Raw genomic sequence first — 144,179 nt, forward strand, 5'->3', positions numbered from 1 at the left:
TGACATTTGCATTGTGAATGAAGAGGAAAGCAGTCACCCGCTGTTAGAAGAATGTATTGCTGGTTGCCTCTGATTTAATATAAGTTTGCAGACATTGACAAGTCTATCATCCTGCTACGGTGCTAGACTTGTCTGGTGATATATCTTTATTTCTAGCGTCAGCAACTATATAAATTTAATACTGATACTCAAATGATTAAACTACTTCAGATTCTCTTCCTGACTAAGGTAGATGTTGTGTATTTAAAAACCTTAGTTTTAAAACTGTGTTTCAGTTCTTACTCTCAACTGGAACTAATATTACTTCTGAATTTTGCTTAGGAATTGGAATAGAAAATAAGTGTCTCTCAAAATATTACAGAAATTATCTTACAAGATGAAAATTTTTTGACAGGAAAGAGAGTTAGTTAATTGAACTCAAAACTCCAAAACAGCACACAAAACTCCAAAATTTGCAAGAATTTGTCATTTCCATGGAACACCCCCAACAAAATAAGAATCTGAGGCTCGAAATTCCTCATTCCATTTTTATGTCATACTGGCACATCTGGGAAAACCCAAATCTGAAAGCTGCCAGGTTTCCCCACCAAAATAAAGTTCAAGGCCCTGGCCGAGCACCCACATGTCCATCACATGGTCCAATCAAGGCACTGTCCGAACTGGAGATGCCTTCCAGTCACACCCCTCTAGGTGCAGGGCAGAATGTCCTTGACTCTCAGAGAAAGGAATGTTATTATGACTATATATCTCCCCAGCCCCTTCCAGTTTCCCATAGCACTAAATGTGGCAGGCCTGAAGGCCCAATGCAAAAGATGGCTTCCAGGCCTGACAGTATTATGGTTACCAAAGCAGAGCTAAGTGAAAAAAATATTTTTGAGCTTGTGCATCTGGATAATTCAGATGCAACTGAAGTATTTTTATGTGTAGAGATGATTCTGAAGCCTCTCTGTCCTCTGTCACATATACTTCTGCTCAGGATAAGTATTCTTGCGGGTTATTATCTTGTATCTCTTGCTCTTATTACAACTCAATTGTATTCTTAACACATAATAGCTTATTATTTGGATGGTTTCACTGATTATGTTTAGTACAGGGTCCTTGTTCTGACTAACACCAACTATGAAAATAGGTTTGATTCAGATAAACCAAGAAGATGGCATGTTTGAAGGATTACATTATAGGGGCAAGGAAACCTTTGGTTTTCAAAGCTTTAATGAGAATGTTTTTCAGAAACTGCCAATCATCCAGATAATTTAAAAGGAGTGTTATTTGGCCTTGTGCAAATGGAAGACAAATTTGCACAATATAAACTTTCCTTATTCTCCTTCCTGTCCTACAAGCTGAGGTCTCCAAATTATTTTCCTATTATGTACCAAGTGTCTGAAACAATCGCATGGGACCAAGGCATTGCCAACATCTTCCATACTTTGGTGAGAATCAACAGGAAATATATATTTTGAAGACATTTAGAATCTAGTAAGTAGTGATTCATTTTCACCAGGTTAAAAAAAACCCTATCAACAGCCTCTTTTAGCAGCAGTTAGGTGTGTAGATAACAGCAAGTAATAATATTTCCCATTAAAATGTAAAAATTTTCAACAGCTCTTTACTGCAAGGCAAGATGCTACTTAAAGGAAACTGGGCAGCAGAGGTGGTATTCAGCAGGTTCTGACCAGTTCTGGAGAACCGATAGCAGAAATTTTGAGTAGTTTGGAAAACTGGCAAATACCACCTCTGACTGGCCCCACCACCAGAGTCCCAGCTGATTGGGAGGGAATGGGGATTTTACAGTATCCTTCCCCTGCCATGCCTACCAAGCCTTGCCTGCCAAGCCACGCCCACAGAACTGGTAGTAAAAAAAATTGAATTCCACCACTGCTGAGAAACCCAAGTTGGTTCTGCTCATCCACCTAGATTTTTTTTCTCTTCCAATTCCACGTTTGATAACCTAATTGTGCATGGTAATAATTGTGTCATCTCATCAGAGATAAAATATTTAATCCTAGGCTGAGGGGTAGGTCATTTCCAATTGGATATCAACAAACAGAAAGGCAAAATGTAACTCTTCTAAGAGCCAAGGTGGCGCAGTGGTTAGGGTGCAGTACTGCAGGCCACTTCAGCTGACTGTTATCTGCAGTTCAGCGGTTCTAATCTCACCGGCTCAAGGTTGACTCAGCCTTCCATCCTTCCGAGGTGGGTAAAATGAGGACCCAGACTGTGGGGGGCGATATGCTGACTCTGTAAACCGCTTAGAGAGGGCTGAAAGCCCTATGAAGCGGTATATAAGTCTAACTGCTATTGCTATTGCTATTGCTATTTCCATATCACAAGGAAGAGTACATTCTCCCATTTGGCAATTGGCTATAGGCACAAATCTTATTAGTATTAAAAGTGATGATGATTAGTATTTAAGGCAGTGTGTAATTAATTTTAATCAGATTTATGGATAGAAAAGGTACATTTGCTCTTCCCATTTGCTCACTATGGAAATTGTCTTTCCCCTCCCCCAAAACTACTTGAAAAATAATATTATCATTCGATAGCAAGTAGATACTCAGTGCAATATTTAGTTTTTTTGTCAAGTTATCTGAAAATCACATATTTACTCTTTCACCTTGCTTTTTTTGCTTGAGACCTGAGTTCTAGAAATCCAAGTACTTCAAGATGGAAGCAATGAGATATAGAAAACTCTAAACCATGGGTGTCAAACTCACTATGTTATGGTGATGGCATGTGACGTATTGCAACATTTGTGGCTTTGCAGAGATGGCATGGGCATGGCCTGCGCATGACACATCTGGCCTAGAGACCACCAGTTTGACACCCCAGCCCTAAACTATCTGGATTTTATAGCCCAAATTTGGTTGTTTTAACTTTTTTAAATGCTTGTTGATTTACAACCTACCTTTTGGGTATAGTTAATGTTACTACCCTGACCACCAGACATTTAAATTAGGGCAATGCACTCGATATGGAGCTAGCTTTGACAATGACTTGGAAGCTGCAACTGCTGGAGAATACAGTAGCCAGATTACTAATTGCGAAAAACCTCTTTTGCAGGCAATGTTGAAGATACTCACAAAGTGAAGGGAAAAGGGGGCTGATAGTGATACAAGCAGCATTGTGTCATCACAATGCAAGCCCCACCTTTTCCCCCCTCTATACCACAGGAGGAAAGGCGAGAGCTTCTAGCTGACACTGGTTGCTGCAAAGATTGCTACTGGGTTACTGTGTCCAGTTCAAAAGGCAGGTTAGCATTTATAAAACTCCATGTTATACTTACTGCATATGATTCTTCCCATTCTGTCTGACAGCTAGAAAGGGTTTGCTTAACATTCCACTCTTGCAAGAGATAAAAGAGGCAGAAGACAGGTCTTCTCTATGGTGGCACTTGCCCACTGGAAAACACTTGGTTCCATCTCTCAGCATTCAATATTCCAGAAGCCAATGAAACTGTACTATTTCTATTAGCCTTTTGACTAAGTGAGGAATAATTGGCAAGTGTTTACCTTCAGCTTAATGTTTTAATATGAACTGCGAAGGGTTATTAGTTGATTATACTAACATTTTATATCCCACTAAGAACTGGGTCATCAATACAGGCATGAGGTAAAATAAATAAAAAGGAAATAAATATTTAAAGTCCTGGAGCACAGAGGAGGCTAATAAAACAATTTGTATTCCCAGTGGTAGCAATGCAGGAACCATATTTATTTAGTAAGTTCTGCTGAGTTCAGTGAGCTTCCCTTCCAAGTAAACACAGGAACAGCTGAAAGAGATCTCAGACTTTTGAAAATTTATTAAGGACTTGTTTAATTATCTCTCCCCCCCCATCCATCTCTAGTCCCAAAGATATATTTCTAATAACTAGAAATTCCTGTTTGTTAAGCAGATATGAAAATAACGTTCCCAGAAGAAAAAAACTGGGATATAAAAGGGAAAATAAATTACAAAGAAGGTCAGTGAACATTCTGCTCAGGGCTTTTCTTTCAGCTCTGCAGGGATAAAGCTCAGTGCTGCCTTATAAATCTTTACAAGACCTGGGGCACTTGGCTACATCATAGGCTACACTGCCCTAGCAATACCATGGGGATTTGTCACACAGTAAGAGAAGATTAAATGTTATCATTTCTGGAAACATGACACATTTAACTAACAAGAACTCATTTCCAAATCTAAGCCTGGGAACATTTAGAGATAATTAATGAGCAATAGCAAAGACGCAGAAAATATTAATTATATATGTCTACTCTACTCTATAAACAAGCTGATTTAATTTAGAGACATTCTCACTTTTCCTTTTTAAAACTTACATATTTTAAGGAAATAAATGTTCTTTTATTGGGAAAGAAGATCTTAGGCTAGTATATCTGATGTTTTAGATTCAGAAATTAAATATTTTTCTGAATGCTTTCTAATAGGTGTGTGTGTGTCCTATTTTTCAAAGGACATTCACTTTGAGGGCCAAGCCTGCCCAAGTCTGGTTTGAAAATAAAGAAAGTTAAGAACCACAGCAGTCACAAACCTTCCTGTAAATAAAGGAACACCTGAACAATGGGCTGAGCAAACCAGCAGGCTACCTTGCTGCAATTTTCTTTTAAAAGTGGTTTTAAAAGAGGTTTGTAGTAGGTTTTAATTTTAATGTACAATGTACCCAGTGGTGGGTTTCAAATTTTTTTCGAACCTACTCTGTGGGTGTGGCCTCCTTTGTGGGAGTGGGTTGCCGGCCATGTGACCTGGAGGGAGTGGCTTGCTGGCCATGTGTTTTCTTTCTTTCTTTCTTTCTCTCTCTCTCTCTCTCTCTCTCTCTCTCTCCTTTTGTCTCTCTGTCCCTTTTTCCTTTTTTTCTTTCATCTCTCTCACTTTTTCTTTATTTTTTTCTTTTTTTCTTTATTTCTTTCTTCCTTTCTCTTTGTCTTTCTCTGTGTGTGTGTGTGTATGTGTATGTGTGTGTGTCAGTGGTGGGTTTCAAAAATTTTTGGAACCTCTTCTGTAGGTGTGGCCTGCTTTCCGGGGTCCACCCACTGGTGGAATCTCTTCTAACTGGTTTGGTAGATTTGACCAACCAGTTCTACCGAACTGGTGCGAAATGGTAGGAACCCATCTCTGAATGTACCAATGTACATTGGCATATGCCCTATTTATGCAGAACTATAAAAAAGGAACAGTTGGATAATTTCAAATACTGAATGGTTTTGTGATGGCAACTTTAGTGGCAAACATATTCTGTTAAATCATGATACTGTTTATAAAAGTTATTTCCTCCTGCCACTGTTCAAATTTCAGTCCCAAAGACATTTGTATGTTTATTTTCTTAGGAATTACTTTTTTTAATTTGTTGACAGAACTAAAATATCAGATGTGACCAAAAATATTTAAAGGATTCCTCAAGGAGCTTTCATGCTGTGTGAAGTGTTTAACCAATGCAACAAGAATACTTTCAAATCCCATGGATCTAAAAAAATATATGTTTTAGTTTTCTAGTGTTTTGCAAGAGCAAATATTGCAGCCAACATCAATAATGAATTTGTTTCTCATGTTTTATATATCCTGGGAAAAACAGACAATACAATTATAGTAGCTGCATTTATTGAAGACTATTTAATAATGTTTCAAATTTATTCAAAAACTTTAATCAGAATGAGTCACTAGGTAGGCACTGCCATCAGAGATAGTAAATTTATTCCATATCAATTACTGCTCTTCTAACACAATATTTGTTTGTTTTTAAAAAGAGTTATATGCTCATTTTAAGCACCTCTGGGTGGCTCACAATATAAAAAGACAGTAATACAATATAATTTCAAGACAGTATATTAAAATATATGAATTATATTTTAGCTAGATTTGGTGAGCTGCAAAAATAGATTTAAATGGAAAAGCATAAAGAGCTGATTCATCATGTTCAAATCCTAAATCCTCTTCTTGTACTTGCTTACAGAGTTACAAAATAACCTGTTGTATATACAATACTTTCCATTAATTTTATGTAATGTATATGTGTAGTATTCTTCAAACATTGTTATCGTATAAACTTAAGAAGAAATTATTGTCATATGAAGCCAGATTCGAATGCATTATCAATTGAATTTGTAATCCTATAAAGTCTTCTCCCTTCACATTCCTTGTTGGATAATATTTATCCAAGTGATACAGCTCAGTGAAAAGGAAGGAAGCAAGGAAGGAAGGAAGGAAGGAAGGAAGGAAGGAAGGAAGGAAGGAAGGAAAAAAGGAAGGAAGGAAGGCTGGATGGATGGATCAAGACATAGAATTTGTTTTTTTTTATCCAGGCTTCTAAAGTAATAAATTGCTTAGGCAGTTGCATAACTTGTAGTTATGCAATTATTATATTTTCCTGTTCCCATCTTAAAAGTCATTTAGGAAAAATGTGGATTATGTATATTTAAGGTGACCAGATTTTCAGATTGGAAAAGAGGGACACCTTTGACCGGGGGGGGGGGGGGGGGGGCTTGATTAAAAATTTTATACGGAGCAACAAAAATTTTCATACATCACAAAAATAGTATTGTAATATTTTTTTTATTTCAACATAACTACAATTTACAAATATAATACGTTTATTTACATTTATATTTATTAAATATATTGACAAAAATTATGTACAGTACAAATATAATATGTTTATTTACATTTATATTTATTAAATATATTGACAAAAATTATGTACAGAATAATTTTACTCTTTGGCATATTTCTCACTTGAGTGAATTTTTTTTAGTAGATTGCTGTCATTGTTTAAAAGGTCATGAAATTTTTCACACGAATTTGTTAAATTATATTTGACACATAAAATGGCTTTCAAAGTCTCAACACTTAATTGTGATTTTTCTGATGTCCACACTTGATTTACCGTAGAAAAAACACGTTCAGTCGCAGCATTAGTTCCTGGTAAGGACAGCCCGTATTCCACAATTTTTAATATATTATTGTATGAAATATGGTTTGTTTGAAAATGATGAAATATTTCTAGCCATTTGTTCTCTATTGTCATTTTTGCTGATGCCCAAGATTCAACCTTTTCCTTATTCATATATTTTTTTAAATATGATACCTCAGTAAAAAGATTAGTTTCAGAAATATCACTATTTGGGAAATTTTGATTAATATGCTCGAATGATTTTTGCACATCATGCCAATCAAGTTCTTTTTTTAATGCAACCCAATTAAAATGTTCAATATCGTTATAATGTACGGTCCACTCTTCTAAATAATCTACGCAGTTACTATAGAAGTTTTTAATATGATTCATGGTGTCTGCACGATTTATTGCACCTTCTTCTTCTAGCTGCCTTATAATATTACGGATAGTTATGGGAATAAAAATATTGTCTAACCGCTCTTGACACTGAAATTTTAAATTATTAAGTTCATTTGCTACTTCGATTACCGAAATTTTGTCACCTTCAATAAGTTTTATACTATTTTGAAAAAGAGCTGCTTGATTGTGTACAAATTCTAGCCAAATTTTTGAAGATTCTTTTTCAAAAAACTCTTTTAAAATTCTAGGACATTTATCCTGTGATAGAAAGTAGGACTTCAAAGGATCATATAGTTGCAAAATTCTTTCGACAGCTGGCAAAAGAGCTAACCAACGCGTTTTACTGTATCCAAGCATTTTGCGATATTCGACTGCCGCATTTTCACAAAATTCTTTAAGAATTTCAACGCGCACAGTGTATATATAAAAATAACAATATATTTTAACAATAATATTTTCCACATCTATGGGCAACAAGTCAGCAGCTGTTTGAATGGCATTATGTATTATGTGCGCTGCACAACCAACACCAATAATGTTTTGATTAAGTTTTTTGTTTAATTTATAAAAAATATTATTTATACCCCTTCTCTCTTTTCCTCCAAAATTTGCATTCGTATTGTCTCCACAATATGCAATTATTTTGTGTTTTAAATTGTTTTGTTCCAAAATATTAACAATGGAACTGAAAATTATATCCGAAGTTTCGCCAGGCAAAGAAACAAAATCTAACATTCTAATTCGTATTCCAGTTTCCGAATCAAAAAATCTAATAAGGGTTGGAAATAATTTGATATCCTTATAATTAGATGCATCAGAGTATATGGATACAAAATTAATTTTCTCTAGATTTTTGTTTAATTCTGAAAATGCATATGGGGAAAGCACATTACGCACAATTGCCTCGGATTTTGTTCTAGCACAGGTAAATTTTTTGTTGAATAACTTTTTGACAACTTGTGATGTACAGTCCATAGATCTGAAGGAATGGTTGTGATTAATGGTATGAAAAGACATAAGTCCTTCTGCTAATGCTAATTTCTTGTCTTCGTCTGAATACGTTGGTTTATGAAAATATTCCTGCATTCTGGAGGAAGATGCAGCAGCATCTACATATCTTTTATGTTTCTGCGTCTCCAAGTGCTTTGTAATATCATGCCTCTCACCGTGCGAAATAGAAAATTCACCATTACATTTCTCACATCTTACTATGTGATCGCTTTTGGTTTTTTTAAGAAAAGGAAATTCACTTCTTAGATCATCGTTGAATTTGCATCCTCTTTTCTTACTCATTATGTTAATAATCTAAAAAAAATTAAAATTATATGATTTTATACGATATAAAATTCAATGAGGGTGAAACACACCAAATCTGGCAAAGCTGCCTTGCACCAACCTGGCCTGCCCATAGAATAGCAGCCACTTTGAGACACATAAACCTGGTCTGAACATATTGCATCACAAAGATTTGCAAAGATCACATTTGCAAAAAGGAACATTTCTTGTAGTAAATACATTTTATAAACAATTTAAAAATAAAAATCCCCCAAAATAATAAAAAGGTATTCTATAAATAAAAGAAATCCTTAAAAACCATTGTTAAGTATTACGCCAGCAATAACTTATACTGTCACCATTTCAAACTATTCCACACAGAATAAATTGAAGTAAAATCATTTTTAAAAATTCTATACTCAATACTTTGAAATGGAATCAGGACTCATGATTGACACTGAGTGAATTTGCACTTTTAATAATCAGGAAGATACAATGGCATTGAAAAAAGTGACTGATGACCATTTTTCACACTTAGTGACAATCAGAAATACGAATCTGTTGCCAAACATCAACATTTTGATCGCGTAACCATGAGGATGCCACAACGGTCGCTAAGTGTGAAAATGGTCGCTAAGTGTGAAAAATGGTCATCAATCACTTTTTTCAATGCCATTGTATCTTCCTGATTATTAAAAGTGCAAATGCACTCAGTGTCAATCATGACTCCTGAGTCCATTTCAAAGTATTGTGCATAGAAATTTTAAAAATGGCTTGTTTCAATTTATTCTGGATAGAATCTTTTTTTAAATAGTCTAAGACAATTTAAAAAAAGAATCAACACAGAATACCACTATTTTAAAAAATCATATGCACAATAAATAAAATATTATTTTAAAATACATTAAAAAAATAAAAGAAAAAACCCGGCTCACTTACCAGCAGGCAGGCAGAGTCAGCAGATCTTCGTAGCGATGGATGGAAGCACACAGGGAGCCTATATACGCAACTGCAGTAACAATGACAATGATGAAGGATTGGATTGAGTTAAAGAATAAAAGAATTCTGATCTTAGAAGGCCATGACCTGCAGGCAGGCTGGCATAATTTCTTATGGAATGACAAACATAAAACGCACAAATACTTTCAAAATCATTTAATTAGAACTTTACTGCAACAATGGCTCAAAATCAAAAAAATCCACTATGTGAAAACCCCAAATTGGCTATCACCAACAGAAAGAACGACACACCCAAATTTTACAGATTGGAACAAAATTCTAAGATACAGAGATCTAATTGACAGACAGGGAAATTTAAAAACAATTGAAGAATTGGCAGATCAGAATATGAAAGGTGATTGGCTAACCTACCTCCAAATTAAAACTAAATACAATAAAGACACTAAAATATATGGTATTGAAACAGAACCACACGAATTGGATAAAATTATTCAAAGTCTGGACAGAAAGATGATAGGGAAAATATACAAATTCCTCTTGAAGTATCAAATGGAAGAGGAAATTGTAAAAGAACCAACGATAAAATGGGCACAGAACTTTGGCTATAACATTGAACTAGACAAATGGGAAAAATTTTGGGGAATAAATTTAAGAATGACACTATCAATCCCATACAAGGAAAACCAGTACAAAATGCTTTATTATAGATGGCATCTGGCACCGTCAAGGTTGGCCAAAATTTCAACAAATACCTCGCTAAATTTCTGGAAATGTGATTCAATACATCATGGCACATATTATCATTTATGGTGGACTTGTGAAGAGGCAAAAAAATTCTGGAAAAGGATCAAAAATTGGTTGGAAGAAATAACAAAGGTTAAGTTAGATTGGAAACCTGAACTCTTTCTATTAGGAATTATACCGATGAAATACAAAAAAGAAATACAATATCTAATGCTACATATACTTACAGCAGCAAGGATCGCTTTCGCCCAGAAGTGGAAAAATAAACTAAACCTAAATGAAAAAGAAATAATAAGAAAAATTATGGACTGTGCCGAAATGGATATATTAATGAAAGAAATACAGGAAAAGAAGAATCAGAATTTTATTGGATATGGGATAATTGGTATATAGTTGGATGGAACAAAGGAATCACAGACAGTGGTCACATTGGTTTTGCCCCATTTTATGACCTTCCTTGCTATAGTTGTTAAGTGAATCACTGCTGTAAAGTGAATTTGGCTTCCCTATTGAATTTGTATGTTAGAAGGTTGCAAAAGGTGAGCATATGACCCTGGGACATTGCAACCATGATAAATATGAGCCAGTTGCCAAGTGTCCAAAGTTTGATCACTTGACTGAATGGATGCCAAAATGGTCAAAAGTGTGCAAAATGGTCATAAGACATTTTTTCACTCCCATAGTAACTGAATGGTCATTAAATGAAAGGTTGCAAGTCAAGCACTATTTGTATTTATTGGAGCTGAATTTGATCTTAATCTGGTTGTTGTAGTGTTGAAAGTGGGATGGGGGTATCAGTCTGCACCTTTAAAAGATTGTTTCTCAATTCTTATATTTGAATATTCAAATTTTCAATATTATTGAAATATGTCAATAAAGATTCTAAGTCATCCAGGTCTCTGAAAGCTGAGACAAATAGCAAAAAATAAAAAAAATTAAAGTCCAGTTGCCATGATTCAACTTCCAGATATTATTGAAACATATTATTCTTATTCAGATGAGAATCCTTTTTAAAAAATACTGTATTCACTTAAATTTTGCCCTTGGGGGAATATTGAAGGTACATCTCTTACAAGATATTGCAAAAATAAATAAATTGTGGAATAGAAAGTCAGCTGGTGAAGTTTGCCATTTTATCTACTTCTGTAGAACCCCTTTCTGCCAGGGCTACCAGGATACCTAAAAATAGGAGTTGTGACTTGTCGAAGGTGGACTGGTCTGTCATGATGGCAAAGGCAAACAGCTGTGGTGTTGGAGTGTTAAACCGAAAAGGATTTTCCTCCCGCCCCGGCTGAGTGAATGAATTTGGGATCGCCGCGGCAGGAGAGCGAGGGAGCAGCCGCCCGAGAACTTCCACACGGTTCAGGGCCTTCTGCCGGGCGGCGGGAGTCCCGGAAGCGAGTGGAAGTTATCTTGACGACTGAAACGGACTCCAAACAGACTCCACGGCAGGAGAGCGAGGGGGCAGCCGCCAGAGAACTTCCACGTGGTTCAGGGGCTTCTGCCGGGCGGCGGGAGCCCCGGAAGCAAGTGGAAGTTATCTTGACGACTGAAACGGACTCCAAACGGACTCCACGGCAGGAGAGCGAGGGAGCAGCCGCCCGAGAACTTCCACGTGGTTCAGGGGCTTCTGCCGGGCGGCGGGAGCCCCGGAAGCAAGTGGAAGTTATCTTGACGACTGAAACGGACTCCAAACGGACTCCACGGCAGGAGAGCGAGGGAGCAGCCGCCCGAGAACTTCCACGTGGTTCAGGGGCTTCTGCCGGGCGGCGGGAGCCCCGGAAGCAAGTGGAAGTTTTCTTGACAACTGAAACGGACTCCAAACGGACTCCATGGCAGGAGAGCGAGTGGGCAGCCGCCAGAGAACTTCCACGTGGTTCAGGGGCTTCTGCCGGGCGGCGGGAGCCCCGGAAGCAAGTGGAAGTTATCTTGACGACTGAAACGGACTCCAAACGGACTCAGTGGCAGGAGAGCGAGGAGGCAGCCGCCCGAGAACTTCCACGTGGTTCAGGGGCTTCTGCCGGGCGGCAGGAGCCCCGGAAGCAAGTGGAAGTTATCTTGACGACTGAAACAGACTCCAAACGGACTCCACGGCAGGAGAGCGAGGGGGCAGCCGCCAGAGAACTTTCACGTGGTTCAGGGGCTTCTGCCGGGCGGCGGGAGCCCCGGAACCAAGTGGAAGTTATCTTGATGACTGAAACGGACTCCAAACAGACTCCACGGCAGGAGAGCGAGGGAGCAGCCGCCCGAGAACTTCCACGTGGTTCAGGGGCTTCTGCCGGGCGGCGGGAGCCCCGGGAGCAAGTGGAAGTTATCTTGACAACTGAAACGGACTCCAAACGGACTCCACGGCAGGAGAGCGAGGGGGCAGCCGCCAGAGAACTTCCACGTGGTTCAGGGGCTTCTGCCGGGCGGCGGGAGCCCCGGAAGCAAGTGGAAGTTATCTTGATGACTGAAACGGACTCCAAACGGACTCCACGGCAGGAGAGCGAGGGAGCAGCCGCCCGAGAACTTCCACTCGGTTCCAGAGCTTTGCCGCCCGTGCCAGCGCAGCACAGGGTTGGCTGTGAACTCCGCAAAGGGGGAGAAGGAGGAGAGGAGGGCTGTCTCCTCCCCCCAGCGCCTCCCGATTCCCACCGGTACCAAATCATAACATGAACATGATTTACTCACCAGTGAGTAAGCGCAGCTGCAACCCCAAAACAAAGACGAAATGAAATGGAGACTCGCGCAGGCGTGCTCAGCTAAGGAGTCCAGCCAATCAGTGAGCTGGTTGGGATGGAAAATTTTCAGCACGTGGCGTGCTGAAAATTTTCCATCCCAGCCAGCTCACTGATTGGCTGGAGTCCAGGCCAATCCAATCAGTGAGCGGCAGGCTGGGCTGGCTTAAATTTGTAGGATAAAATGGAACGATGAGCCAGCCCAGCGAGCTAGCAGCTGATGGGCGGGGGAGGGCGGGCGGCGGCTGTTTTTCACCTCGCGCAGAGAACTTCCACATGGCTTCTGCCGGGCGGCGGGAGCTGCGGAAGCGAGTGGAAGTTGTCTGCATGACTGAAACTGACTCTGCAGCAGGAGAGCCGCAGGGGAGGGCAGCGGGACGCGACCACGCCTCGCGGACTTGCGCCGTGGTCGCTGGGAAGTGCACAGCACAGGCGCTGCCACGAAGATCCGTGAGTCCGTGACCGAGTGGAAGTTCTCTGCGCGACCGGCAGCGGCTTTTTCACTCCCGCAGAGAACTTCCACTCAGTTCCAGAGCTTTGCCGCCCGTGCCAGCGCAGCACAGGGGCTGGCTGTGAACGCCACAAAGGGGGAGAAGGAGGAGAGGAGGGCTGTCTCCTCCCCCCAGCGCCTCCCGATTCCCACCGGTACCAAATCATAACATGAACATGATTTACTCACCAGTGAGTAAGCGCAGCTGCAACCCCAAAACAAAGACGAAATGAAATGGAGACTCGCGCAGGCGTGCTCAGCTAAGGAGTCCAGCCAATCAGTGAGCTGGTTGGGATGGAAAATTTTCAGCACGTGGCATACTGAAAATTTTCCATCCCAGCCAGCTCACTGATTGGCTGGAGTCCAGGCCAATCCAATCAGTGAGCGGCAGGCTGGGCTGGCTTAAATTTGTAGGATAGAATGGAACGATGAGCCAGCCCAGCGAGCTAGCAGCTGATGGGCGGGAGCTGCGAGCGCCAAAAAAAGCGTGCTTTTTAAAGAAGCGTGCGGGATGCAGGAAAATGTATGAAAAAGCGTGGCTGTCCCGCCAAATGCGGGACGTCTGGTCACCTTATGTATATTGAAAGAAATAGCATCAGGAAGGGCATCACATGCAATGCAAGTGATACTGAATTTAGAATGGCAGAGAAAAGCTTGGTTCAGATCAATCCCTAATCATAGAATCGTAGTATTCATAGAATCGCCGCCCTGAGTCCTTGGGAGAAGGGTGGCATATAAATCCAATAAACCAAACTAAACCAAACTAGTATTGATGAGCCCTCAGAGATCAACTGTTTTAACCCCTTCCTTGGTATACCATCTACTAAAGCAATTAATAATTTTAAAAGAAAAGTTAAATTTCTTTCTCTGGGGAAGCTAAAAAATTGTAGCCAGTTATCTTTTCTGCTTCCTGAAATCACATTGCAACTTGCTGAGAGTGAAAGTAATCGAGAAAATCTAGCTACTGACTCACAGCATTATTATTACTGACTTAGTTAACAGTCTGAAAGACAGTGTGATAGATCTGTAATCATGACCCAGAAGAATAGACACATACATATGTATGCAACCACTTTCCTCCCAACAGACAAGAATTTTATTTGTGTTTGCAGAACAGATGAATTCTTTGGTCTCATACAACAAACCATTAGCAAATTGTAGGCAGCTGTATAAGAACAATGAGAATGCCTGCAGAGCAGGTGAAATATTTTTTTCCAGATGTAATGGGCTACAATGCCTATTATTTGTTTTGCAACGTGTTCCCTAGTTTCACTAGTTATTTCTTGTAATAGTTTAAAATTCTCTAATATAATCTTTGGCTAAAATGATTTCTTGATTACATGCCATCCTTTTTGATTCTTTGCAATAACATAGATTTGCTCCATGACAGTCTGTAACCTGATCCTTCAACTCTTCCCAAAGGTCATCACTACTGTAACTCTTTCTCTCTATCTTGATAGTGGCTATCCCCTTCTCTTTCCTTCCATCCTTTGCAGCATTACAGTCTTCTCCAGAGAGTTGGTATTCTCATGAAATGTCTGAAACATTTATTTTTGCTCATTTGTGTCTTATGTGAGAATACTGAGTTGATTTGTTTGATGATTTATTTATTTTTTGGTCTTCTTGGCTGTCCAAAATATTCTCAGGAATCTTCACTAACACAAAAGTTCAAAAACATCAATACTCTTCTTATCTTGCTTCCTCAACTCTGATTTTCACTTACATAGAAGAAAGAACATTGCTTACAGAATTCTGTTCTTTATAGGTATAGACACATCCTGTCATTTGAATATCTTTTCCAAGACCTTCATGGCTGCTCTACAAAAGTCTAGGCTGCAGTGTATTTTTTGATGGCTGATTCCTTTACTGAAGGTTCTTTGTTCCATTAAAGATTCCTTATTCCATTAAAGATTAACTCTGTGTCAAAAGAACTATAATTTGTGACTGTGCGCTACTGCCTCATTTAATCTTTCATTACTTCTTTTTGCTTTAATCTTCCATTATTTCTTTCTACCTTCACCTTCATGCTACTGTTTGACTATTTCTATAAGCATCAAGGATGACTCAGTTTGTCCTCAATGTTGATGAGGTTGGTAAAAAAGCTATTTTATATTCAGGTCCTAAAGAGAACTGGAGGGTCTTTTAGATTATGAAATAAAGCTGTGAAGAATTTAAAAGTAGGAGAAGAGAAAAATGAACAACACATCCATGAGGACATTGTGTATAGAGGACACTACAATCAGTCTCTTGCCATCCACACACAGAATACCTTTGTACCACATGGCCATTCCAGTTATTCCAGTTATTAATTTTTACCACTTCTTTCTTCATCAAGACTATCCCAAAGCTATATGCTTTCCAAGGAAAAGAAAGAAAAAATATGCCCCTATCACCACACAAAGAAACAACCTTCTGCCTACATCTGACTGTTGACACTTGTTTCAGTTTGTCCAGCTTACCTGCAAGCAGCACAAATTCTTGGAGCAGGTCAGTCCCTATGAACCAATAGTCCTGTCTTCACTGTCTTCCAATGAAAGAACAAGGTCATGGTATCATTGTGGTACCATTTTGTATTAGCAAAGGTACTTTTTCCATTGCATCTTTCATCTGCTACTACCTTGACCCATTCTAATGGTAGATCCAGCACATACCTAATTCAGAATTTCAGAATTCAATTGTCAACTGAATTTTCCTTCCATTTCCAAATGCTTCCAAGAGAGTCCAGCAGATAATTGTGAAAACTTTGTCGTAACTCCCCAGCTATCAGAGAAAGTTCATTTCCATATAGTTTATATTCTTCTTCATGTCAAGTAAACATACTTGTATGTTTTACAAAAATCTGGACAGGGACATCTTGTTCTTTTTAAATTGACACTGAAGCTTTAAGAGGTCTGTGGGGTTTTTTATATGCAATACTTCCCTCTCTTTCATTTTATTGTTTAAATTTGGTTTTTCCTATTGTATGTTTATTATTCCCTGGACCTCAGGAATGGTTTTTTTTTGCCTGGACTTATTCCAATTTCACTAAAGCCAACAAAAGGGAAACAAAGACAGAAAACAACATTATTTTCCTTTTCATACATACATGCACTAAGTTTTCAAAATGCTGATCTGACTCTTTCTCTGTTACTCTCTCTTTTATACACAGACATTTATAATAGGTATGCAAGGTTGTTGTTTGTTTGCTTAGACTGCAATAATACATAATTGCCTAAACATCTGGACTTATTCTAAGTAGACTATGTAGAAGTATACAGCAAAATACTATTTACTCCTTGCTTCCAATTAAGAAAATTAAAACAAAAGCCATGAAGAACTCTAAGTTGTGGTTGGTAACCCCATCCTTTATCAGTTTCCTTTAGTGCATTGTGTGCTTATCTTTCTTGCATGATCTTCCGTCTTTTTCAGTCATTTCACTCTGATCACCCCTGCAAATGGTGCAGGAATTATTACTTTTTTCAGTAGTTGGATTTCTGATTTAGTAGTTTTGGAATTTTTTTTAGTAGTTGGATTAACTGCTACAGATAAACCAAAATTTAGTACATGACACTATGATCATTGGAAGCTGGCTAGAAAGTGATCAGATGACATCAAGATGCTGCAACCATTGTAAATATATATTGATTGCCAACTACCTGAATTTTGATCCTGTGACTGTGGGGAAGCTATGAGAATCGATCATAAGTCACTTTTTTCCCAGTGTTGTCGTAACTTTGAATGGTCACTAAATATAGTTATAAATCAAGGACTACCTGTATTTTATTTGCACAGGAAAAATGTGGATAACCACATAGAAACAATGAAATATAGATAACTTTTAATGAGATATTGCATAGCAGGCATATCCAACCTGTAGCCTATTGGCTGCATGTAATCCTGGACAACAAGTAATGTATTCCTACAAGTTTGTAAATTTTTAACATTATTATGTGATTTATATACTTTAACCATATGATATATTTTACATGTAGCCCAAGACAATTCCTCTTCATTCAATGCATCTCAGTCAACTAAAAAGTTGGACATCTATGCTGTACAGGAAACTCTCTTCTGCCATTTGGTGTCTATTCAAAATTTTGTAACCCAATTTTTTTTAAGCCTGAGGAATAAAGACTTTTCAAGCAACCCAATAATATGTAGAGAGTATTCTAAGGGGAAGGAGCAGGAGAGAAGGAATATTATTTTGGGTGACTGAGAAAGGAGGACTAATGATGTCCTTTTTTGTTTTGTTTTGTTTTATTATGCTTTATTTTGTTTTGTTACATAAAATAATGACTTGCTCTTTCAATGCTGCTATATCTTCTCAGGATAATTCAAAAGAACTGCAGGACAACTTCTTTGTGTACATACTTCATGAGAATGGTGCAAGCACAGCAAATCAATATAAAACATTTTGTTAGCAATTACATCAGTGGCCCAGTTTAGAAGAATGGTTGCACTTAAAGTGATCTTAAGAGGGTAAAATAAGACAGTGTGTGGCTTGAACTGTACATGTTGCACTGTCAGAAATATGATTGCATCTGACTCATAAGCAGCCTCAAAAGAAATCAATTATTCTTTTTTTTTTTTTTAAAGAGCTGGATTTCATTAATTCTGTTCCAAATATATTTGAGAAGTATCAGCTGACATCATTCAACTCAACTGTAACATGAAAAAGTTTATGTAGTTTTTTATGTAGTTTTATTAGAATTTGTAGGCCGCCCTTTTCCCTGAGGGGACTCAGGGCGGCTCACATAAAACTAGGGAAGGGGGAATACAGACAACAAAATAGAGACATATACTAAAAGTAGTAGGCAACATCCATACAACATTCGGGAGGGGCAACTATCCTTATCCCCAGGCCTGACGGGCGAGCCAGTTCTTCAGGGCTGTGCGGAAGGCTTGGACGGTGGAGAGGGTACGAATCTCCACAGGGAGCTCGTTCCAAAGGGCCGGGGCTACTGCTGAGAAGGCCCTCCTCCTTGTGGTTGCCAGCCGACACTGGCTGGCCGATGGAATACGGAGGAGGCCTAATCTATGTGCTCTTATTGGTCGCAGGGATGTAATTGGCAGAAGGCGGTCTCTCAAGTATCCAGATCCACTGCCATGTAGGGCTTTATGGGTGATTAATAGCACCTTGAAGCGCATCCGGAGATCGACAGGTAGCCAGCGCAGCTCGCGGAGGATAGGTGTTATGCGGGTGAATCGAGGTACACCCGCAATCACTCGCGCGGCTGCGTTCTGCACTAGCTGAAGTCGCCGGATGCTCTTCAAGGGCAGCCCCATGTAGAGCACATTGCAGTATTCCAGCCTGGAGATCACTAGGGCCCGAGTGACTGTTGTGAGCGCCTCCCGATTCAGGAAGGGTCGCAACTGGCGCACCAGGCGAACCTGGGCGAATGCCCCCCTGGTCACAGCCGTTAGGTGGTGGTCAAATGACAGCTGCGGATCCAGGAGGACTCCCAAGTTGCGAACCCTCTCTGAGCTGCAATAAATTTAGGAATAAATGCCAGTGCAATCCAGAGTCTTGGAATATGTTGCTGGAATTTTATGGTAATACTCTTAATAGGATTCTACCTTTTTTTAATATTTTTTAAAGGTAAAAGCATATTTGAGTTTGACTCTTGGTGACCTCATTCATGCTGTTTTCTTCCCAATATTATGATCACGATTTGCCATAATCTTCTGAGATGAAGCTTAACTTCAGTCTAGCCTATGCATATTAATTTGCCCAATTATTGAGCAGGGTTGACCTCACTTAGTTTCTGAATTCAGTCAACTGGTTGCTAGCTTTTAAAATCCTCAACATGAAATTGTTTCTAAGGACTGATGGGACAATTGATATAGAGTAGTAATATGGCCTTTGGATCTAAAACACTTCTCATGTTACACCAAATAGATACTGCCAATAGGTTTGTAGAGCACTCGTATGTATAGGACGTCTTTCATGTTTTGAGACTCCCTTACCTGCATTTCTTGATAAATGCATTAAAATTCCCATTAGACTGGAATTCCAATTAGGGTTAGAGTTACGTCTTCCAGAATTGGTAATGGAAAATAGATATAACAAGTCACAAAATAGATATAACAATAATAGATAACAAGCTTGCACTCAATCCGGATAAGACCGAGTGGCTGGTGTGTTTCCCTCCCACTAATTGGCCAAGTTTTCCATCTCTCAGGCTGGGGGGTCAAACAGTACGCCCCTCAGACAGGGTTCGCAATTTGGGAGTCCTCCTGGACCCACAGCTGACTTTTGAACACCATTTGTCGGCTGTGACCAGGGGGGCATTTGCCCAGGTTCGCCTGGTGCACCAATTGCGTCCCTACCTGAACCGGGAGGCCCTCGCAACAGTCACTCGTGCCCTTGTGACCTCAAGACTGGACTACTGCAATGTGCTCTACATGGGGCAGCCCTTGAAGAGCATTCGGAGACTTCAGCTTATCCAGAATGCAGCCGCACGAGCGATCGTGGGTGTACCAAGGTACACCCACGTTACACCTATCCTCCGCGAGCTGCACTGGCTGCCTATTGGTCTTCGGATACGCTTCAAGGTGCTAGTCGTCACTTATAAAGCCCTTCATGGTATTGGACCTGGGTACTTGAGAGACCGCCTGCTGCCAATTACCTCCAACAGACCGATTAGATCCCACAGATTAGGCCTCCTCCGAATTCCATCCACTGGCCAATGCCGACTGGCGACCACCCGGAGGAGGGCCTTTTCTGTGGCTGCTCCGGCCCTCTGGAACGAGCTCCCCGTGGAGATTCGGACCCTCACCACCCTCCAGGCTTTCCGGAAAGCCCTTAAAACCTTTCTGTTCCGACAGGCCTGGGGCTGATGAGTTCCTGTCCCCGCTCGAATGGTGTGGCTGTTGATTGTTTTTTAAATTGTATTGTTTGTCCATGTCTTTTTCCCTATTTGTATTCCCTACCCCCCCCCCCCCGACTTGGGTTGTGAGCTGCCCTGAGTCCCTTCTGGGAAAAGGGTGGCATAGAAATATAATAAATTCAATTCAATTCAATATTGCCAACAGATTTGAAGAGCATAGACATGTTTAGGAAGCCTCTCATGTTTCAAGACTACCTTATCTGTGTTTCCTGGTAAAATACGTGGAAAAATCATTTCTACTGGAATTCCAATTAGGGTTAAGGTGAGGATTATAAGTAAAGTTAGGGTTAGTTCTTCATGAATGCACCCAGTAAAACAGATAACACCAACAGAATTTTAGAGCACTGGTTTTCTTAGAAGATCTCTCATGTTTCAAGACTGACTTATCTGTGTTTCTTGGTAAAATACATGGGAAAATCCCATTAGATTGGCATTCCAATCTGGATTAGGGTGAGTCTTTTCAGGATGGAAGATTAACACTGCAGCTGGGGCTCGTGAGTGGCGTGTTTTGGGGATAAAAGGACGGATGGTGCCATGCCCTGATTGCAGGAGTCAACGTTTCTTGGTTCGTTCAATATTGATGGATCATCAATCGTGGTTTATGTAAGATACACTTGGAAAAGTGCTTTGTTTCTGTAACCCTGATTCAAGAAGATACACTTGGATAAGTGCTTTGTTTTTCTGTAACCCTGATTCGGAGAGACTTTGGAAGAAGTGCTTTGCTTTCTTTTTGTTCAACTTGTGTTGCCGTAAGAAAGATTTGTTTTGTATTCTGTTATCTGGTCAGAGACTGTATTTATGTTATTTTTTGGGCTCGAAGCCAGTCTGAGCCAAGAACTGATAAAGAAAGTTTCTTTTAAGTTTGTCTGCCTGCCGTTTGTTAACGAGCCGTGAAGGGGGGACAGAACAAGTATCCATGAATTTGTAGTGGAAAATAGATCACAGTGATTAGTGCTAGCGATAGGATTACGTCTCCAGGAATTGGTAATGGAAAATCGATATAACCAATAGATGTGTAGAACATTGGTATGCTGAGGAGGCCTGTCTTGTTTTGATACTGCCTTATCTGTGTTTCCTCATAAAATACATGAAAACATTCATTAGATTGGAATGCCAATTTGGGTTATGGTTATAGTTGTCATTAGTGTTAGGGTTACATCTCCAAGAATTCCTAAAAAGTAGTCATTAAGTCAATAAATGTAAAAAGTCATGAATTAAAAAATCATTAACAATCCTATATTTTCTGTTGCTTGACAAAGATGATATATAATGAAATTCACTTAATATATTTGTTATTGAAGGGAAAACTGTAAATTTATGGTGGAAAAATCAAAACCAGAAAATTTAATGGCACCCAAATGAATACAATTTGAAAGAGCTTTTTAGAGTTTGTTAAAAGCCATCATAATAATTTAATGGCCTTGTTGGCACAGTGGTTAGAATGCAATATTGCAGGCTAACTCTGCCCACAGCCAGGAGTTCAAGGTTGGCTCAAGGTTAACTCAGCCCTCCATCCGTCAGTAAAATGAGGACCCAAATTGTTGGGGGCAATATGCTGATATTGTAAACCGCTCAGAGAGTGCTATAAAAACTCTGTGGAGCAATATATAAATCTAAGTGCTATTGCTATTGCTTATAATTGGAGGATTTCCAAAGAGATATAAAGCTACTGTATAGTAGCTACTATATTAAGCTGACCAGATTTTCAGATTGGAAAAGAGGGACGCCTTTGACCGGGGGGGGGGGGGGGGGCTTGATTAAAAAAAATTTTTTTTGTCAAAAGGTCACCCCAGGACACTGAAACCAGCATAAATACGAATCTGTTGCCAAACAAAATTTTGATCACGTGACCATGAGGATGCTGCAACGGTCGCTAAGTGTGAAAAATGGTCGCAACGGTCGCTAAGTGTGAAAAATGGTCATCAGTCACTTTTTTCAATGCCATTGTAACTTTGGTCACTAAATGTTTTCCCCCTCCCCGAGACTCCTCACTTCTTCCTTCATTCCTCTTGCTTATCTACCTTCACCTTATCCGTCTTCTGCTCTTTCCCTCCCTTCCTTTCTCCTTCCATCCTCTCTTCTTTCCTCACTCACTCCCTTCCTCCTTTTCTCTTCCTTCCTCCTTCCATTCTTTCAGCTTCATTTCTTTTGCCTATCTACCTTCTCTGTCTTTCTGCTCTTTCCATTTCTCTCTTCCTCTTCGCTTCTGTTCCTTCCTCCTTCCCTCCTTTCCTATTTCTTCCTTCTTCCTTCCTTCTGCCTATCTACCTTCACCTTCTCTGTCTTTCTGCTCTTTCCCTGTCTTCCTCTTTCCTCCCTCCCTTCTTTCCTTTCTAGTTCCATCTTTTCTTCTTTCCTCTCTCCCTCCCTTTTTCTTTTTTCCTTCCTTCCTCTTTCCTCTTGCTTATCAACTTCATCCGCTTTGTCTTTCTGCTCTTTCCCTCTCTTCCCCTTTTCTTCCTACCTCCTTCCCTCTTTTCTCCCTCCCTTCTTCTTTTTCTTCTTTTTTTCTTCCATCTTCCTCCTTCTCCTCCCATTCTTTCTCCTTCCATCCATCTTTTCTCCTTCCATCTTCTCCCCCCTCCCTTCTTCTTTTTCCTTCCCCCCTCCCTCCTTCCTTCCTCTCCTTCCCTTTCTCGCACACAGGAAGGGGAGGGGAGGCTTTCTAGTCGCTTTCACAGCATAATTTCTTTATCTAACTTTTAAAAAACAGTGTGCAAATCAAACTTGAGATTTTCGTAACCTGCGAAGCACCAAGTTATTATCTTCTGTTGTTACAAATTCGCAGCTACTCCATTCTTTCCGATAGGGAACTGCATTTCCCAAGATGCCTCAGGTCCTCAAAGCGCTGAACGCGGTTTTGCAATTGACTCCAGTGAGGCCCGGTAGCCGCCGGCTGGGGTGGCTGTCAAGGCGCTGACAGCGGAGCAGACGCGCTGTTTGTTACTGCTTCCAGCAATCGAGACGGACGAGGGAAGCGGCGGTGGCGGGAAGCAACCAAGCCTTGCAGACTCGCTTCCCACCGCAGCACAGGGGCCGCACAGGCGTGGTTGCTTCCCATCCAGAGGTGGCGGCAAGAGCAGTGCGTTGTTGTTGTTGGGGCCAGCCTGCTCGTCCATGGCTGGAGCCGGGCAGCGACTGTAACGACTGCTCGGGCGAGGTGCGGAGGAAGAACGGAAGGTCCCTAACGCCCGCGACGACAGCTCCAGCCATGGACGAGCAGGCTGGCCCCAACAACAACAACGCGCTGCTCTTGCCGCCACCTCCGGATGGGAAGCAACCAAGCCTTGCAGACTCGCTTCCCACCGCAGCACAGGGGACGCACAGGCGTGGTTGCTTCCCATCCGGAGGTGGCGGCAAGAGCAGTGTGTTGTTGTTGTTGGGGCCAGCCTGCTCGTCCATGGCTGGAGCCGGGCAGCGACTGTAAGGACTGCTCGGGCGAGGTGCGGAGGAAGAATGGAAGGTCCCTAATGCCCGCGACGATGGCTCCAGCCATGGACGAGCAGGCTGGCCCCAACAACAACAATGCGCTGCTCTTGCCGCCACCTCTGGATGGGAAGCAACCAAGCCTTGCAGACTCGCTTCCCACCGCAGCACAGGGGCCGCACAGGCGTGGTTGCTTCCCATCCGGAGGTGGCGGCAAGAGCAGTGCGTTGTTGTTATTGGGGCCAGCCTGCTCGTCCATGGCTGGAGCCGGGCAGCGACTGTAACGACTGCTCGGGCGAGGTGCGGAGGAAGAACGGAAGGTCCCTAACGCCCGCGACGACGGCTCCAGCCATGGACGAGCAGGCTGGCCCCAACAACAACAACGCACTGCTCTTGCCGCCACCTCCGGATGGGGTAGATTGATGGGGTATTTTAGAATTCAATCAGTGCAATAACAACTAAACAGGCAGGCATGCCAAGTGGCACAGGACAGGCAAGAATTTACCAGGGGCTTTTTAATTAGGGGTGGAGGGAGATGGACCTCAATTCAGGACCGCGTGAGGGAGTCCTGTTTTTTCAAGCAAGAATTCTCAAAGAGCAGTTGCTGCCGCGAACGAAAAGCAGTTTTTAACCCCAAGCGCGATGCCACGAATGTCACTATTTCCATCCAAGCCGCCACCACAATCCTTGCAAGCCGGCAAGAAAGCGGAAGCAAGAAGAAAAAAATAAATAAATAACCACCCTCCCAAGCAGCCGGAGCTTGCAAATGGCGACGTTGCAATGAGGGTCGTACTCCTGACCCTCTAAAACTCTCGGGAAACTCCTTCGCAGCCACAGGGGGGGGATCACAGGAGCAGCCCCACTGGCGGGAGAACGATGGGACGGCTGCGAAAAGGCACAAGGGGGGGGAGATTGACAGCAAGGGTCCGTCCCGCCGCTCGCCTTAAAGTTCTCGCCTAGCCAAACTCTGGGGTTGCAGCCGCTGCTCGCCATTCCCTCAACTCAGAGTACGGAGCGCGCGCAAAACCCTGCCAGGCGGGACTCCCCGCAAACCTCTCGCATATTCCCCCCCCACTTGCTCCATCTTACCAGATTTTGGGGGGTATCTGTAGAGGGAATTGGACGGGACATCCACCTCTTCCACTCCAGCGTTCTGCCGGCTGGTGAGCGCTCCCATGCTTCAGGCACGGCGGCAGAGGGTATCCGGGGTTGCAGAGGGGTGGCAGAGAGGAGGGGGGTACGTGCGTGCTAAGCGGACTCCAGCCAATCAGTGAGCTGGCTGGGATGGAAAACTTTAAGCACGCCGCGTTTTCCATCCCAGCCAGCTCACTGATTGGCTGGAGTCCAGGCCAATCCAATCAGTGAGCGGCAGGCTGGGCTGGCTTAAATTTGTAGGTAGGTAGGATAGAGAACAGAACGATGAGCCAGCCCAGCAAGCTAGCAGCTGATGGGTGGGAGCTGCGAGCGCCAAAAAAAGTGTGCCTTTTAAAAAGGCGGGCGGGACGCGGGAAAATGCATTAAAAAGCGGGGGTGTCCCGCCAAAAGCGGGACGTCTGGTCACCTTATACTATATAAGCTACTGTCTGTTTAATGTGGCAGGCTGAATGCTTTTTTCAAATATTATAAATTAGCATATAACTTTCTCTATCAAGCACTGCATAACCTTTTAATGATAATTTATCATCTTCAGTATCAGAATGTTAACAGCATTGTCAAAACTCTTTGTTACATCATTTTATTTTATCACCATTCCTTCCTGAAAATATTTATAAGCCACATTAGCACCAAGCCTTTACAAAAACAATATATAAAAATCAGAGCTACCAGTCCCATTTAGATACAATAAATAGGTAAAGCTTCCAATGGGAATCATCATTTCAAATCCTGCATGCTTCTCAAATTGTTTTCCCCCCCCCCCCCCCCCCCGGGACTTTCCCTATTCTAGGAATAGGAAATATTTCCTGTTTCCTGGTGCTTGCCAGGCGGTCTACTTGGCACTGTGTTTTTATTTTGGTTCTTTTTCTCTTTCAATTTTTAAAAGAGTCTATATGTGGTATTCAGCATAGTTGCAATTTGGTCCACAATTGTCTACAGAAATAATGGCTTTCTAAGGTGTGAAGATGGTAGCAGGGCTTCAGCTTCTTTAATATTCCCATGGGAATTTTAAAATAGGGAAAGAGAAGAGAAAGGGGGATGAAAGAGAAAGTTGCAAGAGGGAAAGCTGAACTTGGGCACAGAAGAGGGAAAAAGGCATTGGTAGGAAGAAAAGCGCACCTCTTTTTTATTATTAAAGACTAATGCAGCAATTTCAAATGGGAAGTCCTGTAAACTCCAGTTCTACATCTGTTCAGAATGCACTTGTTTAAAATTGCTAATTAATTCCTTAGAACTTCTTTGTGGTAACATAAAAATGCAGCCAGCAGCAGGAGCTTTTGGGAGGAAGCTTCGTTAACATGAAATACTATAAGAAAGGAAGCTTATCTAAGCTTGGTTAGCAATGGTTAGGAAATATTAGTTTTTCAATTGGATTATGTAACTCTTGCAGATATAAGAGTTTTTGATAATGTATATTTACTGTTAAGTTTTTTTTATTAAACTAATTTTATTGTTTAACTTTTTCTTTTGGTCTATCATTAGCTCCATTATATAATAGAAATTGTACATAAATAAAATAATGGAGTTCTGAAAACTGAATTATAATTGAGTTACATTTGCAATATCAACTGAAAATAATAAGATTCATGACAGATAATTATAAAAACAATGATTTCTGGTCATTAGAGATATGCACTTTTAAAATTACAATTATAAAAATGTTTTCTGGTCCAAACTAAGGACCTAGTTATTTAAGTAAAGGATTTGTACTTTAATATTAAAAGAAAGTTGTAAGACACTTCCACAAATCCTTACAAAAGGAAATATTGACTTATTGGGACAGAAAATTAGAAAGGTCTCATTGGCTCTCATCCTACAGTCCAGGGATGGACATAATTGCTTTGCCACCTACAGTCAGTCAGCAGGAATACAATTATTGCAATTCCAGATGCAGAGTTATTCCATCAGGCCTGCTGAGAAAAGGCAACAGTATAGTAATTAAAACCATTATTAGATAAAGCAGACATTTCACAGCAGCCGTCAAGAGCTCTAGCTCCTGCAGCTATCCTGGCCACAGTCATCCAACTGGCTTTGCTCTTTGTTGAGTAACAAGCAATTGCCATAATCAACTCATAAATGGTGGCATTTTGTTTAAGACAAATGGTTTTTAAGCTTGAAATAATGAGCTGCACTTAATAGATAACCAGGAAAGACAACATAATCTTATGAGACTTGACAAGAAAACCTGCAGCACTAAGGTTGTTCATTGCTAAACCTAAACATGGAAGGGATTAGTTGGGAGTCCTTTGATAATAAGACTGTATCAAATGTATTGTGGCTGAACTAAGAATTCTTAGGCCCCTGTGTTTTGGTCTTTACTGTGCTTCCTATGACTTAAGAGATGGATTACGAAAATAAATTTCCATGGTGATTCTATTAGATAGCCTATACATTTCCAATAAGATAATTTGCAATGGAAATCAATATAGAAACATCCTGCCATTTCTTTGCTGTCTCCTAGCCAACAATGAAATGAAAACTCTTGTCTTCACTCCCCCATATGGATGTGCACAACTCATCTATCTGGGAACAGAATGGTTCTCAATCAGTGAGTCTTGCGCTTCTTTACACTCTCGGAATAGCACCGATATCAGCCAGCTAATAAACTGTCAGATTTCCTCAGTGCACTGACTCAAACTCTGTGAAAGTTAGTCAGACACTTGACATTAACCTGAATATTGGTTCATTGCACACTAAATTGAAACCACTTAAATTGGTTGATTGTCCTCTGTCAAAATGAGGATGCCACCTCTACAATTTAGGTGGATGCTTCTTTCTTTTACCTTTTCTATTGTGTATCTCTTGCCAAGTGCAAGGTAAGAGTTATTACTGATGTATTTGGTAAGAAAAAATATGGGAAACTCTATTTCTCAATGTAAGCTGCCTTTAGGCAGTGCAGCTCCTCCGAAAATATACATTGTGATTTTTCTCCAAGGTCTTTTTTTAAATGTATTTATTTACTAATTTTATATGGCATCCATCTCACTGTTGCAAAAACTATGGTCAGCTTACAAAATACCAGTAATAAAAAGATAAACAAGAAAATGCAAAACTATTAAAATTAAGAAGATTAATTATGAAACTAAAAACCAAGAAGACAGGCAACATGGAGTTAGGAATCTTTTCTGTATTGCTGACTGTGGACATCATGAGTTATGGAAGATTTTAATTTTTATAATACCCAGAGCCACTGTTGTGAGTTATGTGACCATTTAAATTATTTAAATAAATATATTTTTAAAAAGGACTTTTCTCAGACCAAAACAAAACCCCAAAAACTTACTTATTTAAAATTAGGGATTTTATTTATAAGTGCCCATCCCTAGTCAGTGAGTGTTAAGGAGCTATTATGAAATTAGATTTCCAAGTAGTGATTAACAATCCAGAAAGTATTCACATCAAGTGGCTCTAATTATTAACCTGAGTTGATCTGAGCTCTATTGGAGAGACTTACTATAGTTATTTTTGTATTTACAACATATTGCATGTTAAAGTGTTTTCAGGCATTTTGACATAACATCAGTTCTATTTTTCATGGCCTCCAAATTATTTTGACACCCCCCCTTACTTCTGCTGGGATTGAAATGCTGGGATTGATCATTATGAGCCAAGTTCCAGTAATGGTGCTTTGGAAAAATCCAATGATTGATTATGTACCATTAAGTCACTGATGACTCTTAGCGACCACATAGATTTTCTCCATGACAATCTGTACATAACCTGGTCTTTCAAGTCTTCCATTGCTGCTTCTCTTCTTCTCCTCCCTTCTAACTTTCCTAACATTTGAGTTTTCTCCAGAAAGTTAGGTCTTTGAATAATGTATCTGAAGTAGGATAAGTTAAGCCTGGTGATTTGTTTCTTGAATGGGAACTTTCTTTCGGCTTTGTTTGTCTCTCTGTTTCTTTGCTTTTGCTGTCCATGCTATTCCGAGAACCTTGCCTTAATCTACTATTTTGGCAGTCACTTTCCAGTGCTCTAGTTTGGCAATTATGTACCTAAATGTTGTAGAAAGTTAAAGAGCCACAAAGTCTGCGAAAGATTTAGCATCCCAAAGTCAGATACCAGAAATTGGCCAGATAGAAAATTGCTGGGGAAAACACTTTGAAATGTACGGTCCTTGTTCTCAAAGAGCCTAACAACTGAAATTCCATCTAAACAGTCAGCTTACTTGGATCGAGACCAGGAACCTTTGCGATAAAAGTCTATTGCCGAGTTCATTTGTACAATTTAATTTCTTTTCATAATGCAACCTAGCAGAGTGGTAGTTATCGTTTTGTCCTCAAGCACTTCTGGTAAATAGCTCTTTCCTGTATCGTGATAATGTATATTTGTTCAACATGAAATCTGAGGACATTGGGAATCTGCCACAGAGGATCTTGCTACTAAAGAGAAATGTTTAGACTCCCGGGTGACAGATCTCACCCAGTCGAACCCAGAGGGGGAATTTTCTTTGCTTCACTTAGTCAGATTTTAAAATAGGTTTCCCTACAGCAGTACATTGAAAAGGCACATGAGGACACACAGGAAAAAAGATTGTTGAATAAATGCCCCCCCCTTCACTACAGACATTTCCAAATGAAACTAAATGTTGCCCCATTATTCACGTATACCTGGTTATGTTTGTAATTTTTTGTAGCCTTCCCAGCACACTAAAATGTCATGATGCTAAAGGCTTAAAAATGCTTTGATACTTTACTTTTTTTAAATATGGTTTTTGTTGAAATTTTAAAAAGAGATAAAACAAATGCAAACTAATGTAAAGTTGAAAAAAAGGGAATCAAAGCAAAAAGTGGAAAAAGGAAAACAGAAAAGAACCAAGATTCAAAGAAATGGCTTTCCTGCCCCCCTCCCCGCAGTTGTAGATATAAATATACTTTTAACTCTCTCTAAAGTTATTATATAATCTGTTTTGTCTGATAATCAAAACCATAAGTCCCAAGTTATTTTTAAACATTTTATGCAAAAAGTCTGTAAGAAATTTCTAGTCACCAATAAATGTGGATATCGTCCCTTCTTTAATCAAAGTCAGTTTGTTGATCCCAGCAAATTCTGCAATTTCCCCAACCATAATGCTATTGTCAAAACAGGTATCAACTGAATTTTTATCACAGATTCTCCCAACAGTGACCATTTTAATTTTCTCCATCTTTACCAGTTCTTCTTAATTTCATTCTATGCCTTAACATAATTATTTTGAAATAACATACAGTTCATATTTGTCATAGTAATACCCAAATATTTTATTTTCTCACTCTTAAAGCCAGCCCCCGGGAAATTTGAAAGTGAGGTAGGGCAGCAAAATCAGGCTTGCAGATTGCTTACTTTCATTTGGGGGGGGGGGCAGATCATTAATCCAGGATCCAATTAGTACTCTATCTATGCCCAATACGTTACCAAATGTCAACCTTTAATTTTTGAATCAACTCTGCATTACTAAAGAAATCCATCATTTTTTCCCTTCCCCTAATTTCCCTACATAGTAGCAAACCTCTACTCTATCCCTGCCCTGCAGATCCCCTCACAGTTACTAATGGTTACCTTTTTGGAATCTTATGTCCTGTTGACACTCCCACATATGTTGACATTCTCTGTATCTCATTACACATTATCTCATTACACAAGAAAGGTCTCCCAGTCCACCTCATTTACTGGATAAAGAAGTTCTCTTTAATACTCAATTTTAGATCCCTAATTAAACTGAAGAGCCTTGGTTATAGCTTCCCTCATTGGAACTAAATCAATAGGGATTTCGAATGCTTCAGCTTAACTGCTGCTTAAATATTTACTCCTTTGATAACAAGGCTAAAGCCTAAACTGCAAAGAATGTGCAGTTAGATTTGCCTGAAAGTCTCAACATAAAATGGTTCAAAAGACATAGCTGAAAAGCAAGCTGTGGGCTATGGTCTCCCCAACCCCCTTGAAAGAAAATAGGTGCTCTCAATAGTTACAAGAGGAACAAAGAGGGAACCAATGCAGCATTTCCCAGTGACAACCAAAGCTGTGACTGTTTGGTTGTTATTTGTCAGATACCGATTAAAAGTATACAGACACAGGGATACATATAAACAGTGCCAACCTGCATGCAGTATACATAACAACTGATTTATTGGAAGAATTTTTGGAGAACAGGAATGTAGTAAAACAGTTATAGCAATAAAGCTGAACTTTCCTATGGATGGATGGAACAAGGCTTTGAAAGGGAACAGTTGATACTGTATTTTGCTAGGCACCCATATTATTCATATTAAAATATATACCACGTTCTATCAAGGACCTTAAAGAGTTGTTATCACTAAGGTTTATTTAAAGGCCTAGAGTGCATAAAGAAAAGTGAAATTAGAACATATTATCTTGTACATCTTATTCAGCAATATGAAAACCAAGGGATACTTTGAGTGTGGCCCATGGTGATCATCTTGGAGTGAGTTCCCATTTTTTGAGTTTTGAGTTTAATATTCTTAGATCATTACATTGTATTGTGGTCTAGCCTATTCTGTGCATTTTGCAATTGGCTTGAAGGTACTGTATGCCCTTGCTTATGTAAAATGAAAGCAACTCTGAAATTTCTAATTTTTCTTTTAGATTAAAACTCTTTGGGACAGACAGTATAATAGTGATGAGCATTCTAATAACAGTTGCATGGAATTTTACCCTTCATTTAGGAATTCGAGGCAGGTTGTTGCTAATCATACCAGCAGCCCATCCAATTATAATCATGCTACCTAATATACTAATATCTGCTGTTATCCCCTGCATTTATCTAGGGAGTCTTCTTCTATTCTGGGTTGAATTTGGTAATTATGTTTCATTTATTTAATACTCAACAAGCATAGGCTAAAATCCTCCAGGAAACCTGATGAGCTACAGAGAAGCTTATATGCCTGCATTTAATAGGACAGTTAACATTTCACAGGGCTGATAACATTTCACCAGTGGAAACTATGTTAGAACTACTTTTCTTCTCCCGCAAATAAAATCTTGATGCTAGGAAAAGAAACTCTTACTTTGTGTTGTTGTTTAAAGGTTGGTAAAGGTAGCCTGTGCCCAAGTTCAGCATCACCCTGCAATTGCTCTAAGCCAAATAACATTATTTTCTGACCTGCTCATATTTCTATCTGGTTTAAAATCATCACTACGCAATGAAACCATTGACATTGATTTGTCTGCCCACCAAAAATTGCATAAAATATATTTTTCATTTTGACATTTTCATGCCTAGCGCTGTCCTTTGAAAACAAATGGTAAGAAGAAACAAAAGGCCTTCTAGAATTGCTGGTTCATTAGTATAGGTGATTCATCCTTAGGACTGTCAAAATAAGGAATAATGAGCGAATGATGTGTGTGTCATAAGTGAGTTAGAGGCAAACATTATCTATGAAATCAGGGATGCATTGCAAAATATATTACAAAATAAGAGATGTCCATTGCATTTCTGTAAGCCTAGTTTACAGATGATATGAGCCTCAGTGGTGCAGTGGTGAGAGTGCAGTACTGCAGGCCACTTCTGGCCATTCTGCTGACTACCGGCTGCCTGCAATTTGGCAGTTCAAATCCCACCAGGCTCAAAGTTGAGTCAGCCTTCCGTCCTTCAGGGTAAAATGAGGATCCAGATTGTTGTGGGAAATATGCTGACTTTGTAAAATCGCTTAGAGAGGGCTGTTTAGCACTATATAAGTCTATATAAGTATAAGCGCTATTTCTATATTTATGAGTTACATAGACAGACAGGCAGGCAGGCAGAAGGATATATTTGCACTGAAAATAATAGCGGAAAAGAATAGGGAATGGGAGACTTCTGGAAGCAAACTATTTATATCCCCATTCTTAACCATTCCAAACTGTCTAGTATTGTGATACCCTAATTTGGCTGTTGTTTTGCTAAATTTTAGCACTGCAGTCTGAGGATGGAATGGGGATACATGTTATCCACACTTGCAGTAAGTCTGTTTTAGGTTTTGGTTAAATTATATTCATTCTTAATGGATAGGTTTCACAATGCTTTCAACTGTATGCCTCATGTAGCTCTTGATTTCTCACTTTCATGGGAAATCAGTCTTTCTTCTATCTCCCCTTTGGGAGACAAAGCAATCTCACCAAAGCTAAAGGGACTCAAATTTATTTATTTTTCAAAAGAAAAGAGAGAATATAAACATTCCCTTTTATCTTTAAGTACTATCAAACAACATATTTTAGTCATGATATAGATAAAATATAAAGCTTTTCAAATCACTGAATCTTAAGATTCAGGAAAAAAAAATAAAGTCAAATATAAGGCTTTAGGCAAATTATGTTGATTTGTTCCTAATTGGAAGAAGTTCCATTGTGAAACAAATTCCAAATGACATAAAACACACAATCACTGAGTTTGTATGAAACAATAAATACCAGAGACAAAATAGCTTTAAATAGTTTAACCATACAGAGTGATAGTAATTAAGCAACGTACAATTTTTAGCAACGTGTTACCTATTTCCTAGGATGTATGAATTTAAAGTTCTCTGCTTGATTTCTTGGACTTTTCCAGTATCTGGTAGATTGTCTTTTATCAGCACTCCGAGGGATATTTTCTCTCTCTCTTCTTTTTATCTCTGGTAGCCAACTTCTTCCTTTGCTCTCAGATGGATCAAAATGTTTTTACCTAACAGGAAGTGCAGACTTTAGAGACAGTATCTCTGCTGTTATGATCCCAGCCCATGCCTTCCTTGAGTACAGTCTACTAGAGAGAGTGGAGTGAGTTCCCTCACCAGGAAACAAGTTGACATTCTTGTATATAAGTCGCATCACAGCACCTTTTAACTTTTCTCTATCCCTATAATGCTGGCCTTGTGTCATCCTGAGGCCATGGGCTACATAGTCCTATCCTACTGATTTTTGTACCATCAAATACTCAATCCTTGTTCTTTAAATTGCCATAGTCATAATGTATAAAATACATAGCCTTTGCCCCACTCTTAGGGGAATTGAAATATGCTTTTTGGTAATGACATCAGTATCGATTGTTGATTAATTTCTACATTAAAATCATACTGAGATCAAGAATAGAATGAATCTGTTAGCTCTCAGAAGTAAAACAGATCTGAAAAGAGATTCAACATAAAGACTGTTTTCCCAAAAATAAGACCTCCCTGGATAATAAGCCCAATCAGACTTTTGAGTGCATGTGCTAAAATAAGCCCTCCACCCAAATAAAAATTCCCTGAAAATATTGCAACACAGCAGCAGCCATGAGGTGACCATGCTCACCTCTTCCTGCATCTCAAAAATAATAAGACCTTCCTGAAAATAAGGCCCAGCACTTATTTCAGGGGGAGGGGTTAAAAGAAAATAAGACCCTGTCTTATTTTTTGGGGAAACACGAGTACAACTATACTGAGAAAGATTTACAAAATCTTTCAAATCTGTCTGTATTTTCCATTCCTCCTCCTTACAACCAAAGAGTCAGGGAGAGCTACCATATTTTTCGGAGTATAAGATGCACCTTTTTTCCCTCAAAAAAGAGGCTGAAAATCTGGGTGTGTCTACTGAATACATCATTTTTTTTGCCTCCTGAAATCCCGTCCCTTCACCAAAATGGCCATGCATAGCTTGTAGGAGGCTTTCAGAGAGCTCCTGGGGCTGGAGAGGGCAGAAATGGGCAAAAAATGGGCACTTTTTGCTCAATTGTGTCCCTCTAACCCCCAGGAGCACTCTATAAGCTTCCTAATGCTCTTTTTTAAAACAAAAAATCGGTCATTTTTTGCTCATTTTTGGGGCCCCTTACCCCCAGGAACACTCTACAAGCCTCCTAAGGGCGATTCATGCCCTTTTTTATTTTTTTTGGAAAAAAAAAAAGTGGGCCCATTTTCGCAAGGTTTGCAGTGCAAAAACTTTTTTATTTGCCTCTTCAAAACCTTTGTGCGTCTTATACTCTGAAAAATACAGTAGTTTGAATATCTTTCTAATATTTTCCTTCCTCTCAGGGCTTAACTCATGCTTCTGCATCTGTTGTCTTAGCAACTTCTGAATAGTTTCTCCATAGTCATCACCATGGCTCCACACAATATGCCCTTGGCTATTCATCAATCATCATTCTCAAAATGCTCATCTATCTATCCATGCAAAATACACAAGGTAATGACAAGAAACAGGACAACATTTCATTTTGCCTGCAGAATATTCAATTGCAACAGCAAAGATTGGGTTGCTACTATGGAAATATTCTGAGTCCCATCCTGTGGGAAAACAGAAGTGGACACTGAGACCACAGGAAGTGATATACTATCAGCTTTTTTTCTTAGCAGTTTCCAGATTTTAAGTAGACTCCATAGATCTTTAGAAAGTTTTTCAGTCATATTGCAACCATTTATTTACCTGCTTGCAGGAATTAAAGTTTATAAAAAGTATATTATACGGCAAAATTTAGTCCACGTGGAGGGTCATTTTTTTAATAATTAATAGGTTGCAGTAGATTTTATATTTTTGACTGAAGGACCACAATTTTAAATATATAGTATTATGGTAGCAGAAGATGCCTAATATGCCTAATATGCTTACAACACAGTTTTCATGTTTATAACCGGAGTTTCTAATGCCAAACATTTATCAAACAAAACTCATCTCATTTTTAATGTTGACTCTTGTAAGTTTAGGCTTAATTTAAAAATGGAGTAGCTGTAAATAAAATTAACTGGTTTCCTTTCATACTATATTAATAATCACTGATACATTATGAAAAGTGCATATGATGTAGAACAGAAAAAATAAATTGGGGCCTTGAAGTTAACATGGTACAGAATGTACATTTAAAAGAAATGTTTTGTAATCAGAGGTCACGGGATGAAGGGATATATTGTCATTAAGCATGGGGAGAGTCAATTGTGTGTTGGTGATTTAGGATCTCAGAAAACAGAAGGGTAATATTATTAAATAAACTGCCCTTAATTGATTTAATGCAGATCTTATCTGTGTCCTGCCTGTCTTATTTTTCTGGTGCATGTCTGTTTCTTAGAGTATTAAAATTCCAGCATGACATTCAAAGCCCAAGAGCCACCCTCAGATGCAAAATATTGTATGTTTGGTTTAAAGGAAGGATAGTAGTGAGTAGAGGTGCAATTTGAATTTGAGATCTCCCAGCATGACCCACTTTTTAAATATTTTATGGCATTTGCAAAGTAGGAACATAAGGGCTCTGGAAAACCAGATGCTAGGATTCCCACCTTTAATCTTTGTACCAACCAACAAACAAAAAGTTATAAACTGTGCATTAAAAATTCAGTAAGATAGTCTTGAATGTGATGGTAGAAATTGTCCACTTCTGATAGTAGGAAAAGCCTTTTTTTGCTCTTATTATTATATCTGGACTTTGAAGAAGCAGGATAGAAATAATATTGATGTTTTGAACTTTCACGTTGAGAAGATTTGCAATACTATGAATAGCCAAGAAAATCAAATGGACTATTCTACAAAGCAATCCAAAGTTCTCACCCGAAGCATAAATGATCAGTCTCGAAGTATCATATCTCAGGCACATTACACAAATGCCTATTTTGTGCACTAGACTCAGAAATCCTTGCAGGTTACTACAATGCTAATGTATCCATCTTAGATTTCAACTGAAGAACTAACTTCAAGCTTCCAGTGAACCACAGAGCCCACTGAGTGATTTTGGGCTACTCATTTTCTGCCAAGTCTGCCCCATATAATGATACTATAGAAGGGACCAAAAATTAATCCATGTTGAGCTCCCAGGCAAAAGGAAAGCTATAAATACAATTAACAGGCTAGCTTCAAATTTTCAAATCCCATTACATCTACATAGATGTTAAACAACATGGAAGACAAGATATATTCTTGTGGGAATCTATAGATAATTGTTAGGAGACCACATAGATATTTTCCAGTATAACATTCTCTTTGGTAATGTCTAGCAAAAGACATTCATTTCATTAAGAGAGGAATCTTCATTTCCTAAGGCAATATATATTGAGACAGAAAAAACCTCTTTTCCTTAATTCAAGAACATTCATTTCTTAGCCGAACACACAGACCTTGCCAGCATTCTCTTCAGTAGTACAACTTTATTAAATTTTATTTATCATCTCAACAAGCCCTTTCCTGAATATATCCATGCAGGAGAAAGGCTTTTATATGCAGGATAATAGGCCACATAAAAACCAGTTGAAAGATACAAAGCAATTTCCTGTAATCCTAAATATTTGCTTTATCTTGAGATTGTTTCTTAGATTTTCTTTTTGTTTCAAATATATGAAACTATTTTATTATTTCAGATGATTTGTCCATCTAGCTCAAGGGTGCATAAAATACTGTGTTCAGAATGAGTGCCTTAAATTATTAGGAAGGAGGATAAGGACTGCTGTGGCTAAAGCCAGAATTCAAAACAGGTGAATTATATCATGCAAATTGATGGGGCTAAGATTGACTATTTTCTGGTACCATGAAAATTTACCATTAAAAATGAGCTGGGGAGTTTTATGCAACCTTGGAGCTGTAGGTTTAACTATTCTTACTGGTAGTATCTCTCTGGGCTCTAAAGCAGAGTTATTTTCTGTCTTTCTGAAATTGTAGAGCTGTTTTCATGCAAAGCACGTGCTGCACATCTGAGCTATAGCTCCCCTCCAAGATAGACAAACATAAATGGTTCTGTGGCAATGAGGCCAGAATTTACCACATGCTGACTGAAAATTATGGCTGCCATAAGCTGAAATAGTTGCTCGAAAGATAATCAATGTCAGAAACCACATAATGAGCCAAAAGCATGCATGGCTCACATTAAACAGGCTCAGCTCAAAACTGGCCTGCTGGTTTCTTAGCATTTGAGTGATGCTTTACCCTATTAACAGCTACACTTTAATTTTATAATGATAGGAAAGACAATGCACAGCTCTTTATTCTTTGTTTCCCATGGTCAGTTGGTTATCTCTGATGCCTTTAAGGTCGGAGGTAACTTTGATTTGATTTGATAGCTAGTCCTTGTATGAAGTATAATGATTATATGCCTGTCTGTCTGTCTTGACTGATTGATTGATTATTGTTACTGAGGGAGTGAGTTTATTGTTTTTATTGAGGTTTTATTTTTATAAGACTTCCACTGACAGTGAGTGGGTGACCATATAAATTAAAACAAACAAACAAACAAATATTTCAGAATAAGTCTAAGAAATAAAATACGCAAGTGTAACCATAAAAAAGGGACACAATGGCTAAGTGGCTTGTCGATAAGAAAGGTCGACAGTTCAAATCCCTAGTGCCACATAAAGGAGTGAGCTCCTGTTACTTGTCCTAGCTTCTGCCAATGTAGCAGTTCAAAAGCATGTAAAAATGCAAGTAGAAAAATAGGGACCACCTATGGTGGGAAGGTGACAGCATTCTGTACGCCTTCGGCATTTAGTCATGCCTGCCACGTGACCACGGAGACATCTTCACTGGCTCTTTGGCTTTGAAATGGAGAAGAGTGCCGCCCCCTAGAGTTGGAAATGACTAGCACATATGTGTGAGGGGAACCTTTACCTTTTAACCATAAAAATAAGTTGTTGGGTTTTTTGCATTATCATTCTTACATTACGGCAGAGGCATCAAACTTGTGGCCCGCAGGCCAAATGCATCATGTGCTGCCATCCCCACCCCCATTTTAGTGAAGTGGGGAAAAGTCACAATACATCATGTGATGACAACGTGATGACATGAGTTTGACACCCCTGCATTATGGTATACAAATGCTGAGATTGTGGAACTAGAGTACAACTTTCTATGTTGCAACTTTTGAAATGTATGAGGTTGTTTTTGTAAGTGATTAACTTACTAAGTCATTAATTCACTAAAATAATCAACCCTGTTGGAGCATAAAAATTTTAATATGTTTTTCATTTCCTTATGTTAACCATGGCACAGAATTTTTTCTTACTATGCCTTAAATGCAATACAGTTCACCTCTGTTGAATCTTCTGAAGACACATTGCTTAAATGAATGTGTGCCATATCATAAACTGGGCAGTTGGCACAATTACACCGAAGTGCCTTCTTGCACTGGCTAGAACCTGTTTCGCATTCCTTGATTTAGGTAAAAAAAACCTGAGACAAACTAAATATATGAGATGATAGCTGGAAAGCTGGTGGTGAATACATCTAAAACAAATCTAAATGAACATGTGAAAATTCTTAATCTCATTTTCCAGTGAAAACTTTTCCAATAGTTCATCCTCCTCTGAACCACAGAGAAAACAAAGATATTCCCTTAAAAATTTAAAATGTGTAAATATTTGCTCATCTAAGCTATCAGGGTGATGATCATCAGCCCCTGGAAGCCAAAAGCGTGACATAGTTGAATAAAATTACTCCCAGCTCAAGTAATTCTGATGTCAGTTTCCCTAAAATATGATCAGTAAATACATCCAAAATGTCATTTTGACAGCTATGGTTGGATGAATTTCAGTTGTTCAAACTCAAACATATGGTTAAGATGCTTTGAAATATGCAATGTCATCTGGGCATTTAATCCTCACACTTTTGGGCTTATAATATAAGGATAGACTTAAACATCTGAATGCATAAGACTCTGTTTCTTTTTGAAAAAAAAGTATTAATCGCAGAAGTAGTTTTATTTGTTGTGAGCTTGTTGCTAAGTGCAACACAAACATAGGATAAAACAACAATCGACACTATTAATTATAACATCACATTATAAATAAGAAAAAAATTCTTAAAAGAATTTCACAGAGGCACAAGGAAGAGTTCTAGCAACTGCATATCTACAGCATGTGAAATCTGATGTGTTTTTAACAGCAAAAGTGCTTAGTGCAGGGTATTTATCAATAACAACTAGCTGCATTAAGAGATATTTCAGAATCAAAGGACAGCATCTTTGTCTAGTTCATCATCATTATATAAGATACAAAGGAGGGTATTAATCCAATTTGCTTTTAAGTAATGAATGAATGATCTACAAGACTGTTTAAAGTTGTTGAGATGTATTTTGTATGCATGCTCCCAATCAGGAGTTAAACCATTGTTTTCAACCACTTCAGTTCCTAACCATTTTTCAAGGGCAAATCAATGTATAAGGCATACTAGATTCAATGGGATATCCTCAGAGCATTAATATATCTACAATTTTTCAAAGACATCATCAAGAAACCGCACAGTAGCAATTTAATGTCTTGGTTTTCGTATGTTAAAAATGCAATGGTACCAACATCAATAGGTTTTCTTGATTAGCTTTCTCCTATGGAGCATCCCTAAACACTGACTGAGTTTACAGTCAGATCATCATATTGATTTTATTTATTTATTTATTTTCTATGAAATATTCATTTATTAGATGGAACTTAATAAATTGCTTCAAATGAAACAAACTATTTGTCCAAGAAGCTTAAAATTGCATTGATTTTCCCAGGTTTCCCACAACAGTCTTTCTGGAACTGAATCCTGGTCATTTTGTATACAAATAATATGTTTCACCAAATGAGTTGTAGCCATTCCATATACAATATATATATAAGAATGGCTCAAACTCAGGGGTCAAATTCAGCAGGTTCTAACAGGTTCTGAGAACCGGGAGCAGAAATTTTGAGTAGTTCAGTGAACCGGCAAATACCACCTCTGGCTGGCCCCAGAGAGGGGAAGGAAGGAAGGAAGGAAGGAAGGAAGGAAAGAAGGAAGGAAGGAAGGAAGGAAGGAAGGATTTTGCAGTATCCTTCCCCTGGATTGGGGAGGGAATGGAGATTTAACAGTATCCTTCCCCTGCCATCGCCCACCAAGCCACGGCCACAGAACCGGTAGTAAAAAAAATTGAATTTCACCATTGCTCGAACTTTGAAATTGCTCCCAAACCTAGATAGATAAATTCAAAGTACATATATAGTACCTGCTTAGTGAGACATGTATTGTTGAAATCAGTCATTGCAGCTGGTTATCAACTTAAAACTCTTCATTAAATGATGGCTCACAATTACAACAGCCTTGGAAAAAGTGATCTATAACTTGTATTTGCACTTATAACCATTGCACCATCCTCATGGTCACATGATTGCAATTCAGGTACTTGGCAACCAGCTCACATTTTCAACTAATTGCAGTGTTCTACAGTCATTTTATTATGATTTGCAACCTTTTTGCTGATTTCTGGCCAACCTTCCCCCCCTTCCCAAGAAAAAAAAACACCATTAGGAAAGCTGGGTTCGTTTAACTGTCCTATGATTTCCTTGACAAGTGCCATAAAAATTATAAAATCAAGTTCAACTCAGTTTATGCAACAAGATCACAGAAATTGCAGCCCAATTTTGATCATGTTGAGGACTACCCATATCTTCATCAAATTTTGGTTTTTTCCTTGTTATTAGATAGCACAAACTACTCACTAAAGCAAATTTAGACTTCATAGTTAAAACTTATTTCAGTGAAAATATTACAGTATATATTACTGTAATTTTTAGAATTATGAATATTTCTTTTCATGGTGGTTGTCTGGAAGGATATATTGCAACCCAAATAGGATTTATTTGGAAAGTTTATTCTGCAGTACATTTCCTGACATAAGTAAGCCACAAGACATCCTTAGTTTGCCCCTACTCATTTACATTTCTTTACCCCAGTTTTGGGATAAAATAGAGGGAGACAGTAAATTCCTGTTAGATCTTTGAGGTAAGCCAAGTCAAGAAATAATTACCACAAGGAATTCAAGAATGCTACTTAACTGACAGAAACTGGAAGCCTGTACAAATTTCCTTCTGTCCTCTATTTTACTAACAAAATCACAGCAGGGTTTTTCCTCTGGGATTGGGCGGCCTATAAATCTAATAAATTGAATTGAATTGAATTTGGGGTTCTTTCTCATTCTTGCTTCAGCCTCTGCATTATGTAATTGCTCCTCCAATGCTTTGCAATTCCTTAGGATCACTTATCCTGGAATTATACTTATTTCTGGATTTTTAAAAGTAGGTCATCAAGTAGTTTACCTTTTTAATTATATTTTTATTAAGTGTTTTAAGGAAAAAATAAAACACACACACACACACACACACACACAAACATAGAGAAAGAAAAAAGGGGGAAAGGATGAAAACAGCACAAAATAAAAAGGAGGGTTTACAAACATTAAATCAGTTAACATTTTCAGTATTTTACTGATTAATTTTAATTAACTGAATATACTACAACATGTTAAAAACTATAATTAATTCTTAATATCTAAATAACATATGCATATCTGAGCAATTAAACATTATGTTAAGATAAACCCATATTTCAGATATGATATGATATCTGAATGATACATCAGATATAATAAAATCCCATATATTGAGTTTTAATCCAAAACTGGTTTGCCAGTTGAATTTAATTCTGCGTCACAGTTACTTTCGACATATTATCTTGAGTATCAAGGAATACTCCAAAAGCTTAATTAGTCACTTTTCTTCAGAATGAACTGTGAACACTTTCCAGTTGGAAGGATAGAGTGTCCTTGCAGCACTTATCATAAATAGGCTTACTCATTATATTTTGTGGGAAGGCAAGGTTTAGCAATAATATATTCAATCAAAAATCACTTGGAAGGAAGCTAACCTTTTAAAATGGTTCCATTCAATACAAATTATTTTCCAACGTTGTAAAACTTTACAATATTACTATCAAATATGGAAAAATAACACAGTCTGAGCATTACATTTCAACCATGTTTAGAGAATGAACTAATCATTTTAGCAGTCAACATACCAGTGATAAGATATCTTATACCAGTTTTCTTTAATATTGGGTGTTAATTTCATATTTTTCTAGCTAAAATTCCCATTTTTGCATATAGGTCATTGAATTTAAATTGTAAATCCATTTTAACTTGTTCAGAGTCACTAGCAATTTATAGATTAAGTCCTTGGATATTTCATGGCACTGTGTTTTGAAAGCCCTCTCCTAAGGTTAAGAGAGAATGACTGTCCCAAAGTTGCTTAGCTGGTTTTGTGATCAAGGGAGGCCTAAAACTTAAGGTTTCCTGTTTACTTACCTGGTGTATCAAACTGTACCAAACTGGCTATCCATGTCTCTATTATTATTTAATACCTTGTTTTCAGTTTTTGTTAAAGTCATTTGGAATTGAACATTTAGATTCAGTGGAATATTCATGTCAACAGCTAAAATTATTTCCAAGAAAGATATTAACCTTAAAACATGGTCTTTAAAAAATCTGCCATTATATTTTTATAGACCTGTGAATACTGTATTTACCCACAGATAATTCAAGAATTTTAGATGCCAAAACAACAACACCCCCCCCCCCACACACAAAAATTGGGTTTGAATTTTCTGAGGATGGACTTATCCTCAGTTATAAGCCAACCCATAACTTTTTAACCAAAATACCATGAAAATATGTTCCACCCATAGAAAAACAAATTGCAAAAATGCAAACATACAAACATTGATGGTCAGTTAATCTCTCTGTGTTGCATTTTGCATTGAATATTGGTTAAAAATGTGAGTGTTATCTGCAGATGGGCTTATCTACAAAGATATACAGTACTTTTAAACATGCTTATATTTGTCATGTAAATTACCATATTTTATCATGTTTTGCACTGAAATTAAAACTGGTTATTTGGTACAAATGATGCTTTTCTTCTTCAATTAAGCTGTGTCAGAATTTGAGTTTTATTGGTCTCATATCATGGAGGCAAACCATGCTGGTATATGTATTCCATCATCAATTCTAAAGTGTCCTTTAGTTTAATAAGTGTAAGTACCCCATCAACAGCATATAATTTAAGTTTATGTTATTGAGCAGCATTTAATTCCTGAAAATTCATTTCTTGGTATATCTTCTTTGCAATGCCACTATGAATAATGAATGAGGCAGGAATGAGGCAGAATATTCCTTTCATTGGGGTAGTTTTTTGTGATTAAAAATCATCAATATATTAAGACCTTCTTATTCTTTATAAATACTCTGTATTCATGTAAAAAAATTATCTTCTTCAGAGATTTAAGTATGGAAGACCATTCAAAATAATCAAAAGCTTTCTCTGCATTAACAAATGTCCATTTCTCTTGTTCTAATTTATATTATCACAACATTCACAACATACATGATTTTTTTCTCATGTATCTCTTTGGGACAAATCAAATCTTGTCAGGATGTATTAATTCAGCTAGAAAATCACTTGTTCTCTTTGCAAGTTGTTATAAAAAGTTTGTGATGCACATTCAATAAGAAAATAAGCTCTATCACTTTGATAAATTGGATTGTTTTCTTCCTTGTAAATCACAGAAATAAAAGCTTCTTTCCATGATGGGAAGTCCCTGATTGTTGTTGAATTTCATTCATCACCAGGGGTAGCGATTTAATCAAAATTATTGAGAGATCTTGTAATATATCGCAGAGATCCCATCAGGTCCTAAACTTTGTTCATTTTTAAATGAAAAGTAATTTACTTTTTGAAGACACAAGTTCTTTACAAATAATAACAATAACAGCAATATGACATTGAAAGTATTGTTTTACAGAGCTTTGGAGTCTTTTTCTCTCCATTTTTTTTTTAAAAAGGTCATCTCATAAGTTCATTTTGTTGCTTGTTTAATTTATGTCTTGAAGATTTGAGGCGGGGTGGGCTTTTAGCATATACTTCCATTATTACTGTGAAAGTAAAACTTGCTGCAACTCCTTGTGACTTGATGATTGTGTCCACATAGTTCCCTTGACAACAATCTGCAAATAGTTTAATGTTGTTTCATTCAGATACAAACAACCCTGATATCCTGTGGTAGTCTCCCAACCAAATGCTAGTAAAGTCCAGGTTCACCTACTTTCTGAGCCAAGATCAAATCAGCCAATTCCTGTCACTCTGAGAACCTATGAAACAAAAGAGAGGGTCATGGATTTTTTCATACCTAGCTATGAAAATCTAAAACTAAAAGCGAGAACATGAATGTCTGCATTTCACATGCAATTTCTAAAAAAAATAAAAAGTGCTTGGTACCAACCTCCATAAGGAACTGAAATATGTTCTTTTAGTTGTCTCCTGAGACAAAGTTCATTTCTGTGAAAGAATTGGAAAACTCAAGCTTTATACAGTACATGTGACTTTCATATTTCATAAAGGAAATTGCTAAAACAGAATAGTAATTGTACGGAAAATATTTGAGGTGAAAATTTGCAAAGAAAGTAAGAAAACTGGGTAGCTGTATCATTAATTATTTTTAGCTAACAAAAATAAAATGTAAATACCTTGCTAAATTTGATGCTTTTGAGTGGGTTGGAGCTGCTGCCAAACTCAAGATAGAATGCACTGAGTTTCTACACTTTTAAATCTATTGGTCAACAAGGGTAAGGTCAGTGAGCTAACGGACCTGGTTTGTTTGTTTTTACTTAGTTACTTTGGCATAGTAGCACCATCCAGTCAGAACTGAAGAAGTTTCTTAGATGAAAAGTGAAACATCTTCAAAGAAAAACATGAAAGTCCAGGTGCCTCCTTAAAAAGCACCTTTGGGTTATTCTCATTGGGTTCCTTTGACCTCATTTATTTTATTGTTCTATTATTTTACTTCTATTCTGTTTGCATTCCTTTTATTTTTCTTCATTTTTATTATTATAAGCCGCTTAAAGTAGCCCCATCACGAGACAGGTGGCAAATAAACTTAACAAACAAACAAATAAATACAAATGATGGGTCTTCCTGCATTTAAGTATAAATTGCTAAATTATTTTTAAAAAAACCAAAGGAAAAACAATACACTAATCAAAGTGCCATAAAAGAAGAAAGCATGCACCAACTAAGATTGGTAAGGCAAGTTTATATAAACAGCCAGTGTATTGCACTATATGCCAGTATATTGCATTATACACCCATGATGTTACCTAGCTTGGTAATAAAAAATTCAGTCAAATTTAGGGAACCCCCAGAAACCCAATACCAGACCAACAATCAAGCAGTAAGCAATACCCCAATCAAGGAACTATCAACTCAAACACACATTCCAATGAAGAAGGAGTGGCAGAACCTGGGGGTGGAGTTAAAAGACAGATCAACCTAGAACCTTTACATAATTACAAGTAAACTAAGCCCATCCCCTCCCTGAACCAATCTAGATTAATCCAGATTAATATTAGGCATAAAAGGCCAGGTCCACATGTGAAGGTCCAATTAAACTGATTTATTAATAAATACTATGTGCACAAGAATCTTCCAAATTAACATTAATTCCTGCTTGGAGATAAATAAGGGTCCACAGAATTGAAGCTGGGTTGGACTTAGTCTGGATATGGCTAAATAGGGATTCTAGGATGTTTCCTTTCCCAACTCCATCCCCAGGTTCCTCCATGCCTTCTAATATACAATCCAACAGTAAACATCAGCTCAGTCAAGGAACTATTAAGAACAATCTTACAATTTTGACAGGTCAAAACACTTGTATAGAAACAGAGAATGAATGCCAATGGTAGAAATACAAAGAAGAAAATTGTAGCCACAACACCATAGGGCCTTGGAAATCAAAATGAGGCAGGAGAATGGCTTATCAATCTCTGTCAATCCATTATTTTTTCATTGGTAACACCATTCAAGCAAACAAAGAAAATGATGCCTATGTACTAAGGCATCATCAGGTGGAGTACACAGAAATAAAATTGAGTATATTATTAGGACAAAGCACTCAGATACAGAAGGAAACATATAAGTGGAGATTTTCCATGGAACAGATAAAAAATGCTTATCTTCAAGTGTCCAATCAAGTTAAAACAAAAGAACAAAACCAGTCAGCTTATTTTTTAAAATAATACTTTTATTAAACATTTTAATTACAATAATAAAAGATAACACAAACTAAAAAGAGAGAGAATAAAAATGCAAGAAAGCAAAAAAGGAAGAAAATATAGAAAGAGAAAAGAAAAAGGAGGAAACCAACTTCCCATCCTCATTACAAGTATAAACAATTTCACTCTTTCACTGTAACCAAATCCATGTTTAGAAGGCATCAAGTGCTCCTAGTACCCCAGAATAAACAAAAGGCTGAAATTTAACATGACAAAGAAGGGCAATATCTCCTTTAAAGAGAACAAGCTCATAAAGATTTCTTACTTTAAATGCAAAGGCAGTTAGATACTAAGCCAATTTAGATGCTATCAGATTAGAATAGATAAATTGACTGTAGGGGGAAAAAGGTGTTAACACCATGTTAACTGCAAGTAAATCTAATAATATCTTTCCAGACTAGAACAAATCCGCCCCAAAATCCCCTGAAAATAACAACATATTCCACTTCGACCCTCATCAAATGAGCCAATTTATGTTCCTTCCTTTTACATAAAAATGAATTGTAATTTTTATTTTCATCTTACTCTTTATAGCCTCATCCACTATTTTTTTGGTATATTAGTGAAAAATTCCTGTTCACATTTTTTCCCATGTCAGAACATTTTCCGTAATAAAATCTTCTGATGTCGCAGCTCTTCTGGAAACAGATTCTTCATAAAAATGCATAAGCTGAAGTTGTTGATTTAAAGTCTCACTGTAATTCCTCAATAATATCTGAATCCTATTGTTAGTGTCTTTAATATCAAAATATTTTTTCCAATAAAAAAGAACTTATTCTTTAAAATTAATTTCAAAGTTTCAATATTCAACATCAAATCTCCCAACGTTTTCTGAGCCCCTAATCTGTTTGAAACTTTTCATAGTTAAAACCTTTTCCTGCTGTTTACTTTGAATTCTTAAAGTTTATAAAGATAAAGTTTCATTTCTTATGATAAGGATTGAAGACAGTGATCTGGTGTTTCCAGTCTTGTCACTTTAACTTCCTTAAAACAGTCAATAGGCAATTTCCAACGGTGATTAACAAAGGAAGTGCAAATTTAGTGTCCTCTGAAGGTTCCATCTGCAGCTAGACAAAGAACAGCAAATTCTCTCAGCTCACTTCTCCCACACTCTGGTGACCACTGCAGGGCAATTTCCTTGGGGAGGAGCAAACATATGGGGTGCAATGTGGGTAATCTCACATCCTCACTTCCTCTAGAAAAGGTTGAAAGAGTCAATCTACCAGTCTGCCGTTTCTTCCCCAGAAATCCTTACCAGTCAATTTCCACAATATCATTTTGAACAAATACTGTATTCACAATTTTCAAAGACAACACCGGGAATTGCTTTTACAGTCCTATATCTCACTGATTTGGAAGCAGAAGAACACTAGCATGAAATAAAAGAAATTGTTAAGGTTGAATTTGAGACAAAAACAAGTAGAAAGAAAACTAAAAGACAAAACACGGTAGAAACTGCCAAGAACAAAAAAGAATCCAAAGCCAATAAAACAAAAAGTTGGGAAGGAATGTAACAAAGAATTTCAGAAAGCTGTAGAAGAGACAAGAAACAGTATTACAGTGATATATGTAGACATCAAAAGTAGAAATAGAAATAGAAAAACAAGGAAAGTCTTCCAAAAGAATTCTGAACTCAGAGGGAGATTCAGATCTTGAATTAATATGTTGAAGGATGCCAATGGACAAATAGAAACTGATTAAAAGAAAATCAAACGCATTGAAGGAAAAAGTGTATTAACACTTTTGAACTTTGTTCTTGGAAAAGAATCCCAAGATCATCATGGGTACCCAGTAAAACTAACAAATGGATCACAATAAATCAAACCAAAGTTTTCACATGAGATACAAGTCCCTTGGCTTAAATTACTATATCTTCAGCGCATTATAAGAAGATCCTAGTCTCTCTAGAAGTGTATAATGCTGGAAATGGAAAGAGAAGATATGGATAAGCAAGGTTCAATTCAATTCCAGTTATTACGCAGCCATCATTGGAATATCTGAAAAGCCAGATTGAGGATATATTATCTGTGTGATAGGTGCTAACAATTGTCATCAATTTGATGGCTCTTAATCAAAATTACATTTTCAACACTGTTTAAATCTTCTAACTTGCCAAATTAAAAAAGTTTAAGTTTTAGATTCTCATGACCTTTGAAACCCATTCTCTTTGTTACACTGAGAGTGTATGAAACGATGTTTTCTAGGAATACGACCACCCCATTTTAAAGGCCTCAAATTGAGGGAAACAATGATAAAATACACTATGTACTTGAAAATATCTTATTTTCAGAACCATCTGCTAGGTAAGATCGCAAAAAAATGTATTTCCTAACAGAAACTAAACTGTACCTTTCAGCTTGTTACAATGCCTTTTTGTTTCTGCAGTTGACACAATGTTGTTTTATTAACTGACTGGCTGTTTCCTTTCCTAGTTGCAAAAAAGAAATTGAAAAAAAACAACAGAATTATGCGCAAGACAAGAGTTCCAAAAAAAAGTCACTTTATTAGACTGATGCTCCTGTAGCATGTGGCACGTACAGAGGAAATTAAGACACAAGGTGTGGTGAAGAGCTAGAACAAATTGGTCTTTAGCGGAACAAAATTTCCCTACAAAGTTATTTACAGAAGTCTGGAAAGTATTCAGATCAGTGAGTCAGAACATTAATGCAGGGATAAGGATTATGATTAAATTTTAAAAGTGTTTGTTAAAAAATTGGGCTCAGCACTGAATGTTTATGGGTGGAACGTTAATGTACAGTGATTTGAGAACATTTTGGTCGTTACAAGTAATATTGCAAGTCTAAAAGCAAAATATTTCAAATATCACTTGAAAGACACAATAATATCCCTGTCAAGTAGATAAAAAGCCTAACAAAACCAAAGGGAAGAAGCTTAGCAGAGGTATTTTTGTAAACTAAGTCATTTTTAAGACTCTCATGAAAACTCACTACAAGGAACCATTTATACATTGTAATTGATTTCTCTGATCCAGAAACTGATGGCCTCTGGATATTGGCTTTACCTACTGAAGAGCTGGCCAGTGTTTTTAAGTCTGTAAGCTTTGTTAATTTGTTTCTCAGTGCACAGTACAGAGAAGAGGTATTATGTATGTGCCACAAGATGTATATACCCTCATCCTAGTAGCAACATTTGACCTTTGGAGAATGAGATTCAGAATGATAATCCTTATTTAGACCTTGGCTTCCAGACATGGATCATATTTGCTGTGTGGAGAAAAATTTAGAGAAAGCTGGAGACATCTCAGTTCCCACTGAAATTAATAGGATGGGAAAAGGTAACAATACAATATAGTTCTGTTTAGTTCAGTGAAACCAGATGTATTCAAGTTTTCCTAACGCTCATTGTGCTTAAATATTAATTCCCAGAAGACAAGTAAATTGATTTCATGCAATGAAAGCTTTGGAAAGTTAATGCTCTAAACTGAGATCATCGATATTTGTATATTATGTTTCTTTTAAAAGTATTGGTTCCATAGGTGGATTAGCAGAGCTCTATTCATGCCAAAACTTTACAAGCTTCATCTTTCAGCAGTGTCAACATTAAGTCTTCATCACTGAGCAATGTTACAAATGGTTATTGATAATTCTGGTATTGTAGTAACCACATGTCAGCAGCCTGGCCACTATGACTGCCACCTTTCAGTTGTTCGGCAACAGCATAGAAGCAGGTACATAAGACATAGCAGGTACCAGGATGTTGAAGATAATGAAAGTGCAAGGCTTGAGCTGAAGTAGATTTAATATTAACTGACTTTTGGTATTTGCATTGGGGGGGAAAATACTTGCCAAAATGTGCAGCAAAAGTTTACTATGTTTGGCTATGAAGGGACCAAGGGTTTTTGCATGTCCCTGGAGAAATTAAAAAGAACGTTTAAAAATGATTCTCGAAGTAGGAGAGAAAAGATAATGATAAATTCCCAGAAAGACCCATGTTAATCTAGTGCAGCTAACTTGATTGCTGTATTTAAATATTAAAAACCGGCTGTAAGCACAGGCAAGAGAGGCAAACACAGAAAAGTATTTTGAGCAATGGTGGGCAAATGAGAGTAAAATTACATACAGCACCAGCATGCCATTATTAGCACCCTCAAAATCAGATGAAGATAAATGACCTGTGACAACCTTGTGATTTAATAAAAAGGAAACAAAACTCTATTAGAAATAATTATTGTGAAAACGTTGTAAATGTGTAATCTTTCATTTTTGCAGGGCAGAGAAGTGTAAAAGTGTAAAAGATGTTTTGCCCTGTTTGAGATTCCAAATGTAAAGAAGTTAATTTTTAAAATAATTGTGGCAAACTAATTTAATTCAGTGTATTTGCTTCTTGACAAAACCTGAACCAAATCACAATGAAAAAAGACCTATCTAAATATAACAATTTTAGCGGGCAGGCGGGGGGGGGGGGAGGAGAAATGGCAAATCAATATATAAAAGAGAAATAGTTAAAAAAAAGTTCACAAACCTGTAATCAGTGCAGAACTGCCACAGGAGTTCACAGGACCTTAAGCAGCTGAATTCATGCAAAAGGCTCTTTCAAAAACACAACTACAAAAAAAATGGATCATTTCTCCCTGAGGAATTAGCAACTCTTTAAAATATACAGAAGGACAGGCTGGGCTGTATTTCACAGATTCCATGAACATCACAGCATGAATAAGAAAAGCTGTAATGTCTCACTGATCACAATAACAAAAGGGTGTTCACATGTCACAAGGAGACTAATCAAGGCCTTCTCATTTTTCATTCTGCTGTCTCTTTTAAATCTGCATGCTGATGGGCAGAAGTACAACAGCTCTCTATTATTTGTCACTTTACATACACACAAATAACTATTTTACATGTTATTTTATAGGCCAGAGTTCCAGCCTATGCCTTTTCTTTCTTCTTTTCTTTTCTTTTCTTCTTAGCAGTCATATCCAAAAAGTGAAAAAACACAAAGTACATCACCTTGAGAGAAAGAAATAACTAAGACAAACATCACTGTAAAAGGGCTTGGTGCCTTTTTTCACTGTGGAAACAAGGAATGTCTGATCCCCATTCTTCTGTTACTCAGCAATAGGTTGAATCAGAATTCAAGACCCATGGAGAAAATATCAGAGCAAAACAAAAAGAATTTGGTTGAGACCCAATATTCACCACTTGATGGATCATGGTGTTGAAGGTGGTTTGGGAGAGGGGCAGGAACTTTGACTATCAAAGCTGGCTGCACGGCCATGCCACTGTGGAAAGAAAAAAGGCAGCTGATTTTTTTAAACAACGTCATAAGCAATTCACAAACTAACTTAGTTCCTCTATCTGTGTTTAGACACCAATTAAACCCCTGCATAAGTGGGTAGTCTCATTAGTTTAAATTTAAGAGAGGATCCAATTACATTCATGCATTTCTTTCCATGGACCTAGTGGCAATCTCCATTAATATGCCTGCAGGAGTGTACACACTTGAAAGGAAGTTTGGATTGGATTCAGGCTTAATCATGCTTATAGTGAAACCAATAAATAAGTGGAGGAAAATAAAAAAGAACTACTGGTTTAAATGTTCTACGCTAGGGATGATTAAGTCTGGATTTAAAATATATTGCTTTCCTAAATGGAGATTAGCATTTCTGGGATTTTTTTTTTACTTTTACTTTTTTTTTTGCACTATGAGAATAAATCAGTAATGTCTACACTTTGCTGAATTTAAAAATTACAGTAGAATGTGTAAAATGGGGGAAAGACATGATGTAGGCCAAGAGGGATTATGTTTCTTGCTCAGCTTCTCATTATTAAAAAAAATACATCTTCTGAAAGCTATAAATGGAATTGAGAAGATGATGTCTCTGGAGAAGGCTTTAGTAAAGATAGAGGGAAAGATTCACAGGTGTCCACATTGAATCATAGGATGGAAATTATTGATTCAGGCTCTGAGAAAGTTAAAGCTTATACTGGATAACAAACTGAACTGAAGCAACCAAGTAAAAATTTCAATGTGCTAGTGAGCATGCCTAACACAATTTACAAAATCGTAATTACTGTTATGTATTTTCCCCCCAAATTTCATGTTTATATTTGAAAAAAACCCAGTAGAAATTCTTATCCACAGGTTTTCTGTTACAAAGACAAAGGTATAGACAGAGATGATGGAAAAAGGTGGCCTCTCTAAATGCAAAAGGGATACATTAAAATATTCTTTCTAATCTTCTATATTCTTCTGCATGTATTTATGTATGTAAGTTTGGTGTCATTTTGTATTACTTGGCATTTTTGGATGCTGCTGTTATTATTATTATTATCCTTTGGATGCTGACATTGTTTGCTGCATGGTGTTTTTTCTTTTGAGAGCAGAATCAGAATTTCATTTTAAAGTATGCCATTATGTATACAGAAAAAATGACAATAAATGTTATCTCTGTTCCTCTCCTCTCCCCTTCCCTCATCTCATCCCATTTCACCTTGACTTGCCCTATCTTGTATCATCTTATCTTGTTTTGTCTTTTTGTCCTATCCTATCCTATGCTATCCTACCTTATCCCTATTCTTTCCCAATTTTGTGGTCTTTACAAACATTGATGTCTTCACTCATAATCCCCAGATAACATAGTCAAAGTGTTGAATTGAAATATATCGAAAAAGTTTCAAATTACAGAAGGCTTTCCTATAACAGAAGGTCCTCATACTGAAAAATAAGAAAATCAAAGATACTTTTTAAAAGTCTTCTAAACAAAGTGGGAGAAAAAGAGGACGAACTGAGGGAGTGAGCAATGATACAGCAGCACAGAAAGGACATAAGCAGAGAAAGGGGGGGACTTTAATGATAACAGAATATTAGAAGGAAGGGCAAAACAAAGCCAATGTAGAGAAATCAATGCATATTAATAAGGCAGAATAAGGTCCCACAGAGACCTTATCAACAGAATACTCTGCAAATATATTAGGAATAAGTTATTACAAAGGAGGGGGGAGATGGAGAACTGAATTCTATGCAAGGGTAAGCAAAATGATGGATGAATGATCAGCAAACTAAGATTACTTAGCAGAAAAATGTGCTGTTGAATGAGAAGAATGTAGCATGAGTAAATATGAGATTTGTGCTAAAAACAGTTGACAAATTGGTAAGGACTTAGAAAATTTTTTAAATGAAACAGGGAAGGCCTCAATTTGTCTACAATATTATTAAAAAACAACCCCTCAAAGCAATACAAATCAGAAAATAATACAATATGATGACCATAGGGGTTAAAAAGGTCTATCCCTGTAGGCCTGATTACCTTAAAAAAACCTGAGGTAGCCATAATCTATCCATAATTCTGTAGATTAGACATTCCTATGAGACCATCATTCAGAAATTACATTCCCAATGATGACTAAATTCCTAAGTGCTGCTACCTTTGTTTCATATTTTACTTTAACCTGGATCATAAATCTTAGTCTCTGAGCCTCAATCCATTCCTCCTCAATCCATAATGAATGAATAATAAGTAAGTCTGCTCCTGCACAAAAGCATTATAATGTAATTGAAATATCTGTGGAAACATTGACAATAATTGCTATATTAGTGTTAAAACTAATTTTATGTACGTTTTTACAGTGTAATACAATAGGAGATAATATAATTACAAAAAGATTAAAAGGCTTCACTTAATATTAAAAATTAATTTGAAAATTAAATTACACACATACATACACAGTTTCTGTCAATTCTCTAAACTGGCGTCTCTGCATTTATTGGGACCATACTCTCAGAACCCCTTTATTCATATGGCTTGAAATACAAGGTATACACATAGCAGGTCTTCTTCTAATGTTTTTAGCATTGCCTGGAGAAATGCCTGCTCAACCTTTGCCCTCCTGGATAATTAAATCAGTCAGATAATTAAGGGAAATAATTGCTTGATTGAGGGAAAAATGTTTATCCACTTTTTAAGGACACTATTAAAGAAACCTTCAGTTGATCTGGAAGTAACAAATAGATCTTTTCTGATTAAGCCATTATGTTCCTCATGTGCTGGTCAACATCCATATGAAACCACTGGGGGAAGCTATCTGAATCTTTGAGTAGAACTTCTGGTAGTATAGTGAGAGCAACTATCTTTACCGATTCTTGCCATTTAACTTCAAGTAAGTAAATATTTTAAATATGATCTAAGTTTGATAACAGGCTAAAAGTAAACAAGATGAAATTAAAACTGGACAAGATGGAAATGGTCTTCGTAAATAGAAGCCCAAAGTTTTATGTTGATATTCCATGTCTTTTCAATGGAATTACGTTCTCCCTGACAGACCAGAACCAAAATCATGGAATACTTCCTGACTCTCAACTGATTTTAGATTCTCAAATAGCGGCAATAATCAAGATACGTTTGTACAAATATATCTGCTACATCAGATATGATTATTCCTAAATTGATTTGATGTGGCAATTGTTATCCATGACTTGGTTAAAACTTAGTGGTGGAACTATTTTGGAATAGTGTAGCTGGTTCATAATACAAAATGCTAAAAGTGGTACAGGTTGGTACAGATTATAAAAGGGACAGATTACCAACATTATACTTTTTAAAGAGCAAACTGTGATCATTTAATACATCATGAAATTTCAGTGCACTTCAACAAGTTTCCTTATCTTATCAGAAGATGTTTGCCCTTAAGTTATTTCTCATTTTACTATACTGATGTGGCAATATTTTTTTTTTAAATTGACCTATATCAAATCTAAATTTGATTTTCAATTATCTAATTCTTAGATAATACAATTTAGTAGGCTCCATTTCCTAGACATAAAGTCATTGCTGAAACTGAAAATCAGATCAAGTGTGGAAGTAAATAGCATTGTATGGCATATGGCAGAAGCATACTTACAGGGATGTTCATTATACATTACTGGCAATCTGTTTTGCAGTTATATAAAGCAGTTTCAAGTAAATGTTATGCAAGTTTCTCAACAAAATTACTTTTCAATCATGGCACTTGGAAGGGCTTCCCTTTAGACCAGGAGAGTCAAATTCGCAGCCCGCGGGCCAGATGCATCATGCATTGGCCACACCCTTTTTTGTTTTAGTGAAAGGGGGAAAGTCACAATATGTCACGTGATGACACTGTAACGACACAAGTTTGACTTCCCTGCTCTAGACTGTTCTCATCACTGGCAGTCTTCTAAACGGCATTTATGGAGAGATTTTGGATATGATTTATTTTTCCTTTGGTGTTTTACATTTTTTATTTTGTGTTAATTTTTATGTTATTATTATATTAATTATTTATATTTTGTTTAATGTTATTTGTGTTTTGCTTTTACTATATTAATTTTTTAAAATGTTAACTATTCCACTCTAGATATTTATTCTAAACTGTAAGTTGTACACTCTTCTGAATCTGGAGGCTCCAGCAGCAAATAAATATAATAATAACTGGTTAATTATGACTCATTGGAGTCATAACTTTCCCATTGACTTCGCATGTGGGAAGCTAGTTAGGAGCATCTAAAATCAAGATCACATGACAGACACAGCTTTGCAAATAAAACTGGACTGAACATTGTGGTAATTTTAATTCCACAGGAGTAATGGGTCCCAGATTTTTACACATCCTTTACTTTAGCAGATTTTAGGTACTTTGATTAAAAAGTAAGTTCTTGTGTATAATGTATTGTTTGGGCTAACATGAGGGTACAAACAGATAAACCCAACTTTCAGTAGTATATAACAATTATAATAATTATAATAATAGCAATTATTAACTAGACACAAGCTGAACAGGACAGCTTGAAAAATGAAAAAGCTAATGACTATTTACCATGCATTACATTGGGAGAGTTTTATTTACAGATCTGTGGGGAGACAGTGTACAGGACATCAGCAAGAGGCAAGGATGACAAGTGACATGTCATTGCATCATCACACAAATTATGTAAAGGACTATTAAGACAGCAGTCCCTAACCTTTGTGGCTTGGCAGTCTGGCTGAGGGAGGGAAAGGGGAACCTGGGAATGTGAACATTGGGCTGGCATGCAGCTCAACTCACACAAGCAGTGGGGCTGGCGCACGCATACATACATGTACAGTTAACTTTCAAAGTTTGGCTGTCTGCACCCATGCTTATGTGTGCGTCAGCCCGCCACTCACACAAGTTGAGTTGCATGTTACTCACATGACTCAGTTGTGAATAGGTCACAGCCAGTAGTGGGCCATGGCCCAGAGATTGGGCACCCCTGCATATAAGAGATATATTTGTACAATTCTATATGAAAAATGTAGAATATGAATGTACTAGAGTGCATTTGTGGCCATATAAACATGATTGCATATTGTACATCTTATCTTTCATCCAAAAAAAGAGAGGTGAATTTGGTTTTCCTTCAGCATTTCACCTTCACATGTATCCTGTGAGGAGAGTCAGACTGAGAGAGAAGCCGCAATATAAAATCATGTTCATGATTATCTTCATGAATGAATGGGAATTTCAAGCCATCTGTCCCCAATCCTACTTCAACATTCTAGTCACTATACCACAAGGTCCCTAGAAAGAGATACAGTTTTCTCTCCTTCAATGTCTTTCATTTCAAGAATGCAAGGGGTAACAGAAGAGATGGTCTGTACGAATAGATGAATCTGTGCAGCGTACAAAATTAGTTTCATATTGATCTGCTGTTAATAAAATGAATTTCTCTTATACAAACTATCAACTTATAGAGTAAACATTTTTTTAAAAAATCTAAGAAGTAATTGTAAACTGTTTAGAACAGTTTGAGATTGATTCCATGTGTGATGATTTGTTTTTTAAAATGTTTTCATTGTTTTAAATACATAAAAGAAATTACTTTTAATCAAGTACCTGGGTTATCACTTGGTCTCAGAATAACACAATAGAATAATAGGATAACAGAGTTGGAAGGGACCTTGGAGGTCTTCTAGACCAACCTTCTCATTAAGTACTTGATGTATTTTTTAGAAAAATAAATCAGTGTCAAAGTTTGAAATTGCCTTATTAAATTGTAAATGTTTTATAGTGTTAAATTGATGCTAATCTGTGGCAATGTCAGATATAGCCAACCTTTTTCTACAGAAATCTTTGCTAGCCCTTTGCCATCAGGGTTTGTTTAATTATTTTTAGAAATTGTTATTATACTTTTAAATAGATCTCCTGTGTAAAGAATGACCCTTGTCTGATACCTTGGAATATTTGGAGGAAGGCAGCATCATAGTAGAAAGGGGATTGGACGGTTCTGCTACAGGCATCACTGCCTTGGGGGCATTCAACCCTGGACATTGCTGTTGGTAGAAATACATAAAGGGTCATTTGCAGATTTCAATAGGGCATAAGTGATTAGCACTTAGGAGTTGTTTCAGTTTGGTTGGGTTAAATCATACTCATTATAGACTTCCTCATCTGGTACCTTGCAAATATGTTAGAAGTGCAACTTCTAAAATTCCTTTGGCCATGTTAGTGGAAAGTTCAAGAATTACAACAACAATGCCCCAGAAGGTACCAGCTTAGGGAAGGATGATTACTAGAGACTGCTACCATAGTTCTAATGAAATTTACAGTCAGGCCACTGCAACCCAGCTGTTACTTTTTCCCATGCTAACTCCCCTCCCCATTTTTCTTGGATCATATCCTATGCAATTGCAAGATCAAAAAAATACCCATGAAACTTTAATCAAAAGCAAGTATAAAAATCTTTTTTGAATACTGACTAGTAATAATAATAATAAGAGAACATATGAAATACTATACATGAGAAATTTCAATCTGGCCACATTGTGAAGATTTTCTTTCTGCCACAGTTCATATGTAATATAAGAAAAAAGAGATAATAGAAATAAACTCTTACTATGGTAATTTGATGTACTCCTGTTAATCCAATATATACGGTACCAGAGAGCCAGCATGGTGTAAGGGTTAAGGTACTAGATTAGAAGTGAGCAGAGCCGGGTTTCCTAACTCTCCTTAGGTACAGAAACCAGCTGGGTGACCTTCACTCTCAACCTTGATCAGGTTCTGTGACAAGCCAATTGAAGTCAATGCATTGTGTTATGCATTGGTAAGTTTTTCTGGGAGAACTAGGAGAGAGCAGTGCAATAAGAAGCCAACCCTGTAACCATGCAGGACAAATGCTAAGCAAAACAACAATCCAACATGTACCAGATTAATATTGATTTCTAATTTCATGAAGAAAAGTATGGGTGTCAGATCTGCTTTGCAAAAATACAAGGGACCACATGACTTTATAAAAGAAATGAGAAACGTATAACTTTCTTTCCTGTTATCTAGTCATCATACAAATTTTTGCAGTTCAAATTTGTTAGCCCTAAATAAAAAAACACTAAGATTTTCAGTTCACATTCCAGAGTACTTCCATATTACTGAAAATTATGGTAAATCCCATCAATAGTTACATTGTAAATAGTCATTAAATTGCCAGGTGTTAAATAGGTTTATTTTTGGCAGATGTGAAGTGGTGTTTTCAACAACATAAAGGCTTGCAGACTTGGTCTCGGTTGATATATCTGGTTCATATTTTTTCACATCCACAAAGGAACAGCATATTGTGTTATGTTTGGTTTGGCAGTTTGGGATTTTTATTCATTTATTTATTCATGAAGGCTTCCCAATCCTGCATATTGCTCAGAATTTTTCTTAGCAGAAGGCGATCAAAGGAATACATGCTGTACTTGAATCTAAAGGTAGTGTCTTGTGATAGTAATTAGCACCCGTGAAAGCTTACATCTCAATGAGGGGAACAAAGTCCTCTATTTTTTTAATGTAGAATTTCCAGACACAATTTGCTATGTGACATCTGTAATTCTATCCTACAATTATCCTTTTTAATAGTCTAGAACTTTAGTCTCTTCTATTTTTTTCTCTTCAAAATAAAATATGACCAGTTTATTGTTTAGAATTCGGTTTTGGATTCTTTAAATCAAATATTCCATTCTTTCTAATTTCTTTCTGATTTTGATGGGTACCAAATTCTGTAGTGAAGAATTGAGTAATCCTTTAAAAATTACAAATGGTGATAGAAGGTGCTATAGAAGTAAAGAAGGACTTTGTAAAGTTCTTCCCCTTGCATTCAGGGAAAATTCTAATGGATCAAAGAATAAAGGAAAACATAAAAATGAAGGCAAATATTGAATCCAGTCCTTAGGTATGATCAAAACTTTATCTGGTTAATGATTTTCAGATGTCTTATACTACTAGAATGTGCATCCTTTTTGCTAGCAGATCAAAGCTTATTGAATATGGCAGCAATCCTATGTATATTTACTTGAGAGTAAACTTGGTTACACTTGGGGGGAATTATTATTTGAAAAAACACAGTAAAAGAAAGAATTTTCATCTTGTAATAGAGCCTCAATTAGTCCTGGCACATGATAAACACACTTTAAGTATGCATAAAATATATTATGAATATAATGTAGAATACATTGTTTTAATATTGCACATTGCATTTAATATTGCTGCTCAGGAAGTTATCAGGTATCATCATATTACAACTTACGGATATTTCAAGTTATATTTCAGCACTCAATTTTAGGTTACAATTATTCGTGAGCCTCTTTAAATAATGTGGGGGCGATCATTTTATCGGATGAGTACTCAATACAAAATATTAAAGGTGCAATTATGTATTTTTTCCCCATGACAGAAATTTGCTTTTATATAAACTGAAGCCCACAGTATCATTGTTGGGGTAAGAGGAAAGTGAAGGGCAAAGAACTGAGCCTTCTAGTAGCCACTTCCAACCCCCTTTCCAGAAAAAATGTTGCCATTGGAAGCATTTTAGTTGGAGACCAAAAGATGGAAGCATCCTTTTTCAGGTGCCAAACCAGAGTGGAGTCTCATAAGCTTTAGAGCAGGAGAAATTGAGCTGCATACAATGTGCTTGACCTTTAGTTTACGGAATAAAAATATAAAATATGATTCCTTCCAAGAGAAGTTAGAATAGCTTGCTTTTGGAGATTCTCAGTCATCTAGGTCATGGTTGTCCCAAAGGTGCTTTTTCAAGAGGCAACTGGACTTTCTTGTCCTTTCCTGAAGACATTTAGTTTCTCATGGATGAGAGACTAGTAGCCAGTACAGGTTTGTTAAAAACAGATCATCCAAACCAATCTTATTTCATTATTTGATAAAGTGACTAAATTAGTAGACCAGCTTAATGCTGTCAACATAGTATACTTAAACTTCAGCAAGGCAAGGCACTCAACAAAATAGAGCACAACTTATTTCTTGGTAAACTAGAAAAATGTGAGATAGATAGTATCATCACCAGATGCATTTGTGACTGGCTGACAAGCCATACTCAATGAGTAGTCCTAATGGTACTACTTCTACTTGGAGGGAAGTAAGCAGTGGGGTACCCCAAGGTTCTGTTTTAGGCCCAGTATTCTTCAATATCTTCATAAAAGAATTAGATGCGGGAATAGAAGGGGGCCTCATCAAATTTACAGATGACACGAATACCCAATACCCCAGAAGACAAGCTTGGGATCCAAAAGATCTTGAAAGACTTGAACAGTGGACCCTATCCAACAACATGAAATTTAATGTGGAGAAAAGCAAGGTTTTACATTGAAGCAGGACAAACCAAAGTTACAAGTACAGACTAGGTGAAACCTGACTACAAAACAGTGATTGTGAGACGGACCTTGGAGTCTTAGTGGATGATCACTTAAACATAAGCCAGCAACTAATACAATTCTTGGCTGTATAAACAGAGGCATAGAATCAAAATCATGTGAAGTATTATTACCATTTTATAAATCCTTAGTAAGATCACACCTGGAATATTGCATTCAGTTTTGGTCACTACATTACAAAAATGATATTGAGACTTGGAAAAAATGCAAACAAGAGTAATTAAGATGATTAAAGACCTGGAGACAAAAACAAAAGAAGAATGGTTGCAGGAATTGGGTATGGCCAGTCTAGAGAAAAGAAGGGCTAGGGGTGACATGATAGCAGTATTCCAGTATTTGAGGGACTACCACAAAGAAAAGAACTGAGCTATTTTCCAAAGTATCAAGGCAAGAAACAATGGATGTAAACTGATCAAGGAGAGAAGCAACCTGGAATTAAGGAGAAATTTCCTAAGAGTGAGTACAGTTAGCCTATGGAACAGCTTGCCTTCAGAAGGTGTAGGGGCTTCATCACTGGAGGTTTTAAAGAAAAGACTGGACAAACCACCAGTCTGAAATGGTATAGGCTCTCTTGCTTGAACATGGGGTTGAACTAGAAGACCTCCAAGGTCCCTTTCAGCTTTATTCTGATTGATATTTTTTATATATACTACATAAATGTACATATGCATATACAGATACATATAATTAAAAATTTAAAATATGAAGGTAAAAGCTAACACAAACTAATAAAGTAAGGAAGAAAAAAGAAATCAAAGGAACCATTCTTTCTAATCTAATCAGAAACACTTATTCAACTCCTTAATCACATTTCATTTCTTGGGATCTCTTCGCTGATTAAAAAAATACTATAATGTGTAAATATTTTGATTATTATTTCCTAAAACTATTTATACCCAGACAACACAGTTTAATTGAAAAAGAAACATTTATTCAACTCCTTCTCTGACCTCTAAATTTAATTCTCCAGTCTGCCCTAATCTTCAGTTTGGGATTCTTTGGATGTGTTGGATTACAAATATACTTTTAGGAAACTATATAGTAGAAGGTGAACAGAAGGAGGAAGGGAATTTTTTTAATAGCAAATGGCTATAGTATATTGTTCTGGAAATTGCAATGAACAGCAGCTGCAATTTTAGAAATGTTGCTTCTAGTCTGCAGAGCTGGACTTCAATAAAAGAAAGCAAAAGCCCATGGAAGCCAAGTTGTTTTTTTTTTAATTTGCATCTGGAAAATATATTTGGTTCCCTGGGGCAGCAAGGTAATTCAACTATTTATGTATTCGATTTAATGAACAAGCTAGATCTTGTTTAAATGAGTTTCTGCTTCAGTGGAGATTCCAACCCCTCCTTCAGAAAATATCCGCATCAATTCTTTTTGCCTTGCTTGATCTACTTCTAAAAGAAAAGAACAACATTTGGGGTGGGGGGGGTGTCTGATATAACGGTGGGATACAACACATACATGCATTTGAAGTGCTTATTTTAGAAGTACAACCGTTTCTTATCCCTGTTGGATCTTGAACAGCCTCAGATTCACAGATGACAGGAAGAGATGGGCAACTGGAGGGTGGGGGAGTGATGGGAAAGGCCTCCCAGTTTGTTTCCTGAATTTTAAGATGATTTATATAAACTGAGATTACTTCCAAGGACTAAGCTTCTTTTGTAAGCAACCAAAGGACGATCTCCACTTACTACATTACCATGCAAATCAGTTTGCTTTGTAACTTAAGGCTGTTTATTTTTTATATTTAATATTAAGCTATTATATTGGAGTAAACAATATGTGTTTTAATTGCACTTATTGTTTATTAAATATTTAATTCTGTATTGCTGATATGCTATATATTTAGTATGATGTTATATTAAGACATTTTTTTAAAAAATTCTTTCTTATGAGAAACTGCTTTGAGCTAGATGTTATTGGAAAATGAACATACAGCAGATACTGTATGTTCAAAGTTTTTTAAGGTATAATTTTTTTAAGGTAATAAAATGGCTTAATAATTTCATAAGGTTGTTGATTGTCTGACCAGGACAGTTTTAAATAAAGTTCTTCCTGCTTTGAATAAGTTGTTTAAACCAACTCTTGATGAATTGGCAAGCAATTTCTTCCCTGAAGTTCTTGAACCTTCTCAAACTAAATTTAGGATTACCTAAATCCTAATCCTAATTCAATCAAGACTCATATGGCTAATTCTGTCTAGAAGTTCTTTTCCTCAAAATATGTTTTGTTGGGTATAAAAAGAAAAGAACCTTAGCAGACATTCTAAACGTTTTAGTTTTTACAGTTTAGATTTCACACCCATTTAATGGATTAATATTATAAATTGATGGACATGATGACAGAAATTGATGTGAATGAAATTTGGATTAAATAGTCATTCTGACTGCAGGGACTGTAAAATCAAGATTTTACTGCATTGAAAAATAATCATTAAAGCTCTGGCATTAAATATTGCACTGTATATCTTTTATATATCTGCAAAATATATTTTCTACTTTAGTGGCTTTTTCTGTTATCAAATGACTCATTGCAATGAACTTCCACATCTTCTTTTTAGTTTATCCTATGGGTTTTAGCTTGTCATATCCATTTGTGACAAAGCAATCTTTAAGTATTAATTGCAGCTGGATTACTCATCATGCCACTGTTTCTGTTTGCAATAGTTTATTTAGAAAAAAAAAAACCATCTGCAGTCAAATTTTTGCTTAAATGCAATAGACCTCAAACATAGCAGGAACTGCCCAAGAGTTCTTTTTGCGTCTATAAATTTCCCACCAAACCATATAACATTTGTGGTATTCTTGTCTTATGGCTTGAGCCACAATTATTTCATTAATAAAGGCTTTAGTTGCAGGTTCCAGATTGTTTCTCTGCTTCTAGAGTATCTATTGTACATGTATTGAAAAAAATTATAAATCTGTACGTACCTCCTTAAAGGATTTCTTCACTTCTACGAGTGGATGCCAATGTGCAATTGGTTTACGTGGATAAGCCAACATTTCATTCCAATGGTCTCTGCCTAGTCCCTCAGCATTGTTTGCCACACGACAAACCCCAATAATTTCATTGTGGCCAACCCTGGAAGCAATAATCACATGTAGGATATGTTTTTAATACTTTTATTCTCTTTTGGCTCATTAACCCTGATTCCTTCTACTTCTTGATTGTCCATGAGTGAATTATCCTATGGAATTTCTTTTATTCAGTAGGATTAGTCTTTCTGGTTCTTCCACGTTTTTATTATTGCTTTATTTCTCTTTCTTGGTTCAATATATTTGGTGAGTAGGTGGTAACTTTTTCCACTGTTGATCTTCTATCTTAATATTTCTTCATATATTTCTCAAGTACAACTAGCAAAAAATGTGTATTTTAAATCTCTGCATAAAAGGCATTCAGTGTATTAATATTCCCAAACATATCCTTTCTAAAAGAATCCATACCAGTTGATTTTCTTCATGTCCATAAGTTTCTCTCTTCAAGTAGCAGCTAAGTGAGACATAGAAACTCAAGAAAAATGATATCTTATCACAGATTACCGTAATCTGATTTAGATGCTACACTAAACAAGAAAACTGAATATTAAACAAATAAGGGAAGCTTTATCCATGATTGTTCAGCATTAATTCTAGACCAGATCCTTGACCTCTTCCTCTCTAAAAGCCATAGAAGTATAAGCCAGTCTTTGTTCTCAGTCTTTCTTGTTACAAAAAGAATGAACTATGGACCTCAGTTCAAAAATAATATGGAGAAGCTAGACAAGGTTTGTGTATAGAGCTATAAAATCTGTGCTATAAAAATATGGACAACAAATAAAGCAAGAATATGTTCAATATTGTAGTGGTTGCCTAGATTTCTACAATTCAAATCTTGTTGACTTATCAGAAAGCCGTGGAATCATGTTAGACAAATAAGCAGTAGTGTAGTAGTCATATTCCAACAATTATATATTCAGTTGTAAAACAAAGATTCCAAGTCTCTCATAAAGAATCAGTTTCTGAATCTTCTTCCTCGCTATTAACACATGCTGTTGAAGATTCTATTTTATTAAACTGAGATTCAGAATCCAAATGGAAATGGGTGTCCAATTTTTTCTTAGGATTAGAAATTCCGTAGAAGGCATTAACTCTGACAAATTTTAAAAAAATGTAACAAAAAGAATTCCAACATGCCACCCCTGAAGTCAAAACCTTAGGTGAAACAGGTACAGTGACTTTATTATACTTGCAATCAACTGTTGGACTGTTTTTATAAGTAGAAATTCTAGGTGGAATATATCCTTTTTCTGAGATTTACCTGCATGTGAATTTTGAAAGGCCTTCTCTATAACTAAGAATTATGACAGAATTACAATTTTGTTCTGGTGATCAATATAATTTATCTCTATGGAGAAAACTAAACATGTTCTTATCAAAAAGAATGGAAACCCAGAACTATGTTCACCTGCTCAATAACACAGAAACAAGAATATACAGTATACAATTTTTCTGAGTACAAAGTACATGTAATTAAATGAATCATACCATGAAATGTGAAGGGGGGAAATGATTCAGATGGGATTTGGAGATTGCAAAAATGCTCACTTACCGATCATAATCCATAACTGATATAAGCAGACTGACTTGATCCATGTTCTCAGGAGGGATATCAAAAATTATTGCCTCATTATAGGTAGGATTAAGTGTATTTCTTTTTATAGTGGTTTTCTTCTTTTTCAGTCTCCTTCCATCACAGAGCAAAGATACTTTGACGTATGGATCTGGTGAACAGGGAAAAGCAAAAAGATTATAGAACACTTTCTAGTCTCCCAATAATTAAGGGAGTTCTCTGCAACATACCTAAAATTGGATGATAAACATAGGAAAGCAGAATTATGGTGGCAAACTTGCACTTTCAGCCTGCTCCTCTAAGTCAAACTCAAAACTGTATAATTTCATCACCACATTCATTTCACCTTTTTTGGTAACACTCTGGAAACGAGTTAAGATTATCGAGGTGCCATCCAGGGGCATACAAAAAGGTTCCCTCATACATATGTGCTAGTTATTCCTGACTCTAGAGGATGGTGCTCATCTCTGTTTCAAAGTCAAAGAACCAGCGCTGTCCGAAGACATCTAGGTGATCATGTGGCTGACATCACTAAACACCAAAGGTGCACGGAACGCTGTTACCTTCACACCAAAGGTGGTTTCTATTTTTCTACTTGCATTTTTACATGCTTTTGAACTGCTAGGTTGGCAAAAGCTGGGGCAAGTAATGGCAGCTTAATCTGTTACTAGGGATTCCAACTGCCAAACTGCTGATCTTTCAGATCCACAAGCTCAGAGGTGAAAAATGATCAGAAATTAAAGCTTGACAATATGGACCTCTTTTCATAAATTAGGATTCTTTTTTAATCTTTCAAATATTAAAATGAAAAAGAATTGTGTAACTAAGAATTATATCAAAATGACAATTTAAAAGAAAATTTAAAAAATGAGGGAAAATTCCTGAAAACGTTTCTCTGAAAAATGGGTAAGCTTACTGATCATGGCATGCTAGCTGATTGTTGAAAGGAATGAACATTGTTCTAAAGAGAAAGCAGAGCCAAATATTAGTTGGATCTTGGATAACAGCATCAAGCACTTCAAGAATGTGGTTCTGGTTCTGCTTGCAATTTTCACTTGGAAATGTTTTCTTAGCTAGATTTTTAAAATTCATTAAGAGTGTACTGTAGCTCAGTCACAACTATTTGCTTCAATCTATGGGACAGGGAAATCTTGAATTATCAGCTTTAAAATGTAATCCCAGTTCTCCACTTTAAAAAAAATCCAGTGGAAAATGTATACTTAAAGTATTTGAGAAAACAGGAAAAACTAATCGGCATTATTTTTTCTAGTAGAATTTAAATAGGCTGAACACCAGGCTAGATACCATGTGTTTTTAAGTATACCCCCCCCCCTTTTATTTATTTAGAAGGAGTGACTTTGTGACCATAAATCCAGGTCCAAAAGAGCCTTCTTTTCCGTGTACTTATTTATGTTTTGCTCATCTTCACACTATATGCAGTACTTCTATACAAGGATATCAACATCTTTGATTTATAGGCATTCCTTAGCTCCTTTGCTGTGTGCATATTTTCAACATCCCTTTTGTTATAAAGCTATATGTCAATGAACTGTTTTCATGAAAAGTAATTTAAATGTTTTATTTTTCAGCAGGGGAAAGAAGCAAAGAAGAAAAGAGAAAATAGGACAACAAGAGCTTACTAAACTGACTAGTAAATTCTTTCTGAATTTAGCTTCATCCCTGTTAATGTTCCTTACGCCTCTCAAGAACTGGTTTTGTCATCTGGACTTCAAGGGACCAAAGATATTCTAATATGGCTCTATCATTCTGTTTAATTTACTCTCTCTTATACTTGATACATTGCATTTTTAATATTGACTGTTTTTAATAATTGTTTTCATTTTTTAATTGTTTTATTTAATTGTTGTATGCCAAATGGAATCATTTTGTGTGAATGAGTGGCCATATAAATGTGATAAACCAACCAACCAACCAACAATAAATAAATAAATAGTAATTGCAATAGGAATGCAAGAGAAAATTGCTGTAGATTTGCCAGTCCCAATAACTATAATAATTTCTTGGACAGGGAGACCTTGCTCACAGTCAGTCATGCCTTGGTCACTTCCTGTTTAGATTACTGCAATATGCTTCTCATGGGTCTGTGGTGGAAGACACCTGAAAGCTTTCACTAGTCCAGAATGTGGTAGCATGGGCAATGGTGGGTCCTCCTAAGTTTACCCATGTTATACCTTGTTATGTGAAACTGCATTATGAAGTTTGATGTTTGATGATGTTTAATAAATTTATAGGCCGCCCAATCCCAAAGGACTCCGGGAGGCTTACAACAATGCATTTAAAAAATAAAAAAGTTAAAAACACAGAAACATAGATTAAAAAAGACCACAACATACACCCAGTCTAATCGGGGCTGGAACTCAATCATGAGCTCAACAGCCCGGGGCCTGCCGGAATAGCCAGGTCTTAATAGCCTTTCGGAAGGCCATGAGAGTGGGATAGGGTCCGGATCTCTGGGGGCAGTTTATTCCAGAGGGTTGGAGTGGCTCCAGAGAAGGCCCTCCCCCGGGTGGTTGTCAGCCGACATTGTCTGGCTGACGGCATCTGGAGAAGGCCCACCCTGTGCGATCTTATCGGTCGTTGGGAAGTATGTGGCAGAAGACGGTCTCGCAGATATCCATGTCCTAGGCCATATAGGGCTTTAAAGGTAATGACCAGCACCTTGAATTGCGCCCGGAGACCAATAGGAAGCCAGGAGGATAGGTGTGATGTGGGTGTACCTTGGTACACCCAATATCGCTTGCGCGGCTGCATTCTGGACTAGCTGTAGTCTCCGAACACTTTTCAGGGGCAGCCCCATGTAGAGATATCTTCTGGTTTCCTTCCAGATGCAATTCAAGGTGCTGGTTATTAGTTTTAAAGCCCCATATGACACTGAGCCAGGTTATAAGAGGAAATATTTTTCTCTAAGGACATCTCTACCCATTTTAGCTCCCTTTCCTAAACTCTGCCATTGAATGAGTTCTGTGCTTTTCTGTGGCAGCCCCACCTTATGGGAAATTGGTAAATTCTCCTTTCCTAGATTTTCAAAAAGCATTTCAGATTTGCCTGTTATTGAGAGCTACCAATCTTTAGTATAAGTTGAGTGGCCGTAGAAATGTTTTAAATCAGCAAATGAATAAATAAATAAGGTATGCCTCTGCAGAACTAGCAAACAGTTTTCTCACTTTGAGACATCAATTCTCGGTGATTCTAATGTATAAAATGCCAGCTGAGAAGAAATATCTGTCTGCTCAAAGAACTTCATGGTTGTGGCAATCATAGATTATACATTTGTCAGGAAAATGCAAACACTGACATCTGGAAGCTGAGGCCATTAAAAATGGTTATGAAATTGAATCAGGTATATACAGATGGAATTTTTTCAAAGGGAATTAAATTATATCATTTTCCCTGTAATTCATGGGGTATATTTACAGACCAGACCTTCTACTGTAGTATTCCATTGTTTAAAGAAATTGTTTCAGCAAAGAACAGAAAAAAATATTTTAAAAATAAGGACATAATTGCACACTCCATGGACTCTATAAAACTGTAGGGTCTACAGGATAATATAAGTTGTTCACAGTTTGAAACCATTAACCAGTCATTGCTTCTTTGCTATCAGGCTTTCAGCTAAAACAAAAGTGTATTATGCAAGTCAGAGAGACTTTGGACCTACTGTATCAAAAATTCTCTGTATCCACTTTTTTGAGAAGTGGTGAAACTATATCAGGATTGCTAAGATAAAGGTAAAGATTCCCCTGCCCATGCATGCTAGTTGTTTCCGACTCTAGGGGTTGGTGCTCATCTCCATTTCTAAGCCGAAGAGCCAGTGCTGTCCGAAGATGTCTCCGTAGTCATGTGGCCAGCATGACTAAATGCCAAAGGGGCAGGAGGTGCAGTTACCTTCCCTCCAAAGTTGTTCCAATTTTTCTATTTGCATTTTTTATGTGCTTTCAAACTGCTAAGTTGGCAGAAGCTGGGACAAGTAATGGGAGCTCACTCCATTACATGGCACTAGGGATTCGAACAACTGAGCTGATGAACTTCTGATTGACAAGTTCAGCGTCTTAGCCACTGAGCCACCATGTCCCTTCTGTTATCCCGTCAGGAATGCTAGGCCTGCTTTAAAACAAGAGAGAGAACACTACCACAATTCATCATGCCCATGCATTTTCTCTGCCTAATTGAAACCTGGCTTTGCAGTTCTTTTGGCCCAAATCTCTCAACCTCTCTCTCACTTGTATGATTGAGAAGAGAAATCTGTTTGAAAATTTATGGAACAGTCTAATAATGATTGCTAAATCTAATCTAAAACTATAATGACATGTGGAAATGCTCTTAGGAAACAGAAGGAAGAACCACAGACTGGAAAATAGGCAAGTAAAAAAAAACCTCAGCCCACAGAAGGAGAGGTCGCATGGGAAGTGTCACAGAAAGGATTCTCCCCAGTTTTCAGAAAACTAAAATGAGGGGAGAGGACGAATTCTTTCTTTTCTTGCAAGATAGTATTATTGTAAGAATTGTGCTTCTTGTCTGAACTACCTTGAAGGCTAACAGAAAATGAGACCAAACCAATACCTTTTTCAGTTGGCCATGCACCTTAATGGGAAAGCAAAGAAGTGATATGTTACATATAACAAACATTAGGCAAATTTGAGTCCTAAGGATATCGGTTTAATAGGTGTGTATGTGTGAGCCATATATCTGCCATGTGTATGATGTGCATGAGAAATTTTTTCATAAAATTAGTAACGCATGGCCCATAGTTCCAGTTGTTCCCAAATGACAAGGATAGACTCTCCCTCGGAGATGAAGAGCTATTTTCCAGGAAAGATAAAGACATGCTAAAATATGGTAGGGCAAAGACCCTATAAGATTTTGTAGTAGCAAGATTGTTTTAATTTTCAGCCAGGGCAAAAGGTTTATTTTAGTCGCCCCCCCCCCCCCCCCCGCAATCTTAGATCAGGTCTTTTTTTCCCCCTAAGGAAAGATTTAAAGAGAAGTTAATCAAACTAGAAATTTCTGTCTGTCTGTCTATCTATCTATCTATCTATCTATAATTTATCTATCTATCTATCTATCTTTTATCTATCTATCTATCAATCATCTATCTAACATTCTACTTTAATATGAAAAAAAAAGAAAATAAAAAGGGAATTAAGTCCTGCTAACTTGCATAGATCTTATGACAATTTCAGACTTTCATGGAAAACACTTGATCTCCAATCAAACAGAGAGCCTGTTTATACTATTTTCTGCATGTTTCTGGAAAATATTTATATTAACTCATAAATAACTTAATCAGAATCAAAAAAATAAATCCATTTAATCATGTATAGGAAATTTCCTTGACTTTTAAAGGAGTAATGGTGTCACAGAAACATTGCAGAAATCAAATACAACTTGATTTCAGAGAAACACCTACCTGAGTATCCAGTTATATCCATTGCTTTGAGATTCCTGCATTTAATGACTGTTAGAGTGAGGCGACCTGCAGTTGGCAGGTAACAAAGGGAAAACATGATCTCTCCCAGATCCACACTTTCCTTTAATAAAAGAGAGAACATAAAGTGTCAGAAAAAAATAAAAGAATTTATTCTCACTTGCAATTTTTTTTTTACATTACCTACATTTTTTACAGCTCCTTGGTTTTCTTTACCCCCTACCTTCTCGAGGCAACACTTTGTTATTTAGTAACCTTTGAAAATGTTGCATATGCTGATAAACAAAGATGATGTGATAACTATCTATCAGAAAATATATATGTAAATGTGTAGCAGATTTCTGCACTATTCAGATCACCTTGCAGAAGTCCTTCTATGACAGAGAGCCTCCTAAATTCATACACATTGGAATTTGGTTTCATTAAAGTATAGATTTTTGGAGTCATATCAAAACTGAATCATTGATTCATCAGGTGAATCGGGAAAGCTGGCCTTTGAGACCGTTGATCTGCTATTTGTAAAATGAGATAAATTATGGATAATAAGGATAGGATTGTAAGAGTGCCAGATAAAAGAAAGTCAGCTTACATATGGTATATAAATATTCAATATATGAAACTTGCACCCTTCAGAGCTGTCTGACCCTGTGATGCTACCTGGAAATGCGGCCAGAAGCTAATGAAAACATGAAAAAGCATGATCTTAAATAATTGGGAAAACAGGAATAGGCTGCTAACTGGGAAACTAGAGAGAACAAAATTTGATCCTCATGCCATGCACTGAGAAGAATGCAGAAGATTGTGTATAGCCCTATAAGATACAGCTCACAATGTTCAGGAGATTTATCAAATGACAATATAAGGTAGGGGTGAAATTCAGTAGGTTCTGACAGGTTCTGGAGAACTGGTAGTGGAAATTTTGAGTAGTTTGGAGAACTGGCAAATACCATCTCTGGCTAGCCCCAGAGTGGGAAGATTTTGCAGTATCCTTTCTCTGCCATGCCCACCAAGCCATGCCCACAGAACCGGTAGTAAAGAGATTTGAATTTCATCACTGATATAAGGAGCTGCAGAGTTAGAAATCAGAAGTTTCTGTGCTATTTGTTGCTTTAAAGTAATAGAACATTAATATTTGGGGAAGGCAATAAGGAACTGAATATTTAGCTGTAGGTTAGCAGCACTATGTACTATATTTTTGTTCAGGAGTCTGTTCCACTGCATTTAATGAGACTTATTCTGAGTCTCAGCTACATGAAGACTTAGCTCCAGAACCTTAGGCTGAAAGATAGGCACATGGGAGTATATTTCACTGAATTTGATGGGATTTATTGTTGAGCAAACAAACAGCAGTTGGTTGTACAGCAGTTTTTACTCTTGTTAAACATGAAAGCAAAACAATTCTCATATGAGTTTAGATAACAAATGAAAGAAATTTAAGGAGCTCTAGGTGGAAATCCTGCTATATATCAGATAGTTCAAGTTCCAGGTCAACAGGGTAATTCAAGAAACATATGAACTATAGAAAACATAGACCTGAGATAATAAGCACCCCATTTTGCTTGCTTATCTTTGCTTGTTTTAGAGGAAACTCAATGCAGTGCATGATTAGAGGGTGTACCATGTGTATTTTGCAATCAGCAATGGACAGTCTCCCTTGCCTTCTTGCTCACCTATTAACCTGTCAAGCCTCTACTAGACCTGCCTCCACGGCAACAAAGACCTTTACAGGTGTTTTGGCCTCCACAAATGTCTTATTTTATCTCTTCATTTTCTAGCAATGGAACAGTAGAAAATGTCTGCTGAAATGAGGTTTAAACTAAGCAGGGTTAATTAATGTGCTTCAGGGTCAACACTTACTAGCCAACATGACTTTGGGGGGAAAACCTTTTAGAAAATACTGACAAGTTTAAAATTGGTAAATTGTGTTGTGACCTGACTGAACAAGCTTTCCATGGACTGACAAGCTTTCCAGGGTCATTTGAATTGTTTTTCCTGTGATTTCTTGTAAAACTCCACTCTTAATTTTAAGAGGTTGCTTTTCTTTTGGTCAAATAAAATTATTTAAGGTAATAATGCTATAACATAGAAACACTCAAAAGACCTATTATACATATATTTCTGTTTTGCCAAGTGTCGGCCAATACTAGGTGCCAGGCAACTGGTCCTTTGAGGATCCAGAGAAAATAAACACACCAGTGAGTAAAGAGATTTCAAGCAATGGAGATACTCCAAGGCTCTGCGTGCAAATTACTGCTGAGCACCCAAGCCTGTGCTGAGAGGCTCCCAATCTCCCAATGCTTTTAGATCAGAACCTACTGCCTGGTATCTGGCCAGAATCTGACACTTGGCAACACAATTTGTTTCTTCAAACCTTTCATGATCTCATCAAACCTTTTTCTCAAGATAAGGCATTACACTATAACTATCTATTGTGTTCATATTAATCCTTACAATTTAAATCTAAGTCTCCAGAGCGGAAAAAACCAAGGTCTTTTGCATAACCCTAGGTGGCGCCCTGTAACCTTGCTGAGATATGAAGCATCTCTACACATAACTTAAAAATGTGACAGGACGGAGGCCTGTTGATTGCTACCAGATTAAGTATTAACTTGATAAATGCATTTATTTTACTACCAATATCTCACATTGATTGCTTCACAAATAAGATTTATCAAGGGTCACAGAGAAATTTCATTAAAATACTTTACTTTTTTTCATTTTCTAATGACAGCACCAACTCTTATCTAGCAAGGATTTCAGTTGTCCAGCATGATAACATTTGCACTTGTATAAAATGTATGTACATTGCATCAAATCCTTTATTTACAGTATATTCACATTTGGATTGCAATATGTTCCTGTGACATTGAATTAATAAGCAATGTTTTTTTCTTTACAGTATTAAAACATCAAAGGTAAGATGCAATGGAAGAGGGGGAAATATATCCTTGGGATGTGTCATGAGCTCATTAACTTGAATTTTGCTCTTAGAATTTAGAATAAATATTGATTATATCATAGAAAATCATTAATTCAACTGAAAATATATAATCCCCCACAAACACAGCACGCAAAGATGAGGTGATCAGTCATGGCTGATTCTCAAGATGATCTTATAGGAAAGGGCTTATTAGAGTAAAGCTGGAGCATCATAAATCCCAGTGCTCTCCAATTCTTGATATACTGCTGGAGCAATTAATAACAGGATATTTTCCACACATGAGATTAAAACCAGTTTTTAATCAGTAAATTCATAATGCATATCTAAAATCCTGCATTGCCTAGAAAGTTCTTTAGGTTTTCATTTGCTGATTAGCAGTTACCAAATATTGTTACTTCAAAAGTGGTTTTACACAAGCTTTGTATATACAGATTTCTGGGGACAGAAATCACTTCATGTTGCTCTTCATTTCGAGTCAAATGGTTATACAGTATAATTGGCAGAAAGTTGTACTTCACACAGGGGTGTCAAACGGGATGTGTCATGTGCAGGCCATGCCCACCCCAGCTCCATGACAGGAAAAAACATTGTGATACATCACATGACGGCAGCCTGACATGGCATGTTTGCCCCCCCCCCCACCTAGAGGAAGTTCTCTTTGCAGACTATATTATGCAGGCATACTAGTTAGAACATAATCAAATGCCTTTCATTTACAGCATCAGATATAATGAGCCTGGCTGCCCAGTGTGTGGCTACACTGAGAGAACCATTATATATTTCTGGTATATTCTAATGAGAAATGTTTGAGCTTAATTGAGATTAACATGTTAAAAATTCTACTTTAGAAGAACTGAATCCCTTCCCATTACTCAGTGGTGACAGCTGCCAAAGCAGTTCAACTCTAATCAGGGCTGCAATCAGTGAACATTACATACTTACTTCCAGATAAACTTTTGGAAGCCTACACAATGTGGTTGACTCATCATTTGACCTATGTTCATACTACTTCATCTTCTTTTTCTAGCTCTGAGCCCAGGAAGTTTCAGTTCATTTAACAATAGAAAAGAAAATATTGCTGAGGAGTCTGTAGAGCATTATACATTGGATGTCAGTGAAAACAAATTTTGAACTAACTATTTTTGTCAGATAATTATGCAGAAGTGATGAAACTATAGCATGCAACAATAGTTTAGATGAAATGATGTTAGTTCATCTCAGGCTTGGTGAACAAAGACCAGGACTGAACTGAAAAGGTTATTATACTTTTCACTTTTCAAAGATTATTCCCAGTTCATCCATGACATTTTATGTTCACTAACTTCTCATACACTTCTAAAAATGACAACTTGATAGCCTATTAGTTAATGGAATTATCATAGTTGCTCATCACTTTAAGTTACATTTCTATGTTCGCTCCTTCTTACACATCTAGCAAACATGAAACATTTTGGTGCAAGAATACCAAAATCTTAATGGATCTCAAGGTATATCACCAAGCATCATGTGGTTTGATTACCTCACAAGATTTCAGCATGTTTTGAAGGTCTATTTATTGTGGCATTCATTATAGACTATCCATGTTAGCCTCACAGACTACCAGTAGTTACTGTGCTACACCTTGGACCCAATGAACTATTAATGAGCTGCTTATCTGGAGTTTCCAGCAGCTAATTCCCATTGGCATTGATAGTAAAAAGAAAGAGAAAGGAGAGAAAGAAAATACCCCCCCCCCCAGGAACAGCATTATAATGTGTTTCATATTTCCTATTGGACATCCCAGAAAAAAGCATGGAGTATAAATCTGTAGCAGACCTTGCTGAGAATATGTAGGGGCATATTATGGCATATTATTGCAGCCTTTGCTACTATTGAAGAGAATCCCTGCTTTCAACACTTAATGATAATGGTTTTCAGTGTGGAAACTGAGGTGAGATAATGATTTTTGAAGAAAATGGGTATGATGCAGTCGGATGTAATTGTGTTAAATCACTCTGGTTCACTGGAGATTTAACAGAATTCTTCCAAAAAAGATCTTCATAACCTGATCCTAAATATTCAGAAATCGAATTGCAATTAAATGCAATTCCTTTTTATTTTAAGATGGCAGTTATAGAGACTCATAATGCTATCTTATTCTTGCCTTTTCTTTACTCTTTTAAAAGAATGAGAAAGAGGACTACTTGAAGATCAAAAAAGCTGATTTCAAAATAACTCCTAAAATTATAGTGTATTGGAAATATATAGTCTAAATGCTCCATGGTATTTCTGAATGTAATGTGTATGTTGGTTTTAGAGCAGCCTTTCTCAAACATTTTACCCTGAAAGAACCCTTGAAATAATTTTCCCTGAACCCCTTGATATAATCTCAGGAAACATTTGTACAAAAATCACCAAAAAATATGAAAACTTCATGATGCAATTTAATGCTAACCTACACAATCCATGTTTCACAACATTTACAATGGCAAGGTGGCAGGTTGGCAGCCGAATCGCACAGTGTGAACATTCCTACCAGGTCATGTGCTAGCATTGTGCAGTGTGCAAAATAAAGAAAATGTTTTACTCTACTATCTGGATCATCAGCTTTAATTTCCACCAGCAAACTAAAAAGAGTTAAGTTCATTCTCCCATCTCTTTTCTCCTATAAAAATTGCCCTATATTGATGCTTCCTTCTACCAATATGTCGATCTCATTGTTCTCTCTCTCCTACAATTGTATGCTGAACAACATCATTAGTACCAATAAAAGAGAATATTAGTCTGATGATGTTCTAGAACATCTAGCACTGATGATATTATCTAACGTGGGTAATGAAATGTCTGCAAGAAAAACAACCAAGCTCAGAGAGCACTAAGGACCCTCTCAACATAATCAGTAGGAATGATCAGTAGTAAAGTGTCTATTATGTGTTTATTACTACAACTTATATGATATTTTCCCAGAAACTCTGAAAACTTTACAGTGCTAATACAATAAGATCAAAAACAAAACTCAATAAATATGTTTATGAACAATCAATCTGAAATGCCATAATTTAGGAATAGCCTGGTCTTATTTGTCCCCAAATGTGTTTATGAAGCACCGTGGTTTTATAGCCAACATTTTTTCAAGCAATTACAGAATTAGTGAAAATTGGGAAATAATTACTTAAAAAGCTACCTCTGAATAGAACTACTTGTTTGGTGGGTTAGCTATTTGTTTGTTTGCTTGGTTGGTTGGTTGGTTGAGTTTTTTAAAAGTGCAGAATTCAATGTTGTGATAATTTTAAATAAGAAAGCATTTAAATTTCTGTTCTCTGGAAGGAAGGAGATACCTAACTTGTTAGTACAGCTAATGGGAAACCATATATTGATAATATTTATGTCAGCATTATAAAATGTATTATTTGTCAGAAGCAATGTGCTCACAGATTTGTTGCCTGAGATTTCTTTTTTTAAATGAATGTTCTTTTAAGTTCAAAAGTAAATAAATAGAAAATACTATTATAGCCAATGGGTGGCCTGCAACCCCAGTCCTAGTCCACTAGGCCAGAAAAAAAAAAACAAATTTAAGCTGATGTGATAGTAAGCATCGTAGGGGACTAACAAGAAATTTTTCACCATTTTTTCTTTATTGTAAATCCACTTCCATTTATGAGAACCATTACTAGTTCTCTGCTACAAGAGAGTGGGGATGCCATAATTATCCTTTTCACTTTCTGACTTCTTAAAAGAAGGGAATATTGTTGGTATATTTGGAATTAGTGCTACGATAGATAGATCTGGAATTTGTGTGACATACTTATCCCACCCTCTGTTTTATTTTTCGACCTCCAGAGAGGGGTTGCAACTCAAAACTACACACTGGAGTTCATTTCAGCCATAAACTTGGAAGCGATAGTCAACTCTTAAGTAGGTGATGTGGGGCAGGAGTAGTTGATTAACCCAGATAAGTTTGCTTAATTTCAAAGAGGACTAGATCTGTTTGGATCTAAATCTCTCTAGGTTGATTGGCAAACAAATTGTTTTTGTTGTTTGCATGTTATATTTAACTCTCCCAACAGTTAAGCATGTTGTACAAATAGAGCCAGAAAATATTAGTAAAACTGGTAAGTAGACTTGATTTGGCAAGATTTGTCTGTACAACATGGATGAAATGCTGAATTAGTTAATCCGGTGTTGACAACAACAACAACAACAATAACAACAACAAAGGACATAATCAGAATGAAAGCCAAGAGAATACATGCAATAATATCATTGTTTTGCTTTCAACAAACCTGCCCTTTAGAAAAGAAAGGCCATAGCTCGGAAGGTAGCTTAGCAGCAAATAGAACTGCTGTGAGTTGTTGCCAAGCCTGTTATTTGCAACTGTAAGAAATAAATGTCTTTGATTCACTTATTCTTTTTAGAGGGGGGAGGCTACTGTGAATGATACTCTTCTTTAGTGGTTACTTGGCTTCCTGGGACTTTTAAACTATGTTAAAAAAACACCCTGAAAATCTTTATTTTAAAATATAACAAAAATATGCAGCCACAGTAACATCATTTTTTCTTTAGTCATCTGCATTCAAAATATATTTGTTCTACCTAGATATATTAATTGAAATTACAGGAACTGGTTTGTCTTCCAATTCTGAAAAGCTTAAGTGAATTTGGGCCTTGTAAAATTTAAGAAAGGTGGAAAGGTGTCTTTTTGAGGGGAGAGGGATTCTAAATGAATAGAGCAGTTTCTGCCGTGTGTGACAAAATGTAATTTAAGCAGAGAAATTGAACATTCATTGTAATCTGAAGAAAAGGTTAGGTTTGAAAGCACATCTGCAAAGCTGATAAAGACTTGACAGGACTTTCAAGAATCGTGACACACATTACCTTCCTTTATTAACTATTAGTTAATCAAGACACATTATACTATTGAAAGCTGTCAAAAAGCCAACCTGCTTCCAGAGCTTCAAACATCAGCATTAATATTAGCTTACAAAAGGATTTGATGACAAAACTTCATTGTATGTGTCAGGGGTCCCCAACCCCGGGCCGTGGCCCACTATTGGACCTTGAACTGTTTGGAACTAGGCCGTGGAAATGGCGAGTGAGCACATGTACATCCTCCCTTGTGTGAACAGCGGGTGAGCAGCTGGTGAGCATGTACAGGTGTATGCTCCATTTGCGCAAACAGTGAGTGTGTGTGCCTGCAACTATGCAAATGGAACCTTGCATGCGCTCACACACACGTGCTTGTCCCCACCAGAACCATTCCTCCCCCCCCCCCTCGTTAGTCCACAAAGCTGGAAATGTTGAGGAATTCTGGTGTAGGTAAATCAACAAGAAATTTAGCAAAGAAGATAGGTTGGGGATTATGCGTTTTTGCTTCTTCACAGTTATTTCATTTAAAAGCTTCAGGAAGGGAGGAAGGGAGGGAGGGAAACTATTATTTGAACATAAAGTATGTATATAAGCTTTAAGAGGCTGTTAAAATAAAGGAATTTCTATAATAAATGCTATTGTCCAATTTATTAAAAACGTTGTTAAAGTGCCAACAGATCTAAACACTGTTATGCACAGTAATACTGGACACAATACTACATTGCTAAATTTTGCTTTAACTTATTTTCATATCCTAAAACAAGACAACCTTTTTACTTCAAGCATTTGTATGCTGTTCTCTCCCCAGCTCAGAAGGCAGGGGCATATTTGAGATCATGGAATGATCTACCTGGCAAAGGAGATGCTTCAGATACATCGATCCCAGGCTGCATGGCTTTGTAAGTCAAAACCAGCATTTCACCTTGATAGGGAATAACGTGCCTCCTCGAGCAACAGCAAGGAATGAGTTCAATAAATTTATCTGTGTTTTGTCTAGGTTGGCTTTAATGGTAAGCTCCTGCCAGACAAACTGATAAATGACTCCCTTACTCAACAGGAGCCAGAACAAATCACAGAACATGGTAGAACTTGAAGTGGTGGCAACATAACTTTGCCTTGCACTGATACAAGGACATCATTTGGAAATGAGAACACTTTTAGGGAGATAAATTGATTCCACTTAGTACATGAATAAAAGACAGTAGCATGAATAGAAAGAAAAATAATAATATATTGCCAGAAAAAGGAATGAAAAAGATTAATTTAGTCAAATGCATCTCAATAGGTTTAACGTAATAATAAGGTTTGGTGATCGGCAATGTAAAAGAAAGAATAAATTATTTTAAAGGAATTTTTTGACTAGCTGATATTTGAAATTGAGTCTTGGGGATTTGCAAGGTTTTAGATAGTATCACTAACATATCACAAAGGTATTGCAAAGGTATCACTATTATAAAATGTTTGATCCTATATAGTACTTCTGAGAAACTGTGCCTACCTGTATTGAGAATGTGCAACATTTTTGGGGCTGAAAGTTTTACTTGGCTATTGAGTGATTTACCAGAGCCAACATTCTGGTGGGACTCATACAAAAACTGCATGTAATTTTATTAAAATTATATATGGAGTATGATTATTCCCCACATTTTTACCATGCTCACCTGGGTCTTTCATTATATTAAAAATTAAAATCCAGGAGAAACTTTTGGAGATACTCTTAGAGCTACCATTGAGGTTTCAGAAGGTCTTGCGTTGCTGTAGGTCTGTATGCATGGCACTGGCACCCATGCATACTGCTGAAGTAAATGAATAATGCAGAAGAAAATACTTTGGCTTTTATGAAATGAAGTAATTCCATAGTGAGGGGGAAATCTTGGTGAGTGCCTTTATTCATCTATGGGAAGATTGAGGGCTAAAACTTTCTCAATGAGTGACATCAAGAGACTTAATATTTGATATTTTCTCATGCGTCAGTTGTGCTGTTATGATTTTTATTTATTGATTGGATCTGTGTACCTGCCTATCTCATCAAAACAACTATGAGCAGCACACAACAGGATAAAATGAGCAGATAGGGAAAATAATCTACATTAAGAAACAAATAGTATGAAAAATAAATATATAAACCAGTAGGCCAAGAGAGATTGAGAACATATTATAATAGCAATAGCACTTAGATTTATATACCACTTCCCAGTGCTTTACAGCCCTCTCTAAATGGTTTACAAGGTCAGCATATTGTCCCCAACTAACGGGGTCCTCATTTTACCGACCTTGGAAGGATGGAAGGCTAAGTCAACCTTGAGCCTGGTGAGATTCAAACTGCCAAATTGCAGTTGTACGTCATATTTTGTAACCTTAAATTAGGTGGTACACCACAACAAAGATACACCTCAAGTGGCTAACTTACAGAATGCCAGGATACATTACTCCCAAGGAAATGAAATTTGGAATTTTTTTTTAACCACTTCACCCCCCCCCCCCCTTGTGCTGCTGCTTTCAATACTACTTTCAATGGGCCCTGAGAACTTGGAAGGAGGGATGGAGCCACTGGCCTGGCTGCTGAGAAGGGAAGAAAAAGTGGAAGGGGAAGGGGGGAGATAGGTAAAGAGGGAGGGAGAAAGGGAGGGAGAAAGGGAGGAAGAAAGGAAGGAAAGAAGGGACTTCCAGTTTCCCACAAAGAAACTCAATGAGGATAACAATAGGATGTCAGAAGTTACCGGTACTCTCAATCCTACTGCTATTTTGTCTGCCCATGATCATTCTGTTTTTCATTTTAGGTCATCTCTGAAATGATGACCTACAGTTCATGGGTTGTCTAGTATATAGATATAAAACTGCTGTCCAAAGCATTAGCTATATACAGTAATCAGAAATTACATCTCTGTAATGCTCTTCAGGTATGAACTCAGCTATCAAATCCCGGGCTTGTTTCATATGCTTATTTATGGCTCCCTGACATTAAATTAGCATTTATCACTTCTGTTAACTCAAGTGTTTACATTACAAATGAAATGTTTTATGTAAATCTGACATTTGTAGAGTAAATAGAAAAAATGGAAAGATCAGAATCTCATTCTAGATTGTCTGTTGAACACATGTTCAATGGATACATATTTCTTTCAAAAGATGTAACTATAAATTCAACTTGCTAGAAACGAAATTCACTTATCATTTTTTTTTCTTTTTAATTGGCAAGTCAGTCTTCTCAAGTTTTGCATCCCTGATCCTTTTTCCCATTGTACAATTCTATTTTAGTTAAGGTTTCAGCTCCCCTTTTAATCATTTTCTGAATTTCTAATGCAACCTATTTTCCTCCAAAGCACAATGCCCAAGAAAGCATGCAGTACATCTACATCTGTTTGTGGTCCCTAAGCAAAAAAACTTTCCTAGACTGGACAGGGCCATTTAAGCCATTTCAGCATTTTGGTAAAGAAGAAGTTAAAGCTTCGATTACATAGTTTTCCCTTAAATCCTAAAAATTCTGCCAAATGGATCCTAGATAAGTCATTTTTTGTAGTGTGGTTCTTGATGTGCTATGCAAAAGTTGATGGGACTCTCATCTAAGTGGTGTTACAACATTGGATTAATAAAGTTTTAAAGATGAAAAAAATGCCTCTCTTGAAAAACACTATTTCATGATCCCACCCATATTATATTATAGCTCTGCCCTCGTTCTTGCTGCACTGATCTATGTAGTCCAAGCCATCCAGTTTACATTTTAGGGTTATTCAATAAATCATAGATTGATGTATAAAACAATGTTTTAGAATTATTCTAGCCTTGGCTGAAGAACAATATGCAAGTTTTTTTTATTTGTATGTTTGAAGTTTATATAGTTCATGCTTCTTGTGACTTAATTTCTTTTTCCCCCCACACAATATTGTTTTCTTCCATTTTCTAACTGAATTTTCCTTGTTAAAGATAGTATCTCAGTTAAAGATATTAAGTGATCCATAATGCTAATGTCAGGAATATACAAAATTACATTAATATAAGGTCCTGGAGGATGTTGTAAGCTGCTAAAAAAATGCCCTGATGGCTATGGATGACAAAGTAAATAAATAAATTTCAACCTTATCAGCATCTCATTCTGTAATGAATTTGACTAATCCTGATTAACTTTCCAATATTAGCTTTCATTTTAAGGTAGCTTTTCGGGTAGCTATTCTATCTTTCAAACAGCTAGGTGTGAACAAATAATTCTCTAGATCCTGAACAATTTATTTTACTGATACCTTTAGATTCTTATAGGCTTACCCATTAGTTCATTAGGGCTGACCCCCATATGAGCTAATGCAGAAAACACTGGGGTTTGTCCAATTCTATCTATTATGAGAAATGAACTGGTAAATGAAAGACTAAAAAGAAACCTTATTTGTGATGAGAACACCTACTAATTGCCATTTAACACTTATGTAAGTATTAATTGGGAAATTTATTGAAGGCTTAAACTCAAGGAGATTATTCAAATCACTCATTGGCTCTGTATCTTTCATAAAAGGTTTAGAGTACTGTTTTATCTCTTCACAAAATTATCTGAAAGAGGATTAAAAGTAAAATATCTCTAAGAGAGAGCACCATAGTTTTTTGTTTTTTGTTTAAATGATGCACATTAACTTGCATTGGTCTGAGGCTCACAGAACAAATGAATGTTGTTTGCACAGTTCATTGAACCACAAAAAAGCTGGCCATATTTAGCCCAATACATTGATCAAATCTAGCTTGTGTAATATATTGTTCAGTGTGTTGCTGAATCCAAAAAATGGGATTAATAGATTGAACTATGGTTAAGAAGTGCAAGGATGTGAAACCCGAAGTGTACGATAGAAGATAAATGGATAAATGTATCACCTTCAAATAAGTTAAGAGTATTATATCTGGATCCTGTAAATGCAGAATCACAGATAACTGTTCCTGTCACACTAGCCTTATGTGGTTGCAAAAATACAGATAAGTTGAAAACTCATCTTTTCATCTAGAGTTTATTCTGACTTTTACAGCCCAGATATTGTTATCTTAGATTAATAAGAACACACACAGAGAGAGAAAATTTGACTCTGCTGCAAATTTCACATAAATCAAAACTGTGATCCTCACTTAATTTGATATGCGAAAAGTGATTTGGAGTGAATTGCCTTAGCACTGAAGCTGGCCAAAAACTTCACGATAAAACTTCACAAAGAGCTGTTTTATATTGCTCTAGGAATAGACGCTGTTTACTGGAAAATAATTGACTGAGATAAATTGATTGTGCCACAATGAATTAGATAGTAAAACCATCATGTTACAATTTTGTTCTGAAGTCTGCATGACAAAATGCTGTTTGACTCCCCCTCCCCTTTATTTTATGTTAAGTTAGCTCATCTGTTGAGACTGAACAGGGTACTTCTAAAGCAAAAACAAAAGTCCTCTATTACAGAATCAGTAGCAAGTTTTGACATCCAAGAATAAACCTCCCTAACATTGATTGCCTGCAATACCCAACCATGCCCATTACCATCTTGTCAGTATTCTCGGAAAAATGGGCTTATGTGAGATTTCTCTTTGCATTTCTCAAAATCATGGTTCATGACCAGTTAAAGTAATTTTGTGCTGCCAGAACCACTTATAGGGATCTATCTCCATATTAATATATGAGTATGTTATGAATATTGTATGAGCATGACTAATATGTCATTATTTGCAAAAAGCATAGCTTAAATAAGTAAGACACAGTAACTTTACAGAGCAAAACCCTACAGGATTGACAGCCTGAATATACCTTCTTAGAAGTGAATGTCCATTCAGTGAAATCAGGAAAAGCTTGTTAATAAATTAACTGTCCCTGAGGCAATTTTAACCAATCCTTCTCAACAGAGGAAACAAGTTGCTCTTGCACAAAAGGACCACCAACTCTCTCTGCTGAGTTTCTGCATAAACAACCCTTTTTGACACAGCATCTGGAAGAGGTAAGATTTGACCTGCTCTTTGTATACAGTGCTGTTATTCTAATTCTATGGTATTCTTAATCCTTTTTCCAAGGATTAAAGCTGCCTACAGGAATAGAACAACATCCGGTATTGCTAGTTTACATTAATAAATTTAAAGCTGAAGCTGAATCTGAATTCAAAATACAGGTCAAGGTAATTATCTTACCCACCTAAAGTTTTCTACTGAGCTGACATTGGTATACAATTTTGGAATTTGACATAATTAATTGCAATTTGCTAACAAACTTTGCCTAAATTCTAACACATATAGGATTATTCCTTCTATATAAGATATTACAAACATTCCATTACACATTAAAAAAGGTTCCGTTGTTGTTATTTTATTCTCCATCATTCTATGTTTTTTTCATGCACTTTCATTTCAATTCCAATAAAAAAAATGTAAAATGAAATCCTAAATGAAAGTGATTATGAAATTATATGCTGCCTATCCATGCAATTAAAAAGTCTATCTTCCTTTGCTAAGCACATGTCATATCCACTTTGATGTCAGTGACAGAATACACATGGAAGACAACATTTGAAATGAAAAGAGGGCATTATGTAGTTAATGCTGACCTTATTTCCACAACACTTTTAATCGGATCATGGGGAAGCATTAACATGTTGTGTATAGAGAAAAAACAGGTTAATTAGACCATTTAATTACCCCTAAAGTGATAAAAATTAGCCCCAGGTTAAACAAAGTCTATGTTGTCTGAACTTCTAACTGGAGGGTTTGCTTATTTGTGTATAACGAGTATTTGGATACTGCTTACTCTAAGGATTCTAAGTGACTTACCGAAAGATGGGATCAACATAATCTCAGGAGACTAACTCTGAGAAAATTATTTTCTCTGAACACTTGTACATTACTTTATTTATTTTATCTATTAAAGCTACTATGACCACCCATTCCAAAAGACTCTGGGTGTCTTACAGTATATACAATTAAGACAGTTAAAAAGCATGGGCATCTGCAGATCCAGTCCTAACCTATGTTGGATGGGTATATTCTACTTGGAGAAGATGATGGTTCCAAAGTAAATAACCCTCCCATCTACAACAAAAGCCCAGATCCTCAAAAGGGTCAGGTTTTGCACGCCCATTTGAAGTACTTGATAACTGTGGCAATTTTTGTTTTTGTCTCTTTAAACACAGATAGCATGGAAAAGTGTCAAAAATAAAATATGGCTCCCTGACTTCTCTGTGTTCACATCAATGTGGATTCCTGCCTTGTTTCTGTATTTTCTATTCCCTGTAGTCAAACATGCAAGCAAGCTATTCTACAGGAAGAAGGGAGAAAAATGCTTGCTTTCTTGTCTTCTTTGTAGCAGCCAGAATACTATAATCTCAGCAACTGGGTGAGCAGCTCTGAAGTCCTACTGTATAAGATTGTGCCACTGAAAATTAGCAGCAAAGCAGCACTTTCTATATACTGCTATCCCTTTTTTCACAGTTTGGGACAAAATATTGACAATAGTGTTTTACACTGGTGTTGTATTTAATATTTTAAATTAATTCCCCTCAAATGTACTCTTACCTTTCCTATGCTTATGCCCCTTGGTAACCATAGAATGAGAGATTAAAAGTGCAGATTTTGCCTGCCAAAAATCTGCTTTGATATGGTACCATAATATATGTGGTTTAATGAGGCAAATGGTTGAAGTGTCAGATTATAACGAAGTTCTGCAAGTAGAACAGAAACACATTTGTTCACAAAAAATAATGATAACAGTTCAGTATTATAATATGTATATATAAGTAAATTCAAAAATATATGTAGATAAGGCTATAAGAAGGACAAAACAGTACAGAAGCATCAAGATTGTAATGGAATGAGAGGAGGAGTCAATGTCACGATGAGATGGACATGCGGTCTCGATGGTCTGAGACCGCAGCCAATACTTTTGCCACTGGGTGGTCCAATTGGACCTAAACTGTCCCAAAGAAACGGTGAACAGGAAGCATACGTCTTGTTGACCTCAGGGATATCGCAAAATCCCTGAAAGAAGCCAGAGAAGTTCTTCAAGCTGGTGACAAAAAGTCCAGCCAAGTTTGAAAAAATCGGGGCAGCTCCAAAACGGAAGGAAACAGAAAGAAAAAGTGTTTCCAGCTGGTGAGGAACTTTTACTCTTTTAAAAAGAGACTGCCTATAAAAACTTAAAATTAATCTAAATTGGACAATAGAAGAATCAAGCGGCAGAATTAAATTTGGAATGGTTTTGGACAGTGGTTATCTTACTTTTTAAATGCTATCTTCATGGATGGAATTTATGCAAGCCTTTTGAAACAGATGGATTAAGTTTTCTTCTTCCATTTTTTCTTTTATTGATCTCTGTAACCTATGGACTAAAGTTTTCCTCTTTCATTGCTGTGGGTATTTTTCTAATTCATTTAAAGATTGGACTCGTTTTTCTAACTTGAAATACAAAAAAGATACAAAAGGAAATTAGATTTTCAACAGTATTACTGCTGCTCAGAGGCTGGGAGATTTTGTTGTTTGGTGTTTGTGTATTGAAAATGGAACACATTTAATACCAGTTATAAGATACACAGCTGGTATAGTTAACTGGACACAAGCTGATTTGGACATTTTGGACCGAAAAACCAGGAAACTAATGACAATGCACTACAGTTTACATCCACGTGGTGATACTGATAGACTATATCTGACCCGAAAATCAGGTGGCAGAGGATTATTACAAGTGAAGCAAACAGTTGAAGAAGAAAAACATGCACTGGCTGATTATTTAAAAGAAAGTCAAGAACATCTATTAATCGAAGTAAAGAACAAAAATCTACTGAAGGCCCAACAGATGAAACAAGAATACAGAAAAGATGTGATAAAATCAAGAATGGAGAGTTGGCAGAACAAAGCACTGCATGGCCAATTTCTAGAAAAAATAAAAGATAAAGTGGACAGTGAACAAACTTGGTTATGGTTAACAACAGGTACATTAAAGAAAGAAACAGAGTCACTAATCCTGGCTGCGCAAGAACAAGCTATCCGCACAAATGCCATTAAGGCCAAAATCGAAAAATCCTCTGATGATGCCAAATGCAGACTTTGCAAAGAAGCTGATGAAACTGTTGATCACATACTCAGCTGCTGTAAAAAAAATCGTGCAGACTGATTAATTAATTGCAGCACAATTCAGTAGCAATATGAAAAAATCGCGAAATACCAGGACTTAAAAATCGAAATTCAACGATTATGGCACAAAGCAGCAGTGGTAATTCCAGTGGTAATTGGCACACTGGGTGCTATTCCAAAAGCACTGGAATTACATTTAAAACAGTTAAAAGTTGACAAAATCACCATCAGTCAAATGCAAAAAGCCACACTGCTTGGATCTGCACGCATATTATGAAAATACATTACGACGTCATAGGCCCCTGGGTGGGGCCCGACTACTAATCAATGCCAAATCCGGCGAAACAACTGGCCACTGTGATACAATTCTGTTGTTGCAAATAATAAATAACGAAGTTAGATACAATTAAAGTTTTGATTATTAGGGGGAAAATGTTATGATACAGGATATAGTCAAATAAAGGAGGGATAAAAATAACGTATATATAGATATGGGTATAACATAAGAAAACTGTAAACTTTAAACCGTGATTTGGAAAGGAGGATTAGAAAACTTTGTTATTAAATATTATAGATGTTTAGCTAGAATAGGACATAAGGATTTAGTGTTAGTGGAGGATTTTAGAAAAAGTAAAGTATGTGGTTATGTATTAAATTTGGGTATATTTTATGATGAAGGATGCTTAAACAATTATAGTCAAATAAAAATGGAGATATGATGATGGTGACATGTATGAATATTTGAGTTAAAATACTTAAGTTAATATGAATTATGTTTGTTGACTGTGGAAGAGATGCACGAAAGTCTTTTTGTAACCAACTGATACACTTTCTATAACATGTAAAGAAGGATGTTGTATTTGTTTTAAATTAAAAATTAATTTTTTTTATTAAAAAAAAGATTGTAATGGAATAAGAAAGGCTAATCATGCAACTGGAAATGCAGCATAATTGGAGTCAGAACTCAACAGCTCAAGAAGTCAGTGAAACAAGGATGTAATAACAATGAGGCGAATACCTACATTGCCAATTCTTCAACACTTGCCATCAGTGTACTCATTCCTAAATTGCTTGCAGACAAGAATGAATAATGAACTAGCCAAAGTTAGAATACATCATATTTTTCACGGTAGAAAAATACAAGTTAAAGTACAAAGTATGATGTATGAAGATCTCTTAATAAGAAGAAAGGGGGAAGGAAGGAGGGAAGAAAGGAGGAAAGGAAGGAGAGAAGGAGAGAAGAAAGGAGGGAAGGAAGGAGGGAAGGAGGGAGGGAAGGGGGAAGGAGGGAGGGAAGGAAGGAGGAAAGGAAGGAGAGGAGAGAAGAAAGGAGGGAAGGAAGGAGGGAAGGAAGGAAGAAGAAGTAGGATTGTTGTAAAATAAGATGGGTCTATGGGATGGTAAGAAAGCAATTTCAATTATATTGTCAATTGTAGGGGAGAAAAATTGTTATAAATACATATTATTAATAACAGTTATGAGATCATATAATTGTGAATGTATATATGAGAAATAAAAATTTAGAATAAAACATAAATAAATTTTACAACTAAATAAATAAAATAAAATAAAAAAATAAGATCTCTTAATAATATATGATAAGGGAGACATAGGAGAATATTATTTTTTAAGTGTAGATGACTTTTAACATTCTTATTATATGGTGGAATTTAAATTGACATTTAGGCATAGAGTTCAGCTAGCTATATGGGAAAGAAGGGAAGGGCTAGCTAGGCAAATACTTGTACTACTAATCATCTGTGCCCCAATTCAACAATGGTTGCATATTTCTTCTAAATATATTTGAAGGACAATATTTCCATTTATTTCTAATGGGAAGAACTTTTTCTTGAAGCTGAAATAAAATCTTCCATTCATTTCGATTCATTGCAAATAACTCCTTTCACACTTATATTGTTGTCCTGTAGTTAAGAATGAAATTAAGGAATTGCATTTGTCACACCAATTCAGAAGAGTAGAGCACAATTTTCCAGGTGACAGTAGTTCTCTGCCACACTAGTAATTATGTAGTTCAGTAATAGCACCTTTTTTCCCATGAGGTGCTGAATCAGACCCATCGTATTCCTTGGAAAAGAGATTTTAATCAGCTATTAGATGCAGCACTTTTAGCAAATAATAAAGTATTGGCTAAGCTGAACACAAAAGTAAGTAAGTAAGTACGATCTTTATTACGGTCAAAGACCAGCAATGTACATTTGTCTTTACACTATATTAAAAATACTAACATTAAAATATAATTAAAAGTATTTACATTAAAAGTGGATAATAACATTATGGTCCAAAGATTATTAAAGGTATGTTCATATAATTGGTACAAGATGGTACTATACTGTAGCCAATTTTTTTCTTATGGACATTGCAGCAGCACAGAACTTTGCCACTGCATACGTGATAATCAGGTTAGTGTCCTGGAGGAAAAAGTCTAGATAAAAATTGTCTGCCCTCCCTGGCAATCTCTCTAATAAGGGGAGACTATATGCAGACCTACAAGCTCTGTATAGCTCGCAGTATAATAGTACATGTAAATTATCTTCCACTTCTCCTTTACCACATATACAAATGAGTTCGGCTATAGGTGTTCTCTTATACCTGCCTTGGAGGAGTGCTGAAGGAAGAATGTTAAATCTGGCTCTGAAGAAAGCTATTCTTTGTTTTGGAGAGATCAGGTCATTTAGATATCTTGCAGATTCCCACACACCCTGTTTGATTCTGTTGTGCCTGCTGTGGAAAGGCAACCTATTTAGTTCTTCTTGGAACTCCATGTCCCTCATTCTATTGATTACTACTTGCTTTGCTTGCTCAAAGCCTAGGGACATTAAGAATAATGGAGAAAGCCCATAAGAGCCTAGCTTGTGATCAAACTAAACCAGGTTCAAACTAAAGACCTCCCAAACTAGGCAGTTTTGGTGAACACTGAATGCCATAGCATACATTGAAGCATCCCAGAATATAAGTACTTTCACCAACATTGGGAGAAAGGGAGAGAGGATTTTTCTGCACAGCAATCATCTAAAGCTATTCAAAGGCGCAGGAATTGTTTCATCATGGCAGGAATTGTGTCACTTCTTTGCTCTACTGAAGTGAATTTTATACAGGCTAAGGTTCTAGTCTCCAAGAAAATAGGATAAAATAGAATTCTCATCAGATTCACCCTACCTCTTTTCATTAGGTGGTATAAATCTTCCACCTCTTGCAAAACACAAATCCAGATTTGAATGAGGTCTGTGAAATGAATAGAATGCCACAGGTACTTCCCTATCATCACCATTTTCATCACTGTCAACTTTAAGAATTGCACCTGTTTCACCCCAAGAGTGTCTTTGCTGCTAACTGCTGTGCAGTCTCATGAACTGACCAGCTGTCCTTCCATCTGACTATTTGGGAAGTGTAAAAATTGATCTTCCAGTCAGTAATCACTCTCCTGCCCTTTATTTCCATTTCGTTTGCTTTGCATCAAAACAGGGTAAGGAACCATTTCTGGGTTTCACTGGTGAGAGAACAATGGCAAGGTACTTCCACATGGGAGAAGGGGGAAATCTGAGAAGCCATGGCCTGGCTTTTCTAGCCAATGGAAAACTCTCCTCTGGCATTCAAGAAGCAATACTGCAGTATTACCTTTGCAAGCTTTCCTCTAGAGCTGCAGCTGAGCTGGAAATGAATGACTCAGATGCAGAAAATGTCTCAGGTCCAATGGCATGGTGTTGTGTGAATAAAGAGACACAGTGATATCAAAAGAGTGCAGGCTGCATGTGTGGATGGAACCTATCTACAAGCTCTCATTATTGCAAATAAAGAGGACAAAAGAGAGGGAAAGGAAGCAATTCTGGAGTCATGCAGAGACCCTGTGTGGAAATTTCTTTAGTCCCACATTTTTCCAATGTTTTGTTTCTACATTTTAAAAACAATTTGCATAAACTTATTCATTCATTTTGTGAGCATTTCTCCTAACGTGAATTTTAGTATTTAATTTTGCATAATATCTGCATTCTTACGAGCAAATTTTCAGAAATAACTCATTTTAATGTTCACTAATACTTTTCCATATATTTCCCCAGATATTTTAAACATGAACTACATGAATTTTCATTCAACCATGAATTTTAAGCAAACAAAAAAAAAGAAGAAGTAGTAGTACAGAAAATCACTATACTATAATCAACAGCACAAAGCACATTATTCTATGCCAGTTTTATGTGTTGTCTTGTATACAGCCTCCGGACCTTTTCTAAAAGTTCATGCTGAGGATCAAATTTTAATGTAATGTAAGGGGAAATTATTAACTGTATGTGGAATTATACTAACAGTATTTGAATATTTTAAATATATTCTACAAATTGACTATTAAATCAATAATAAGTGGGAAATATTTATCATACATCATTGTTCACTTGTTGGAAAAAAGAAGGAAGGAAAAAAGGAAGGAAGGAAAGAAGGAAGGAAGGAAGGAAGGATCCAACTTTCATTGACTTGCTATCTGTCTGCAAGCATACAATAATAGTTCTCTTTATACAGCCCTAAAAAGAGAAACCATTTCTAATTTTTTAACAATCTCTACATATCTAACCAGAAAGTTAGCATGGGATTATTCCAAGTAAGAATACACAAGGATGCAGCCTCTTTCTTACTTCTGTAACTGAGATAAAGCTATTCATTTCAATGAATGCTCTGTTTTCAATTAATTCTTCAAATCCATGGACATCTTTCTCAAACTATCAGTGACGTTAGGGATTATAGAGATGTATCTGACATTTTCATAGCTCCAATGCAAGTGGTAACATTTTCTCTCTGCCCTGAAACCAATTATTGTGACGAAGCAAATCTGTACTATTTAGGTTAAGAAGGAATATCTCATGGAAAAAGATTAAAATATGATAGAAGTATTCTTAAATCTGTACAAATTAGGAAAAAATAAAGTGCCAGTGGAAAATAAAATAAGCTTGAAGGAGACGGTATATGTTCATAAATGCAACAAAACAAGCAGGATGGGAGAAATTAGACTGAAATTCTTGTATATTTTTTCACTAAATATTATTCAAAGACATTTCTATCTTTTATAGAAGCTTGAGTGGTTTAGAAGTCATCTAATAGTTATATGTCTATATCTGTCCTCTTATAACAAACTCCACTGGGTTCCTTAAGATTTAGTCTCAAGATGCAACCTGAACAGCATACAGAATGTGAATTCCTCAGTAAAAAGGATACAAAATTAGAAACAGACTCTCATTTGTATTCCTTAGTACAGCTACCAGGTTGAACTAGATAGAAACTGGATACTTGCAATATTATTTTAGATTAAAATAAAAGATGAATTGCATACCATAAATATGAAAATTTATCTACCTTACACTGGGGATGATGAAAATAATTCACAGTCATACTCGTTTAATTCTATGCATTATTATATCAGCAGCACAGATTTATTGACTTCTTATCCCACAGTGTTTTTAATTTTTCTTTCTGAGTTATGAGTTCAGTGCTTTTGCAAACTGATTATATACCATTCTGGTACACTAACAAAACTTAAGCAGAGAAACTTTATTCTCAGGGCACCATCTTAGTGCACAGCAAAGATCCCCATTAAAATTCAAGTGTTTTTTTTTTCTTGTCCTGTACCAGCAAAATATTTTGCTAACAAAATATTTACAGTAAGAGATTGGTAATGACAGGAACAGAATACCCCAGTGAAAAATATGAGTCAACAGCTGAATATAAAAAATCAAAGCCACTTTACTGGGTCACAATTTATGTGCAGATTCCCAACATTTTTCTGTGATATATAACACAATTCAAAATGGAAAGAGATATTAAATGGAAAAGATGAAAAGTGGGTGATTTGGAACTTCTGAAGTCCAGGTGTCTTACACTTGGGAAATACAGGAAAGAAAGATTTTTTCTTTGGACCTCAATTTCTTCCTCTGTAGATCCTGTAGATTTTAGGTGAAAATGAGTCATACCAACCATAAGGTTAGAATTTGTTTTGACCAAACCTTGCATAATCAGGTTTCTCCCTAGCTCAAAACCTGGCCCTGTACTTAAAGTTGGCAAGCAGTAAGACTGGCCTAGCATGTAGTGCAGAGGTGGGTTCCTACCAGTTCGCACCTATTCGGCAGAACTGGTTAGAAGAGGTTCCACCAGTGGACCAGGAAAGCAGGCCACACCTACAGAAGAGGTTCCAAAAATTTTTGAAACCCACCACTGATGTAGTGACAGAAATGGAATCAAGAAGCACAGCTGTGTTCATAATTATATGAACATAAGAATCCAAATAGTTCAAATAATGGACAGTTTTAAAATGTGAGTAATTAAAATGTTCAGTTAGTTAACATTTTAATGGACATATATTAAAACCAGGCTCCATCCATTCTACTTAGCATGGCACTTGCACACTGATTCCTACAGCTTTCCCAAATGCAACAATTGATGAGGCAGGATTATTGAGAAGCTTGTAGTCATTGTACCTGGAGCATCCAGTTGGCTGATCTCTCTAGCAAATTCTAACTTACCTCTTACCTCATCATTAGAACTGATTGGCAACCAATGCTGGAGGTATAGAAACACACAACATCATCCTATCAATCCTTCTATCATTCTGAAAGCAGCCATGAAATGCATTTTCTTGCTTCAAAAGTACATTTTCCTTCCCATGTCAGCTTAAATTCTCTTATTTGGCGGGGTGGGGGGAGGTCCTTTCATTTTTTTTTTCTTCAGCTTAGCCTCAGGAGAGCTCTGGCTACCTCTTTACAGAGGAGTAATTTATTGAACTGAGTAATTTGCATTTGTTCTAATAACTCTCCTGCTATCCTCGTTGCCATAATAGAGGAATCAGGAGAGCTTCTATCATGTAACCCAAATACTGTTTTAAAAGCCAGTAGGGACTTGTTTTATTTTAAAATAAGCTCTTTCTGAGCTTCCTTTTCCATTGCCTTTATGTATTTTTTGTTTCTAGTAGTCCAGTTTTATTGTGTCACCAATTTTCCAATCACCGGAGGGAGAACGCTTTTACCATCAGCTTCCAAGTAATCCAAATAACTCATTGGCAGTTTGAAAACTAGGACAAATTCTCTCTACTTTTCATAATTTAAAATTATAAATATACATTTAATTTCACATTTGCATATGTGTGTGCATGAATCTTAGATTAGGGACAGATGGATTTTCATGGAAAAAATCTGTATGATCACTAAGAGTTAACACTAGCTTGATGGTGTTTTCTCACTCTCTCTTTATGTATACATATAAAAACAAGGGTTGAATGAAAGCATATAAATATTACATAAATATGAAGCAAGGGTTCAAAAAAAAGTAATACTTCCATTTCCATAACTTCTACCTTCATAACTTTAGCTTAAATAGGAATATCCTAATAAACAAAACAGGACACTGGTCCTTGAAACGAGCTTTTCTGTTACCTGTATTTACCTTTCCATGTAATCACTATCATTTGCTATACTTCTGCCAACAACGGGTGAGTTTATTAAATCCAACACTAAAGAACTACACATTTTGACTCTCCAACCAAGTCCTGGTAGTCTTTCCACCACTTTATTTGAGTTAAACATGTATTCTTTCCATTTTGGGAAAAGGTGGAAATGGCATAGATCCAAATCTGGATGGTGTAGTACAGAGATGTCAAACTCGTGGATCACAGGTTGGATGTGTCACATGCTGACCACGCCCATCCCAATTTAGTGAAGGGGAAAAAAGTGGTGATACATCATGTGACGATGTGAGTTTGACACTCCTGGTATAGCGGAAGGGGTAAGTCAGTGAAATCGAAGTTCACGACTACCTCTTGGACTACCTCTTGGTTTAGAGCAGGGGTGTCAAATTCAAGGTCATTGAGGGCTGCATCAGGGTTGTGTTTGACCTTGGGGGGGTCAGGGTGCACTGGGCAAGAGTGGGCATGGCCAGCTCTACGTTACTTGTGTTGGAGGTACCTGAGGTGGCCCAAGCGCTCTGCCAGAAAAAATGAAACTTGGGAGGGCTGCACATAGCCCTTCCGAGCTCCGTTTTCGCTGGCAGAAGCACCACAGGTTGGTCCTTCACTGTTTCCAGGACGTCTCCGCAGGCCAGATCTAAGGATCCCACAGGCCAGATCTAGGCCCAGGTCTTGATTTTGACACTCCCGGTTTAGAGACACAAAATGTACATTCTTATGTTGGTGCAACATTTCAATTTGCTTCTCAATGCTGCCTAATTATTGTTTCAAAGTACTGAGTATTATAAGGAGCTCATGTTTCATCAGCAATAATGAAGATATGAAGAAATCCCTTAACTTCATCTTCATAACATGATAAAAATTGTTGGCAAATTTCAGCCCTTGAAGCTTTCATCTCTGCCATAAGCATGCAAGGAATCTGTTTTGCACAAGCCTTCTGATATTGAAAAACATCAATAATGTGACCCATACATTCCTGTGAAATGCTAAAGCTGACAGCAATTTCCCTTTGAGGGATCTATTGATTGTCCTTGATCAATTAATCAACCTTTCTCATATAAAACTGATTGGTAGTTGTCACACGTTACCCATATCATTTTTGATTATATGAATCTGTTCTTTTGGTTTATCACCATTAAATTTTTGGCCCAATTATGCATATTACTTGCATCGACACTGTCATCTTATAACTATCTGACTTTGGCATTGAGTTTCAATTGGGTCCTTCAGCAGGCAAAAAAAACTCAATTACAGTGCATTTCTCAACACATGCTGATGAATACTCACTACAAGTTTCCAATAATAATAGCAATAGCACTTAGACATATACTGCTTTGCAGTGCTTTACAGCCCTCTCTAAGTGGTTTACCGAGTTAGCATATTGCCCCTAACAATCTGGGTCCTCATTTTAGCCACCTTGGAAGGATGGAAGGCTGAGTCAACTTAGAGCCTGGTGAGATTTGATCTGCCAAACTGCTGGCAGCTGGTGATCAGCAGAAGTAGACTGCAGTACTGCACTCTAACCACTGTGCCACTGCAGCTAATAAACAACCTTTTCACAAGATAACTTCCCATCAACTGAAAGAACAGACACTAAGAAACAGAGCTTCTAGCTTGTCAGTACTGCCATCTGTTGATGACTTCTAACTAGAGCATTACTTTCCATTCAGTCCATATGTGTTTGTGTGTTTGTGTACACACAAATGTTAAAGAAGCCAAAATGCAGAAATAAACTATGGTTGATAGATGATAAGGAGAATAATCAAGGCTATATTTTATGTTCAAAATAAAAGAAGATAATACAAGTCCTACAAAAGGAAACAGGCAAAAAAGAGCTTTCAATTCTGATTTTGGTTCATCTTTTTCTAACAAAAGAACATGTCTTCCCTCAGGAAATTTTGAAGAGCAGAATAAAAGAGCATGTGGTGGCTTAAGAAAATATTTCCTGAGTTAAAGCTCCAGAGCAAGATAAATTTCATTGCAGAATATGAAAGAACACGCTGGCAGCCCAGCCTAAGGTGTACATATTATCTTTGGATGACCATTGGATAGAGGGGTAGATTTTGTCCTCATCTTCTCAAAGAGGAGCAATGACATTCCAGCAGACTACTGACCGAACTGACAATATTATGAAGCTTCTACAACAAATCACAGGGCACATGTGAGTAAGCAAGTTGCAAACAATATATTTCTTAGCTGGTGGTATAACAAGCAAATAAGATAGTCAAGAAAAAGACTTGTCAACTAAGCTTATTTCTTTTTCCTTTTTGGATTTGTCCAAATAAGATAAGAAGGGTAAGAGTTTTTGAGACGTAATATATACATTAATTTCAACACAGCCTTTGATAAAGCATTTCATGGCATTCCAATTTATATTTTACTTAATTGAACTTGGGAGGGGGCATGATAATTAAATCAATACCCAATTAACTAAAAAATATACTAAAATGTGTAAGTTCAGTCAGTAATTCTGACTTCTGGATATCAAGTAGTGTGTCATAATAGAAGACTATAGAATCCAGGATGGAATAATGCTTTTGATTTTCGCAAGCATTGGGGTAATATGATACTTGACTCCAGAAATAATATTTGGGGGGTGTCGTGGCATGTGGCATTTTTTTTTCAATTTTTTCAATTTATGTTTCACTTTTCTTTCCTTTTCTTTCCTTTCTTTTAAATTTGTGTTATTTTTACTTTGTAAAAACTTCTTTAATAAAAATGAATAAAAAAGGATACATAAGAAGTAAGATACCTACTTAATAACAGGTTTGCTCTAGGATCAAGGTTTCTCTGTTCTCAGCCCTTATTTTTGGAACGGACTCGAGAGTCCTAATATCTTCATTACCTTTAAGATATATTAAATTACCTATTTTTGTTCAGGTTCTAAGCAGTGTATTCTAACTATTAATCTTAATTATAAAATCTACTTATTTTATTTTCAGTTTAATTATCTCCGCCAATAAAATCCACTTTATTGTTCAGCCTCATCATCCAAATAGAGTCTTAGATGATGCAGTATAGTTTTCTCTCTCCAACTGATCTACTGGGATTTCCATCTGGATGTGTCCCCACTGCTTTAAATTAAATCTGGACAAAAGTGAACTTATTGTTTTTCATCCTGAGTGTTCTACTTTGTCTAATCCTCTTGCTTTTTTTTTAAGGTTTCAAAATTGCTGGTATTTCCAGTGGTATGAGATAATTTGTCCCTTTCTTGCTATTGAGGTGGCTAAGCAGTTTATATCTAGTGCTGCCTCAGTGGATTGTGACAGTACTTTGTTGACTGGTCTTCTGACCCTATTTTCTGCCCTTTGATTTAGGTCCAGAATAGTGGTTTATGCATGGTCCTGGATCTTTCCTCATTCATCCCTCTTTCTTCTTCTCATTGGTTCTTATGGTGACTGAGTGTCCAGCAATGTTAGAAGTTTAAATCTGGTAGTGCTTCCAAGTTATGTGTTCCAGAATGCCAGAGTGATTAGAATATAGTACCTGCTTTCTAATATATATTTCTGTGTGTGACTCATTTCCTTCATATCAATATGGGCATCTCATACTTCAGAACTTTCTAACTTCTAGATCTTACATTTAAAATCAATTCCCCTTTGAAATATGTTTTGCAGCTGATCTCCTGAAGTTTGAAAACTCTCTTAAATAGTTGTTTTTTTCAGGGTCCGTATGAAGCTGGAAGATGTTTCTTTTCAGAAGCAGTACTGGATTTAAATTATGATAATACTGAGATTTTTTTTCATTCAATCGTATATGATTTTTAGAGACTGTTTGAACAAATCCCTTCAGTTGCAAAGGTTAAATTCACCTATTATTGGGTGATGGTGATGATGGTGGTTTTGGTGTCTTCAAGTCCTAGTAACTCCCTAGACACGGTCCTAAGCTTGAAAAGTGATTTGCCATTGCCTAGTTCCTAGGGTTAAAAGAGATGGCTGGCCTAAGATCACATAACTGGCTTTGCATCTAAAGCAGGACCAGAACTTACAGTCTTTCAGGTTTTTAGCTGATGCCTTAAATGGCTACATAAACTGGCACTCTTTATTATAGTCATTGTTGAGAATGGCTTATATTGTGATAGTACTTTTATTGTTTGAAATTTGCTTACATATAATTGTACACTACATCAAAATATTCTGCCAATTCATATTTTATTTGTTTTTAATGTTTCAACTTTTTAAAATGCAACCATGAGATATTAATAGCTGGTGGTATAACAAGCAAATAAATGAAAATATCATTTTGGAATGATAGATAATTACAAATCAACAGTGAAACAACAGTGTGATCTGGATGCAAAAAGACTGAATTAAATGTTAGGCTGAGTTGAGCATGACTGGTGTCTGAATCAGGGTAAGCGATGCCACTTTATTCTATATTGTCAGATTAGATCTCCAGTTTTGTATCCAGTTCATTGGCTATACTTTAAGGCTAACTTTAAGACAAACTGAATGTGATTCAGAGAAGTCAGAGCAGATGATCAAAGGATTAAAAGCTAAGCTCTATGATGTGAAAAGAGAGTAAAACATCCAGGAATGTTTAGCCTTGAGAAGAGAAGACTGTTGGGGCACATGATAGCATTCTTTACTACTTGAAAGGATGTCAGGCAGAAAAAGGTCAATACTTGTTCTTTATTACTCCACAGAGCAAGATATGGAATAATGGATTTAGGTCATAGGCCATCAGATTTGGACTGAATTTTAAGGAACAGGAACCATCAATAAAATTGGTGAGAGAGATATCCCTTTATTAAAAGTGTTCTAGTAGTAGCTAAATAGCCGTATGCCAGGGCTGCCTCAGTCTGAGCTTTTGCCCCGAGCAAGGACAAAATAGCTTACATTTTGATTTTTATCTACTATCTGCTTTCAGAACGATAGAAGTGTCAATTTCTAATACTATGAATTTTTCCCCAAAGATTTCACATATTGCTGCCCTTTATTGTATATCATGACTTCCATTTATTTGGATGTACATTCCCATTTTTTTTTTTAAAAAAAGTCAGTTCCCTTGATAATGAGAACTTACTCCCTTTTCTATTCGCCCATTTTCTTTCACTCCTCCATTGACGGCTTCAGTCATTATGGGAAGCTCAGATACGATCTAGTTTGTTTTGTTATTTGTTATTAGGCACAATCATAGAAAGAAGGAAGTGCCTCACACGGTAAAGCAGTTGTAATCCAATAAAAAATAAAATTCCTAGAAAGCCAAAGGCTGCATTGAAACTCATATATTATGAATGTTAAAGGTTTAGAACAGAGGAGTGAAAAAACCTGCCATGAACTTCACTGGAAACAACTTGTCACTTTCACAATAGGGCAAATACAAAAATGCAACAAAACCCAGCTCCATTTGTCATTGCCTGGTCAAATGTCCACATGTCTACAGAAAAAATGTCTGAACAAGGTGTTCCCCTGAAACTTATGTATGAATGCTAAATGCATCATAGACATTTATGAAAATTGAAATTGGGTGATTTATATTTTAAAATAAAATATTTAAATTTATAATACATATATACTTTGTGAAGGTGCATAGTGGTTTCCTACTTCAAACACTGCAAATATAAATGGTTAGCATTTATTATTAATTAAACCACGGCAAGGGGGTGGAGACACATTGAAATACTACATAGCTGACCCATTCCATAAGACCGCCATGATTGTTAGCAATGTATGTATTCAAAGCAACACCAGCATTCTTGAAGAAAGCACTTCTTGACTAGCAAGGAGTTAACCTTGCTTTTATTTCTCTCAGTTCTGTATCCTCATGAATCATAAACAAGCTCATAACAAACTTTCCAGGACATTTCAGCCTAACAGCCACAGTCTCATTGCCAATATTCAGTAATGTGATAAGGGAAAACAGCAGCATTACTCAATATTTTTAGTGCCCATTCTTTGTACTTGCTGATGAGTCCCCAAGGAGCTGTGATGCCTAGTTTCAATGAATATTAATAAGACACCACATTAAAGTATCTGAGAGACTCTGTGCATATCATTTGGAGCCTTTGCATTTTCTGGGTCCTACATGAATTCCAGTTAATCCTATTTGGCAAGATGGAGCCGTCAGATAGCTTAGAAATAATAGTTGCTTTAGAGACAAGCTGCAGGTCTCTGAGATAGAATGTGAATGTACAATATTGCAGCATAAGCACTTAGGAGCACAAAAACATGTTGATCATTCCTGTTCCAGATCCTTCATGAGATGAACATTATCTATACTGAAGCAGCTGAGCCGGCATTTGGCTTAAGCTTTCTGTCTTCCCCCTCAATATTTATATCACTACAATATAACAGCACTTTGAACACTTTGCTATAGTGGTTACACTTCTGCATTAGTTATATTTTGGAAGAACTACTTATTATTGTAATAACCACAGATTTTCAGGATGATAAAAAGCTGATGCTGTACACATTCATTTTTGTGGCTGTGCCTGTTCCAGTATTAATAAACCAGAATATACACATTTACTTCTTTATCTAGTGCTTCACAGCTGAGCTTGGGCTTACTTAACTGCCGAAATGGGAGTAGGGGATAAGTATAATGTTTTTATCTTTTACTACAAGCTCAATTCTATGGCGACTGATAAAAAGAGGTATGGTGGAGCAGCAGGGATCATCTAGTGCCAATCCTAAACACATCTAGTTAAAATTCCAAAGAGTTTAGTACAAAGAGCTGCAAAAGCCAAATTGCAGCATGACAATAAAAATGCAGCTGCGGCAACTCTTTGTTGTTTACTTGTTCTTCTTACTAATGCAGATCCAAAAATGCCAGCTATCACTCTGTTGTTTAGTATTCGGCCAATGTCAAGAGAGTGAGGGCAATGAAATGTATTCTGTAATGATGTGCAGTGTGTTACATTATGTTGTACATCAGCTTTTATCAGCCTAGTGATTGTGTGTGTGGCACATTAGCCGTACTGGGTGGGAATTCTGAGTGATGAACTTCAGAACAGCAAGAGAGCAAAGTGGCTGGAAAAACTGCTTTGCAGTAATTACACATTCACATCTACTTCCATCCAACAATAGTGAGAAAGGGGAGAGCCACAGTTCCCATTAGCCAATTCTACTCCATGACAACCTATTACAAAATAAGCAATTGAAATAGTTAATAGCCTTATCTGCTCTATCTCTGAATTTAGCCATTACAGATTTGTTATCAGTGCTGCACAAATATATCCGAATTAGATACCGGTAGTCCCCGACTTGCAACTGGTCATTTAGTGATCATTCAAAGTTACAACAGCACTGAAAAAAGTGACTTGTGACCATTTTTCACACAACCATTGTGGCATGCCCATGATGAAAATTTGCAACTGTCTCATATTTATGATGGTTGCAGGGTCCCAAGGTCATGTGATCACCTTTTGAGACCTTCTGACAAGCAAAGTCAATGGACAAGCCAGATTCACTTAATAACCATGTTACTAATTTAACTACTGCAGTGATTCACTTAACAATTGTGGCAAGAAATGTTGTAAGATGGGACAAATCTCAGTTAACAAATGTCTTGCTTAGCAACATAAATTTTGGGTTCAATTGAAGTCATAAGTTGAGGACTATCTGTATCCTGCAGGTAAACATATAGGCCTGCACTGTCAAAGAGTTATATAAAAAAATCAGAAATTTGTCTATGTGTTATTGAAATATAACATCAAATTATCAATTCCGTTATATTCTCTGGATTCTACTTATCAAAATGAACTGAAGGGGCCCCAAATGAAGTAAGGCTCATTTATCACATTTTGGAAAAATGTGAAATAATGTGCACTGTCACCTAAAATGTGAGGCTCTAGTACAGCTCATTAAATCAAGAGCTTAAAATTAATTCATTGCAGTACTGACCATTAAGCTGTTATAATTTTGTAATATCTGGTAGTCCACAAGTTCTCCAGCTCTGATTTAAAAGTCATTTCCCAAATTTGTTACATCGTTTTTGTCTTGGCATGTTGTAAATTTGAGACATAATTGATGCTAGTTATCCTATGAGGCCATGTATTGTAAAAAAAAATATGATGTATCTGAAAAAACAGAACTCAGTATTAAAGCTACCGGTACATTTAGAGATCTAATTTGGTAAACATAAAAAATTGCTCTGTACTGTAAAGTTGCTCACAAATTGTTCACTTATCTATTATGTAGGATTAACTGGAGTTAGATATCCAATTTGGAAAATATTCGCTTAAAAAAAATAAGACCAATAACCTACATATATAGGTGGAAAAAGAATTGTCAGAATGAATATCTCTATCCTTTTTATACCTCTCCATGGCTCTTTCTTATGTCCCTTCCATGGTTATGTCTGCTACAGTTTTACAAGAATTGGGGGCGTGGGAGAGTAAAATGACTTTCTAGGAAACATTCATCCATCTTTCTGAGTTTCCGACAGGACTAAACATGTTGTCTTTCCCTAAAATGTTACCAATTTCTTATTTGAACCTAAGCTTCCCAGTGTATTGGCATGATGAGAGGAAGGGTGTAGATTTTAAAAAGGAATATTTCACTGGTGAGATAAATATGGGGTGATTCTAATGATCAGTATAAGGAAAACTCTGAATGCAGATGTTACATAAAGAAGCATCATTTTTTTCATGTGTGACTCATTAATAGTTTTTTTTTAAAGCATGGCTAGTTAAGAATTTCTGCTGGAATTTCAAGAGCAAAAGAGACAGCATTATACCTGGCAAACCAAATATTGATTTCACTGTTGATAGCAAGTCAGTGCTTTAGTAGCCACTCCATTACACCTGAAAGCAAGTGATTAGATACCATTATCTATTATTAGTACTTATATACTGCTAAACCATATCCTATAGTGTAATTATATACTATAACAGCCACCAAAATTGTGAACATCAAATTATGAAATAGCCATAAAATGCAGCATAGTTCTAATATTATTAGAGAACATTTTGGCATTTTAGGAAACTACCAAGTTGACAACATCTTGCAAAAACTACTATTTGGCTTGCCAAGGCACAGCCAACTCTATACTGAACGGTGAGCAGGATGACTTTCTGAAGGCTAACTGGAAACTTCCAAAACAGATAATAACATCTAGAAGTGCAATATTAGCTTATTCTGGTCCATAGAGGGCAGTTGTCTATTCTCAGAAATTGAAGAAAAATTGCTAGAAAACAAATTTATCAGAACTAGAATTAAGTTTTAAAGATTTTCTCCTCTGGAGAGATTGAATAAGCAGCTAGTATGACATATTCTAAGCAGCTTTCCACACTTAGGACATTGAAGAAGCTAAACTTATCATAAGCAATTTATTCTGTCATAGTCTTATCATAATAGATTTATTCAAAGTTATCCAAGTGACCAATTGACAATGAAGAAACATGGAATAAGATGGGATTAAACTAGCAACCAAACCAGCAGATTTCAGGAAAGGTTTGCTTGCTATAACCTGGAAGTATTTATCATAGTAAAAACTGGTGATAAAACTTTGCAAGGAAACAAAAGCCTGCACACAATATCTGATTATCTAATAAAATTATGACAGTAGAAAAAAAAAGCTTTTTAAAATATTCCTCCATGAATATCGGTGATGCAAGATTAATGTTCATTTGTCTGTTTCTTTGGGACTATTAATAAAGGTATTCATTATCCTATATCTTTACATATTCCAGAAATTTGCACCCAATGATATGTATGAAATAGCTGTAATTTCTGGTACTTCTTAGAGGTATCACTACACTGGCATTTTTTCCTAAATGCAATTGTTGCTAGGTGAGCACCATTTAATTAATGAGTGTAATATCTTCTGTGTTTATAACACAATCAAGTGCCATATGCTAATACATAGGGTTGCAACAGCAGGAAAACTAGGCTGAGTTTAATCACATGTGCTTTATCATTCATGCTGACATCCCAGGCTGTTGCCTTTTAGAAAGTCTATGTTAGGAAGATGCACAGAATTCCAGTTTTAAAATAAAGGTATATAACCTGGTTGCTACATAACTACAAAATGGATTTCTCTTTCTACCTGCCTGAGGTCAAAAGAAATGATGTTGCAATACTGATTTTATAGTTTTGAAACTAGCATCATTAATAAAAGTTTTAAGGTCATAAGATGTAACAAGTTTGGTGCACCCAAAGTTGTTTATTGCCATTGCAATAAATGGTATTAATATAAAAAGTCGTAATGACATAATGACTTGGTAGGCATTTTTTTTAATGGAATAAAAGCACAAGTAGAATGGAATGATGCCATGTGCTATATAAAAGACTTTAGGGCAATGTATCCTGATGGTACAGGCCCTTTAATGTTCTTTTTGTCTTTAAGAGGCTAGTCTCCAGCAAGAATTTTCTGCTTATGCCTGATATGTATTTTTCTCCAAATTCATTGTGCAGATTAACATTGGAGAAAAATTACATCAGACTGTTTAATATCTTTTCTTAAATAAGCATGGGTTCAAAACTATGCCTCAGGCTGTGGAAAAGCAGAAGAGCTTAACCAGGGAAAATAACTAAAAAAAATGGAGAGAGTTTTGAAGTACTAATTATAGCTCCAGAACCAGTAAGGCAACATGACTACACCAAATGCAATATAAATGAATATTATGGTCACAGCTGACCTTTATCAACAAGCCTATCTAGGTAACTAGTGACTGGAAGGACTGAATAGGTCAATTTAGTCCATCAGAAACTTTATTTTTTAATCCCAGAAGGCTTTGCTCATTGAGACAACTTGGTGAATATAGTATATTTAGGTGAATATATATCATCTTACATTATTCAAAATGCAATGATCAGAGCACAACACATATAAGATTGTCCTTGTCAAAGTCATTTTGCCATGGGGAAAAAGCTTTTATATATCCATCCTTAAGTATTCAGTTGGTGTTATTAAACTTTTTCACGGGGGACAATATCTCTGCATCAGCATTATGAAAAATTAGTTTTCACTTTCTTAGCCACGGTAATATTCTAACTTGTAGTGATTAAGAACTTCATTAGGGGCAAGCACAAATATCCTTGGATGAAGTCTGGCTAAGACATAATGCATATTTATGATGCCAATTAGAGAAGCTAGGCTACTCTGAAACCAAGCAAACTTGTAAAATTAGCTGCATCTGTATTGAAACTTTCTGTTTCCTGGCTGTTAGCAATCACTACAACATTGCAACACTTGTTTGCTAACCTGTGTGACAGTTATACTAATAGAATGAAAAATGGTAAGATTTACATAGGGATAACGAGGCTCTGCTCTTGGAGCACAGCAATTGGCATGCTACTTCTGTAGCCTTATAGCAGAAAGGGTTCATGGGGCAGGAATGTAAGAAAAGCCTTCAAGCGATAAAGCTCTTCCAAGACTAATTACATGCTCAGAATCTGGATAGATATGCTGCCATAGCATGATAATTTCCTTCCTCCTGAACTATTAAAAATTTCCCAGGCATTAAAGCTCAAGTCAGTGTGTTTCCCAGGCTCAGCATCTCTCCAAGAGGAAAATCAATTGGCAAATTCTGTACCTCTTCATTTAATACAAATTTGGTTAAGCTCTTTAAAGAAGATTTGATAAGATACATTCACTTAAAAATGTGAACTGTTTTCAAAGTCAGGTTTCAAAGCAGGTTGATCAGCTTCCTTCTAGGACAATATGCAAAGATTAGATAGAAACATCTGGGTAAAGGCAGAAAAAAAATCAAATGGACTTATTATGTTGGGAAAAGCAATTTATTTTTCTGTAATAGTTGAAATCTAAGAGAAGTAACAGGATTCCAGATTGTTTCTTGGGGTTACACTATAGAAAGATGGAAGACATGAAAAACAACAACTTCCTAAGACCAGGTTAGAGAAAAAGAATAAATTGCTAGAGATCAAAGCCAACATTCTGGATTTTCTCAACACCACTATCAGTCTAGAATAGGGTTCTCAAACTCCCGGCCCACAGGCTGGATGTGTCATTCACTGGCCATGCCCATGTCCAGTTTAGCGAAGGGGGAGACTCCTGATACGTCATGTGATGATGCCATAACAACATGAGTTTGACACCCCTGGTCTAGAACAGTTTGAGAGTGTCTTACCTCCTGTTCTAATGCAAAATGAATAAATATAACATTAAAGTTTTGGGGGTTTTATATTGATTTCTCCCTAATTATCATCTTTTATTTCCCTACTATGATGTCCATAAAAATATGCCTTCTGGTGGTGCTACTAGCTGTAGAAAAGAGGGCTCCAATAGGAATGTTCCTCTTCCCTAAATTGATAGTGGATTTGACAGGGGTGAATATATTTGTCTGTTTATCATCAGGTGTGAACTGTGATCCTGATGAAAATTGGAGGAGCCCACTCTCACTAATGTTAGCACCTAATTTGACTCTCGGGAAGGATTCCATAATATTTCTTTCTGATAAAAAAAAGAAGACAAAAGAAAGTAGATAGCCAAATAGATCATTTATCTCTTAAACCAGCTATTGTTATGTGGTGAGTAGGTATTTCTTTTATCACTTAGGAGATCTAGGTCCAGTTTACTCCCATCTGTGGTTATTATTGGATGACTATGGGCCAATAATCACTCAATCCCAATGTTGTTGTTTGTTGTGAGGATATTATGAAGGGAGATCCCCATGGGTATCCCCATGGAGATCCTAAAAGATGGGATATAAATCTAACAAACAAGTAAATAAAAATACAATATATTTCACTAGAATAAGGGAAGACTCTAAGTCAGGTCTTTCAAATCTAATTTAAAGATCCATTAAATAAAAGTAAGATCTTTACATTAGACTTGGAATGGAAATCTTGAAATGGAGAATAACCTCTGTAAAACAGGACACTGGGCAACCCAACCAAAAAGGTTCTAATCAAAATGTATCAGGATCATAGATTAATTTGAATAGGATCACACTCCCTGTCCCAAATCAGGTAGTCAGTTTAGGAGTGTTCCTTGAACACCCTTTGTAACAGGACATTCAGAAGTCAGTTATGCGTTAAGAGAACATTAGCAGAACTCAGACTGGTTCTCAGAATTGTTCCCATTTTGAGAAAAAGAACTTGGTTTATGTGACACATGCCTAAATTTCCTCAAAATGAAACTGAAGTTCATGTCTTCTTATTGTTATGGTTTTATTATTCTCCTTATACACAGTATCAGAATGTAACATTATAGAGTGTAATATTTCTATTAAAAAAACCTAAGCTGTCCAAATTATGGTGTTAAGTATAATGAGCCTCTCATTTGTGTATTTGCTTTTAAATCCAAAAAGTTGCGAGAATGTAAAATGAACAGTGAACTCTAAAATCTGGAACCCAAGATAAATGTGATATGTGCATTAGCTCCATGCTGAAATAAATCTTGAGACATCTGTTTCCATCACAAATGATAGTACAGATTATAAAATGTGTAAACCCTTCTAAATTATGCTAGTTTAGTGGAGAGCCGTCTGGCCGCTTAAGCATATTAACAGAAGAACCTCCCAATGTCAACCTCCAAAAAAACATCTGCTCATCTTCTTATTGCAACAAATTCTTATTACTTTTGTGCAACATGGAAATACATCAAACCATTCACAATGGTGGTCTGCATTTGCTTGCTACATTACTAGTAACAAGAGATACTCACAGTTGTAGCGTACTGAATATCCTTCCAGATGGAGGTCTCCCGAGAGAGATCCGAGGCTTCAAAGAGGTTCTCTAAGATTACCTCCCCAATCATGTCATGCCGGGAAAACCTGTCGAAGTCGAAGACACTAAGATGGAGCTTTCTATTGGTCAGCTCTTCATAGGGCACAGGAAATTGAAAGCATTCATCAAAGGTGGGATTGAGAGTTTTCCTGTGCACACGTGTTTGGAACTTGCGTTTTCGGTCAGGCAGGAGGTAGATCTTAACATAGGGATCAGAACTGCCACAGAGGTCCTTGGCAGGCAAGTCAAAAGCCTTGAGGATCCGCACAATCAAAGTCTCATTTTCATAGTCGTATTTCAAAGAAAAATTTATTTTCCCACAGGTTTTTTCCGCTTCTTTCTTGGGGTCCTCAGAGTCCACAGATTTCTGCTTGTACAGCTCAGGCTTGATCCGGCCAATGCAAGTGGGCTGCTCTGCTGCAAGTGGCAGATCCGTGCCATAGTCCACACTGGAAACATGCATCTGTCTGGGCAGGTGCCTCTTGAAAGAAATGTGCCTGCAAGAGTTAAAAGGAGGAGAACATGTTGCATGCCTGGAAATAACTGACATTCATTGTCTGACCCATTATGAGAATATCAAATGGAGCCTAAACCATGCACAGGTCAGGAGCCAAACCTCTGCCCTCCTCAAATTCTGAAATGAGCCACTTTATCTCTTGGATAAAGAAAAATGAGTTTTACAGATGGCACCTGGCACCAACAAGGCTGGCTAAAATCTTAACAAATACCTCCCCAAAATGTTGGAAATGCGAATTGATACACGGAACATATTACCATTTATGGTGGACCTGTGAGAAGACTAACTTTTTTTGGAAAAGGATCAAAAATTGGCTGGAGGCAATAACAGAGATTAAAATAGAATGGAAACCTGAAGTTTTTTTTAATTAGGAATAATGTCTGCGAAATACAAAAAAGAAATCCAGTATTTAATACTACATATAATTACGGCGGCAAGGATTGCCCTTGCCCAGAAATGGAAAAACAAATTAATTCCAAGTGAAGATGAAATAATAAGAAAGATTATGGATTGTGCTGAAATGGACAAACTAACTAAAGAAATCCAGGGAAAAGAAGAATCAGACTTCTACCAGATATGGGATAAATGGTACAGGTGGATGGAGGAAAGAAACAAGAATCAATGAAGGAATATAACAAAACTCAAAAAATAATAGTTATGAGTAAAATAAGAGGGTTAAGAATGGTGAAATCCAAATTAAATACAATAGAAGGGGAAATAATATAAGGTGAGTGGTATCGATTGATAATTGCTATTAGAAAGAACAGGAAGCTCCTATTCGTATTTTATTTTGTAAATGTGCTGTACGTCTAGGTTTTGTGTGTGTGTATTTTACATGTTTGTTAATAAAAAATATTTTTTTAAAAAAAATGAGCTTCTGGTGTTAGCAAATGCCTTCATATTTATCTTACATGGATTCAAACTATTAAAATAATTATCATCCAAATAACAGCCTACAATGAACCAGAATGTTTGAAAAAAAAATGTTTTAATTTCATCCATCCTCCCTATGTCGTTTTAAATTTCAGTTCAGCAGTTGAACAACCTCTGGAGAGCTATATGTCCCCCATTTACTTTTAAACAAAGGAGAAATCACTGTACTTTTGCTGTACTTAAAAGATAACAATTTTTTTTATTAATTTGCAGGAAAGAAAATTTTAAATCTTTTACAACTTATCTTAATAGAGGATTTATGGCCAAGAAAAACTACTATGACTTTAATCTCCTAGGAAATGAGGCAGGGCATCACTTCTTGCTTTTGTTCCCTAACCTACCCCACTAAACATGCTCCAGAGACCAGCATGATTTATTAAACATTCTTATTAAACAATTTGTTGCATCATGGAAGAGGGAGGAGGGAAGGGATTGTTATAATTTATATACAGTATATCCAAGGGCTCTTCCTCATGCACACTCCTTCAGTCTTTGAATTGGCAGAAAAATACGGTGACATAACCTATTCTGCTTCAGTGCAACAGGCACTGTCCTTACAGTTTAAAAGTAGACAAATTAAGGGCAGTAACTAATGGATTATCCTAGTTGTATTTTCTCTTTCACTTAATGCTACCTGCCAGGAAAAAAAGTAACTACCACTCTCCTTAATATTTGATAGGGAAGACTTAAGTTCCTATAGGTGGTTTCTATGATGAAGACTTAAGCCACCGTCAGCTTGCCCAAGTGACAGGTGAGTGGCATGGATGATGAAGCTATGCTGGTGGTTTTTTTGGAAATTCCTCTCTTGCTTTATCTCATATCTTTTCTATCCTCCATTCAGCTGTCAGTGAGACTATTTTCTAATCCAGGTTTAGTACATTTTCAGAAGAGCAATAGAATCTTATTCAAAAGTAGCCTGAGTGAGAGGTCACTAGTGCAGTGAAGGTACTAATGCCAGGGGCATTGGATTATTTCCTTTGTACTTCATTCAAGATAATAATACTGCTGCCAGCAAGTGGCTGTGATCAGCAACAGCTGTAAAATAATCAAAATAGCACTGTCTCCAAAGTAATGAAAACGGTAGGAACTTCAACTTCATGAATTCCCTTGTGGGCAGAAGCAGTAGGAAAACAGTTCTGTCCTAATTTGAAATAAAACCAACAACACCCAGCTGGCAGAATATGTCTCTCTTTCCTAATTAAATCCCACTCTTTCAAGAGAATGCTAAAGCTTTATTTAACAAACAGGTCTAACCTGCTGTTCTCAAAGTACCAATCACGTATTACATGGAGAGATACTCCTGGGAAGTCAGATTTCTGGTCACTTTCTGCAGTGGCCATTAGGCAGTGCCTGGCAATTGGTAGAAAGGGAGTGGGGCAAACCAAAAGCCAAAAGCCAACATGGGTTTGTCAAAAACAGATCATGCCAGCCTAATCTTATTGCATTCTTTGACAAAGTGACAAAATTAGTGGACCAGAGGAATGCCGTTGATATAGTTTACTTGGACTTCAGTAAGACATTTGATAAGGTAGACCATAACCTACTACTAAAGTAGAAGAATGTGGGTTAGACAGCATCACCACCAGATGGATTCGTAACTGACTGACCAACAGCACTCAACGTGTAGTCCTCAATGGAACTGCATCTACATGGAGGGAAGTATGCAGTGGAGTACCCCAAGGCTCTGTTTTATGCTCAGTATTCTTCAACATCTTCATCAATGATTTAAATAAGGGAATAAATGGGGAACTCAAAAAATTTGTAGATGACACTGGCAAGAATAGCCAACACTCCAGAAGACAGGCTTAAGATACAGAATGATCTTGATAAACTTGAACATTGGACACTATCTAATAAAATGAAATTCAATGGTGAAAAGAGTAAGGTTCTACATTTAGGCAAGAAAAAAGAAATGCACAGGTACCATATAGGTGGTACCTTGCTCAATAGTAGTAACTGTGAGAGGGATCCTGGAGTCCTAGTGGACAACCATTTAAATATGAGCCAGCAGTGTGCAGCAGCAGCTGCCAAAAAAGCCAACACAGTTCTAGACTACATAAACAGAGGGAGAGAATCAAGATCACGTGAAGTGTTAATACCACTTTATAATGCCTTGGTAAGGCCACATTTGGAATACTGCATTCAGTTCTGGGCGTCACGATGTAGAAAATATGTGGAGACTCTAGAAAGAGTGCAGAGAAGAACAACAAAGATGATTAGGGAACTGGAGACTAAAACATATGAAGAATGGTTGCATGGACTGGGTATGTCTAGCTTAATGAAAAGAAGGACTAGGAGAGACATGATAGCAGTGTTCCAATATCTCAGGGGTTGCCACAAAAAATAAGGAGTCAAACTATTCTCCAAGGCACCTGAGTATAAAACAAGAAGCAATGGGTGGAAACTAATCAAGGACAGAAGCAACTTAGAACTGAGGAGAAATTTCCTGACAGTTAGAACAATTAATCAGAAGTTGTGAATGCCCCAACACTCAAAGTCTGAAGATGCTGGATAGCCATTTGTCTGGAATGGTATAGGGTTTCCTGCCTAGGCAGGGGGTTGAACTAGAAGACCTCCAAGGTCCCTTCCAACTCTGCTATTGTATTGTATTGTAAACCAGTTTCAAGTGGTCAACAGGAGTTGCATAAATTCAAACCATTTACTTTGTAATCATCAATATTGTCGATGAAGCTTCATTAATCTATACAGCAAGATTTGTGTCAAGTGAAGAGTAAAAATTAGAACAGCTAAAGACAAATGTAAAGTGTCTCAACAATGGGCTGCGGGTGAGAAAAAGGAAATATCATAGAGACAGGTTCATTAAAAATGATCTGCATGCATCTTTGTGTGATGATTAGTAGAATGTGAGAATAAATCCTAAGGAAAGTACTCACCTCCTTCCTAATCATTGGATCAGAACTTATGAAAATTATGATAAAATATAGGGAAGGAAAAGAAGAAAGCCACCATATATTTATTCTATCATATTTATTTATTTCCAGTACTTGTTGACCATCCCACACATGCAACTTCGCTGGGATACAACAAAAATTTTCATTAAAACAAGCTATATCAAGCAGTGCATACTTCCAAAGATAACCATCCCTATCAGCCAGTTAAGGTCAATAGCATAAGAGAATAAAAAATTAAATAGTTTATGGAATGCAAGAAGGAGGATATTTTCTGTACTTTTGGAAACAGGTGGCAGAGCACTACAGAAAAGGTCTGCTGGCTGATGAAGGACTTGTCCACTTCCCATGGAGAAAAATCTCTCAGCAAGCCTCTTGAGAAATTGAAACTGGTTGGTCAGCATAATTTTGGCAAGGTAGTGTGGCACCATATATGTTTTAAAGTAATTGTATGTTTTTTAATTGGGTTTAGAAGTATCTGAGTAACCAATGCAGCAACCTGGGAGTTACTATTAATCTGAAGAGGCAGAGGTGACCTGTCAGCAGTCTGGTCAATATGTTCTGGACCAGTTGCAGCATCTGAGATTCTCCAAAACATATAGGGTGCAGAGCAGTAATCCAATCACGTGATGGGCAAAGTATGGCAAAAGCCTTCCGGTCACAACCTTTCTTGTTTAAACAGAAGCTTTGGATCCAAGAGGACTTCTAAGTCGCAAACCCTCTCTGTCTACAGTCAGTATTTCTAGCACACAGTATATTGCATTGATGCAGGAAGATGCACTAATCATATTTCTTTCTATATCTTATACAATTGGTTCCCAGGGGAACTTTTCTAATTGAATTTCTTAATGCGTTTCCCTTTCTGTTTTCAGTGAATTAAATTAATGGATATGAGTAAGAAAATCTTAAACTAAGAATGGCAGGCATGAATCTACCAAAGGGACAATATTTACTACCTCATTCAGCCTCTCCTGACCAAGACTTTAGAAATTTAACATTTAAAAATTTACAACCCTGACAACATGCTTGATTAATATTCCTGAGACAGAGCATCATTATATTTCTTATAAGAGTCTTTTTGTATGTCTGTGCTTGATTTGACCATTGTAGCATGTCTTCCTGGTTGTTTTTTGATATGGGAGTCAGATTTTTATTATTACAATCACTTGGACTTTTTCTCTGATCACTACATATTTTAATATGAGGTTATGAATTATTTGCTCATACCAAGGAATCCAAGGAGTCTGGAAAAGTTTTTTTAAATTAGTTTTACTGTTTGGGTTGTTATGCCACCAGTGTACCTGGCACTTTCAAAATATAAAAACTGCTTCCTGCCTCAAGAAATTTCAATTCAACACATGGAAGCAACAGAGGAATTGGAAAACAAGGGAAGTAGAACGGAACAATCCCACTGCAGTCCTTTCGTTTTTCAACAATCAATCTCAATTTAGTAACCATTACACTCTACGCACAGAGCTGGAGGATATATATACTTCCCATTTGAATACATTCTTAATAGCAGAACTAACTTGTACTGTGAAGTTATATATATCTAGCAGTAGACATTCAATTAAAATGCTCGTTATCTAAGCTGAGGCATAAAATTAATATCAAAGAAGAAGCTTGTAGAAACAAAGATATTGCCTTGAGATTAACATAACCAATGAATTATATCCTGTCTCCAAAAATCTTCAATATATTCCAGTGACAGCCTTCTGATTATCTCTAGTACTGTATATCCTCCCCCATAAAAGGAAATAAAAATATTTTTGTTGCAAGTAGCATTTTAAAAAATCAGACCAATTTCTCCTCACTGTGTTGAATAAGCAAACCTGATTAGGCATGTCCAATGAAGGAATATAGAAATATAAATGTATTCATGTGGTAGATTCATGTATATATGGGAGGAAGAAACTGTCTGCATATATTTATGTACATTCTGTCCAACACAACGTGTCAATGCAACAAAAAGACATTAGGCTGTAAAAGACTGCAAACTCAGGGGAAGCTGAGAAAGGGAGACCGGTGTATAGAGTAGCCATTCACAAAAACTACTGTAGGAATATCTTGTAGATATTACACATCTTTACAAGTATGCCTGTGCGATATTTCCTGTCTGAGTAGAATAACATCAACCAAAGAAATGGAAAATAAAATAAAATAGACAGACAATAGATATTCTCTTTATAGATATTTCTGGCTGAAAATGCCACTGTTGTTCACTATTAACCATCATACTTAGAAGTGATAGAAATTCTCTCTCTTCTATGGGAGAAACTGATAGATACCTGAATAAAAGTTGCTCTTTTATTATATATCCAACAACCACACGAGTGCAATCATTCTACATCTCAGCTGAAAAAATTATGTGGCTGAGATATGAATATCAGTTACCTCTGGGCAAAAAAGTCCCAGATTGTCCTCAGCATTCAGATTTCTACATACCCTCCCTTTCTTTGTAATGAATCTTCATGCATGCATTATTCCTCCATTTAAGACTAGAGTGTCCTGAGGCAGTTGCTCATCTTAAACACTAGAATGCAGCTTCCTCTAAGCCAATGTAGTGAGTGATATGTCAAGTCCGTTTATCTAATTATTCTTGCTTGAGCCACACAAGCAAGAAAAAGTGCAAAAGGCTGTAATTCCATCTGACAGTATGCCATGTCACTGATACATCTCCTTGACTCCGTAAGTTCTAACAAAATTAAAGTAGCCACAAACATATTGACAGCTTGACACAATGAGGTCAAGTCACAAAAATAAGGTTTGAATCTTTTAGTTAAGATTAACAGCCTTCAGGGAGTTTAGTGTAATACATGAACTGGTTTACTATCAAGTCAACCTTTGGAAGAGACTAACATTGAATAAGAGGAGTTTCCTTCAGTTCAGATCTAGGAGGTTTATGTCAGCCAAAAATTCAGTTTAATCACCTTTTTTGCTTGGTGATTTTCAAGTGTCAAAAATATGTTTACAATGAAAAAGCTGCTCATTTAGATAGTAGATATGGCAGAATTAGTCTGAATTTGATCATAGTCAGGTTCTTGATCATAGACAGATAAATCGGGAGACCACAAGATAGTATAGAGTAGAGTAGAGTAGAGTAGAGTAGAGTAGAGTAGAGTAGAGTAGAGTAGAGTGGAGTGGAGTGGAGTGGAGTGGAGTGGAGTGGAGTGGAGTGGAGTGGAGTGGAGTGGAATGGAATGGAATGGAATGGAATAGAATAGAATAGAATAGAATAGAATAGAATAGAATAGAATAGAATAGAATAGAATAACAGAGTTAAAAGGCACCTTGGGGGTCTTCTAGTCCAACCTCCTGCTTAGGCAGGAAACCCTACACCACTTCAGACAAGTGGTTATCCAACATCATCTTAAAAACTTCTAGTGTTGAAGCATTCACAACTTCTGGAGGCAAGTTGTTCCATTGATTAATTGTTCTAACTAATTATGTTAATGAAGTATGATCTAATACAATTGATAACAGCCAAAGAATTGCTCTTACCTGGTGGAAGACGCAGGTTCTGTTGTTTGTCTCTGCATTCGTGTGCGTCGCATGAGATGATCTTTCATGGACATTTGAACTTCTGCTGGGATATCTGGTGACGTGTGACTAATTTTTACTGCTGCTTCCAAGAATCCAAGAGTTCCAGTATCTTTTAGCTTGTCAGCCATATTGTCTTTGTCGTGCTCTGCCAAATTCTGAGTGGTGGGGGTATTAGTTGAAATAGATTTGTTCCTCCAAGGAACCCAACACAGCTTCCAAAAAAGGAATAGAAAAACTGCCACTAGAGCCAGTCCGCATACAATTACTATCACTGCAAGAAGACTGATGGAGAGTTCTGAAGGACAAGAAATTGGGGCGGGGGAAGTGGGACAACAGGGCAGGGGGAAAGGGGAAAAAGTGAAAAAATAGTAAGAAAGAGAAAAGAAAAAAAGAATTTGATGAGAAAGATGAAAGAACAAGAACAAATTCCAAATGGTGTTCCCATTTCACCCACACATGCCCTTGCATCTACAAAGGTAATAGATTTCTTTCTTTCCATGTTTCAAGTCCTTTCAATGCCACTTTTAAAGATGTTTTGCAAAGGAAAACCACAGTTAAGGCTCTGTGTATTTCATGCTTTAAATAAGAGAAGTAAATTCTACACTATTCTTTGTCAACTCTTAAATAAAAGAAGTAAACCTTATGCTATCTTTTGCTCTCCAGATGAGTTGGACTTCAACTCCTATAACAGACTCTCTAGGCATTTTTTCTATTGTTTCATCTCCTAGAGGACCTCAGCAAACCAATTAACAAACCAGGAACAGTCAACAAGGAGAAACTGCTCAGAGGCAGTCATAATCCTTCTCCAATCTGGGGTTCTTAAAATGTATTGTATTTGATGATTTGTATAATCTCTAGTCAATATGTATGTCCCAATTCAATACATCTGGAAGGCACCCAAACAGAAAAGAACAAACAGCATGCCTTCTATTTTACTGTGTACAAACCTCAGCCATATTTTCAGTACAGGTTTCTCCATTACATCTTTGGACAAGAAGCTGCTTTAAAGAGCATAGGGCAGGCATAACTAGTTTGAACAATTTCTTGTTTCTCAGACTTATCCTATGTGGTGATACAGTCATCCTGAACAGTGTTAGTCATCATTCACTAGCAATAAGACATATGATTTCTCAATTCTCTCTTTCTATCAAACCCCAATCTTCGCTATAATCATAGAAATTATGATTTGTTTGGCCAACAGACAAAAACACACAACTGTTGCCTGACTTATGCATCTGGTGATTATATACTTAAATTAATTAGCAGATTTATTTGTGTAGAAGTACAGTCAAGTAGAATAAATCTTATTCCATTTTATGAAACTTACGCTTTGGCATAGTACTTGTTCTGTACTATTCATATTTCCTACTCTTTTATAAGCCATGTGGGACTGCTGATAAAGTATTGAAGGCTGGGATATTTAGAATGCAATTAATCTAAAGGTAATGACTAGTGTGTGTAACTATACATCCTTTTCAAGCATAGTTGATCAAATTATGATACTCGGAGGATTCACTTGGAGGACCCTGTGCTATCTGGATAGATAGCCATCTGGAAATGGTAATTAAGAAGCACTTTTAGGATTGTAATGTTATATGAAGAGGATATTTTCCTTAATGTATTTATTCTCAAGCTATTAATACAATTTTACAACATCTGTTAGCAACATGTGTGGATTTTAATCAATCAAAAAAGCTTCCCTGAGCTCTGATATAGTTCTTAGAACAATTTAAGGAATACTTATTAGATAGCTAAGCTTGATCAGTTATCTAGACAACTCACATCAGTTCTTTATTAGAGTTGCATTGAAAATATTCCATAAAATGCAACCTCCCTTTAAAGGAAAGTCCTCTCTATTGGGCTTCAAGGCCAGGATTTGAACTTAGATTTCACTTCAGGCCTAGACATCATTAGGAAGGAAAAGAAAAATAATACATGATGTAAACTTAAGACATGGTATTCAAACAGCTGCTGTACAGAAGTGGCAGAGAACTTGCTTTGATTGCTTGAGTTTCAACTAGCAGAAATAACCAACACAAATAATGCATACATGGAGAGGCAACTTAAAACCACCTGGTTCAGAATGTGGTCCTGGCATAAATCAGTCTGGGGAAGGAAGGAAGGAAGGAAGGAAGGAAGGAAGGAAGGAAGGAAGGAAGGAAGGAAGGAAGGAGGGAGAGAAGGAGCAAAGAAGGAAGGAAGGGGGAGGGGGAGGGAAGGAGCAAGAAGGAAGGAAGGAAGGAAGGAAGGAAGGAAGGAAGGAAGGAAGGAAGGAAGGAAGGAAGGAAGGAAGGAAGGAAGGAAGGAATTCCGCCCAAATCATCTGTGGTCTGTTAAATGCCCTATAGTAAATGCAAGTGGTATGTTAATTGCTTCTATCAAGGAGTGCTTGGGTCCCTGCAAATGTTTGTCTATCATTCCCAGCAACTAAAGCCAGAATATCCAATTGTGAAGACGGTTACTGTAGCACAGCATCTGCTGGAGGCATACAAGATCTCTGCTAGCAATGAGAAGACTGAATTTTATCAGCCTTTCTACAGCTGAACAGTTATATTTTGCCTACAGAAATGCTTTAGTATTAAACCACCCATGTATCACAGGTCAATGGGGGAAAAGGGGTTTTGTTGTCTTATTTAATAATGAATTAGGCTGCACAAGATAAACAATGAGAGTCCTGAGAGACTTGACTAATTGCATTCTCAGTGTAGCAGAGGCATGACTTTGTAGTATAGAAAGCTAACTCTGGAAAGTTTCCCAGTATTCTTCGCATCAAATAAAGCTACACAAAATCCTGGCAGAGCAGCTTGTTTCCCCTTATTTTGCCCTGCAAAAAATTATTTGCAATTGGGAAACGTTTCTCTTTGTCAAAAGGATACGCTTCTAATGCCAGAGGAGGAGGCACTTTCATATTAAATGGCTCTGAAGGAGGTTCTTTCTGCTCAGTGTCCTTCTCCGAAAGCATATTTATCCTCTTGCAATTAGCCATGTGAATTGTGAATGAGAAACAAACACATAAAAATAATAAAAGTCTGAAGGGGTAAACATTAGCTATTTAGCCACTGATGCAAATATCAGCACTGAGGCTAAGCAACTCTGTCAGCCTAGAAGCATAAGAAGAAGTGACTGATTTTGTGCTCTTAAATATCATCCTCCTGGGCTAGCTTCCTGATAGGAAGTCAGTTTTAGTTACTTGCATAAGACTTAATTGGCCAACAACATTGCCTTATCAACTTAACTAAAAGCAAACTGTCCTCCCTGTGGCATTTGTCTATGAAAACTTACCACTCAAATCAATGTTGAAGAATGTATAATAATGCATAGTAGACTTACACTTACACTTCAGATGTTTGCCTGAACATGAGAAGGATTGAACGTGAAGAGAAAACAGGAGTTTTCATCAGTGGTGGGATTCAAATAATTTAACAACCAGTTCTCTCCCCTTATGATTTATTCCAACAACCAGTTTATCAAACTGCTCAGAAAGTTAACAACCGGTTCTCCTGAAGAGCTTTGAACTGGCTGAATCCCACCACTGGTTTTCATGCATCCTACCCAATAGTCCTCAATCTCCCTATATTTAGTCAGGACATATGAAGGGAGTTTCACTTGTATTGGCTTGAATGCAGTGGTGAAATCCAGCAGATTTTGACAGATTCTGTAGAGGAAATTTTGAGTAGTTCGGAGAACCAGCAAATGTCACCTCTGGCTGGCCCCAGAGATTTTGCAGTATTCTTCCCCTGGAATAGGGAGGGAATGGGGATTTTGCAGTATCATTTCCTTGCCACGTCCACCAAGCCACGCCCACAGAATCGGTAGTAAAAAATAATAATTTCTCCACTGCTTGAATGTGAAGACAACTCTAAGTATTTCTACTACATATTCAAGAGAGACAATGAATATTGATATATTTCTCCAGGAAATGACTGAGAAACACATTAATTCCTTAACCAGTGACTCACATATCCCTCATGCTGGTGTTCCATATCCATGGAGCATATAGATATAGACAATTTTATTATACTGCTGGACTATTCATGAAAGTAGCGGAGTGTTCCTGCATTTGGAATATAGTTAAGTCTCTGTAGACTATGTAGACTATGACCATCCTTTTTCTTTTAGCTACAATAGTTTCCCCAACATGGTGTCTTCCAGGAATGCTAGATGATGGAGCAAAACTGATTAAGGATACTGTGGATTTAGTTCAATGTATCTACAGTACCAACAGCTACTGTAAATTGGGAAAACATTTGAATGTTTATGTAACTCTCAAGAATTCTTTTTTAAAACCATTGATCCAGACTTAGAAAACATGCAAAAGCACTGGAAGCTGGACCACATAGTTTCTTTAAATCTCTCTAAAAAATATAAAAATGATATGTGAAACTTACCAATTTATATGTAAGTGCTCTCTATAGGCTCTATCCTATATTTTGCTCTATCATTATTTCTATACTACTATAATAATTACTGTTATTACGAGTATTCTCTCTACTATTATTATTGCAATGTATTCTTTATACTGTACTTTATAATATTTCTATTCTATTACAATTATGACTGCTGGGTTACCTGAGCTGACCCCCACTTTTGGGAATGTTTTGGGTGGGTTGACTTGAGAAATAGGGGAATGAGATGATAGAGAAGTCTTAGATTGGCTTTTGTTAAATGGGAAATTTACTTCTACACATTGTCTAATAGCACAAAGTGATCTCTTTTTCCCAGTCTTGCCATGTTTGCCAGTTGGTGGTTTATCAGTTGCGATTGTTCAAAATTTAAAATTAATAGAAATAAAATCATTGGTTTCCATCATCAGGTTGACCCTTGGGTTCCCAATTTCATTCAAGATTACACTTCATTAAAATTGTTATCTTCATCAAGTATATGATGATACATTTTTTGTATTATTGGGTAAGCAGATGAACTGGTTCTTTTGGTTCCATTGTAAGAACTCATCTTGGTTGACTACACAGTTTGGTTTGCTATATGCATCTTTTTAACAGAAATTAGTCTAAGATGACACATACTATATATCCGTGTTGGTGAACCTATGGCACATGAGCCTGAAGTGGCACAGGGGGGGCATGTCACCTGACACACAGGGCATCGCCCATTCCTCTTCCAGGTTTCTGGCGGGCATGCGGGCATGATGATCAGCTTACCCTCGTGCATGAAACAGTGTCGCAAACTGGAAGAGCTGGTCTTCTGTTTTATGGTGGGAGTATGCTCACTGGCCAGCTGATCGTCGTGTGCACATGTGTTCCAGTAACTGGAAGTCTAGCTGGCTGGCACACATGTGCCCACTGGAAACCAGAAGTGCATTTTCCGGTGCACCCATGCCCCCTGGGAAACTCCTCTTCTGGATCACGTCCCAGATGAGTGAGCGGCGCTCCCTTTTCAGGAGTCAGTGCCAAAAAGGTTCGCCATCACTGCTACAGTGACGTGCGGTGAGGTTTATGGCTGGTAAGGCACTGACACAGTGGTGGGTTTCAAATTTTTTTAGACTTGTGGACTTCAACTCCCAGAATTCCACAGCAAGGCATGCTCAGTTCTGATTTAAAGCAACAGCATTTGTTTTTCTCCTTTGCAAAAGAGGTTTCCTTCTTTTTTCTTTTTCTTCTCCCTTCCCCTCCTTCCTCCCTCTTTCCCTCCCCCCCTCTCAAACACACACACACACACACAGACACACAGTGACTGCTATATATGTATGTTCATTTCTGCTGTATGAAAAAGAATTCAGGTTGAATCAGCTCAGCATCCTAATTATGTTTGCTTATATTTTGTAACCACAAATTCTACATGTTTTTCTTTAATATTCTTTCTCATGCCTGTAATTTGACATCTTTAAAAATAGATCTTTTTTGTTATTTTGCCAATCCGTGTGTGGTAACGATTAATGGATTACAAAGTTCATGCCTTCAGAGAGATATGTTGCTGTGTCTTATCTCTTCCAGCAGTAAACACAAGGCTAGCCTGTAGGAATACTAATCAGAGCCTTGGCTCAACTCATATATCAAATATACTGTGCTTCCCCACCACCACCTGCCAGGAATGTGTCTTTAATGACTTCACATGAAGGGTCCCTGCACTCTTCTTTGCATTTCTTTATCTGCCTTAGAGTAATGCTTTCTGTAGTTAGGATCTTTGGTTAATGTATACACACACTCAAACTGTCTGTTGATCAACATATTGTATAAGCTTTATGTAAACATATGGATCTTTCTCTTTGTTCATTTGGTTACAACAAAACAGTAACTTACTGTAACCTAATTTTGGATTTGAAAAAAGGATTGCATGAATAATTACTGTAACGCGCTCTACATGGGGCTGCCCTTGAAGAGTGTTAGAAGACTTCAGCTAGTCCAGAATGCAGCCGCGCAAGCAATCGTGGGTGCACCCAGGTACACCCACGTTACACCTATCCTCCGCGAGCTGCACTGGCTACCCATTAGTCTCCTGACTCGCTTCAAGGTACTAGTCGTTACTTATAAAGCCCTACATGGCATCGGAGCTGGGTACCTGAGAGACTGCCTCCTGCCAATTACCTCCCATAGACTGATCAGATCGCACAGACTAGGCCTTCTCCGGATCCCATCTGCCAGCCAATGTCAGCTGGCGACTCCCCAGGGGAGAGCCTTCTCTGTTGCAGCTCCAGCCCTCTGGAACAAGCTCCCCGTGGAGATCCGGACCCTTAGTACTCTCCTGGCCTTCCGCAAAGCCACTAAGATCTGGCTGCTCTGGCAGGCTGGGGGGCTGTTGAAATAGCCATCCCCACTGTAACTATGAATGTTGTGTATTTTAAATTGTTGTTTGTCTATTTGTCTATTTATCCCCTTCCTTTGTTTATTGTAAGCCGCCCGGAGTCCTTCGGGAGTGGGCAGCATACAAGACCAATAAAATACAAATACAAAATACAAATAATCAATAACTTTATTTTGGGATGAGATTTCAGAGTCTTTGTTTTAATTGCAGACAAAAAATGGAAACGTTAATGTACAATCTATCATTCCATGAGCAAGTTGCTATTTTATATGATTTTTTTTTTGCTAAGACTTTGTATTTGTTCCCATTTTTCCACTTACACCACTGAATTGTGTAGTATACCAAAATACACGGACATAACTTTAATTTTTTTTAAAAAACATTCAAGCATGATCAGCTGAGATCTCAGTGAAGTATGATACTGGTGTGAAATGAGTCTGGATCTGTCCTGCCCATTTTGCAACTGGAATCAATAGAGTAAGAGCATTCTTGGCAGGATTCAGGGAGGCCTTGTGGGGGGAAAAAACACTCCTAATTCTCCATCTGGCAATGCTCACAAAGCATAAGGGGGGTAGAAAAGAAGTGAGCAGAAAGGGTGCCTGCCACAGAAATACAATTTATACTCATTCATAACAAGATGACATTAAATTATCTTGCATTTATCCTGCCTTATCAAATTTAGGGTTGTTTTCAGATTGGCATGTTATACTTATATTAGGAAAGACTATGGCTCAGATTATGTTCAAATGGGAACTTTTTTATATTAATATATTGCTTTTGTACATTCTGATTCTTGCAAAATGTTACAGAAGGATCCCACCCCCTCCACAACAAACTCTCCACATTTCAAACAGGTCATTCTGGGGTGTATTCAGGCTTTCTCAAAGTACTTCAGCTTCTCTCATCACCTCATCCTTCTGCCATCCATATCGCTGAACATAGGGAAAATGAGTATACACATGAGTATAGTTCTATATAACTGTACATATACTCACTTTTATAAATAATAACAATTGAGAAATATTTTATAAGGTGGTAATGGGGGCAATCTTCTTTGTAGGGGATTCAATCAAATCTCTCCTTCAAACTGAATCTTCAAATATTAAGTCAAAGATATTGACTTAAATTGGGAGCCTTCAGATGCTTTGAAGACATTCAAGGGTGATTTGATGGCCCATTCCACAGAATTGCCAGGAGATGTTTATGTGCACTGTGGTACTCAAGCATCCTCATCTCTCCCTCTTCAACTACACCCCTCTGCTAGAGCACTTTTTAGCAAGTCAATAATAGAGCTCTCGTCCCTGTTTTCCCTCACATGTTTTACTGCATTGTGAGAGAAAACAAAACATTAAAAATCCATTGGGAACAAAAACAAGGCAAAGCTAGTACTCAGAGTAGCCAGAAACAATAGAAAGTGATGGAGGCATCCTCACTTCAGGACTGGGAAGCAAATTCCAGGGCCAGAGAGGAGGCACACATTTCAATCAGAGTAAAACTGTCCATCTTAGAAGTACAAAGGAAAGAGCCAATGTGTCCTTCCTCTAAAACAGGAGGAAAGACAGGAAGTTCAATAATGTCATAAGGATATGCAAATCAGTTGCCAATACTGCATATGGAATAGGTTAAATATTAACTAGACTTTCTGGCTTGTAAAATCTCTAACACTGTGACAACATTCCTTCCAGATAAAACTAAGAAGAGGATTGAGGTTTATATTAGGTTCATTAATATTCATGTGAATCAATACATTTCTTGCTTTACTATCTCCATGAAAATATTTGGACGTATGCTACTCTACTGTTTGTCTCTCATTCTTGTGCTAGGATTTGTTTAAGTAGTTTTGCTGATGGAAGAAAAAAGAAAAAAAACCTCAAGAGTTATTATCCTGTCTTTTTAAAATCTGATTTGATTTTCCTTGATCGTCTATATTTTCTTAAAAATATATATTTATTCTTCTCAGTCAGAAGTCAGTACTTGCTCTTTTCACTGGACCAGTATTTTCACTGGGCATGAAAGATATTGACAAAGTGCATGATTCAGCAATAGAATTAAACAGACAAAATGTCTTCTCTGGCAAAACTGGCCACCTTTGAGTACTGGAGATTTATAGCAGGCAGGCAAAGGGTATAAACACAGGCAAATTATGTGACCTAACAAGTCAAGATGGCAGACATACTCATTCCCCAATTTTTATCATATTAATTTTATAAAGTAAGATGGACTTAAGAAACAAAACCACTGAATGAACTTCCAAAAATCGGGGCCAGTCTAGTTAGCCCTAGATTACCACTTTGACTATTTGTTTTTGAGCATTGTTGGCTGAAATCCATGTTCTGATTTTGAGCTTGTCTTTGAAAAGTCCTATCAAAGGTGGACTAAAGTCTACTAACTCATCCGACCCCAAAACCCTTTGCAATGTCCAACTTTTATTTATAAATGAATATCTGTGATTTCACTGGGAATGCAATCACTTGTGTTATTTGTTTTTGTCTTGAGGGATTTTTCATAAAGCTAAGTCCTTTAAGGACATATTTATAACTGCAGAATAGGTTATCCCTATCACATTAAACTGCATGGGATTTTTTTTCTTCAAAGAATGAGTTTGAGAATCACCAAAACAAAAGGAAAAAAGAAAGGGGGAAGGGGATAAAAACAGTTTTGAGGCATACTGCTGTAAAACAAGAAAGGACTTGATACTGAGGGAAAGAATGGCCTTTTGTTGTGATGTCCTCTGCTATGGCTGTGCATTGCAAACTTTGTGAAAACAGCTGATTAAGAAAAGGCTCAATTTTTATGTCACATTAGGTGAGAATCCAGGAAAATATAATAAAAATTCAGGATTCTTCCCCTACAAGACTTCATGCTGCTACCCAAGTTTGAATAACCTACAGAGATAATTAGGCAAATTGAAACAGAGAATGAATTGATGCCCCTGAGAATGCTGTGCTTTTGAGGGGCTGTTTGCCATCCAGCAATACTATGCTAATTATGGCAGCATTGGTTTTTATTACTTAGCAATATTCACAGTCATTAAAAAGATTCATAGATAACACTGACCCCATTATAGAGAGCATTGTTTAATATATCAAAGTATCATTTTCCTCCAGAGATAACTTTAGATAACTCCTACCTGAATCGGGAGGCTCTCACAACAGTCACTCAGGCCCTTGTGACCTCTAGGCTGGAATACTGCAATGTGCTCTACATGGGGCTGCCCTTGAAGAGCATCCGGCGACTTCAGCTAATTCAGAACGCAGCCGCGCGAGTGATTGTGGGTGCACCTCGGTTCACCCACATAACACCTATCCTCCGCGAGCTGCGCTGGCTACCTGTCGATCTCCGGGTGCGCTTCAAGGTGCTACTTGTCACCCATAAAGCCCTTCATGGTAGTGGGTCTGCGTACTTGAGAGACCGCCTTCTGCCAATTACCTCCCTGCGACCAATTAGATCTCATAGATTGGGCCTCCTCCGAGTTCCATCTGCCAGCCAGTGCCGGCTGGCAATTACAAGGAGGAGAGCCTTCTCAGTAGTAGCTCCGACCCTTTGGAACGACCTCCCCATGGAGATTCGTACCCTCACCACCGTCCAGGCCTTCCGCACAGCCCTTAAGACCTGGCTAGCCCGTCAGGCCTGGGGACAAAGATAATTGCCCCCTCCCGAATGATGAATGAATGTTGCTCATTATTTTATTCTATGTTTGTCTGCGTTACGGTTTGTGTATCCCCTCCCTTGATTTTATGTAAGTCGCCCTGAGTCCCCTCAGGGAAAAGGGCGGCCTATAAATGTTAATAAAACCTCTAAAACCTCTAAACCTCTAGATGTTCACACAATACAGTTGCATCTCAGCGTCACTTCAGTATAAATTTAAAAATCAGTTTTAAAATCAGAATTAAAATAAAACCAGTTTTAAAATCCTTTTCAATCAAAATATATTTTAAAATCAGAACACAAAGAGCTTTTCAAAGAAAAGGTCAGGGACAAAAATTAGAATCTAATTACTTTCCTTTTCCTCTTTTGCTAGAAGTATGTCTTGATATAAGACTAAGAGTAACTTTTGGAATGCTGAAAGTACATTGCAGCACTTTTTTTAAAAGCTTACTGTGAGAGAGGTTTGTGCAGTCACAAAATGTCCGCTATAACTAAGTACGCTGTTCCACTAAGGCAATCCCGTTAGCCCTGATTAAAATAGTCCTTGCTTACACCTCATTTAGCAACCATTCAAAGTTACAACAGTGTAAAAAAATGTATGACTGTCATTGCATTCCACCGTTGCGTGATCGCCATTTCAGGTGCTTCACAACCGTTGTGCATTTATGCAAAATCATAAGTTGTGGTCATGAGATGTTTTGTTTAACAACCATAGTGATTTGCTTAATGACCAAATGGAAAGTGAGTCTGTTGTACGTTTGTGGTGGTCATGTGATTTTCTGCTTAGTAACTGTGGCAGTTAAGTGAGGACTATTTGTAATTCTACCAGGATATTGTATTATCTTTTTTTCTTTTCCTGGGCAGGCAAACATGCTTCCAGATACTGCACTGGTTTTCAGCCACCTGCCATTTTTATCTTTTAAGAATGGTAGAACGAGCAACACAAGGGCCATAGCCAGGGATGAAATTCAGCAAGTTGTGACAGGTTCTGGAGAACCAGTAGCAGAAATTTTGAGTAGTTCAGAGAACTGGCAAATACCACCTCTGGCTGGCCCCACCCTCATCTATTCTCTGCGTCCCAAGTCCCAGCTGATCCAGAGGAAATGGGGATTTTGCAGTATCCTTCCCCTGCCAGACCCACCAAGCCATGCCCACAGAACCGACAGTAAAATTTGAATTTCACCACTGCTCATAGCTGTTTTTGAAAGTGGCCTTGCGAAAAGGAGGTTCAGATTTCTGTATCTTATAGCAGACAATTCCAGAATGGACTGACAAAGGTCTGATCATATAAAATCATTTTAATAGATGTGATTGCTCTAATCCAGTGCTTGCCAAACCAAGCAACCTTAAGATGTTTTGATTCAACTTCCAGAATTTGCCAGCCAGCCAGCCTGCCCATGATGAGTTACCATATCTATGTTATTAAGCAGAAAGTGAAATTTGTATACAAATAATCAAGTCCAACAAGGGTGAAAAGGAATAAACCTTAATACTTACTATTGTTAATGTAACAAGTCAGGAAATAAATAAATTGAGCTCTTTTTTTTTAGTGAGACATGATATCATTTTGTGACTCAGATAGGTGTGCCATTTTGCGACATGACAGGTAATCTTTGACTTACAGCAGTTTGTTTAGTGACCATTTAAGTCATGACAGTGCTAAAAAAATGACTTATGACTGCTTTTCACGGTTAGGACCATTGCATTATTTCCATGATCACATGATCAAAATTCAACCACTTAGCAACTGGCTCATATTTGTGACAGTTTCAGGGTCTCGGGGTCATGTGATCTAGTGGTGGGATTCAAATAATTTAACAACCGGTTCTCTGTCCTAATGACCAGTTGAGTAGGTGTGGCTCAGTAGTCATGTGACTGGGTGGGTGTGGCCAACTCAACATCACTCACATTGATGGGCGCTTCATCTTAGCTGTTACAATGTAATAAGGGTTAACCAGAGAGGCAGTTTCTGTAAGCAGGGCAATAAAGATTAGGCTAGAAACAACACCAGAATGTTTCCCTCCTGCCTTCCTTATAGGAATAGCCATATAAAGTGGAAAAAACCAAAATGAGATTTCTTCCAACAACCGGTTCTCCGAACTGCTTAGAAAGTTACCAACCAGTTCTCCCGAATAGGTGCGAACTGGCTGAATCCCACCACAGATGTGATCACAATTTGTAACCTTCTGTCAAAAAGAGTCAATAGGGAAGTCAGATTCATTTAATAACCATGTTACTAACTTAACAACTCTTGAGATTCACCTAAGAACTCTGGCAAGAAAGGTCATAAAATGAGGCAAAACCCACATATCAAATGTCTCACTTAGCAACAGAAATTTTGGGCTCAGTTGTGGTTGTAAGGGCAAGGACTATCTGAAATGTAAATTACTTCACCTAAATTCTATACATAATGGGCAATAGCTGTAGCATGCAATAGCTTTTCAACTCAATATGCACATTCTTGGTTCTGGGAGTTGGGTTAGACAAGACTTTTATCTTGGGGGGCCTTTGAGTCAGTTTTTGACTTTTGGGCAACTGCCTGGGTTAGTCCCTGAAGTTTTCTTGGCAAGGATTTTTGGGGGAAGTGGTTTGCTATTGCCTGCTTCCTAGAGCTGAGAGAAAGTCACTGGCTCAAGGTCACCCAGCTGGCTTTCCATCTAAAGTGGACTATGCATTCTAGCTAACTCCCTAACTCTGCCAGTTTCTAGCCTGACACCTCAATCATGACATCAAATTGGCTCCACAGACAAGATATACGTTGCATTTATATCATTAATATGCACATTTCTGCTACTTCAAGTATCAAGGAGGCTAAGAAACAGCATGTGTGGGCGAGTTCTCTTATTTATTTTTTGCCATCCTTGAAGCTATGATTTTCATTTCAAGGGAAACTACCATCCGAACTGATGGAAGCGTGATTTGAAATAGAATTAGTAACCTTTGAAAGGAAATATAGAAGAGAAATGGCAAGTTTAATTTGTCCTCCTCCCTATTCTTTGGGTTGCATATTAGATAGCCCTGCTACGAATATAATAAATATTCAGGAACATAATGTATAGTCACACCACGGACACCCCAAGGCCTCCTCCTAGTCCACAAAGCAGTTCTAAAGGAGTCTATGGTTCTATTTAGTTAAGATGACTTTGAAAGTTTTGTGACAATACGGATAAGACTATGAACAATTCACTGATCTTCTTGAATTGACCAACCGAAGTATTTATCAGTATCTTATGCCCTGTGTGTGCCATGTGCTGACTTTATCACAGATCCTGGAGGAAGACAAAGTCCTTCACCCATATCTATTTCCTATATAAATAAAGGGTAAAATAATTTGTTAGTGCCCCATCTACATTTACAAAAAAAAAAAGACTCAAAACACTTTTTTAAAAAGGGTAAAAGAATCATTTTGTTGCTAGTTACTAAAGAAAATTAACTCTGTTACATTTAAAAACCTCTTCCAAGCTGTGGTGCTAAAATTATAGCATGTCAGCATTTTTTTCAACCAGGCACTTTTCTCCAAGACTTTTAACATGGTTGCATGTTCTACAGTGACTAATAATAATTTGTTCTTTGATATACATCCTATTTTCCTGCCTGTTTGGCACACAAAGTGACTAACTTAGGCTGCACTGAGAATGCTAAAATATATTAACTCTTAAAAGCCTGGCAATGAAATAGGTCTCCAGATTTTCTAAATGATAACTATGATAGCCAAATTCAGCTACTGAAGAAGTACATAGTATAAAACTGAAACATCACAAGTGATGGGCCTGTCCCACGTCCCACTGTTTCTGACAGTGGGGCAGGGAAACATTTTCAATAGAGGGTTTGTAAAGGAAGAGGCAGTCAGACCTTAAATGGTTTTTAAAAAGCACTACAGCTTACATCTATTCATTTAGTGACCATTCAAAGTTACAACAGCACTGAAAAAAGTCTTATGACTGTTTTTCACGCTTAAGACCATTACAACATCCCTGTGGTCATGTGATACAAGTTGGGATGCTTGATAGCTAGCATGTATTTATGACGGTTGCAGTGTCCCGGGATCATGTGATCACCTTTTGAGACCTTCTGACACGCAAGTCAATAGGGAATCCAGATTCACTTAACAACCATGTTACTGACTTTATTGCAGTGATTCACTTAACAACTTGGCAAGAAAGATCATAAAATGGGGCAAAATTCACTTAACAACTGTCTCGCTTAGCAACAGACATTTTGGACTTGACTGTGATCATAAGTCAAGGACCACTTATACAAATTCAGTAAGTAATTGGGAATCAGTGCAGATGTTTCCATCCAGAGAATATATGATTCCAGTACCTCCACCAGTTAAAAACTCAGCTCCATTTTTTGTGTCAAGCGTCTCACATACAATGTGTTGCTGTGGTTAAGAATAGAATAGAATTCTTTATTGGCCAAGTGTGATTGGACACACAAGGAATTTATCTTTGGTGTATATGCTCTCAGTGTACATAAGGAGAATAATACATTCATCAAGAATAAAAAAGATACAACACTTAGTGATAGTCAAGGTTACTAATAAGCTGTCAAATTGTACTAGGAAACAAATATAAAAATATAAATTGAAAGATACAAGCAATATGGTATAGTCACAAGGGGGAGTTATAAGTATAATATGTTATACACTTATAAGACAGGAATTATAAGTGTAACCAAATCATAGATAATCAATGCAAAATTCAACCTGATCAGAAAGAATCACAAGTGGCACACTAGGTACAGTTGTGTAAGGATGCTCCTCACCTCTACCAGCAAATCTAGTGACAGCTGAGAATTTGCTTTTCCAGGGATGTGCAACCTCAACAAAACCACATTAAATCTGCTTCCCCAATTCCAGTTTCTACACAGCCAAAGAACCTTTAGCTTGACTGAATTAAGTCCAGCTCTTGCATCCAGACAATTATCAAATATAAGCAACATTCAAAGCTAGTGATTGGAAGCTCACATTAAATTTCCAGCATAGTAAATATATAGCAGTATTCTACCTCCTCCAGATGTCCATCTGGAATGGGTCTGAACAATCAGTGCAACCATTTAAATATCTCTGAGCCTGCTAGACATTCTCAACAATCCCTATAGACAGGTACCAAGAACAGGAATGTGACATTGTTAAAGGGGACAGTGGGGCAGTGGGGAAATGATAATAGCTTCTTTGAGCCCAAGAGCCCGGAGGTGTTGTTCTCTCCAATGGAAAAATGATCCGCTCACAAGTTCAGCAAAACTGTAGCATTACAAAGGGAATGTTGTTCAAATCAGAAATAAACTGAGCACTGACAAATAAGTCAACTTTATTTCCCATACTGTGAGATTAGTTATATCCAGAGCTGCTTCTGAATAAGTGCCTTATTGTATGTCCATGGCTTTTGCTTTCCTCCTCCTCTTGAATAAAAAAAGGACTTTATAAATCCAGTCGTGTACAGTAAATAACAAGAATCGCAACAGGGAAGGAAGGGTCTAATTTCACATTGCCCTCAGCATCCTACTGCTTTCTGTGTGCTGTGGAGCCACTCTTCCTCTTTGAATTTCCCTTAGGCAGATGTCCTTCCTTTTCTGCTTTCTGTGTCCATTTGTGTATGAGGCAAAGAGGAAGGAAAGCAGTAGCACAGAGATGTATGTCTGATTATGAGCCTTTCTGATTCCCAACCCTTCTGAATCCAATTTAAAATGTCTTCAATACTGGTACAAAACATGGATTACATTTAGACCTTTTCAGACTTGTAAATCTAGAGCTTGCACAAAATCACCAACTGATCATTGCTTTTCCTTACTAGTCAACAGGTGAGCATAGAGAACTGTCAGTCAATTAATGCTTGCTTGCTTCCTTGCTTGCTAACTTGCAAGTACTTCATTCTGTCCCTTGGGTCTCTACCTAAATCTATATCTCTTCCTCCTTTTAGAAAGATGAAGCAGAATAAGTTGCTAGTATTTTTCCCTCTTTCTGTACTTGTCATCATGTTAACCACTATTGCCTTCCAAACTCCTAATGTTGCTGTGCTGACAATTCTTTATTAGGGTTCCCTTCTTTAACTGTGCCTGCAAAATGGTTCAATTAAAACCTAAGAGACAGGCAGTGGATCAAGTCAAGCATCCATTCCAATCGCCTTGTCCCCTTTCTAAAAAAGACGATTCTTTCAGTTTCAGAAAGGCCATTTATTGCTTTGAAATACCCATGAATACAATGTAATAGGCCCAGGAATACAGATAGTCCTTGATTTACAATCACTTGCATCGCTAAGCAATGGGGTCAGTAAGTGATCTGTGCCCTACTTTACTACCTTATTTTACTGTGGTTATTAAACAAATCACAGTTGTTACATGAATCTGGCTTTCCTTGTTGATCTTGCTTATTGGATGGATGGACCCCCAGGATGGTTGCAAATGAAAATTACATGATCCTGAGATGCTGTAAATAGTGGCTGATTGCCAAGATCCTGAATTCTGATAATCCGATCACAGGGATGCTGCCATCGTTGTAATTGAAATGACTGGTTGAAGTTTCTTTTTTTTTTTTTGTAACTTTGAATAGTCATTAAATGAATGGTTGTAAATTGAGGACTGTCTGTATATTGATTTTTGATCACGACACCAAACTACCAATTTGAGATCATTTGATTAGGGTCCCATTTAGAAGATAACAAAGAGATACACAGTACTGCTGTTCTAACTCTCCATTAACTGTCTGGTTCAGTTGTGTAAGAATGGATGAGGGGGGGAGCCTCATTATATTGTACATCTATTGAGAAGCTGGGTTTTTTTAAGCTACATATTAATTATATAGCAATGAATAATTTCCCCTTGAATTGTATTGAATACACACACACACACACACACTACAGGGATTTGGAAAATAAGGTATTACCTTTAATTGTGATATTTTTGCAAAACTATGGCATGGTGCTGAACATTTTAATTTGCTAATTGCTGCACTTATCCTGTTGCTTGGAATTGAGTTGTCCACAGATAAATAATTGAAGTGTTTCACATCTTGACACATCAGAGAAACATTTCAATGGGCTAACTATAAAGTGGAGGATTAGAACATCATATGCATATTTGGACAAAACGACTTTTTGATCATGCTGACTGAGTTTATTTGGAATTTTTGAATATATACATATAGCTCTAACTTATGTACAATTTCAAATTTTAATATGAACCCATAGAGTTACAACAGTTAACTCTAGTAACAATAGAAGTTACTGTTAGTAACAATAACTTCCCTACCTACTCTTAGCTCCACCACCTTGTATCACTTCCTATGAGTTAATAACAATTAATAGGGGAAAGGTTACCAATTCCTAAACCACTATGATTTAGGAGAGCCATTTCTGTTGTTGTACCTACCCCATGGAACATCATCTCCCCTGAGGTCCGATTGGCTTGATAACTTTCTGGGAGGGCCTGAAAACCTGGTTTTGCCTCTGGCTGAGATCAGAGTATAGTGAGGAGCCCTTAAAACAGCTATGCTGATTTTGAATGTCTATGGTCTCCCGGGGTCTTTAATTCTTAAAAAAAAAATTTTTTGAATAGCTGTTTATTGGGGAGATAATATTGAAGTTTCCATTATAAGATGTGTAGAGTCCCAAATGTGAGATGAACAGCTATTTAAATAGAATAAATAAATAAACTTCTGGCTCTTCAGAAATTGCTGATCTCTCTGTGTATTGGCAATGATAGTAGGGCAGCTGGGATTACAAGGTTGTATTATAAATATAAAAAAAAAATACTCAGGACCTAAGACATGCTCTTCATTTTTACCATTGTCAGCTGAACTTTTCTTCTACCTTCACAGTGATGTATGCGTATGTAATTCTGTAAAACAAGAGACAGTTTGATCTAGTAATTAAGGCACCAGGCTAGAAACTGGGAGATCAAGAGTTCTAGTTTCACCTTAGGGACAAAGGTGAGTCCTTGGGCCAGTTCTTCTCTCTCAACACTGGAAAGAAAGTAATGGCAAACCATTTACAAAAACCTTGCCAAGAAAACCATGGGGACTAGTCAAGGCAATTGCCATGAGTCATCACTGACTCAAAGGAACAAAGTAAGAACACGTATAAAACACATTAATATTATTCATTCACTTACTAGCTTGAGTTATATACACTCCACCAGTGACTGACTCTAAGTGACTTGCAGAGAAGGGGAAGATAATGGCAACATAAAATAAGTGTTTCAGTAATAGGAATAATGCATTGCTGCATAGTTATGGACAATTGGACATATAATATGTAATCTACTCAAGTCAAAAACAAGCGGGTAAATAAAGACTATAATCCCACCAACATTTGTATGAGATGTGGGTGAGTGAACTGAGGGAGAATTTTTCCTATTTCTAATGGGTTCCCATTATTACCATCATTGTAAAATGTTGAACTCCAAATTGCTAGGCAAAGGCCTTAATTAAATAACCACCTATTAAGAATATAATTTGCCACTAAACCAAGGCTCCTATAAGGGCAGTGTTTCCTAGAATACAAAGGTTCCACTTCAAAAGCAGGGATGAGTTGGAATATTTTGAGATTTACAATAGACAACTCAACCAGGAAAGCTGCTTTCTGTTCACAACAGAGAGCTCAGTGGGAGCAACAGCATGATCCCTCCACCATATGCCCCAGTGTTGTCCAAAGAAGAGAAAACAGTGCCTGTAAATGGAAATTTATCCTTCAGCTCAGAGGAAGAGACAGATCCTCAACTTCTGGGATGATCAGAAGTATTTTCACATTCATGATTCATGAAACCCTTCCTGATCTTTTGCATACCAAAATATTAAAAGGAAATTGGAAAAAAAGAACTTCACACAAACTCTCAGAAGAACTTCATCAGTTTACAAAAGTGAATTCATTATTCATGGTGCATGGCTAGAACTGAATGTTAATTGATTCATTGTCCTGGCTATTTGTCCAGCTGCACAATATCTTGTTGGCTATTATTCTACTAAATTAAGTCTATTCTTCCAATAGGAGACATGTTGCTTGTTACCTAATTTAGCCAGCACATTGCAAAAGTACTGCACAAAGAAATAAATGCCAGCCATTAAAATCTGGAGGTTCTTTTAAAGACCACTATAATTAGAATCTATATTCATACCACATTAACAACAGTAAAATATGTATACTCGTCTTCTTGGGACAAATAAAGGGATATGGAGCATTCTATTTATTTACTCACAGTTGTTCTATGATAAAATCAAGCTCAAGGCAGCTTATAAGAATCAAATGAAAAAGAACGTTTTCATACATTTAAATATTATGCACGTAAAGTTTGAAATGATTCTAATACAAATACTGAGAATACTTTCATAGAAATCACAAGAGCAACTAACTGCCCATTTTATTTGGAAATAATTCATACTATATTCATTGATTGTTTGCAGATAATAGAATAGGAGTGCAAATATCTGCAGAAAATGGATCATGTGCCATAGGGGAAGAATAACTTGCACTGCTGAAAAATTAACCTGTGCTTGTTCCTTCCCAGTTCTACTTCATCTTAATAAGTGATTTGGTCTTTTTTTTTTTAAAACTTTTGCCATTTCTTCCAGGAAAAGGATTTAGAGAAATTCACCGGACAGTCTTTTTAGCAGACTGCAGCTCTCCTGACTTCCATTATTTCAATGAATGAGGCCATTGAATTCATTCCATGGAGCTTTCACAGAGAAGGGAGCCTGGGAAAGTCAGAGACCCTGCAGAGTTATGAAAAGCCACAGAACAGAAAACAACAACACCAGCCACAATGTAAGCTCAAAAAGAGGAATTATTTAAACAGTTCTAAAACACCCTGAGAATAAAGTAGAAAAATGGACACCTCCTTCTTCAAAAGGAACAAAAGGTTTGAGAAGTTGATGGAATCTAGCGTAGCATTATTTACATTAAGGTGTTTTGTCTGAAAATTATCATTCCCCATATCCAATGATGCTATATACATCTTTTTAAAACCTGCATGTTCAGTGCAGTGATGTATTAATAATGTATACAAACCTCATTCAGATGAGGAGCACTAGCAAAATCAAGAAATTGTTCATTAATACAATGATACTTCATTGTTTAATATCTGATTTTTGTCTCATTCTTTCTATTAAAGGCACAAATCCAAAACACAAAACTTTGGCAGTGTGCTAACTATGAAAAACCTATCTTTAAAACGCCCCAGAAACCTCATATTGTCTGAAGGAAACTGTAAGTATTTTGCCATACTGTTTCCATAGATGATTGTATTAGGAAAGGTTAATGAGTCTTTCCAAACAGAGCATTACTAATAGAATGAATTAAAAAGCGATAAACAGGGCTGTTCTTCAGAAGCTCGTTGCAGCCTGGATATGACAGGAATTCTGTCTCTAAGAAAGAAAGTAAGCCTAAGGACATTGTTTATATAAGGAAGCAACCATGCAACTCTTCAGGGAAAGAAATACCTGACAACTACAACAGGCAGCGGCAAGACTCAAAGTCTGGTTTAGGAATAGGAACTGGTCAAAAACAACAGTATCTTTATGGGGAAAGTAGATCACTAAAGTAGCTGATAGAGTCATTCAAATGAATCAAATGATTCAAGATGAGGCCATTGAAGAGTTTGACAAACCTTAATACACTATGGAACTGCTAAATGGTAAACAAAACAACTATGGTGCTATTCTAAAGGTAGCACTATTTGTGAAGCCGCTTGTTAGGTTCGTCCAGAATGCTGCTTTGTCCCAACCTCCTATGTTGTCAACTTTTGCTGATAAAGAATTAAAGACACACCTTGCATGCTTAATACCTTGAGACAAAAAGGTTAATAGCAATAGCATTTAGACTTATATATTCCTTTGTAGTGCTTTACAGCACTCTCTAAGCAATTTACACTGTCAGCATACTTCCCCCAACAATCTGGGTCCTCATTTTACTGACCTCAACAGGATGGAAAGCTGAATCAATCTTGAGCAGGTCAGGATCAAACTCTAGTAGGCAGCAGGCAGAGTTAGCCTACAATACTGCATTCTAACCACTGCACCATCACTTTTTTAAGCATTACTTTTATCTTATTTCTCAAGCATGGTTTGTTCAAGTTGGGGTTTCTGATAAAAATGTTATAGATTTATTAGACTGTTAAGTTTTTGTCTCTACATGAATGTGCAAATATGGATGGGGGTGAAGCTGAACCCAGATCTTCCTGATCCCGATACTTTAATAATGTCATTCTGTAAAAAGTCTAACAACTCAGTGGCCTGCTTTCTGCTCTGCCTTTTTATAAAAATCTGATCACGGTGTTTAATTTATTAAGGCAAATTTTGGATTATGGAAGCTTTACTGGCAGCACATTTTGTCATAATAAATGATTTTCAGAGATGTCAATATATAAAAAGCTATTATCATGAATTTATCCAAAAAATGGGAGAGAGATTGAAACTTTCCAGTTATCACTGGTTCTTACCTGGGATCAAGAAGCTTTTTGCAAAAAACATGCATATTGATGTACAGTAAATTAGATTATTTTACTACAAGACTTCAACTCTGGAAGCTATATATTTAAAGTTTCAATAAAATATCTCAACATAAATGTAATGGAGAGGAAATATGTACAGTTAGCATACCAATCACTCAAATCATTAAGAAACATTAAGATAGTTTTTTAAAAATACATTCTTAAGATCAAGAAACTACTAAGGACGAAGCCAGACCCCTTACCAGCTACTGTATATAAACAGGAGATAAATTCACTCTCCCTCCCTCACACTGATGATATTACTTAGTTGAATAAAGAAATGTCTGCAAGCAAACCACCAAGCTCAGAGAGTATCAAGGACTCAACCATCATAAGATTTTAAACAATAATTGATTTCTGAGAAGTAGGTCTGTATTACAAATAATAACTCTGATATACAGTGGCATTTAGCTTGAAAAAATGTATTCTTTGGTGAACTTAATTTTGAAACTCCATTTTTCACCAGGTTTTGAGATTACAATGTGATAATCAAAACTATATCTTGAATGGAACAAAGGATTCATATAGACAGAATTAGTTAAACTAATCATCTCCATTTCATACTTAAATTTTCAAACGTTGCAATATTCAGCAAACAAAATTGTTTATGTGACTTTCCCACAGTAAAAGCAAGATTAACTAGTATAACTCTGGGACTTTCTCCCAATCATCTAGATATGTGACTACTTTAATTAAGATGATGGAGAATAATGCACATCCAAAGAATCTTGCAGTATTTTTATTTAAAAAGATATTTAATCATCTTTACAATTGTATCAGTCATGCTTGCTACTTGCAGTTGAACCTTCAGGGATAAATCAAAAGACTTCCAAAACACAGTACATATTAAAAAAATAAAAAGGAGAGAATAGTTGGTAACATCTGGGACAAGCAGAATGAAACATCTGCCTTCTCTTTGCTCAAGTAACTTTTGGCAAGAAATGGATTTTGAGCAAGATACAAACATTCTGAATTGTTGAAGAACCTAAAGAGCACTAGAGGTGTCATCGAACAGGTGGTACTGGAAGACATTTATACTTAAACTTATGGTAACTATCACAACATATTTCATTATCGATCAATGTTATCCAAAGCTCAGTAAAGATCCAGGAGACACTTCTTGCCTATCCTACATAGCTGTCTTACAAAGATAAGGCTAAAAGAAAAGAACACAGATTTATTTCTTTATACTGAGCTTTTGAAATAGGCAAACATTTAAGCATTATATCTTGATATGTATCCCTGGATATACTTTCAAAATCAAGAGAATTGCTGTACATTTTTCAAACTTGCAGTGGAGTAAACAAAGAAATAAAATCAGTTGAAACCAAACAGTAGTATTTTATGCAACGTTTACCTAAAAGAGGGCAGCAATTTGAGAGCTATTATGAAAAAAAACACTTTTTAAAACAGCACAAAGGTTCTGCCATTGTTACATTCTTGCAATCACTAAGAATAAGTTATATGGCTATCTTTCTCTTGATCTGAATCGTGCATTAAAGTGGAGGGGAAGGAAGGACAGGGGTGGGCAGGGAAGAGGAGGAAATATGCCTATGTTGTTAAAAAAAAATAACAAAAAAAGCTTCTTCCAACATGTTAAAAACAAGAAAAAGGTTAAGGAAACAATTGGTCCATTGCAGAGAGAAAGTGGCAAGAAGGTGACAAACAACAGGGAGAAAGCAAAACTATTTAACTCATTTTTTGCATCTGTCTTTACACAAAGGGATAAAACAGTCCAACCTATCAAAAACAGAACCACAAAAATCAGATTAGGAACACAAGTTGAAATAGGGAAGAAAATGATAAGTGAGCACTTGTCTACCCTAGATGAGTTCAAATCACCAAGACCAGATGGATTACACCCCAGGGTTCTGAAGGAACTGGCAGATGAGATCTCAGAACCACTGAACTATAACTTTCCGAGATCCTGGAGAACTGGGGAACTGCCAGAGGACTGGAAAAGAGCTGATGTGGTTCCCATCTTCAAAAAAGGGAAAAAAATAGATCCAGGAAACTACAGACCTATCAGCCTGACCTCAATACCAGGAAAGATTCTGGAAAAGATAATCAAGTAACGAATTAGCAAACACCTAGAAGTAAACAAAGTAATAGCCAAAAGCCAACATGGGTTTTTCAAAAACAGATCATGCCAGACTAATATTATTGCATTCTTTGACAAAGTGACAAAATTAGTGGACCAGAGGAATGCCATTGATATAGTTTACTTCAGTAAGGCATTTGATAAGGTAGACCATAACCTACTACTAAAGTAGAAGAATGCGGGTTAGACAGCATCACCACCAGATGGTTTCGTAACTAGCTGACCAACGGCACTCAACATGTAGTCTTCAATGGAACTGCATCTACATGGAGGGGAGTATGCAGTGGAGTACCCCAAGGCTCTGTTTTATGCCCAGTACTCTTCAACATCTTCAATAATGATTTGGATGAGGGAATAAATGGGGAACTCATCAAATTTCCAGATGACACCAAGCTGGCAGGAATAGCCAACACTCAAGAAGATAGGCTTAAGATACAGAAGGATCTTGACAAACTTCAACATTGGGCACTATCTAATAAAATGAAATTCAATGGTGAAAAGAGTAAGATTCTACATTTAAGCAAGAAAAACGAAATGCCATATAGGTGGTACCTTGCTCAATAAGTAGTAACTGTGTGAGAGATCTTGGAGTCCTAGTGGACAATCATTTAAATATGAGCCAGCAGTGTGCAGCAGCTGCCAAAAAAGCCAACACAGTTCTAGGCTACATAAACAGAGGGATAGAATCAAGATCATGTGAAGTGTTAATATCACTTTATAATGCCTTGGTAAGGCCACACTAAACTGCATTTAGTTTTGGTCACCACGATGTAGAAAAGATGTGAAGACTCTAGAAAGAGTGCAGAAAAGAGCAACAAAGATGATTAGGGACTGGAGACTAAAACATATCAAGAACAGTTGCAGAAACTGGGTATGTCTAGTTTAATGAAAAGAAGTACCTGGGGAGACATGATAGCAGTGTTCCAATATCTCAGGGGTTGCCACAAAGAAGAGGGAGTCAAACTATTCTCCAAGGCACATGAGTGTAAAACAAGAAGCAATGGGTGGAAACTAATCAAGGAGAGAAGCAACTTAGAACTGAGGAGAAATTTCCCAACAGTTAGAACAATTAATCAGTGGAACAGCTTGCCTCCAGAAGTTGTGAATGCCCCAACACTGGAAGTCTTTAAGAAGATGTTGGATAGCCATTTGTCTGAAACGGTATAAGGTTTCCTGCCTAGGCAGGGGACTAGAAGACCTCCAAAGTCCCTTCCAACTCTGCTATTGTATTGTATTGTATTGTTGAAGTTACTACCTTTGAAAAGATGATCTGTTGTTGAATCACCAGGGGACTATATTTTGCTTTAATCATGTATTAAAGTTAACTTTTGTGGATTATAGTAAATCCTAAAACAGCACTGAGAAAATTTATTGTGTGGGAGGGAGAGAGGGTGACTATTATATTGTTGTTGCTGCTGCTGCTGCTGTTATCAGAAATTGTGGATCAGGCAATGAGGTTCTACAAGATTTTTTTGTTTTGATTTTATTTATTTATTTTATTAGTTTGTCAAACGTGTATGTAATAACAGATACAGTATAAGTATAAACATGGACATGAACACAGGAAATGGGTACAAATAAAGGGGACAATAGGACAGGGACGGTAGGCACACCGGTGCACTTATACACGCCCTCTTACAGACCTCTTAGGAATGGAGTGAGGTCAAAGTTATGGGGGTTAAAGTTATGGGGGTTTGAGGATGTAACAACAGAGTTGGGTAGTGCATTCCAGGCATTGACCACTCTGTTGCTGAAGTCATATTTTCTGCAATCGAACCTTGAGTTTGTATGTATTGCGATTGAAGCTGAAGTAGTCATTGACAAGTAGGACGTTGTAACAGACATTTTTTTGGGGATTTTTTTTGAATTTTCAGCATTTTTTTGGATTTGTTGTTTTAACCTGAAACTTTAGCATATTTTATTTCTATAGTTTTCCATAGAAAGAAGACAGGAACATGTGTGGTTTTTCCAGTTTGCTTCCAGATTTAATATTTTGATGATATAATTTTGCGGTGCTGTTTGGATGGGTGGTAAAAAAACGAATTAGGGACCATATCTTGTACATGGCCTGCAGAAGCTACTTCTATAATGTAGACCATTCATTTAAAATGATCTGCAAAAGATTATACAATTCAACCTATTTATATTTCTATATTTTCCAAAACATGGCAATAACTGTTTCCTTATTCTATTAAAATTAATAACTGTTTTAATGAAAACATTAAAAACGTATGAGTCTGGTGCAAAGTTAGTTCATATAACAAATGTGACTTGAAGGCCACATGATGAAATTATTGTGTTATGTGTTACAACATTCTATGCAACTTAGTCAAATGTATTCTGCTTCTCACAGATATTTTTCACAATGCTAAAAAAGATAATAACCCTTTTCAACACATTTATATTATCACTTGCTTTTAGTTACAATTCTTTTCACTCGACTTCATGTATTTGAAATAACCGAAGGTTCTTTTTTTTGTCTTTTAGGTTATTTTTAAAAAATGTTGAAAAGAAAATCAGGAGCAGAATTCTGTGTGAAGACTTGTGGGTTTATTTCTGAGATTATGACATATTTCTATTTATGCCCTATGCTGAGAGGTACTGTTTTTAATGCTTAATGCTGCCTTTCAAGGATCTAGTTTGCACTTGGATAATGAATTTGATGATAGTGGTGGTGATGATGATCATGATGATCATTATGAGCCACCAAGTCAATTGCCCAAAATTAGCAATTAATAGATTTTCTCCAAGATAATTGGTGCCGAAGTGGTTTTTAAAGTCTTCTAAAGGTTCATTCATTGCTGCTATAATTGAGGTTGTCTTCTTGTTGTTTCCTTCTACCTTGTTCCATGTGACAGATTTCTAAAGAGAGCTAGGTCTTTACATATTCTGTCCAAAATACAATACGCTTGAGTCCAGTCATTTGTGTTTCAAGTA

General features: G+C 37.0%; 1 protein-coding gene and 1 long non-coding RNA gene across 2 annotated transcripts; both read right to left on the bottom strand.

Moving 5' to 3' along the window:
* Window positions 1-43,680: 43,680 nt before the first annotated feature.
* On the bottom strand, window positions 43,681-45,192 carry LOC116509238. Its single transcript, XR_004255485.1, has 3 exons — window positions 45,128-45,192; window positions 44,884-44,939; window positions 43,681-44,752 (listed from the first exon to the last, which is right to left on the bottom strand). It is a non-coding gene; the product is annotated as an uncharacterized LOC116509238 (long non-coding RNA).
* Window positions 45,193-51,878: 6,686 nt separating this feature from the next.
* SYT6 (synaptotagmin 6) lies at window positions 51,879-120,572 on the bottom strand. Its single transcript, XM_032218584.1, has 7 exons — window positions 120,536-120,572; window positions 117,212-117,548; window positions 109,290-109,848; window positions 71,386-71,506; window positions 65,937-66,108; window positions 64,280-64,430; window positions 51,879-51,950 (listed from the first exon to the last, which is right to left on the bottom strand). Exons 1-7 carry the CDS (start codon window positions 120,570-120,572, stop codon window positions 51,879-51,881), a joined length of 1,449 nt encoding a protein of 482 aa, XP_032074475.1.
* Window positions 120,573-144,179: the final 23,607 nt, after the last annotated feature.

Source organism: Thamnophis elegans, chromosome 5 (genome assembly GCF_009769535.1).
Source record: "Thamnophis elegans isolate rThaEle1 chromosome 5, rThaEle1.pri, whole genome shotgun sequence".
Classification (NCBI taxonomy): Eukaryota; Metazoa; Chordata; class Lepidosauria; order Squamata; family Colubridae; genus Thamnophis; species Thamnophis elegans.

Bases quoted from the DNA above. Each gene is read 5' to 3' on its own strand.
- SYT6 (XM_032218584.1), bottom strand. From the start codon at position 120,572: ATGCATTATTATACATTCTTCAACATTGATTTGAGTG. The intron at 109,849-117,211 runs GTAAGAGCAATT...TAACTCTTGCAG, and splicing joins GAACCTGCGTCTTCCACCAG to GCACATTTCTTTCAAGAGGC. The intron at 66,109-71,385 runs GTAGGTGTTTCT...CCTGTTCACCAG, and splicing joins GGATATAACTGGATACTCAG to ATCCATACGTCAAAGTATCT.